This window comes from Populus nigra, chromosome 15 (genome assembly GCF_951802175.1).
Source record: "Populus nigra chromosome 15, ddPopNigr1.1, whole genome shotgun sequence".
Lineage (NCBI taxonomy): Eukaryota > Viridiplantae > Streptophyta > Magnoliopsida > Malpighiales > Salicaceae > Populus > Populus nigra.
In genome coordinates, this window is record NC_084866.1 from 1,575,591 (window position 1) to 1,688,634 (window position 113,044).

Genomic DNA, 113,044 nt, shown 5'->3' on the forward strand with positions numbered 1-113,044 from the left:
TTATTATGCAATAATTAAAATAAATATTGCTCAACTATAATAAAAGACTTGGAAACTTAGGTACGTTCAAAACGACGTCTCTAAAAAAAATTAAAAACTATTTTTACTTAGAATTAATTTTTAATTTATATTTTTTGGATTGTTTTATTATGCTTGTGTAAAAAATAATTTTTAAAAAATAAAAATAATATTATTTTAATATATTTTCAAACAAAAAATATTTTAATAAGTAATTATTATTTTTAAAATTCAAAATGACAACGAGAACTATACTAACATAACAACATCATTTTGTTATATTGATGTCGTAAATACTTTAATTATTTACATAATATAATAGAAAAGGATTGAATTATATCTTCGATATTAACTATTAACACGGTGTTAAAAGATATTCAAGTAAATATATCTAAATAACACCAAATTAGCTTGGTTAGGGAAGCCTGCATATCTATTCTGTAATGATTATAAAAATCATTAAGAATTTATTGTATCTTTATTAATATTGTTCATGAGTGTAAAATTTTATTATTAGTACACTGACAATGAAAATATTATATTATTATGTTTATTCTTGTATTTAATTTAATTTAATTTAATTGGGTGAAAAATTTATCACAAAATATTGATAAAAAATAATTGTGCATGTTAAAATGTTAAAAATATCATAGAAAACCGGTGTAATCTCAACATGATTTTCAAGTGTCAAATTTGGTTATCTATTGTTTAATTAGATGCACAACCATGTTTTTTTTCACTTGGTGCATTGCGTGTAGACATATAATAATTGGATTGTGGTTAGAGATCGATTGTTTATATTTTTTCTTTTTTTTTTCTAACAACTAAAATGTACAATTATCCTCTTTATTTGTTGTCTACTTGGGCCTGACATAGTTTATCAGGTCCAAGTACCTTGAGTTTGACATGGTTACTGAACCTTACCCTTTTACCCTTTAATGACTTAAATTTAAGCTTTCGATTTAGGGATATTTGAGTCTTTTCATTTGGCTAAGTGGTCATCAGAATATTATTTGGGAATGTATATGTTTTTTTTTCAATTTTTAACACAATTAAAATAATATTTTACCCCTAGGGTTAACAAACCAATGGTTTTCTTAGCTTTTCATAATATTCATAACAGTAAAAATATTTTTTTACTTCCAATATCAAAAAAGGATAGGCTACTAGACAAAGATATTTCAGTTTTTTTCAATTTTATATACAGTAAAATAATTTTTTTAACCTCAGAAAAGATAAAAAAATAATTTGCGTCTGGTGTGTTTACCAGACCCAAACGTCTTAGATATGACAATCATATCTAATCTAAACGATTTGGATTTGGCAATCATTAAATTTAATAATTTATTTTGCACCAGTTTTTATATGGTTTAATTTGAAACTCAAGTACGTAGGAAATCAAGTTAATAGGTTTCAAGATCAATTTGTGTAATTGAATTTAATGATATTACCAAAAAAAAATCTTCAAACTCTGACATTTTTTTTAGTTTTAAAAAAAAATTTGACCCGCGAGGGGAAAAAAAAAACAGTAACATCTACCTAATTGTCTTCTTACACCATGCTAGCACTGTCCTCACTTAGAAATTCTAATTCTTTGATGTCATATTCTGTGAATAATAGATATACTCTATCTTCCATTCAAATAAAATCATGACGTCATTTCATAGTCATTCGGTCTGCAATGAATTTCTGTCGTCGTAGGCTAACTTGACCAAACAAAATATTCCTTTCAACCACCAGCTGGAAGTTACCTCCTCAAACAAGTGATCGCACTGGAGTGATTTTCTTGCTTTCAACAATGAGGTTTCTTACAGCTCACCCGTGGTAAATAAAATTATTTACCAGGCAGCTCGGAAACCATTGACTGCCAATATCTGCATAGTAATAGTTACCTTTCAGCTGGTCACGCTTCAACTGAATTATCTGTCGGTACTGGTCGCCATCCAAGTACTGTATCCCCGAGAGACTCCGCCACCTTCGCCATAAGAAACAAATACATCAAAAAAACAATAATAATAAAAAAAATCAATGAAATTCAACTTGAAATTCAATTCAGACAAACGGGGCTCAAAATTACAGAATATACAGAATTTAAATAAAATTCAGTAAAAAGAATCGGAAAATCAAAATTCAATAAAGATATGGAATTTTAGAAGATATCTTGGGATTGGGATGTCCTGGTTGTTATTTTGTAAATTATTTCTTGTTTGAAAATATATTAAAATATTATATTTTATATTTTTTAAAATTATTTTTGTTATTAAAACATCAAAATAATTCTAAAATAAAATTTATTTTAATTTTAATAAAATAAAATTTAAATTCTAAAATACTATTCAACCACGTACTGAAATACGCATTTAATCTAAAAAAACAATTTAGAGAACACACACTTTAGAAAACACGCTTCTCCTCTCGTTTACTGTTTAATGATTCTTTTTAACAAAACTATCCTTGTACTTTTCAACTAATACCGGGCATGTCCTATATAAACTCCCCTTTCTCTGCCGTTTCATTCTACACAAGAGAAAGCAGTCGAGAAGCTGCTAGTAGTTCTTCATCAAAGGGAAGAGAAGAAATCAAAGGTGTGCCCAGCTTCTTATTATCTCTTACTTGCCAATGGTAAATCACTCACTTCATGCTTTGAATACTACCTGTAAAATAATCTTGTAAGTAAAACAATGAACATATAATATGGTAGAGAAAGATAAAATTATTGAAAATTAAAAACTATATATTCAATTAATAAATTTCTAAATAATTCTAAATTTATCTAACAGAATTTTAGAAATTATCGAGTAATTTTATTTTATAGTTTTCACTTTATATATAATATCCGAGAAACCAACAATTAAATACTAGCTATCCTAATATTCCTGGTTTTTTAGCTTCATATCATAATATCATAATAAATTGTATCATTTTAATGAATTTTGTTCTCGAAGTTAAAGAATAAAAGGAGAATATGAACTTTTTAATGTATGTTTTGGTGTAGATTTAACATTTTAAATGTTATTTCAAGTTATCCACTACAAATATAAAATTAATTTCAACTTATTGTTGCATTTTACATAATTTTATTCTAATAAAAGATAGAGTAGATTGTTTATTTATATAATATGGTAGAGAAAGACTGAAATTTCTAAACGAAAAGGATACTAGTATGGTTCTAAATAGAGATGAGCAAAAAAACTGAAAAATTAATTAAACTGAGAAAATAAAATAAAATTAAAAAAATCAAACTATAAAAAAAACCAATCAAACTAATGAAAATTTTGAAAAAACCGATCAGTTTGGTTTCAGCTTTATAAGCCTAAAATTGAAAAAACCGAATCGAACCGAACCCAAATCGAAAAAAACCTGGAAAAACCGAGTCAAACTGAAAAAATCAAGCAAAACTAGTTTGAACCGGTTTTGTCCTAAGAAACTAAACTGAAACTAATTGGTTTGAACCAGTTTTGATTCGATTATAATTTTTTTTAAAATTTTTAATTTAATTATTTTTTAGATAAAAATCAAATCAAATAAAAAACAATCTAGATCACGAAAGCATTCAAGTAGAAGTGTTCTACCCGAGTTTGGTTAAAAAAAAATCATTACAGATCAATTGTGGAATACTTATAACAACCATTAAGATTTTTTTGTATCTTAATTTAATTAATATTGTTCTTTGTGTAAAACTTTATTATTAATATATTCATAAAAATATTATATTATTATGTTTATTTCTGTATCTTAAAATATTTTCTCTCAAATTAATAATAAATAATAATAATAATAAATACTTTTGTACGTTAAAATGTTAAGAATATCATAATAATAAACAGGTTTAAATTTAGCACAATTTTTATTTTCTTATTTTTCTCGAAATGGAAAAGAGTATAACATTGACGTCTTTTTTAAATTTTCTAGGCTGAAAAAATGTTTTGAAATTTTTTAAAAATAACATATTTTCTGTTTTTTTATTGGAGAAGAAAATCTGGTGAGAGAAAAAAAGGAAAATTATTTTGTGTTACTGAAAAGACTGAGGAGTATTCCTGCAGTGAACTCGTAATTTTATTCAAAGCTTTAGAGAGTCTGCTAGTATGGAGCAGGGACCCTTCTAGAAAGAAGCCTCCGACCAACTCTCATTCCTGCTTTGATTTTGAAGGCCTCTTTCTAAGCATTTGAGCAGCGCGACTCCTCAAGTCAAGCAGCTAATCAATCTAAAAACTTCCGAATACCTAATGGTAAAAATCTCCCTCACGCACAAAATCTTGCAAAATTTCCGAGCCTCTAAGACTCTAACTCTTCTCTTCTCGCAGGAACAACAGCAGCAACAAACCCCGTCTTTGGACGATTGCTTGAAGCTATTGAAAGGTGAAAGAGATGAGCAACGCCTTGCCGGTCTACTCCTAGTTACCAAATTTTGTAATGGAGATGACCTCGTTTCTCTCCGAAAAGTTTACAACGCAGTCGGTGTTCACTTTCTTGACCGACTCTTAAGAACCGGTAACGCTTCTTCTTCGTCTTTTTTAATAATTTAATTACTGGTTTTTATCTTTATTATGCTGAAATTTAAAGTGTTAATCGAGGAGTTTTTAATTTGTATGTTTTTTTATTTTTTTATTTACTTGGTTAGGTATGGGTAAAGGAAGTGTTAGTGGAGGAGATAATAGGGATATGTATCTGCAGTTATCAGTTACAGTTCTGGCTGCATTCTGTCGCGTGCCGGATATTGCTGCATCGAAAGAAATGGTTTCGAAGATTCCTTTGATTTTGGAAATAATGCCGGAAGTGTAAGCTTCATTTCCTTAACTTAATTGGAAACAGTGCTGGAAAATCTGTCCCATTTCCTGATTTTGCTAATGATTTGTTCTACGTTCTCACAAACTACTCATCTTATAATGGCCTCTCATGAAATATTGCCCAGGATTTTGTTTTTTCGGTTGCCTTAATTATCACTAATTTTGCGATTTTGATTATTTTCGGTTGCTGACCGAGTGCTTGTTTTTCGAATCACAGATCAGGTTCACCTGTTCTTGAAGAGTGCTATGAATTTTTATATCTGGTAACAACTTCATATGAAGATGGAGCCACAGCGTTTTATGAATCTGGAGGCATGAAAGTGCTAGCATCTCAGATGAGTTCTTTGCCTGATGGTAATTAATTTTATTCTTTAATGTCTTTCACTGGCAAGCCTTTGAGATATCGTATTTGTTAATTTTGAATGAAAAAAATTTATGTGATTCCTTTAGCTGCAACCTGGTTATGTGGGTAAACTGTCGTTCCACGGTTTAAATTGTTATAGCATCTTTGCTTCTATTCTAATGAAAGTAGAGGTATTTTTTCATGTGAAATAGAGGATTTTCTTCCTAAATTTCTTATTCTGAATGAGTCATGCGAAATCCTGCAGGCTCTCATATGATGGAGCTGGCGATGAAAATTGTACAGTCTATACTAAGCAGGCTATCTCAGGATGTTGTTACCAATACCTATGTGTCAGAGCTATCAATGATGGTAAGCTAAAGGCTAATATTGGCATCTGGTATATCCTTTTCATAACTTTAAGTTCTTTATCTGCTAAATTTTCTTAGTCTTTCAAGACTGGACCGTAACCTCCAGCTATTTTGTTTTGGATTCAAATTTGTAAAGATTGTTTGCCTTTCTCTTGCAGGTGGCCACAGTAGCAAGACAATTTGCTTTGTTGCACAGTTCTCTTAAATTTGAAGCACTTCATCTACTATCCGAGATCTTCTCATCAAAGTATTCAGTAAGTTATTATGTTTCGTAATTGTTACTGTTTCAGGAAGGAGTCATTAAGCCAAACTGTATAATTGATACTAGAAAGTTACCAATGCAGCTAATTTTACATGCTTGGATGGGGAACAAATTAGTAGAGGAAACTAGAGCCTAGATTGAATGGCCAAACTCAACATGCAAACAACTCTCAATAATCTGTCTTGGCATTCAAATTTATGTGACTCTTAGAAATCCTTATCAAAATAGGATTAGCAAATATTTTTTAGAACTAAAGATTGAATGGCAGAATGTTGATGGCAGTGGTAATTGACAGTTCGGAGTTCATATCATAGATGGTGTCTTACTTCATTGTTTTGTCTGTTGGTCCCTTGTTTCTGCATTATTTGTTCTTTGAAGGTCCAAATTTCCTTTTGTCTTATAGAAACTTTGGAGAATTCTTGGTTTGATTAGTGCACTCTGGAATTGAAATAACTAATGTCTGCTGTTGATATTTGAAACTCAATCATATTCAATCACCAACACCCATTGAGATTTTCTGTTTTGGTGTTTGGCTGGTTTTGGAGAAAGTTGGGGGGAGGGGGGGTTGATAGTTCCTTATTCCAATTCTAAAGCTGTTTGTGTCATTTTCTTGCTGTTTCAGAAACCACTTTGTGATGCATTGTGTGCAATGGCTGGCAACAAATGGCCAGATCATATGCGTGCTGGGATTGTGGCTATTTTACAGAATCGTGTAGGTACAGTACTTGTTCTCCTTTTACATGATTTCTCTTTTAAATTACCAACTATCTTACGGTGACTTGGAAACTTATCTGTGCTTGGACAAATGTGAAGCGGCATAGCTTTCTCTTTGAGTGACCTTTTCCTTTAACCAGCTTGGCATGTTTTTTGGAATGGGATTTATTTCATCTGCTAACTTTTTGTGAGGGATCTCTAACATTGGCATTTTTGTTTCCCTTTGATTCTCCCTTTTCTCTTTGGACTAGAAATGGTATACCTGAATCCATGGTTGTATTTTAAATAATCACCTGATGCATGGGTGGGTTTGGCATCAGTGACAAATTGCTAGGGAACACCTTTAAACTTGTCGTGGAGTTTTTGGGAACATCTTGAGCATTTGAAATGGGATTGTAAATTAAAATAATCATTGCTAAGCTCAGAACCACTCTTCTTTCAATCTTTCATAAAGGAATTGTGCATAATACCCTCTTTACAGTGATACTCTATAGTTTGGATAGGATCTAGATATTGTATGAACTCTGCTCAAGTTAAATGGGCCTTCCCCCCCTTTTATCTCATGATCGTTGATTGATGAGTGAGCATAATGAAAAATTGAATTCAATTTTTTTTATTCAATATGCTTAGAACATGCAATTTTAATTTTAGATTATAAATTCACTTGTGCCATTTAATGTGCAGAACCTGCTGAAAAGCTTCATGCCCTTATTTTGGCTGAATCTGTGATATCTATAATGGGGGAAGGCTGGCTGCTTGGTCAGCCAAACTTACCTGATTTACCAGACTCCATACCAGCTGACCGGTATGTTATGTTTAAATTGCATTGCTTCTTTTACAAGTAATTTGTTATGGAATATGCCATAATACTTCAGCAATTTTGTTTTCAGGTGTTTTCTGCTTGTCTTGGAGTCTGCAAGGGTTGAAGTTGCTGTTTTGCTGAATGATCTGGCCTATTTGAAATATGAAGCTTCCAAGGATACATCAACAACTGTTGAAACTATTCTCTTAAAGCAAAGAAATGTGGCTATTGCCTTTTCTTTGGTTGAGAGGGTAATCAAATTGACGTCAACCATGGATGAAGTTGAAGGTAAACAAAAGTTAATATGCTTAGTGGGTTGGGAAATCATAACAAATACAAGTGAATTTTGCATCAGCTTCTCATTGATGGATGTTATTTTTGCTTTGAGTACATTATTTTTGAACAGCATGTATGCTTATTTGATGACACTCTCATATTCCCATTCCTAAACTCACATTAGCTTTTGTCGGTCATCTTATTCCAAGAGTCATATTTTCACCATGGGCTTTTTGTCCATGTTTAATCTTCTTGCTTTGACTTTGTCTAGGGAGTATTATTGGTGAAAGAACTTTAATAAAGGTGATCAATGGGCTTAACGAGACAATTAATGTAGTTCTAGAGTATCTAGAAGATGCCAAGGTAATGATTTTTTTGGTTCTTAAAACCTGTCATCTTCATCCTACCCTTGCTTTAACAATTGTTATTCTTCAGGAGCATGGGCAAAAGAAAGGAAATGATCTTCTTGCATCTGTACGGGTAGTTGGGAGGTATGTTGTATGCCACTAACTTTCTGGCATCAGAAACATGGACAATGTTAGTTTTGTTGCATTGGTGGTGTGAAGAATAAAATGCAACAGTAAGAAATGATTGCTACCATTATTAATGCTTTAATTAATGTCCTGCTACACTGATACCATGAACTGGTGAACTAATAATATCCATGTTAAAATAATCCTCAACCGTCCTAGTGGTGTCAACACACATTGTTTTCCATGAATATTGAATGTGAGATAGTTCCAGAGCTAGGTGGTACTGCCTTGTCTCCAATCACAACTCCAAGTTATCATTCAATTGTATGGATGCTAAATACTTGTGGACAGGTTTTCTTAATACATGATGTTCAGTTCCTATTTTCTGATGACAAATTCTGCTAGTGCATTTACTAAAGGAGCTGTTTTTATGCTATATGTGGACTAATGTTTTTGTTTGTTATAGCTATCTTGCAGAAACACCCAATGCATGCAAAGAGAAAGTTAGAGAGCTTTTGGACTATATGCTGACAATTGAAGGTGAAGATGAACCAAGGTTTGTGAATATATTTTTGCAGTAGGCTGTGAGGTTACTTTTCTCAATATTGTACTCTGATAATAACTTTGCCCGCATTATTTTGAATGACAGCCCTTTTCACTCTATATCTTTTCTACTTCCAATGATGTGTCAAATTACAATGGATATTGAAGGGTGTGAAGCTTTGATTTCTTCTGGAGGTTACAAAGCTGTAAGTTGGTCTAGTTTTCAGCTAAATGTATTTTCTTGGTCAACTTTTTGTCGGAACATATAATGACATTGATTAATGTAGCTGCTCTTTCTTCCATTAATAATTAGTTCTTAGTTCCTTATATAAAGACCATTTGGAGGGTATGATTTCATTGAACAATGTAATGTATTCACTAATACCCTACTCCATTCTAAACCATTTTAGTAACTTGTAATATTTTCTACCCCTTCTCCATTCAATTGGATGCACTATCCAGTCCAGTACAGCAGCATTCCTTGAGTTGATGATTTTTTTTTTTTTTTTTGTAAATAAGCCTCTTACAAAATTTTCTTCCTGTAGTCTTATCCCATTGTCTTTCCACTCTTGGATGTATGGTCAAGGGAACAAGCAATGGCACAACACGCAAAAGCCCTTTTGCATTAGCTTGGAGTTTTTTTCTCGTCCTACTTTCCACTTTAAAACAAAGCCAGTGCTGGGACAGAGGTGATAGAGGGCAGCAAGTGAGGGTGGCAGTTCCTTTAGTGGCTAGTCCTTGGCAAAACTGGTCCAATCTGTGCTGTACTAAAAAAAAATATGAAAGCTTGAGTTTGGCCTTTCACCCCTCTCTTAAGCAAATAACATTTTTTGCGGGTTGAATAGTCATTCATAACAGGCTTCAAGCTGCCGTCCATGATTCAACCATAACTTTTCACCAGAAGACAATTTCTTTTTCTTGTGGAAAAAGAGTTGCAAGTTCAAAAATAACATTATTGATTCATTTTTCAGGTTGCAGAATGCCTTGTAAAGTTGATTGGACCACGTGGCAACATGGTTGGAGATGATGGCTGCACCTTCTTGGCATGTGATACAGTATTGAATTTGCTGTTGAAGGTAGTGCTATCTTTATAGCAACCTGATTTTTTTATTGTTGTTATGCATTGTTGGCAACTTTTTTCTGACCTTATGTTTTTTTCATTAATAGAAAGAACAAATGCGATTTCGAATGGCTGAATCAACCTTCATTGATCTTTTGAAGGCCATAGGATATTGGGCAGGTAAATAATAAAGCTTTTATTAGAAATTGTCATCTTCTTATATTTAATGAAAGTCAGAATTTCATTCTTTCACGTGTTTGCATGCATGCCTGTGTGCATGTAGATGACTTGGGTGGGGGGTCATATTTGGTGTGCTCTCTTTCACAAGTATTATGATCTTTATGCATCATTATTCCTTGACCAGAGGTTCTGATCTTGATTGTTCAGGGAATGCAAATGACCTTTCTGTTATTATCATGGCTTCAAGCATTTGTGCTCTGATATTTGATTATACATCAGAGGAGACTCTTCTAAATCATCCCAACTTCGACAACAGCTCCCTCCATAATCTATATAAAATCATTGCAAGAAGTTTGGCTTCTTGTAAGCAGGTAGAATCGATGTTTAAAAGCGTTACAGTGTATTTTTAATGCTTCTTGAAGGGCTTAATTAGGCCCACATTTTCCTTCCTAGAGGAAACACCTTTCATTATATCAGTGTTCAGATGGCCTTGGCCCCACCTGCTCCCCTCCTAAAAGCAACACCTTTCTCTATATCACTGCTTGATGAGACTAACCTACAAGTTTGTCAATTGAATTCATTTCAGGATATGTCTGATATGGTTAGAGAAGAAACAGATCTTCTCGAGAGTGTTACTTCAGGTCTGTCTTTGAAACTTGAAAGCATCAGATAGTTTCAACCATTTGCTTGTTATGCCCTCCAACCTTTAACTCGTTGCAGATTTCATTTTTCCAAACTTGTTCATAGATTAATTTTCAGATTTCATGTGTTGAACCTTTTTTGCAGGATTTTCACGGTGGGCACATCGGTTCCCTCGTTTAAGAGAGGCGGTTGAGAGTACCTAACAGCCAGGTGTTGATTTTTTTATGTAATTATGTGAATGTGTTCCCGCTGGCTTATGTATGATCTTTTGTAGTCGGTTTTGTTTTGTAAAGAATTTCATTTTCTCCTTAAAAGTTTCCCATGTACTGGGAATCCTTTTCAATTTTGGAAAGTTTAGTTATTAAACCTGACTAGTCTAATGATTTGCTGTCATATAAATTAGCCAATTTGAACTGATTTACACATTAACTGGCTTGGCTGGTTAGTCTATAATCTGGTTTATCTTGTCAAACCCAGATTAACCTAGTTAAGGGATTTCTTTTTTAATTTTTGTCCAAAGTATTATTTCAAAAAAAATTTAAAAAATATATATATTTGAATAATGTCATTTGATTTTAAAAAAAGCACCAATGATTTGGGCTTTCAACCAAGTTAGTTTGTCCCATTTTTTGCATCTTATTGGCTGCTTGTTCTTCCCGTTCATGCTCCTTTGTTCTCTTTAATCATGAAATATCCTTGACAAATGAGTTTTTGAGCAGCATCCTTCATTCTTGAATGGTATCAGTCATTGATGGAGTCTCCTTGTAAATAAAATGGTTAGCTAATATCAGCTAAGCTCCAGCCCTTTTGAGAGGAAATATTAAACCACGTGGATACTGGGCGTGGATTTATTTGCATGGCTTCTGCCCATTGGAGGAATGATTTCTCTTGAAAACCTTTAGTCACCACCGAGGTTTTTTGATATGGCATTGTCTAGTCTTGTGGTTGCTTTCTGTCATCGCTTCTACTCGTTTAGATTATGGGCCTGCTCGGTTTGTTTCATGATGGGCCTTCTTTGGGCTGGTAGGCTAGGCTTTTAGCTTTTTTAGGCATGATCCAGAATATATTTTAGGGCTTCAAAGACGCGATCAAACTACTTGTATTGCTTTCTTTGACTAGGGCTTCGAGAAAGGTTGTGTTGCGTGTAGCTTTAATTTATTTATTTAAAAAAAAAAAAAACACAAAAAGCCATAAGTCAATTATTGTAGCCTAGGAGATAGATTACTTTGAATTACAATAGTAAAACGGTCATTTTTCCTTTCTCAGACAAAATCACAATCCTTGCTAAGAGGGGTGAAATCATTTTTTTCGTGTGCCTGATTGATCATTTCAACAAATGCTTTGACAATTATGTCTTATCATTTTATCTTTAAAATCTTTTTTTTTGGGTGTGACTGCTTGATCATTTCAACAAAGGCTTTGACAATGGCGTCCTGTCATTTTATCTTTTCTTTTTCACAGTTAAAAAGTAATTTAAATATTTTTAAAAACAAAATGAATTAAGCTTTATTATTTTATCAACCAGCACGATGATAATTATATGTTGTATTTTTATTATTATCATTACTATAATTATTATTAATACTTTTAATATTATTATTATTTTTTTCATTTTATTATAACTGTTATTTGTAACAGTAATAGCAATAGCAACAATAACATTATTAGCATCACAGCACTACAACAATTATTATTGTTATTTTCATCATTTTTTTATTACTACTAATATTATTGTTATTGTCACAGCTATCATTAATATTATTATTATTATTATCATTGTTAATTTAATTAATATTATTGTTATTGTCGTTAATATTATTATTCTCGTCACTGTTTTAATATTTGTTATTATTATTATTGTTGTCATCTTTGCCGTTATTACTATTATTATCTATATTTTTTTTATTAGCATTGTCATTATTATTAATATTACCATGATTATTGTGACAATTATTATTATTATTATTACTAGAATAATAATAATAATAATTAAGAATTAAATTAAGAATCAAAACAAAACTTCAATAAAAAAAATCACTAAAAAACATTAATTAAAATTTAAAGATCTGAGCTTAAAATAACAAGAAAAATAAAGACAATTGGGTATCTGTGGGGGCATGAGAGATAAACGAGGACCGCAATGATTTATAGATGAATTGTTTTTCTTTCGCTTGAAGTTTTTTTTTATATATATTTTCAAATCGTTTTAATATATTAATATTAAAAATAAAATTTAAAAAATATATTATTTTAATATATATATATATATATATTAAAAAAATAATGGCCGGTGAACTGGCAAACACTTCCAAACACAGGTTGATTTAATAGAGGCTGCTTCTTTAACTGGATTGATAGTGTGAGATGACAAGACAAGAAAAGGAAGAACATGGCCAAAGTACAAGTGGAATTCATGAAGAAATAAATGTATCTCTACCGCGTGGGCCCCTCTAGAGCGTGTGCTTTGTCCTGGAAAGAATTCTATCTTATCCTCGATATACCTGGAATCAAATCCCATGGGACTATTTCTTTGATGCAACCCCAATCATTATTATTTTTTTTTCCCACCATGCATCATTTATTATTGGTTTTCTCATGAACTGTAGATTTTAAAGAAAATATATTTGTGATAGAATAATTTATTTTCTTATTTCCAGATCAATTGTTTCAGTAGGGCAATTAAAAATATATTTAAAGTATAAATATTTTATAATTTTATCTAATTAATATAAAGAATTAAAATGAAAAAAAAAAGAAAGAACTATATTATTTTAATAAATAAAAACTTTTTTTTACATACTTGTTTTTTCTTCCATCATGCATCGTTTATATATTATTGGTTTTCACAAAAGTCTCAATATCGACTTGGTCAACATAACTGTAGGTTTTAAAGGAAATTTATTTGTGATATAAGAATTTATTTTTGGATTAATTATAGAAAGATTATCTTTGTAAATTTTATCAAGTCAACATATATAATTAATATAAAAAACCTATATTATTTTAACAAATAATTTTTTTTTTTAAGTTATATTTTTATATGTATAAATAAAAAATGATTATTTTTTTAAATATTGAAACCAGATCCATATCTCATGGACGACAAGACAGAGACCGATTAACAGCAATATCAATTGTGTTTTTCCCAAGTAAGCTCGTAGGTTCAATCACTTGTTTTGTGATCTACTGCGCAGACAAAGCGTACCCTTCGTTGCAGGCTGGCTAGAAGTCAACAAGAAGAAAAACAAGATGATGAAAATGATGTGCAACTACGTGGAATCAGACACCAATCAGAAAATATATACAATAGTATTCAAACAATGATAACAACTGATGAGAAGTTCATGGCTTGATGCCTGGCAAAACTATGGAAACCACTTTGTAAATTCCACGTTAATGTCAATCATATTCGTTGTGCAGGAAGAATATTTCTCAAGGATATATTCTTTCTTCACTGATCAAATGATATTATTCACCTGTATATATTCATCTTTCTGAAGTATTCATCACAACATTCTCTTTCACCCCTTTGCTTCCCTGATTGTTTGCCTACTTCTGTGCCTTTTCAAGTTCATACACTTAACAACCATGTATAAAGTTGCTAGTCCGTCCGAGTTTTTGGTGATAACCGGGGTTGGTATCTCAGATATTAAGCTGGCCAAAAAGGGATGGATCCTTCCCGGCCAGTCATGTACTGTCTTCGACGTTTCACCGGTCAACTACACCTTCGAAGTCCAAGCCATGAGTGCAGAGAAGCTCCCTTTTGTTCTTCCTGCTGTCTTCACTATTGGCCCTCGTGTGGATGACGAACAAAGCCTCTTTAAATATGCAAAGCTCATCTCTCGACATGACAAGCTCTCTAACCATGTTAAAGAGCTTGTTCAGGGTATCATTGAGGGTGAAACCAGAGTACTTGCTGCTTCCATGACCATGGAAGAGGTTTTCAAAGGAACTAAAGAGTTTAAACAGGAAGTTTTTGAGAAAGTCCAGCTTGAACTTAATCAGTTTGGATTGTTAATATATAATGCTAATGTTAAACAACTTGTCGATGTTCCTGGGCACGAGTACTTCTCTTACTTGGGTCAAAAGACTCAAATGGAGGCTGCAAATCAAGCCAGAGTTGATGTAGCAGAAGCGAAAATGAAGGGAGAGGTAGGATCAAAGCAAAGGGAGGGTCAAACTCTGCAAAATGCGGCGAGAATCGATGCTGAAACGAAGATTATTGCGACGCAAAGGCAAGGAGATGGGAAGAAGGAGGAGATAAAGGTGAAGACTGAGGTTAAGATTTATGAGAACCATAGAGAAGCAGAGGTGGCAGAGGCCAATGCTGATTTGGCAAAGAAGAAGGCTGGTTGGTCCAAAGAAGCACAGGTGGCAGAGGTGGAAGCAACAAAGGCCGTGTCCCTGAGGGAGGCTGAGTTGCAAAGGGAAGTGGAGAGAATGAATGCTTTGACCAGAACTGAGAAGCTCAAGGCTGAGTTTCTGAGCCAGGCTAGCGTGGAGTACGAAACCAAGGTGATTAATAAACTATTTGTTACCATATAATTTCTCAAAAGCTAACTTGTAACTAAATCAATTTAAACTAACATATATATATATATATATATATATATATATATTAAACTCAGCAACTGATCATTTTAAATTACCATCTTCGGTTCCTAATCCAATTTGTTTTATTTAACAGGTTCAAGAAGCAAACTGGGAACTGTATACGAAGCAGAAAGCAGCAGAAGCAATTCTCTATGAAAAGCAGAAAGATGCTGATGCACAAAAAGCAACAGCAGATGCAACATTTTATGCTCGCCAACAAGTTGCTGATGGGGAGCTATATGCAAAGCAAAAGGAAGCTGAAGGACTCGTTGCGCTTGCACAAGCACAAGGAGTCTATATACGCACCCTTTTAGACGCATTAGGCGGCAATTATGCAGCATTAAGAGATTACTTAATGATCAACAGCGGAATGTTTCAAGAGATTGCTAGGATTAACGCGGATGCTGTTCATGGGTTGCAGCCTAAAATCAGCATCTGGACTAATGGAAACAGTGGCGAGGCTAACGATGGAGCTGGGGGAGGCCATGCTGCAATGAAGGAGGTTGCTGGGGTTTATAAGATGTTACCACCTTTGTTTAAGACTGTTCAAGACCAGACTGGAATGCTACCACCGGCATGGATGGGCACATTGACAGACTCTAGCCACTCTAATGTGAACTGAGTCATGGTGAGCTTGTGATTTTGTTGCTCGAGTTTGCTGATAAGAATACTCCCTGTGGTCTCCCGTTGATTGTGCATGTGCGTGTTCTTTTTTCCTTTTTTTTTTTTGTATCGCAAATAATTTCGTAATAAAAAGATGAATGTAACACTCGTAATTCCTTTATTTTCTTCGAAGATCAAGCCTGATTGAAATGTAAACACAAGTTATAAATTGGTGGAAGGGGAGAAGATCTTGAATTATCACCCTCTTTTGGTGTGTAGGTTTACGCATTTCAAAAAAAAAAATTTTGTTTTAAATTGATTTTTTTATGTATTTTTTTCAAATTATTTTGATATACTAATTTTTAAAAAATAAAAATATTATATTAATATATTTTAAATTAAAAAATACTTTAAAAAACAACCACAATAACCTATAATGGCGGGTGCACTATCGTTTTGGAATGCGGTCCAATGAGTTTTCAAAAATTTTAAATTTGTTTTCTTAAAATTAATATTTTTTAGTATTTTTTGATTATTTTAATGCGCTAATATTAAAAATTATTTTTTAAAAAAATAAAAAAATATTATTTTAACATATTTTTCATTGAAAAACATTCTAAAAAGTAATTTTAACCACACTCCTAAATACATCCTTAAATGCTTTTTAAAACTAACTTTTGTCTAAAAATGCTTTTAAATGAGTTTTTTTTAATTTTTAATATTAACATAAAAAATGTTTTTAAAAAATTGATTTAATACTTTCTTTTAAATAAATATATTTTTTAAAAAAATATTAAAAAGTAAAAGTTAGGACACCCGAGATGATTTCGTAAATCCGCTTTTGCAAGTGGTTTGGATTCCCACCCTGTTTAATTCTCTCACTATCAGATGCTCAATGCCCAATTGATGAAAAAAACTGTGCTGTGATCCTTCCCGACATAAAGCAAAAATACCACACCCTTGCCCTTGCCTAAAAAAAAAACAAAGAGTAAACGTGAAATTAGGTAAAAAGCCAATAATTGACCTGTTTATTTTTATATTTTTTAAAAAATTAAATTTATTTTATATTTTTGTTTTAAATTAATATTTTTTGATATTTTTAAATCATTTTAATATATTTATCTCAAAAATAATTTTAAAAAAATAAAAAAATTATTTTAATATTTTTCCGAGTGAAAAGTATTTTGAAAAGTAATCATAATCATATTTTCAGACTGAGAACAAGCTGAAATTCATTTTAAAAAATTATATATCTTGATTAAATTTTAAGATAATTTTACCATGCAGTAAATAAAAATCCAACTCATATATAATTATTGGCTCGTAAAATATCAAGATTTATTAATCTTTTAACGTACCAATTCAAGCATGAGCCTTCCATATTGGACCGAGGTTTTATTAATTAATTAAAGTTATTACAACTTCAGGATTTATGGAATATTAGAATATACTAAAATATTTGCATTCACTCCCGATTTACTTTTAACTACGAACTTCCTCCTCTTTTCTTTATTCAATGATGAGCTTCTACTGATCCTAAAGGACCCAGACTACCATAAAGGTCAATTCACTATCCGGGACTAGGATAGTTCCTCCTCCTCAATTGTGGGGATAAACCTCACCGTACTTGGAATAGAACCATGCCTCCCATTATCCAAACACAAACTTTAGGTGGGGCCCATCCCTTTCCTACCGTCACTGTCTCACTAATAATCTCCCAACACGTGTCCTACTCATATTCATCCCTGTCGTTTTTTGCCCCACGCCAATTTTCGCGCTCGCGTGCCCTGACCATCTTGGAGCCTCGTGAGAGTTCTTCCAGGTGTTCCAGTTATTTAATTGAGAGATCCGTGAAGTACATCTTAATCCCTACAGTTTACTGCGTGTTTCACTTTGCTACTGAATTATAACACCTAACCAAACCCTTTTTGTTTAAAGTGGTGTTTGGTACCGTGGTTTAACCATGTTTTTGAAAAAAATTTAATTTTTTTAGCTTTAAATTATTTTATTTCTGTATTTTTATATTATTTTGATATGTTAATATAAAAAATAAAATTTTAAAAATAAAAAAAATTATTTTAATACATTTAAAACAAAAAACATTTTGAAAAACAATCTTTATAATCTATAAAAGTTGAATTTAATACAAATAAACACATAAAATAAATGATTTAAAAATTGAATATAATTTCAACGCTTGACATTTTTTTTTTATATAAAATTCGTTAAGTTTTATTTATACTTCTAAGTTTATCCCATGTACAATAAGATATAATTTAAAAATACATATTGTGAAATTTTCTAAATTAAATTAAATTATTACATCTTAAACATTTTTAACAATAATTATAAACAACTCAATCAATGGGTTAACTCCGATTTAACAAAAAGGAGTCAACATCACAACGATGTCAAAAATGTTATCTGATATTGAGAAATTCAATTCAATCGAAACTGAAACGAAAAACTTGAAAAACTACAAGGATTAAAATACACTTTACCATAGTTCCTTATCCCTTTACACCCTTAAAAACCAAAGGGTGAAAGAACACAGCTGTATCCACAATCAACGGTCCAAACTCACCCATCAGAAAATCCAACTCCAAATCCCAAAATCCAACAGCCCATATTTACTCAAACTGTCCAGTCAACCCTGCCTTGAAATAATAACTACACATCAGATGACATGGTCATCTCCCCGCCCCCCCGCCCCCCCGTCCCTCTGAACTAAAGCTTCACTCCCCCTTTCTCTTTTCAGCTCCTTCCCTTTTCTTTTTTTTAAAAAAAGAATAAGAAAAATCGTCTCTAGTCTAGGGTTTTCTCAGCTTGATTTTGATGTTATTCTATCTATAGAAACTTCCTGTGATGGAGGTTTGAGAGGACATTTTGGTAATTAGTAACCGCTGAGAGGCGTTGTTGATGGTTTTGAGGAAGGAGAGTTAGGGTTTTGAGAGATGGATGACTCTTCATGGAAGGTTAAATGTAGCTCTGCTACACTGCAGCAGCCTTTAATGGCTACTCCTTCTTCAACAACGCCTCAAGAAGCTCGAAATCAGGTGTGCTTTTTGTATTGCGTGAGGGCTTTGTAGTCTTTATGTAGTTTAGGGTTTCACGCATTGATTATTTCTTGCTTGTTACAGTTCTCTTTCACTGCTCTTCGTGCTTGTGTGTTAGTTCCTTCACTGCACTCTTGAAGTATTTTTCTTTTTATATCTTAATTTTTTGTATTTGATTTTGTGAATTATTTTCTGTCTCGAAGAAATTGTGATACAGACTGTAAATATATTTGACATTTGCTACTGCTTAGTGCTGAGAAAGAGAATTTTGAATTTGTTTGAAATGTTGGAGGTGATATGCTTAGGTTGGCAAATGGCCGCTGAGGTTTGGTGATGATAGGGTTTAGTGTTTTTCAGCAGAGGGCGAGTGTAAAAGGAGAATGAGGGAGAACGAGGAGAGGGTTTTTTGGGGTGAGAGATGTTGGAATGCTATGAACATTCAAATCGCAGAAGGAGAGTTAGACTACAGCAGTGAATTGTGTGACCTTGTTGTTTTTGTTAATATTATTAGTGGGTTTCTGTGTTTATGTTATTTTTTTCCCTGTTGGTTGCTAGGAATTTACTTGTGAATGATGCGATCTTTTTATTGTTTGAAATTTTGATTCAAGTTACTGTATGCTAGAAGGTGTGGTTTTGATTATTGTTGTTATTCTTATTTAACGTTTCTCTTCTGGTTAAATGCAGCTGGAGGTGAACTCGGGTCAATATTTTTATCCTCATGCTGGACATGATTTGAGATCACAAGGTCGTGGAAGGATGCCGGATTCCATGGTTTCCAATAATCCCAATTTAAGTTCCTATTCGGGCAATTGTGACCTTGGAAATTCATTTCTGGCTCTCCTATCTGGCCCAGCATCATTTTCCCCGTGTGATTTCCATGAATTACCAAATCCTAAACAATTTAGTGCCTCTAGTAGAGTTCCTTCTGAAGACACTGGTTCATTGTTTAATGCTTTTGGAAGTCGGGCTCCATTGATGTCAAGTAGGATACCATCAGAAAATTCAAGCAATCAAAACCAGAGAAATGGAGCAAATCCAGTTGTTTCATCCAAGTGTGCATCTACTTCCAATTCTGTTCTGCAACATTGTCTCCAGGGTGCAAACTTTGCTATGCATAGTTCAGACCTGGCTAAGGCAGTCATCCATTATAAGGTTTCTGATAATGAGAAGGTAAAAGATTTCTCTTCTCTGAGAGGGGAATGGCGGAGTACTAACCCTGCAAATGCTGTAAAGCTCCCAGATACAAACTGTCAAATGCCAGGAAAATTAGCATTAGAACCAGAGCTTTCTGTTTCTAAGAATTCATCTGCTCTTTCTAACCAGTACCCTCGTGTATTTTGTTTGGGTAAAAGTGAGTGCTTGATACATGTTGCTCCTTGTTTTTAGTTGATTAATATTATGTTGCAAGCTTTCACCTGGAATCTAATTTCTATCAACCTGAAAGGTGGAGAGCTACTTCTGAGCAGTACAGGACTCCTAGGCATTCTTTGCTCATGTCATTGCTTCCACATGTCTGTATCCAAGTTTTGTGAGGTAAGTTCTTTCAACCTTGTATCACGTTCATGTTTTGTACATTATGTTATGTATTGCTGTCTTGTCAACCACATTTGATAGCTTTTGGCATTTATTCCTGCTTTGATCTAACTGCTTTTATTACACAGCATTCAGGATTATGGAATGTTAACCCTGGAGTTGCTGTTCATATGGAGAATGGAGAGACCGTTGCTCAGTGGCGTAAGCTCTACTTCCAGAAATTTGGGGTATGATGTTTATGCTGCTTTTAATTATTGTTTCTTGTAAGGAATTGATTTTGTGCTTAAATTGTCTACACGCACTTGTGTCCCTGTATCTGTCCGGACATGTGCTGTGGTATAAATGCAGGGAAATGCTAAATTTGTATGAATAGAAAATTAGGCTTGTGATTGCATTATACCTACTATGTTAGTGCATTTGTTCTGGAACTTATCATCTTAAATCTGCCAGTCAATTAGACCAATACTACACTGCAAGTTTGCCACAAGTACCATGTATGAGAATTTTGATGGTTAGTGTAGATATGAAATCAATAACATTTTCTGAGGAGTGTCTAATTTCTTTGTCTACAAATTCTGTAGGAGGACTCCTCTTTATGTGCTCAGTGTTGCTACCGAGTTCATTCCTCTTCACAAAAGAAGATTTTTTATAATGCAACTGGTGGAAATATGAATTCTTAAAATATCAGTGATTTAAAAAAAAAAAAAATTTCATGTTTTTGCCTGACTGCCAACAACTTGGTTATGGAAAAGAAGCCTAGGTGAATGTCATAGACTGAATAGGCCTGGTATTGCTGGAGTGATTATTAAATATTTCAAGGACAATAACATTCTTGGGAAAAAAACTGTTGTACCATTAAAAGTGATCTATGGGGGGTTTGGACCCTTTTGATATCAATGTAGGTGATAAAACAGCATGTAAAGATGGGTTGGCCTTTCGTGATTCTAGTGTCATGATGCAGGTTGTTGTCATGAGATGCGTTTGCAATTGCCCTTGTATGTTGCCATAATTGCTTTAATTCATGTTGCCACATATATATATATATATATATATATATATATATATATATATTACAGACACAAGTGCAGGTTGGCTTCCCATTATATTGATGCCTTTCAACCATAATGTTTATTCTAACGTTGTAGTTTGTCATAGACTGGATGGTGATATTTCTTATTGGCATGTGTTTGAAGCAACGAGAACACTGGATGGTGATGTTTTTATGGTGCTTTAGATCAGGGTTCCAGAAGATCAGAGTGGGTGGGACTGGCCTGAAGGATTACCCTTGACTGCTAGTTTGGTGCAATCCAGTGTGCCTCTTCCTCTGTCCAAGCATTCTGACTGCAATCATCTGGTTGGGTCTTCTGAAGGTTTAGTGAGGTCTGGACAGCCTATCGACAGTGTTGTTTTTCCAAAGAATCCCCTTACAGACCATAACTTAAACCAGAATCCAGTTTTTGATGTTTTAGACAAACAGAAGAGAAATGGTCAAGGTGGTAACAATTTTCTTGGGTTGGCTGGCACCTTGCTCAGCAATTTACATGGTGTGGGGAATAACACACTACATGGTGTGACAGATAGCACTATCTCTAGGTGTACAATTATGCCTACTTTTGTTGGCAAAGGACCTGAGAATGGTAGCCAGTCCATATCTGCATATATTGACAATATTGTGAAGAGTGGTAGTTTTTCAACCACCAATTCTGCGCTGCAAAATGCAAGAACTCTTTTTAGATGTTCTGATGTCAGCAGAGCTAAAGATGAAAAGCATTGTGTAATTATAGACAAGGATGCTGCTTCTTCAAGCATAGAGTTGAGGCTTGGGCAACCAAATGAGCAGAATTGGTCTTCAGGAAATCCAGTTCTATCAGCAGTTGGGCCACCATCATGCAACTCTCTTGTGAATTCACATAAGCCAAGTACCAGAGAGCAGATGATTCATTATGGTGTGTTGTAACAATCTTTCTACTTAACTCGTTATCTATAGTGTATGTGTTAGTCCATTATTGTCATACATCATTTTTACCATTATGGATTAGTAATCAATTCACTATTATTCACTGAATTATACAGTGACCAGTTGTGGGGGAGATGGGGAATCCAGACAAGGTCTTCCTCATGTAGCTGGCCTGTTAAATTCTGCAAGGGAACAAGACCAGTTGAACTATGGACGCAGTGCAATCAAGAATACGATTAATGTTGGCAAAATAGAAAATTTTAAAGGCCAGTTGGCTAAGAGCACAGTGTTTTTACCATTTAAACACTTTAATAGTCCACTGGAGGGTAACTCATACTCCAGATCTACTAGTAATGTTGTCAATAGCACTGAGCATATTGTGCATGAAACATTACATAGCGAATCTCATGCTGTCAAGTACCCAGGCAATGTCCCCTTGAATGGTGGAAATGGTTTAGAAAGGCAAAGGACTGACCCTGAGTTTGGTTTCTCCAGACCTAGAGACAAGGGTAAAGGCGTGGGGTGTCTTACTGGTAACTCTTTTGATGAATCAAATTTGGTGTCTAAAATGCATAATTGGAAGAAAAATCCAAGCTCTTTTTCAGAAGTCATAAATGGAAACATTTGTGCTGCTTTTCCCATGATGCATGAAAAGAATCACTTTCCAAATCACTTGTCTAGCATACCACTGGAAGCATCTGATGCTGGGAGCTTGTCTAACTATCTTGATAAGGTTCCTTCTTTTGGTACTGTTGATCGTGTCTTCCCTGGATCCTTGGGTTCGTCTATGGGTTCTGGGCAAAGTTTTCCATCACAAGCAGTTCCATTGGGTTCAGGGCTGACTCCGGCCATGTTGAAACAAGATGGAATTAGTGCAAGCCCTTATTTACTTGATGATAATCTAAGATTGCTTGCATTTAGGCAGATATTGGAATTATCGAAGCAGCAACATGAGATGTCTCCCCATGGAAAGAATCCAGAACAAGATAGATGTGTCAAACTACAGCATTCTCTGTTTGAACCAGCAGCATCTGGATTAAATCGACACGAGACTACTTTTATTAGTAAACAGAATGTTTCAGAAGTTTCCATGAAATCAACCCAATCTACTCCTACTGTTAAGATGGGTGATGATGTTGCTAAATTTGCTCATGTGACAGGCAAGTGTGAAACTTTGGTGTGTATTCATGTAACATGTTTGTATTATCTTCCTCTAATTCTTCAATCTTGTTGTAACGCTGAAGTTTTTCTGCCATGATGGGGACTCTTGATGCTAAAAAGCTTTTCTGCTCATATAGGTTTGAGCAACTGGTGCAATTTCTCAACATTGACACAAGGAAGGCCATTTTATAGTCAAGAAAATGACAAGCATTGTCAACTTTCTCATGGTCATCTTCAAAATGAACAGCCCTCATTGAGGTTAGTTTATGTTTTTGTTGTAGGGATTAAAGTTGCAAGTAACCATTTTGTTCTTTGAGATTGCCATTCATTTGAATATCAAGATTTTGAACGTTCCTCGCAACTTTTAATGTCTTTTTGGGGTTTTAGCCTCATCCACAGATATTATTCTCCCACAGTTTGCTGGCAATATCAATAATTTTTTTGTTGTCAGTGTTTAGTGAACATTTCAACTGACAAGGTGGATCAAATATTTGATATCGTAGTAATAAGGATCATTACTAGGGTATGATTGTTGGGTCTGGTGATTGACCAAAAAACTTGCTCTAAATGCGTTACCCCCATTCTTTCACATCAGTTCTGCTGTCATCAATTTTGTCTTGCTGCTCCAACTTCACATATAGCTCAGTAGTTGTGACTTCACTCAGTTTTTTGTGTGAACTTGCTGGCTTTTCTATATCTGCCGTGCGGATTTTACTGGTATCTTTGATTTAATGCCAGGATACTAATAGTACTATTTATTCAAATGTCACAGACTTGGCAGGAATGAACACAACATCACTGATTCAAATGAGCCTGAAAGCTGCTGTCAGATAAAGCAATATTTTCAAACTTACTGCAGATGTGCAGCACATACGAAATGTTTAGGAGGGAAATGTGGAGGTGGTAATCATCCTAATTCCTTCAGAGAACCTATGCGAGGTGTTGGTGGAAAAATCCCTGCTTTGATGGCTTCACAAATTGCTAAAGATAACATCATTCCACGTGAAAATACTATTTCCTTAGATCACTGTGGAAAATTGAAGGGGCAAGCACCTAAGAATATCAGTTGCACCTCTCAGTGGAAAGATGTGCCAAGCAAGAAAAACAATGTCTGCCAGGGGGCTCGTGTAGACCAATCAGCTGGCAACTTGGACAGACGACAACATGAATCAGGTCATCTTGGAGACACAGCTGCTAAGTGTTCCAGTGGAGCAGTGCACGTGGTTGACTCCTTCAGAGAGCAAGAAATATCTAATATATCTTCTGGATGTTCTACCCCTGCTGTTACTCAGGCATCAAATGAGGTTAACAAAGTGGATTCTTCAATGGCTGTTACTGGAATTGCTAGCTGCATGAAACATCTTATAGTTGATGAAGGATCAGGCATTGATAAATGCTGGTCATCAGACGATGCTGTTGAAAGTGACAGAAGTGCTGGCTTCTGTGGCTCTACTTGTAAGACAAGACTGTGGAAAGATGGATCTTCAAAAGTCATTAACAATCAATCATCTCGAAGTCTTCTTGATGAGGTTAAGCTCATGGATTCCTTGACATGGAAGAGAGGCCGAAATCAAATCCAGGCTGAGGTTACTGTTCTTGAGAAAACCAATCATCCTCCTGAACCTGAAAGGGGCTTTAAAACTGCAAAGAGGAAGAGAGAAACAAAACCAGAGATGCTGGATGCATCACGAGGCACCGCTGGTCATGCAGTGCAGGATAAATATCCTGAGTGTGATGAAACTGCCAATCAGCGCTGTTTATCCAAAGATGCCCACATTGTTTCATCTGGCCTAGAAATGCCTTACACTTCTCGTGTATCCTCTATAAAACCTAATTCCAATGGAAAGTCTATAACGTCCCTGTCCAAACCACTTTCTCGTAAGAGAGATTTACAAGAACTTTATAATGGAAGGGACGGAGAGGATGAGGATGGGGAAGAATTAAATGATAATGCTTCTTCATGTAAAATCATTGAGGTTTCAGGCAGAAAGAAATTCAGAAAGAGCAGGACTTCTGATGGTTGCGCACAATCTCAGACACTAGAGCCAACTTGTGCTGTTGGTGAAAAAACTATGAGGTGTGCTCCAGTGAGTCATCTGAAGGTGTCTTTGAGTCAACAGTCGAGTGTTTGTTACAGGAAGCCAAGGCCAGTGGTGTGTGGGAAGTATGGTGAGATATCTAATGGAGAAATGGTTGGAGATCTACCAAAACCAGCCAAAATTGTTTCTCTTGATACGATACTTGGAACTGCGAAAAAATGCACACCTCCCAAAAACAAAAAACCTACAATAACTTCTGTGAGGGAGTTGAAGAAGACAGGCTTTGGTTCGACTAATGCATGCAGATCCTCCCATATGAAGAAAGAAAGTGAAGGCAATGATGCTTCAGGTTTTGACGAGATGATATTTTGCAATTCTGTCAAAGAGAGGGAGACTGCATCTGTTGGACAGGACAAGCATTTTGCTGATGAGTTGTTGGTGTTGAAAGAGGGAAACAGCAAAACTGAGGGAGGTTGTGGTATTTTAGGCAGTAGTGCTCACACTCAGTCAAAGCCAAAGTTCAAGGAAATTCGTAGACGCAGCCTTAACGAGCTTACTTTGAAAGGTAATTTTGATTTTTTTTTCTTTATCACGTTCAAGTAATATACGTTTCCATCTATTCAATGGAAGAATAAGTAGACTAGAAGTAAGACGGATTAGTGTACTCTGAAAATTAAGCCACGTACCAGAATTTCAATGGCTGTCTTGGAGTAGAAATCCAGCTCATGTGTCTTGTGAGCATGCATGTTTGTTGGTATTCAATCCAGAGTTGTATTTTAGTCCATGTTTGAGAGCTCCTTTCAGTGAACAAAATCTCCTGTTTTTTTTACTCCATTGATGTTGTTCCTTTTCAGGAATGAGTTCCTGTTCTGTGAAGATTTCACATAAGAACATTTTGAAATGTGGACAAAACATGAAAGATGGGAAAATTATAAAGAGTTCTGAAGATTCTAATTGTCGCACACATGAATCAGGCGAAGTCAATGCCAAAAGGTGAGCAAGTAAATTAATATTCAGAGTTAATAAATCTAACGTTTCTTCTATTTAATGCAGCTTCAGATTTTAGTAAATATTTAATTGGGGACATTGCTTAGAAACTATAACTCTTTAATTTTGTATGTTAATTGGTTGTGTTTCAGAAATATTCTAGAGCGAGAGCACTTGTCTGCTACGGATTCAGATTCATTTTGCTGTGTCTGTGGAAGCTCAAATAAAGATGAAGTTAATTGCTTACTAGAGTGTGGTCAATGTCTAATCAAAGTATGTAGCTGTTAAATTATTTCAGATCAATTTCTTCTGTGTTTCTCCTAACTATTCTGTCACACTGATGAGTTTCTTGATAAGTAGGTACACCAGGCTTGCTATGGCATTTCCAGAGTGCCTAAAGGTCACTGGTATTGCAGACCTTGCCGAACTGGTGCAAAAAATACTGTAAGAAATATGGTTCTTGGATAAACTCTCAATTAACTATCAGCTACGCTTTTATGTGCGTTGTTCTGTCCAAAGTTTTCCTTATCCTTGCCATTTTTCTGCACTCTATACTTCTTCCTCGTTTCATGGGTTGCTTCCCAATTTTTCACATGTTATGTTAATGATGAATGAGATTTTGCTCTTGCCCAATTTCCCCTTTCAACCATCTGTTGAGAGTATCTAAGAACAATGATTTAGTCCCTCTTTTGTTTGTTAGTGAATGACATTATAATAAATAAACTGTTAAATTATATTTGTCATGGAGTTTTGTACTCATGCACCCCATTTTCTGTAGCCAGTTTGATTACTTATTGTGCGTTTATCAGCATTTTTCTTCTATGTTGTATCTTGTGATTTTCTAATGCCTTCTAATTTGTTATAATCCAGGTTTGTGTTCTTTGTGGTTATGGAGGTGGGGCCTTGACCCAGGCACTTCGGAGTCATGCAATAGCGAAAAGCCTTTTGAAAGCTTGGAGCTTTGAAACAGAAAGCAGGCCTAAGAATTCAGATTCTTCTGCCGTAACATTACAGGATGAATTTAGCAAGTTGCACGCCTCGGGATTTGTGCATGGAAATAACTCTTATCCAGTTTTAAGACCTGAAAATATCGAGTCATCCACTCCATCTGTTTGGAGTATTGATATGCAGAAGCAATTGAATAATTTACGGAATTCCTTGTCTTGTGTTGGTAATCTGAAGGTACATAACAGCATTACAGCTGGAGTACTTGATTCCACTGTTAAGCAGTGGGTTCACATGGTTTGTGGCCTTTGGACTCCTGGGACACGATGCCCAAATGTTGATACCATGAGTGCTTTTGACGTGTCAGGTGCTTCACACCCTAGAGCAAACACGGTAAACATTGAAATTGAACTTGTAGGATGTATGTTTAATAGCCTGCAGTTCCAAAGTTGCAATTGTTAGGATAAATTGTACAGATAATCACACTTCTAACCATATTTTTCCTAACTGGGAAATTTAAGCTTGTAAAAATGTGAGATCATTACCTCCTGAGATAGAGCCCATGGCAATGCCATTATCAGTGGACTATAGTTAGAACTTCGCAGTTCGTTGATGAATCTATTTTATGCATTTCATCCCACTTTGCATATGAAATGACATTTATCTTTTAACAGCTTGCTGTATAGATTCCATAGCTAATGATCTCGTGGTGTGATTATCCAAATTCTGTTAATGAAAACAAGGAAAAACTGAATTAATAACATGGTTATCAAATGAGCCAATGGGCTTGTTAAGTTCCTTGGTATATGAAAACACTTTGCTTACCTGCATCTTTTTTTCATAATGATTCAAGTTTATATAGATTTGAGAAAACAAACTCTATATGTAGGATTCAAAAATTTCCACCAGATTCTATTCATTTAAATTATCAATTGATGTATTCATTTCCATGTTTATCATTTCTTTCCTAGGTTTGCTCCATGTGTAATAGACCTGGTGGCTCATGCATACAATGCAGGGTTGCGAACTGCTCTGTTCAATTTCATCCTTGGTGTGCTCATCAGAAGGTACTCTACTTTATTTGGTTTACGCATTAAAAATTATTGCCCATTATATATAATTGGCTAGGGTTGTGATCCCATGGGCGAGCTGAACCCCAAAAATCCATCCTCAGCTTGGATTGCGGGCTTGGTCCTGCCAGTGGTCGTTTTCTTTCTCACATTTAGTTGTATTCCCATTCAAATTTCCATGAATTTAGCAGTTTCCATTTAAAACTGCTTTGGCCTGTTTTTTTGTTGTTGGAGGTTCTATATGCACTTTAAAATTTCTTTATGGACTGCAGGGCCTGTTGCAAAGTGAGGTTGAAGGTGTAGACAATGAAAATGTTGGCTTTTATGGGAGATGTGCACTTCATGCCAGGTACGCAGCAGATGAATGTGCATGTGATGCTTCCAACAATAAAACAGGTTGTGTCGGAGAAAAGGAAGAGAGTTGTGCTAGGACTGAGGTATTTTTTCTTTTCTTTCTTTCTTTGTGGGTGTAGGTGGGTGTTCCACAGGACTCTTTTGACTCTCACTGACCTTTTTCCCTTCTGTCTGTCATTCAAGGGCTACAAGGGACGGAAACGAGATGGCTTTTGGCATAATCTTCATGGCCAATCAAGAGGGAAGGGTGGATGCCTTGTTCCCCAGGAGCAGCTTAATGCTTGGATGCACATTAATGGACAGAAGTCATGCACTGGGCTTTCTAAGTTGCCAATGTCAGATGTGGAGCATGATTGTCGGGTATGTTCCATCTGCTGACAACCAAATTTTTTTTTTCCAGTTATTTCACCTAAATTTTTTTACTGCATTAACATTCAGTTGGCATTTGAATCAAAACTGATTCATTCTGTTATCAAACCCATGTTGCTTCTTTCAATGATTAGCATGCAAGGCTCAGAAAATAGTATATATATGAAGTATGTGACGTTTCCAAGTTATTTGCACATTAGGGATGTACACAAGATGCTCATCCCTACAAAGGAGTTTTTGCAGTGAGCATGATCTTGCTGATTTTTCATTTTTCTCGAGTTAAAGTATACCATGTTATTCTGCTAAACATAAATAATTTTTGCATTACTGCAGTGCTAAAAATCTTACCCCTCACATTTGCATCACTGGGAATTATTTAATGGCCCATCCTCTAGTTTTCTCCCTTGCTTCCTCCTTTCTATATCTCTTCTATTCTTTCTTCTTTACTTGTTAATTGATCTTATATCATTTGGAGTTTTGCAACATTATTTGACAATTATGGTGCAACATATGTGATATTATATGTGTTATCCCCATGCTTGCAGAAAGAATATGCTCGTTATAAACAAGCTAAGGGTTGGAAATATTTGATTGTTTATAAGTCTGGCATTCATGCCCTTGGACTTTACACATCCAGATTCATCTATCGCGGTGCAATGGTTTGACTCTTTACCCTTAAGTAATGGAACCCCACTCTTTCAATTGCACAACATGATGCATTGTGATGATTCTTAGGTGGTGGAGTATGTGGGTGAGATTGTTGGGCAACGTGTGGCTGATAAAAGAGAGTACGAGTATGGAAGAAAGCTGCAATACAAGAGTGCTTGCTACTTCTTCAGGATTGACAAAGAGCATATTATTGATGCAACACGTAAAGGGGGCATTGCTCGTTTTGTCAACCATTCTTGTCTGGTAAATGTCTAGTTTTTGATATATATATAATTTTTTTTTTTTTCATTTCTATTGTTTGCTTTCTCTTAGATTTTCTTTTTTAATTTGCATGACCAGCCAAATTGTGTCGCCAAAGTGATTTCTGTGAGGAATGAAAAGAAGGTAAAGCAAAATGCTGTTCTAGTATCATTCTTCATGATCATTATTTACTTGTATTAGCTTGGACAAGATGAGATTCTGAATTACACAATGAACTTAGCCACTTACATCCAAATCATACATTGTAAATTCATTACATTGTGCTCAGAAAACTTGGTATAGTTAGGGCACGAGCTTCACTGTTTATTTCTGGGTTTGCAGGTGGTTTTTTTCGCTGAGAGAGATATATATCCAGGAGAAGAGATAACATATGACTACCATTTTAACAATGAAGATGAAGGTAAGAAGATCCCTTGTTTTTGCAATTCAAAAAACTGCAGACGATATTTGAATTGATAATCAATTCTTCTTGTAAATACTACATTTTTCTAACCCCCTCAATCAAGCCAGTTGTTAATATCTAGCCTCCGAACATGAAAGCATTACCTTTCCCTGGTGGTCACCATGATAATCTACATAAAAGTATGTTATGTATGCTATGATAAGCATGGAGAGAGCAAGACATTCCTACCTGAACAGAGCATGACTTGTGGCCACTGACAAGTCTAGCTGCTGCAAAATTGGATGATGTGGAATTTTATGGTTTTGAAAACGAAAGCAACATTGTTGGTTTTTTTTTTGGTTCATCAGGAGGTCCAGTGAGTCTGAGTTACACAATGAGAGGTAATCCTCCCTTGTTCCTAAATCCCACCCTATCCATTCCCATTTAGGATTTAAACTTCTATGCATGGTTTCCATTCAAAAGCTAACTCTTTTTATCTCCCTTATTTTTCATGTTTTGGTTCCGCCTTTTAAATCTGATTTGTCCCTCCTTGTATTTGAACTTAAACCAAGCTTTTTGGTTCTGTTTATTTTTACGTTTTAAAAGTGTTTTTAAAAAAATTTAAATTTTTATTTTATTTTTTTCTTTGCTTTAAATTAATATTTTTTTAGTGTTTTCAGATCATCGATTTGCTGATGGCAAAAATAATTTTAAAAAATAAAAAAATATTATTTTTATATGTTTCTAAGTGAAAAGTAACTGGAACCCACTCCCAATCAGGCATTTTCCCTACCAAACTTCTATGGTAACGCTCAAAGCTCAGCCATAATATACATGGTCCCTAGTTATCAATGGTGAGGAAAACGAGTGACCACAAGCCAGCCTTAACATTTATGGTGCTGGTGACCATGGATATCAAGAGCGGGTGCCTGCTTGGCCACTGTTCTGTAATGTAATTGAGACTTTTAACATTTATGGGAGTGTTAGAACAGCATTATTAACATTTATGGGCGAGTTCGAACAGCATTATTAACCAGTTGTCTTAGCAAATGTTTTGCTCCAAAATCCTGCGCATTGTTTCTGCTTTTGCCAACTGCATCAATTAAAAATATGAGCAATAGACGGAAGCAGGTGTTCCAGAGCCATTTTTAGAAGTACAATTTTACTGTTTTTTTCCCCCACGCGAGGAGACAATCCTCTGTTTAAAAGTAACAAAAAATTACGGAAAAAAGGATAACAATAGATAATACATAAAACTAATCAGGTCAGATGAAGGCTAGTGTTTAGGAATACAAGTAATACTGTAAGTGTACATCAGCCAATAGTGTCAGTCTGATCTGAATTGATTCGTTCAAGTTGCTATAACATCGAGCACATTGCTGTCTGCTAGCTCCCAACGATTACCAAGGGTTGCATGAGATTCAAATGCTCACAACTTTTTTCACATCACTCATACGGCACCTCAAAGTATACAAAGGCCCAAGTCGAATCAAGCAGCAAACCGAAGCTTCCTTGGTGGTTTCCAACCATATATCCTCTTTAGGATCCCCAATTTGGAATGTTTGCAGTAGCTTCATTCACCATTTTCACCAGAGTAACCTGCCACGTTATATTTGCTTAAATAACAAGAACTTGAACTGATGACAGGAGAGATTATGATTATCCGTTGCAAATATATATGTAAGGTAGCTTTTAGAGATACAATGTTTTGGGGGAGGAGTCAATTTCATAGTTTCCCCCAAAGTCTCCTTCCATAAAGACTGGCAATATGCCCAGATGGGTAAAAGAGAACCAAGAATGTCTAAACTTGGTTACTACACCTAAAGCTGACTATTGAAGTAGGCTTAATATCAATACATCCAACAATTTACAAAACATTTTTAACGTGCCCATTTGATCTTTCAACATGACAGTCTTTATGGAAGGAGTCTTTTTTTAGGGGGGGGGGGGGGGGGGGGGGGGGGGGGGCGGGCGGGGGACCTAGACCTAGGCAACGAAAAAGGAAGCTTGAGTACTCTTTAATCCAGCACTAAATCGAAGGGAGCTTGAGTTTATTCTGTATGGGTATGCTCCCAGGAAGTTGCTGTTCACACCTGGGATGTTGGGTTGCATAAATTTTCCATGCTCTACTTAATGGTAAAAGTAGCAAAATCTTGAATTTTAGGGCAGAATTAGTTCCCCGTGTAGAAATGAGAAAAAAATGAGCAAGAACGGAAAACTCCAAGGGCCGAAACGCTTGTTAAATTGTTTGTTAAAGCTTTTCATGCATAATAATCATGCAAGCAACAAGTGTTAGGACTATAAGGTGAAATGAAACATACCACACTCTCTGGAACACCCGGTGGAGGCAAGGGAAGGTTTCTTGGGGGTATAACGGTATCATAAGATCTCTTGTCAAACCTCCATTCTCCAATCTTTCCGTAGGTTAATTTACCCTGCAATCAAAGAAACAAAAACCAAAATCTTGTTGAACCAGCCTTAATAATAGCAAATGAATGTAATTGCAATAAATCAAGAAGTCAGAAGCTGTTCCTCTTTATCTTTTCTTCATCCTTGAACAGCATAGAACATAAAATTAAATCAGTCTATCAACAGTAGACTACCTTCATATCATAGTCACATCCGTAAGTGTAATGAATTATGAACTTCTTGCCAACTTCCGTATCCCAAGGAGGCTGTCAAACGATGCAAAATGGGTAACTACTAGAAAAAGGCAATCCCTAAAATTTGAAATATAGGAAAATGGCACATCGTTATGATTTCAGGAAAAGAGAGATTTCGCGATGAACTTGAGGGAATTTTCTGCATTTTTTCAGACTGGTGTATGACAGCAAGGAAGTGCTACTTTAATTAAACCTGAATCATGAAGTCCTTGTACAGGATGTTGCCAACGCCATGTAGAGCAGATGAAACAGCATAACCATACCTGTATTTAGCAAAGAGTAAGGGGAAACAGAAAAGGTCAGTTGCCTAAAATAAGGTCTTCGCAAAAATATAGTTAACCACAAAAGTCTCACATTTCAAGCACCCAGCCAAAAGCTTTATCTGTCTCGGGATCCTTTTTCATTGCCAGGGAGACATTCATCCAAGTGGGAGCAATCTTCTTAAGAGATTCCTGACAATGTTGCACAGACAATCAAGAAAAGGCCAATATTTGGAAGAATAATACGGTCAGAAAGAGCATATTAAAACACAAACCTTCCCAACAATGACAGGAGAATTTCCTATGGGGTCGATGGTTGTTATTGGTCCCTTATCCTCAGGGAAGTACTTTCGGAGGACAGACTCATACTTTTTTGGTTCAATGTAAAAGAAAGGAAACGCAGCTCCAAGGCCATCTTTAGATAGGTTTGGGATGGGCTTAACAATAATATGATCTGGCTCTGCCATCAATATGTATCTGAGTACAAAGTAAAACAACATGGATAAAGTCAAATCTACTGAAATAAAGATCAACTCGTCACAGAAGCTGGGGATTTTAACGTTTCGTACTCTTCTTTTATGTCTGCTTTTTGAAGCCATTGCACAAATGCCCAAGGTCTGTTGAGAACTATATAGCCCTGTGATTGTGTAAGATTTGAGATAAGCAAATAATGGAAATTTAACCAATAATAACGCCGAAAACAAGGAAAATCTTCAAGCACGACCAATTTCTCCTAATTTTCCCCATTGAAGCATATGAGGGGAACATCATTCGGATTATTTTTTTGGCTGGGTTGACTTTATCATTCCCAAAAAGAAGCCAGCAGGAAGCCATCTGCTTCAAGCCAGAGTCTCTATACAACCAGCAACTTCTACTATAACGCCATCAATCAATTTACATCACGACAAAATGCACTAGCCCCTCACACTATCAATCAATTTATATCCAAATTCAGGCCTGATTCGTGACAATGTTCAATAATCAAGATTTTAACAGTCATGATACTCTCAAATTCAGTTAACCAAGCTAAAGACTTTAACCAGCTCTCAAAGTGAGTGCAACTTCAACTAATTCTAAAAGTACACTACATAAATCAAGAATCTAAAACAGACCCAAATTTCAAAAGAAGAACACAAACCTGATCCATCCCAGCAGGCAAAGGCTGTGCTATAAAAGTTGGGATTTCCTCCATAAACTTATCAGGCTTTCCAGAATGCAAGATCCTAGTGAACCCTCCCATCTCACTATTGGGTCCATCTTTATGCTTCTTGTACCAATAATACATTACCCTACACTGCCAAGTATTATACACAGAATCAGAAGCTGTCACAGCTGTATGAAACAGTCTCTTTTTACCAAAACTTGATCTTCTTGATCTTTCTAATGGCATCTTGATTACTGGGTCAACCAAAAGTGTTGATCTTGATGATGGACCTGGTAAGTCTTGTTTAAGTGGTGCGTTTGCTGATATAAGGATGTTGTATGTTATAAGGGCTACTGAGAAGGTTATTAGTACTGTAAAGAAGAAATTCCCACAACCCATTTTTTGTTTTTCTCTCTAAAACACACTTTCTCCCTCTAAAGTCTAAAGATCTCTCTCTGTGTTATATAAACGTCTATGGCTGCTAGAAAGGGAGGGAAGGAGGCCGTGGCCGTTGCAGGGGATAAAAAAACAGTTTTCTTGGAAGTGGTTGGAAGAAGTCGCTGACAAACTGAGCTGTTACTGTTATTTTAGATTTTTTTTACGTAGGCGACATGTCAGTTGTGCGTCACCTCTTACCATGATTTTTTTTATCTGTTTATGTTGAGTATTTTGTTTATTTTTAAAGTGATTTTTGATCTATAGCAACTCTAAAGTCTAAACTGTAGAGATGCCAATACTTGTGTCTAGGAAGGTTTGGTACAGAGTATTTTACTCTTAAAACATGAAAAAAATAATTAAGGCTGTGTTTATTTTTACAATATAGTTTTTTGTTTGTATTTCTAGTTTATTTATTTATTATTTATTATGAAAATATTTCCCAATGGATTATTGTTTCTTACGGTGGAGATTTTGAGAGATAATTATTTTGATTTTATTTAATTTTCTAGAGGATCGAAGAAACAGAAAAAATCCGTTTTAAAAAAAAAAAAACAATTTCAATTAATAAACTCGTTTTCTCTGATTTTATACGAAAATACCTCGAACAATTCTTTTTGCACACGCATCAATAATTGCTGATGATGGATTTTAAAAATCGAGTTGAAAACCATGTGGTAAAGGCCCACACAGGATGCCTGGAGAGCCCAGTTACCCATCTCTCTCTCTCAAGAAAATGGCCTGCTCTAACCATAGGCTGCGAGGCGGGAAGGCAAGAAAACATTGAAAGCCATGAAAATGGCCGGAAATTGTGGACCTCAGAAAACAATTTCCGATTTCGAAGACAAAAAAGGGACGACAAAGGTCGTAATGTTTTGGGAAACTCGCCGCCTCCGGGACCCATCCAGTTGGTTTCCATTTTGCATTGGAACCCTTTTTCCATCATTGCACACCATAATCCATGAGCTCTCCACCTCCCTACTTTCCTACTCCATCTCTTACTGAATAATTAATCGTTTATTATTTTGAGTTTTATTAATATAAAAATACCATATTCCGTTTTAGTTTTAAATTTTTTAATATTTAATAATTTTTAATTAATAGGAAAAAGAAGGAAAGAAAGAAGAAAATTAAGATTGTTACATGTCCAATGGGAAAGGAGGAAAAGAACCAACAGATGTTCTCTGTCTTTATCTGAAAAGCTTGCATCAAACAACCCAGTAAAGAAAAACAGAGAGCCTCTTTCTTTCCCTCCCTCCCACTCTCTGTGACCGTGTGCCATCATGTTATGTCACGGGTTACTGTCATCTACTCTTCTTCTGCTCACCTTTGTCTTCTTTACTTCTTCAGCATCCGTTCCCCTCTCACATGGTGCTTCTGTTCCCTTCCCTTCCTTCCTTGCTCTACCCCCTGCTGGTACACTTCTTCTCTCTTAACTTTTCTGTTAAGTTCCGCTGTTTCATCAACTTCTGTTTGGTTTCTGAGAAAATGTAGCAAGAAAAAAGAGGACTGGAGTGTTATACTTTAGTGTTTCAACACTTTTATGTGACCCCACTAAAATGTGCATGTTGAAACTTTTTTCCTTGATTATTGCAAGTTTTCATGCTTCTTGGAAACCTAAACGAACACACTTAGCTTTGCAAAATTTTGTTTTTCTGAATTTTCTAAGCTACCAAGCAGAAAATCTTAACTTTACTCACCTTTGATGTTTGCATATAAAGTTGTATCATTTTGTGTTGATTTTGCAATGCAGTGGCAGGGAGAGCAGATGTAGCTAAGTATGAAACGGAGTTCTCATGGGGGACAAGGAGGCCTGTGGTGGAGGCACCCATCGGTGAACCTGTTGATAACTCACCGGTACTGGTGCTAGCTCCAAAGAGGACTTACAGAAAAGACCCTCTTAATGATTTCAAAAGATACACTGGAGGATGGAATATCAGTGATCGTCATTACTGGGCTGTAAGTTTATTCATCAACGGTCAAACCCCACTAGCACTCATCTTTCTTTGTCTTTTTAGGTTGTTCATTGATGATTATGTACTGTTGTTGTTGTTGTAGACGTGTAGGGTTTCAATCTTTCTTGATTACCAGTTGACAATTACTAGATTGGATCTTACATTTCTAACATGTTGTCAGCATGCCAATATGCTATGCAGGGAAAGAAGTAAATGTAATGTACTAGTGTATGGTCAGGGTGCTTTAGAGACTATGTATGAAATGAATGTCATAATTGTTTGTGATGGAGGAAAGATCCCAATTTGCATTCATTGATAGAACTGGAAAAAATATGCAGAGTTTAGCAACATTCAATCATTAATTGCTGATTTCTCTAATCTTTTAATCAAGAAAAATACCAATAATCTTAGAATCTTGTTGAAATCAGTATAAATACTTTTCATTACAGTTTGTTGAAGATAACAAATTGCTAGTTCTGATATCCAATATCGTTATGAGAATGATTGTGATGAGGCATGCTGTTGATATGGTTTGATATCAAGCAGTGTTTAATGCTACTTGCTTGAAATGTGCCTTGCATGTTATCTAAATTCTTGAACCAGAATAATAGTCTTGTCTAGGCAAATGATTCAAGTTGATCAAAATAAAATAACAGCATTAATCAATAATCTACCTTCTAGCAGGTGATGAAAAGTTATCGGTGGATGTTGTGCTCGAGGAAAACAATGTAGAGTTATTGAATGGACATTCTGTGTTGGATTTTACTTGTTTGATACTAACCACATTCTAATTGTGTGTTTAGGCTGGATTTTCAGATTTCTTCGAGAGTTCTCTGGTAACTGAAAATTTTGTTTGAATGCAGTCTGTAGGTTTCACTGCAGCTCCTCTGTTTGCTATTGCTGCAGTCTGGTTCCTGGTATTTGGGCTGTGCTTACTCTTTGGTTGCCTTTGTCATTTCTGTTGCAAAAGGCAGCGCTATGGCTACTCTCAAACAGCTTATGCTCTCTCCCTCGTTTTCCTCGTTCTCTTCAGCATTTGTGCTATGTAGATGCCTCTCTCTCTCTCTCACACACGCGCGTGCGCACGCGCGCATATGTGCATGCGCCTGTGTACACATGCATCAATCTATTATGAAGAAACTAATGCTGAATTTTTTGGCCACAGGATTGGATGTGTTGTTCTATATACTGCTCAGGAAAGATTTCACAAAAGCACAACAGAAACTTTGGAGTATGTTGTGAATCAGGCAGACACCACAGTCGATAAACTAAGGGCTGTGTCAGATTTTATTGCTTCAGCCAAGCTAGTTGGAGTTGATGAAGTTTTTCTACCTTCTAATGTCCAAACTGATATTGACCAGATTGGAACAAGAATTAATTCTTCTGCTACTGTCCTTGCTGACAAAACAGTGGATAATTCAGAAGACATAAAAGATCTCCTGGATTCTGTGTAAGTTGAAGGATACCAAAGCTTATTGTATCTGATTGAGTAGGTCATCTTGATTATATAATGAGCATGTTCATGCAGGAGAGTGGCACTGATTACTACTGCTGCTATTATGCTTCTCCTAACATTTCTTGGATTCTGTAAGCCCTTTTCTTTTTTTCTTGATAAGATAAAGTGTGAATAATTCCAATGTTTAAAAGTTGTTGCAAAGCGCATGTAATGACGTTTTGAGTTTTTGTGTTCTAGTGTTCTCAATTTTCGGCATGCAGTTCCTAGTGTACATGTAAGTGATTTTCTATATCTCAACATTCGTGCCCCGTTGTCTAGTAGTCTCAGTATTATTGCATTTAATTGTTACCTGCTCTCGATTGATGAACCTCATAAAATTGTTGCAGCCTGGTCATCGTTGGATGGATTCTTGTTGCTGGAACATTCATTTTGTGTGGCACATTCCTTCTTCTCCACAAGTAAGTTATATGCTGCTGACTATGCTTGTTGGTCCAGTTGTAGATGTCTCATGAAAGTCTATTTGGTACAGATACCAACTCTTATGTCCGCTGAACTAAATTTTTTTGCTGACATTTATCATCTAGCGGGTTGAAACTCACTAGAATATTTTGATTAGTCCTTGTGGTGAGAAATGTGAATATCATCTTCTTACAGCCTTCTGGTTGGTATTATTTGTAAAGAGAAGGCTGATCTGTAGTTACTGTCAACAATTTTCCAAACAGTGAATCTGTCCTGACATTTGAAACTTAAATATTCTTAGTCCGAAATAATTCTAGTGATCATGTTTGAAACAAGGATCAAACTGTTTGTACCACATTGGATATCACACCACACATAACATTCATCTCTTTGTTTCAACTATCTCCAAAATGATTCACCTATATCATGTTCTCATTCATCTTTCATAATCAATTCTGTAACTTCTTTCCCCTCTACTGTTTTGTTTCTACTTCTATGGTTGCTTTGTCTAATTGTTGAGCCTGTTCACCGTGCTCACTTCAACTGGAAGCATCCTTTTATAGGAGGCGATCACTCTATGAATCCCTTAATAGACTCGAGGTTAAAAGGATCTTAAAGGGTGGTGGATCTTATTCTTACTGAACTTCGTTTGGCATCTCATGTTAGCTCCAAATTTATCCAGTCCCTTAATGGATTAATAGAATGCTGTCACATCATGACACGGACATAGTCTTCAAAATGGACATCGTTAGAATGATGGGGTTGGGATAACAAACACACTGCAAGTGCACTACCTTTACCAGGTCTAGGAGTGCTATTGTTTCTTACCTGCAATCTAGTATGCTTAAAAGAAATTAAAAGTAGTCCTTTTAGATTTCTTATTTCCTTTATAATTCTTCATTTTTCTCTTAAATTTTTTTTTTTTTAATTTCTGATTCCCTCGCCAAACTTCTAATTATTCTTTCTTTTACATGCTAGCGTGGCTGGAGATACTTGTGTCGCTATGGATCATTGGGTGCACAACCCCACTGCTCATACTGCTTTAGACGATATTCTGCCCTGTGTGGACCAAGCAACTACCCAAGATACTTTGATAAAGAGCAAGGAAATCACTTCCCAGCTTGTAGAAGTGGTCAACCAGGTCATCACTAATGTTTCTAATCTCAACTTCTCCCCCAACTTCAAACCAATGTACATCAACCAATCTGGTCCGTTGGTGCCAATACTCTGCAACCCATTTTATGCCGACTTGACGATTCGGCCTTGCAGTGCTGGGGAGGTGGACTTGACCAATGCTACACAGGTAATCAATAGAAGCCAGAAACAATTGAAGTTTTAAGATGCATATGTACTGAAGGAACCATTACTAGGCTATAAAGTAAAGGCAGGATTCAACGAACTCTTGCCAGCCCTTTCATTCTGCCTAAGATTTCCCTTAATAACATTACATCAGCAAAGAAACTGGAGACTTTTACAAACTCCCTCATGCCAAAAATTAGAAGAATTATTCAACTTGTTTTCGCTCAACTTGTTCAGGTATGGAGTAGCTATGTGTGTCAGGTTTCACCAACCGGGATATGCGCTACGACAGGACGTTTGACCCCTGCATTCTACAGCCAAATGTCAGCTGCTATAAATGTGAGCTATGGATTGAATAATTATGCTCCTTTCCTGATTGAGCTAGGAGACTGCACTTTTGCAAGGGAAACATTCAGTGACATATACAAGGATCATTGTCCAAGTCTCAGGAGATACAGTAGATGGATCTACATAGGTTTGGTGATGGTCTCTACTGCAGTTATGCTTTCTCTAATCTTCTGGGTCATATATGGTAGAGAAAGGCGGCACCGTGTGTATTCCAAGCAGCTAGTGTCTGAATCAGCACAAGGTTCGGAAAGGGAAAAAAGTTCCTGAAAAATGAAAATTTAGATCACTTCATCATATTGTTGGCATTTGGTTGAAGAGGTTTTTTCTTCTTCGGTTTGATTTGCTGCTTTGTATACGTGCATTAACGTCTTTTGGTACTTTCTCCAAGTTATGTTGAAATTGTTGTCAAGTGTAACCTCCAACAACATATGCTTTAAGCCTGTTTGTGACATTGTTTCAAGCTTTCTAAAAGAAGAGCAAGGACAAAAATTTGAACAGAGAATGATGATTCGATTCTCTCTCATATTGGTCAAATTCTCAACGTGAACCGAGGAGACCATTTGCCTGGTCTTGAAAGTTGAAATGGATGACGAATGTAACAAGGCCATCTGGGTGTTTTAGGGGTGGTTAAGATTATCGCGGTTGTTTTCAGAAATTTATTTTTGTATAATATTTTCTTATTTTAAAAGAAATTATTTTTAACATTAACATATTAAAACAATTTAAAAATACTAAAAAAATTATTTTAATATAAAAAATAATAATTTTTTGAAAAAAAATTAAAATGCAAAAATAAACTGTTTTATTCTCTCTAATGTTTACCTATTTACAATAGTAATCAAACAAAAATGGGCTTGCCCCACTGCTAGGCTGAGAAATTACAAAAGAGGAGCTTCACCTTCTACAATTCTTTAATTGAGGGCCGCCTCCGGCCTGGTTTATTCTAAAATTGAGGCTTTGGACCTCAAATCAGAACTAAGTTTAAACAAAGCATTGCCATTTATGTGTTTGATAACGTGTCAACAAGCATATGCAAGATGCCACGTGGATTATATAATTCATAGTTATAGAACCCATCCTTTATCACCGCTCACATGTGTCATCTTGAGTTGATTTGTGTTCCTTTAAAATAATATTATATTTAAAAAAATAATATGATATCATATAAAAAAATATTTTTAAAAAAATTCAAAACGTTTAATCTGGATTTTAACCTAGTCAATGAGATCATAAGTTAACGACTCACCGGATTTACTAGATTATCTTCCTCTCGGATCAACATTAAGCAAACCTGGGTAAGAATTCGAGTCGGCGAATTATCAGATTCGCCGGTAAAGCAAGCAGGGTTGAGTTTATAATATTGTTCTAATTGTCTAATAGAAGTCAGGGAACACCTAGGTTGTGTTTCAAAAAAAATTAGAACACCTAGGTTGTGTTTCAAAAGCCGCAGCCCGACTTTCTACTAATTGCGTTGCTGCCATTTGTTGAGAAAATATATTATTCAATCCATTATATACTCTCGTTGCTTTCTGCAGAGCTCGATCGATGCAAGGTTTTCACACAAGTAGACAGGAAAAAATGAAATGGGATTCTGAATGCATTTGTCAGTGGAACAAGAGCAAAAGTGAGCAGCAGCAACGTTTATAATCCTCACATGCTCGGTATTTTGGATCGAGAAGAACCAAGATTTATCATATATGTTTTAATTTTCTGGATGTTGTTTTTATGTGTTCATTTAATTTATGAGATATGCAATTGTTGGGATATTTGTGTATGATGTTAAGTATTTTTATTTTTAGAGTATTTTTTTTAAATATGTTTGTATTTTTTTTTTATAAAAAGATATTTATTTGAGTATTGGAAAGTCTTCATCTCCACCAAATAAAACCTTTTGCAAATATCAGTTATAAATTATTTTGACCTATTAAGCACCCAGTACAAGTTATCAAACTCATTGACTAGAAAGAATGAATGAGATTATTGTGGCCAATTAATTAACTAATTTGTCAATTTTATATTTTTAATATTAGCACATTACGAGTTTTGTAAGTTTCCTTGTAATATCAAAACATTACAACGGGTTGATTAAAAAAAACCAGCTTATAAGAGATAAAAAAAAACACATTATAGTATATGATAATTTTTAAAATAAGAAATTATCCTTATATAGTTTTAATTATGATTTTTTGATGGATTATTTTTTGGTAAATTTTTAAAGAAAAATATGTATCTTGCAATGTGATATTTAATGACTAAATTGAATTGAATATACCATAATAAATGTCATCAAAACACGGTATACGTAGCATAGGGATAGCGGCCGCTTACAAATGCGACCTTTACAGGAACCTCGGGACGGGGTTCTGGGAAGCGGAGAACTATTCTCATTGACTTTTTTACATAAATTTAAGCAATGGAGGCAGATGGTATGGGTAACATTGTTGACTCAGCCGCGAAAAAAAAAAAAAATATATATATATATATATATATATATATATATATATATATATATATATATATATATTCCGCCAAAGAACACTAATTTCTTATTATATCGAATTCATTATTATCAAGGAAGGGCTAAAACAAAAATCATAATCAAGGAAAGGCTACAATAAATATCACTATGAAAATGTGAATTCAATAAGCACAGTAGAGATAATTAGTCTTGGTGCCCGCGTTTCGCCCAATACTTTTGTGTAAAAAAAAAAATTTAACCATGTTAATTATGATTGAGTTAATTCGGGATATCACGCTAAACTCGTGGGCCAGATTACATGATTAGAATAGCTTTATAAAAAAATAAAAAGAATTATAAAGTTATTTTTAAAAAAAATAAAAATTTTACTAACTTGTCAAACTTGTGATCTAAATTGTTAGACCCGAAGCACCTAATCTGGAAAAACCATGAAATCTAATTTTCAATCAATGAAATATTAAAGGATAAAATTGGAAAAATAATTTTAACTATACAAAAGATTTTAAAAAATAACAATTAAAAAAATAAAGATCAAAATTAAAATACAAAATAAATTATATATTTAATTTAAGGGTGAAATTGAAAAAAAAAATAATTTAGTAAAAGGATAACAAAATTTAAAAGAATGAGGATCCAAGTTGATATAAAAAAATAAAATCAATGTTGCAATTGAAGGATGAAATTAAAAATAATAATAATTTTTACAAAATGACCAAGAAGAAAATTATAAATCAAAATAATGAGGATTAAATTAAAAAATATAATACCATCAATTTAAAATTAAATGATAAAATTCAAAACCACTAAAAATTTCACGAAATTACCAAAAAAAACCAAAGAATAAGGTCTATATTGAAAAATATAATGTTTGATAGATTACGGTAAGGAGAGAAAGAGGAAGGGTATTTTTTGATGTTAGGAGTCGCCGCACATGCTGTCTAAAAGGCATTAGCGCCTTCTACTCGGCACGAAACACTTGCCCAACTTTTTATTTATTTATTTAGTTAAATATAAATTTTTTTCTGAGATGATTTTATAAATACAAAAAAAATCATTTTAAAAAACCTAAATCATTATTTAGTCATTGTAAAGTTTTTTTAAGTGGAAGGGTAAAAGAGTCATCATATTGTTTTAGTTAACAGTGTAAATATCTCCACAGTTACAGTTTTTTTCATATATTAATTAACTATTTTTAATAATAATAATAAGAAGAAGAAGAAGAAGAAGAAGAAGAAGAATTATTTTCTGTTTAAAGTTTTCGTTTTCAATTTAGAATGCTCATTTTTAATAATCTTTCTAGATGACCCCTTCAACAATCAACAGCTGGTGGGCTACGAGGCCGACTTTTGACAGCCCACAATTTCTTTGAAAAACAAGGGGGGTCCCATTCCTCGGTTACTTAACTTGCCAGGTTTGGGCCCACTGTAAATACTAGAGATTCAGCTTTTCTTATCGTTTAGACTACCCCTTTAGGAAATTAATTTATTCGCCTCTCCTTTTCAATTCAGCTACATCATTTCTCACGCGCTTTGCTTGCGGGGTCTCTCGGATTTTTTAGCATAAAAACATATTTAGGCATTACTAATAATTTTTTTAGTTAAAAAAACAGTATAAAAAATAATTTAACATGATTCACTTGAATAATTAAAAATATAATTTGATTCATGATAAATATATAATTTAAATTTTTTTTAATAAATATTAAGATAACAACATATTGAATTGATTTGGATCAACCCATCAATCTGCATACCAAGTCATAAGATCATAATAATCTCGTGAAAAATAAATCAAAAAAAATTATAAAATATATTTTTTAATAAATTAAATGTTCAATGATAAAATTTAAAAAAAAAATTAAAAAAAGACCTAGAAAATAACTCATATCAACTCATGCTAACCTGTTAAGTCTGCAACCCAGATTTTAAGACCCGGATATCCTAAATTAAAATAAATTATAAAGTGTAATTTTTAATTAACCGATATTGAAAGAAAAAATTAAAAAAATTTCATAAAAATTAACTTGAGTCAATCAAGATTAACACATCAAACCCGTGACTCATGATCCGAGTCATGAGATAAAAATAACCTCATGAAAAGTAGACTGAAATAAATTACAAAGTTTAATTCTCAGTTAACTCAATATTAAATGATAAAATTAAAAAAAAATTGAATCAATTTATTAAACTCGTAGTTCAAATTATGAGTTTGAGATACACCAATAAAAGTTAATTAAAAAAAAGATGAGCACAATCCCCTATAAATGTAATATTAAAAAATTAAATAAAAAAATATTATAATTAATAGTATAATGTGAGGAGATGTATAGTTTTTGTTTTTTTCTGTGTTAATTATTCATAACGCCTTTTTAAATATTTTTTTACTGGGGATATGTGGAATTTCTAAGACCTTCACGTCTTTGATATAGTAAAATAAAAAAAAAATATAAATTTATTTTTAAGATTTATAAAAAAATTATTTTATATTGTCTGATTTGAAATTTTAATGGTGACTAGTAAAAAGAAAGTGTAATTTATATATGTCACACAGGGGGGACCTTTTTTTATTATTTTCTATATACAATACAATTTTATATTTTCAAACACTACTTACCAATCACGAGAATTTGACATGATAATAAATAAATAAAATTTAGAAAAATCTTATTATATCAAATTGATAAATTTATTATATTCAGACAATTATAAGAGACAATTCAGTCCAACAACCTTCAGTTCTTGAAAAACACGAACCCTGCCGAAGTGGAAAATATAGCCACATGTCAAACACTCCATGCCTGGCAAGCTCGCTCCCGCTTTTCAAATTAACCATGGGAGATCGAGGAATTGAGCCCCGTGATGCTACAGTATAGAGCTAAGATCTTGAATTTAATATATATATATATATATATATATAAAAATAATCTCTATGGTAACCTCTTTTTTATGCAAAAAATAAAAAATAAAAAAATTTGTATGCAACCCTGCAATAAAAAAAGACCTAAATGGAAGGTTCATAGCTTGAAGATGAAGCACTAAGCATAGCCGTGATGCATATAAAAGTGGGCTGGCATCACATTGATGGACTTTCGAGAAAAGGTAAGCATCAATATACATTTTCTTTTTTCTCATAATAAACTGCATTCCAAACAATATTTCATAAAAAATTATTTATTTTTTAATTACTTATTTATGTTTTTTAATTATTTTAAAGTGTTGATTTTAAAAAAATAAAAAAATATTGCCATATGATGCATTATTGAGCTCCGAAAACTCCATGTCTCCCGCCACACAACCATGCAACTAATTTCAACCAACCTTTCTCCGTTTTCCCAACCGCAAACCACCATGTGAGGGGAGGGCGTCTCTCTTTTCCCAACTGTCACGCATTTTTTTTTCTTTAAATCAATGATCCTCTTTGTTCTAAAATGTAGACTCCGGCCACTCAGATCTCCTGTCGTGATTAGCGGAGAGTGCTCGCCACCATTCTACCACCTTCTTTTCACGGTCGAGTATTTTAGAGCCAATTTCTTACTATTTTATATTATACCAGTTCTTCATCTTGTCAATTCATAATGATTGGATCGAGAAGCACAATAATCATGGACCCTTTATTTTATTTGTCATTATATTTACTCGAAGAAATATTAAATTAATTTTTTTAAAATTTTAATATACTAGTGTTATAAATAGAAAATTTTAAAAAATTATTTTAATATAATTTTAATTAAAAAACTCGTTTAAAAACATATTACATCACAGTATTAAACATATGTTAAATCTAAAACAAAATAAATTATTTTCCAATTAATTAAACTTTTCCTGTTTTTTCTTAATCTCCTTTTGAATCTCAAATTGAAATGATATCAACGGTGAAAAAAATAAACCCACTGCCGGAGAGATAATCAGATAGTTTCACTTCCACCTAACTCATCATTAGAAACCACAACTGCAATTCTACGTTAACTGCTTGGATTTTTGGCTTCCTACTCAGTATTGTTTTTATATTTTATAAGAATTTTTGAAAAAAATTGAATTTTTTTAATTTTTCTTTACTTTAAATGAATATTTTTTGGTATTATTAGATTATTTTGACGTGTTAATATAAAAAAATAAAAAAATATTATTTTAATATATTTTTAAATAAAAAATACTTTAAAAAACAATTAGAATGCGTCTTACAATGCCTCTTAAAACTGCCTCGTAATAAAAGGACACCAATTTTATCTATTATTATTTTTTAATTTTTATCGAATGGCTACAAGCCCATCTGTCTGTAAAATGTTCATGGGACGTTGGATCCTCTACAAGATGTAGATACACTGACCACAGGCGGCTAGTAGCATGAAACATTAGTCGGCTATACAAGGCTTCCGAGGCAGAAACAATATGCCGACATATAATATTATTAACGTCGTTGATATCTAGTAAACAAGGTTTTATAAAGACAGCTAATGTGCTTAATCATGGTACAAAACTCAGCCGAACTTCATTAAATTTTAAATTATGCAGATCGGACAAAAGTTATGTCTGGTTGGATTATTTTTCTTACACTAATACCACAAGGTTTAATTTATGATCTTTATTTTTATATACCTTTAATACCTTGGCATGCTATCATGGTTATAAGACTTTTTCATGTCCAGCTGGTCAATTAAGTAATCTATTAATATAAAATCTAGTTTGGGTTGAGTTTTATTTTAAATTAATTTTAAGCTGGTATAATTAAACCTAATAAAACAAAAAAAAAACTCGACTGAATTAATTTTATATTTTTATATTTTTATTTAAAATGATATTATTTTAGAATAAACCTGATAAATTCATGTTTAGAGCTAGTTGTACTGAGTTCTACTGAGGGAGAATACTGATTGTGGCAGGAATTTAACCATTTCAGCTGGGTTTATGAAAATGTAGACTACCTTGATCTTATCTTTCAAGCTGACAACATAAACTTAAAAATTCATGATCTCCGACAATTTGGCAATTCTAAAATGAAGGTCAAGTTCAATCATTTTCAATTACAATCACTTTGTATACAAAATATCCCCAAATACTTGGCATTTAAAAATCTGTCTACTCAATATCATTGTCTCGGCTGTCACTCTGCCCCCTTACAGAAGGTTTAACAATTTTACAACATTATTTATTTTCACCTTGGAATTTTCAATAGCTTGAGATAACGTCCCTTGTAGACCATAATATTATATCAAGTTTCAAACCTTATCTGCAGGAGGCATTATCCACCCGAGAGACTGCTGAAACCACGAGAAGGCTGAGGCTAGGCCGTGCGGAATTAGGAAGAAATAAAATACCAGCAGTGCTAGCTGTCAACCTCCTCAGGCTAGCCAAGGAAACTTTCATCACAATCAACTTACTGTTGACAAACGTTAAAGAAAAGGGAGGAGGGCATTGATCTGGATCTGCTTGTTGAATCTTGATCCTCTGAAGGAGGCAAGGAGGCAAGGAGGCTACAGTTCAAACAATTTCATAATTGAAACTTGCTGTTTCTGGGGGAATATTGTCAGCAGAGATAAAACAACTCTAATTATGACAAGGTTAAGGACACGTACAGAGTGGATGCCTTTTTAAAATACCTGAGCCCTCAGTTTCTCCGATTTATTTTTCTCACAGCCAATGTAGCCTGGACAGGTGGTATTGACAGCTTATGGCTTAAACCAGACCGGTAATCCAACAATGCACCGGACAAGTTGGTGGCGAGGGCCCAAGGAGTGACTAGGGTTTTAAAGGTGGAGTTAAAAGTTAATTATGATAAACTTTTTTTTTTTAGGGTGTCCGGGTCAGTTTGCGCGCACCACGATTATTCCCTACGGCCCACTGGACATCCTGCAAGCCCAGGAGCAGGTAAGGCATCGCGGGGGTGACAGACGTGCACATAGAGGGTCGAACCCGGGACGGGGATGGAACAAGTCACACGATTGACCACAACGGCTATTATGATAAACTTAAGTACCGTCTATGTAGTATTTATTAAATTATTGTATGTTTTTGTGTTTTAAAAATATTTTTTTAAAATTTAATTTTTATTTTAATTTTTTACTTGAAATTAATATTTTTTGAGTATTTTCATATCATTTTAATATGTTAATGTTAAAAATAATTTTTAAAAAATAAAAAAATATTATTTTGATGCATTTTCAAGCATAAATCACTTTGAAAAACAACCGATACCACACTCTTGAATGCGATTCCAAGTATTATTCGCAACTGAAATCTGTATTTTCCATTTGTTTTTATGTTTTAAAATTTTTTAATTTAATTTTTTTTATTTTTTCATATTGTTTTGATATATTAATATTAAAAATAATTTTAAAAAAATAAAAAAATTTTAATAAATTTTTAAATAAAAAACATTTTAAAAAATAATTACATCTATATTTTTACCTGTGTAAGTGATTGTCTTTCGGAGTAATTACGTGGGCCGGAGAGGGAACAAGTCCTGCGGAATCTTGACTCTTTGACTGTCAGGTAATAAATGGTAACAAAACTCTGAGTACTTAAAGCCATGTTGTAAAACAGATTTCAAGGGCAGGGTACATTCCAGATTACGGGTCAGGGTCCACTAAAAAATTATTTAAAAAAATAAAAACAGTATCACTTTAATCAATTTTTTTTTAAAAAAAAATCAATTAATTTTTTATTGTATCAAGAATAGATCAACAAGTCAATCTGCTTATTTTCTTTTTTTAATTTTTTAATCCAAATCAATTCAAATCTTAAATCAAACTGAATCCGAGATAAATCACTGTGTTAATCCAAGTTTTACAGCCATGCTTGAAACTTGAAAAATAAATGATATCTAAACTATTAATGATTCAAAATATAGAAAACAAATCTTAAATAAGAGGTAATTTAATTGGTTAAATTTGAATTTATTATTTAATAATTATAAGTTCGGGTTTTTTTATAATTATTAGAAACTTATATTATTATTAACTTTAAAATTTATAGAAGTTAATAATAATAATTAAAAAAAAAAGTAGAAAACACAAAACTCGCAAACCAAATTCTTGAGTGGGCTGACCAAGTTTTATATCAGGCCCAAGAAATAATTCTTGTGAAATAATTAGATTATTGCGTAAATTTCTGACGAAGACTATTCCATAATAGAAGAGTTGACACAAGAAATTGCTAGTCTTGCCGTAAGCAATGCCCTAATCCATCACATAAAACGCCAGGACGAAAGCTCCAGCTTGATTCTTGAACCAGTCTAACAAATCAGCCAACGTCGTTGATGATATACTCAGCAGATCATACAGGTATTGAATCTATTGATTTTTACTCAATGTATTTTTCTCATATATTTAAATTCAAAATCTTTAAATAATATACTGGTATTTAGAAGTATTATAACTATTGTTTTTTAAAATATTTTTTTATTTAAAATATATTAAAATAATACTTTTTAAATTTAAAAAACTATTTTTGATATTTCTAGATCAATCTAAAAATATTAAAAAAATAAATTTTTATAAAATTCTATTTAGAATATAATTTCAAACCTCACCATAAACTCATACACAAATTTCATTTTTTTTACAGATCGCATTAATAAAATCTATTTTTTAAAAAAATTAAAAAAAAAAAACATCTAACATCGATTCAACACATTTCAAAAAATAAAGTTTCATGACAACGCCCCGTTTGGGAAAAATGGAAAGGAAAGGGACAGTTTTAAGAGTTTGAAACCCATAAAACTCCTCTAACAATGGCATCGGGTAATTTCGAAGAAACTAGCAAACCACCACTACATTCTCGTACTTACAAAACTGACCGTTTCCCAAAACTTTACACATGGCAGCTTTAGCAGTTGCCCAGAAACGCTGGTATCTAAACGGCTCCTTTACACGTTGCCTTTCTGTTCACATCGCAAAATCCTAACCGTCAGATCAGAAGCGACACCCCCTTACTCCACCCTCTAGTTAGACTCACCGCACCTTAACCATAGTTAACTCAACAGACACAAACTTAAATCCCTAAGAAGACCCTCAAACACCTATTATTTACACCCATACCCTCCTCCCTCCTACCTATAAATACAACCTTGGAGACTCGCAAGGTTTGCTGAACCAACTCCCCAAAAGCCCCCTTAGAAAAGAAAAGCAAAGCAAAGAAAATCTCCTTGTCCGTCTCCCTCTCCCTCTCCCTCTCCCTCTGTCTCCTCAACTAAGAAAAAAATACTGCAAGCCTTTATTCTTCAACAATGGCAGCCGCTTCTTCACAGTCGAGAAGATCAAGCGGTCCTGTCTTGCGATCTCTATCACCCCGTCGAGGATTACAAACGCACTATAATAACAGCTTGTCTTCTTCATCAGCTTCTGCTTTTGCTTCCTCCACAAGTTCGAGTTTTTATTCTCCACCATCCACATTTTTTCAGAATTCTCATCAACGATCAGCGTCCCCGACTCGTGTCAATCTTTACTCAACATCTCCTCTCTCGCCCTCTTTTCGTTTCTCTATTGACCGATCCATCTCTCCTAATCGGTCAATATCCGTTTCGAAAAAGAATCATAGCCATCCGATCTCGGCTCCGAAGAGAACCTGCATGTGCTCGCCTACAACTCATCGAGGCTCGTTTCGGTGTAGTCTGCATAAAAACACTCCGAGCTCGGCCAATCCGGCGCCGTTTACTCCAAACCGGTTGAATATGCGGCGGTCTGCGATGACGAATTCGCTGGTTAGAATCGGTGGCGTTGAAGGCGAGTGGGTGAAGAGAGCGTTGACAGCTTTGATCAGGCCTTCATCGCATCAGCAACGGAGGAGAGGCGCCTTCCAGCCGCGGCCTAGTCGGTTATCGATCATATCAAACGCCGATGATGAGATTTGTTGATTTTGACGGTTTCAGTTACAGGTTGGTGTACATGGTTTCTTTCATATTTTTTTGCGGCCATGGTGTGCATAGCCGAGTCAACTCGCTCTGGACGGTGTCGGATCTGCGGGAGGTGGACGCATGAGATCCACAACGAGTCGGTAACTGGCGGCCGAGCTAGAGACTGAGTGAGCTCGGAAGAGTTAGATTTTGTGTTGGACTTTAGATTGGAAGGGAATCCTTTTCATTGTACATATCAATTGCTATGGAAGGAGATTTTGGGACTTAAATTCCTAAATAGTAAATTAAAAATAAGATTAAAATTAAGGGATAGAATTTAATTTTTTAATCCCTATAATCATGGATTAAATCAATTTGATTCCAAAATTTTCCAAAGACTGATTTCAGATGCGTTCGTGGTGATTGCAGCGTTATGCTAGCCGTTTACCACCGTACCATTACTCGTCGTCCGTTACGTGTGCCGTTACCGTTCATCAGATCGTCGTGTTTGGTGCGAGGTACTTTCTTTCTGTTTCCTTTTTTTGGTTATTTATTTTTATATTTTATTAATTATGTTTCTGTTAATCGGTGCAGGAATGTATTTGCCGTAGCGTATTGGTTAGGATTTGGAATCCAAATTTTGTGAACCAATTGGAGATTTGAAGGTTAATTTTCCTTTTGCTTAGTGGGGAGACTATAGAACCGATCTTGGAGATTTCAACGATAATTAAGCAAGTAATGATGGGCTTAATATTAAATTACAATAATTATGGCAATTTTCGAGGAAAAAATATAATAAATAAAACAAAAATGGCCTTAAATTGCAAGGAATAATATGGGGAAAAATTATTTGGGAAAGAAGATTCGATAGCTTGAGACAGCTGGCGCAATGTGTCTGGAGAATATTCTGGAAAATTTCAACGAAATTTAAATTTAAAAAGAAACTAATTTGAAAATTTTGATGAAATAAGAAATATCTGTTGGTGCTTTGGAATTGAGAGATAATATGGAATAATATGGGGAAAAATTATTTGGGAAAGAAGATTCGATAGCTTGAGACAGCTGGCGCAATGTGTCTGGAGAATATTCTGGAAAATTTCAAATTGAGAGATGGTAATCTGTTGAGTGGAAAAATCATTTTGAACAGAAAAAAAATTCTGAAGAAATATTTGAAATTAATAAAAATTTTACTTTTATTTTTATTTTTTCCATATTGAAGAATATACCTTGGGCCAAAATCAGCAAATAAATTATGAATTTGAAACAGAAGCAGTGGCACGTGCGCCTCGTACATAAAAGTCAACATTGAGTTGGTCAATTAACCATTCGAGCTCGTTAATAAACAGTAAGTTTATATTTTTAGCCAATTTTAATAAATGAAATTTTGTTTAGTTTTTGGCTAACCTTTAGAAAGTGTTCGACAGTGTGGTAATGGTTACTTTTTAAATAATTTTTTATGCCGAAATACATGCCAATGATATTTTTTTATTTTTTAAAAATCATTTTTGATATCAGCACATCAAAACGATCCAAAACGTATAAACCATATTAAATTTTAATAAAAAAATTTTTGATTTATTTGAGAATGCGGTGCAAACCGCATTTCCAAACACATTCTTAAACTGGTTTGTAGCCCTAGTTACAAAGTAATAATAGGAGTGGACCAGCGCCATGCCGTTTAGTCACGCTATTTTTTTTTTAAAAAAAAATAGTAAAATTTAGAAACTGTAAACGTATTTTAAATACAAAAGAAAAATTTGTGATCTGTTTAAATTAAATAAGTTATTTTTATTTTAATTATATAATAAAAAAAATATACATCAATAACATATGGATTAAATTAAATATGTTTCTAGGAAATAACATACGATATAGTTTATTCTCAATTCATTAAATACGAAATGCTAAAACTGGGTAGAAAAATAAACTTGGATCAATTCAAGTTAAATGAAATGTCAAAATTGGGTAGAAAAATAGACCTGTATCAACTCAAGTTAACATAAAAACATGTAATTCTAATAATCAGAGCTGAGCCAACTTGGATTATTCCACCACACTTATACCCAAATCACAAGCTTAAGATAACCAGATAGAGAAAAAAATCACATGGTCCATTAAAAAAAATTGAATGATGAAAGCATAAAAAACAAAATCAGTCCATATTAACTTTTCAAACATGTGACCCGGGTTATTAAATTAGAAACATATTATCTAGAAAAATCATGATAAATGATGAAATTAAAAAAAATTCAATTATATAAAAAAGAACTCGAAATAAAAAATAGCAGTAAAAGAGGATCAAAATAAAAGTACAAAAAATAGCATATTGAAAAGAAAAATCATTTTATCAAAAGGAAAAAAAATTAAAAGAATAAGGATTGAAATTGAAATAAAAAATAAAAATAAAATTTTTGAAAGATGACATTAAAAAGAAATATCAATTTAACAAAAAGAACAACAAAAATCAAAAGAATAATTACCAAATTGAAAAAAATAACATATCATAAATTGAGATTTAATAATGAAATTGAAAGCAAATCAAAATTATGTAAAATGGTCAAAAATAAAAATTAAAAATAAAAAGAATAAGAATCAAGGCCAATATTTTTATATAAGTTAAAATAACTTGTTTTCATTCATAAAGACTTATTTTCTTTTTCTTTTTGTTTGCTTGCAAAAAATCATCTCATAATAATTTTATTAGAATAACTAGTTTAAAAAAAATTGCAGCTAAAAATATTTTTTCTAAACCTGTTTTTTTTTTAACTGTAACCGTAAAAGCTACCACGATGTTGGACAAACACCAAGTAGAGGTGTTCATGGATATAGCTGGGTCGGATTTGAGTTAATAATTGTACCAAACCCAACTTTTGATATTTTATTAATTATGAACTCATTTAATTTTTTTGAACCCAAGTGAGTTTGATATATTGGGTTGGGCTAAATTTTTTGTGGGTATTGCAGATATCCACGGCTAGACTTATATTGCTAATTTTTATGGGTATGCGATTTAGAGACAAACCTACAACATGGATTGTAAGTGTCATTAAAGGTGTTTACAAAAAAAGAACTGCTCATATGAAATATTTGCATTATCTAACCCAACCCGATTCATCAAAGTCAGATAATGAGAATATTACATATGATAACAAGTTAAAAAATTAATAAATTGATATTATAAGGTTGAGTGCGGGTTGAAATTTTTTAAACTCGATCAACTCGACCCAACCTATATAACTAAATGAAAACAACTTAGTCCCTAGTATAAATAATATTTTGCTCCTCTCTTTATTTTTTTTATTTCTCGCTAATGTTACTTCATTCCTTTCTTGTTTATCTGATCTTCAAAATTGGTTAAATCCATCAGAATTTATGTTGAAAATGGACTCTGTTACTGTCACAGTTCTACTATAATTCCAACTTTATTGCTATTTAAATTTTATTTCTGACTTGGTTTATTACAATATCTGACCATTCCGGTTGTATTCTTTCATTAATGCTGTGCTAGAGGCTTGATCTGTACTTTTTTTGGATCCTAAGGTCCACCGTTTCTATGTCAGACTCTCAACTGTAGTGGAATGTTCGACACTGTTAGTTTTCTCATCGAATCAAGAGATCAATTTAGTCCTTTAACCTGCATTCTGATTTTTACTTTCAAAACAATTTTATCCGATCTGACATTCTTTATAAAAGTTATAGTCCTAAATGTGTAAATAATTTTAGACTCTAGAATCCATGATCTTGATGTCTGAGACTCAAGATATGCCTATTTGAACTTATAATTTGAAAGTAGAGAATCCAGCTGCAATCAAAATATATATATATTTTGCATTCATCACTCGGCTTCGTACTCATAGCCATCTCTTATTCTCTTAATCTATTTCCCTTCAATTCTCTTCATCAAAATTCAAATGCTTAATTACTTATTGATTTTTTTATCTCGTATCCATATAACAAATGTTCTTGGCAAGTAATGAACTTTAAGTTTCTTCTAGAGTTTGATATACAATTCCAATTTTTATGTTTTGTCAAGAGACCATAAGGAAAAAAAAAGAAAATTTCAAGAATCCAAATTAAATATTTATTTTTTTAGAAAAATCATAAACCTAAAGCACTTTACAATCTCTTTCTGCTAGTTTGACGTTGTATCATATTGCACAATAATTGTTTGATAAAATGATTAATTATGATTTTTTTTTGTACAAAAATTGTGATAGTTTTTATGTTATATATATTTTAGGAGTCTTATCTAGCTCAACCGTTACAACTTAATATTGTTTTTTAGCATCGTCAAATAATAAGAGAATTAACATATCTAACTTGTGGATATCTGTAATATTCAAAAAAAATTATCTTGACCTTATATATGTTCATCAAAATTAAAAAAAATCAAGTTTATATTTTGTAAAATATCAATAATTAGAATGAATATAATTATAGGTCTAAACTCAACCTGCTATATCCATGAACACTCTAAATGCCTAACACCCCTAATATTAGGTATAATATTTATACCTTATATCACCATTAATTCTAGTGATGTCCCTCCACTCCTTGTAGTAAAAAAAATAAGTTATTTTTTTGTTATACTAAATAAATATAATAAAAAAATTACTAAAAGAACTTCATAGATGAAATTTTTTTAAATAAAATAAAAATAAATACTTGATTCATGAACCATATAATATAAAAACAAATAAAATGTAAAGTAAATAATATAATTTTAAAATCCGAGGCGCGGTAGTTAATCCCAAAGAAATTCACCTAGTTAAACCATGGCAACCCACCAGGGTCAAACCAGGACCGCAGTGGCCTTGTGAAACCCGGGCAAGGCCGACTGTTTTTTAAATCATAATCCCTAATTCCTTCCCCTCTTCAATCTTCCCTTCAATTCAAGTTTCTTCTTTCTAATCCACGTGTAGAAGATTTCTATATTTTAATTCAAAACCCAGCCCGAGGACATTCACATAAAAGAATGAAACGATAAACAGATGTACAAAAGAAAAAGATATCAGTGGCTGGTGGTGACCTGTGGATGGTGATCTGCTAGAGAAAGTGATAGATGCTCATGGATGTGGTGGGGTAGGGGGGCTGTTGCATTTTGGGTGGAGAGAAAGAGGAAGGGGAAGAAGGTTGTGATGTGTCGGATGGCTGGTGGCGGATGGATATTTGACGGGAGAAGGCAAATCCATCGGAAGGTAGACGCGTTGGTGGCCGTTTGGAGGTGCTGGAGAGAAGAGATGGCTTGTGGCAACAACATTAGTCAAAATCACGGCAAGTTGATCTGAGACCTCACAAACTTGCTCCTTAATCTGCTCGGGTGTTAAGAAAATCAACGTACAGATAATTTGGTTTAACTTGATTGATGACGTAAAAAACCCGATTGATTTTTTTAAAAAAAAAGATATTGTTTTAATTTTGAAGTTCATGAACGACTTGAATTGAAGTGAATGAGTACGTATGCCCAATTTTCAAAACTCGAGGGACCACATAAAATGTTTTTGTACTCTTTAATATACATTTAAGTTCCTGTAATCTATACATTATTCAATTTCATCCCTACATTTCAAAATTAAGTTGTAATTAGATCCCTCGTTTATAATCTTTCTTCTTTTTGAAAACTAAATCCTCTCCACACGCGTGGAATGCATAATATATACACATTTTTTTAAAAATACAATAAAACACACGTAAAAAAAAAACGAAAATAGTTCTTTCTTGTTCATGCATAAAATTTAAAGTGAGATTAATAGTTTGATAAAACCCTACAAAATTACAAGAAAAAAAAAAATCTGACTTGTTTCTTTTTTAATTTAAAAAAGAATCAAATTATAACACCATATGTACTTAACCATGTTATTATATTTTTTAAAATTTTATTTGAAGTTATTCGATTAAGCCTTTTAATAATATCCATCTTTCCAGTATTTTTTTAAAATCAATATTTTTTTAAAACCAAATCATGAATTAAGTTGATTAATTCAAATCAATAATTTTTTTAAATCAAAATATTTTTTAAAAAAATTAAACCGAGTTTTTGCCGAATATTAAAGTCGTGGTGATGCATTGAACGCGATTCCAAATTAATAACACCAACACGGGACAGCGTACGGGTCGGCCCGTTTCTATAATTGTCACCTAGCCAAGACAAAGTTGACACGTGCTGATGCTTTGTCTTCTCTCTCTGCCCCCCTAACTTTTGGCTCCGTGGACAGGTGGTAGGCTCAACTTCGAAGCAACGCAAAACAAGGAAAACTATCTTCTTCCGAAAGATTCTGCATTTGGTCAGAATAATGGGCTGGGGACCACTCATGGTTGGACTAGAACCTGCCTATATTTCTTGACCAGTAGTCTATATTGTCCTTTTTTACCTGCCTGCTCCGCCCTGTGAGTGGGACCATGCTCCACGATTGGATGTCTCTCCGGAGATCCTGTTCAGGAGAGAAGGTACGTGATTCTTTGTTCTTTATTTTAAAAGTTTTTTTTTAAAAAAAAATATTTTTTAATATTTTTATATCATTTTAACATATTAATATTAAAATTAATTTTTAAAAAATAAAAATATATATTAAAAACAATTAATACCACGGTAAAAAAAAACCTTTAGCTATTGGATTATAGCTGTGAAGTGCTTGCAGGCATTTGAGCTGGATAAGAATTGGAGAAGAGACAGATCACGAAATCTTCAATGCACGTGTACATATCGCTCCTATGTTTGTGGGACCTCGAAATGTCAATGAGTAATTAAAGTTTGAGTCTTTCTTTGTTGTTTGGTATTGAGTTTTAATTATTTTTAATAAAAAAAATATTTTAAAATAATTTTTTTATAGTGTTTTTAATGGTTTTTATATGCTGATGTAATAAATAAATTTTAAAAAATAAAATAAAAAAACCATCAAAAACACTATAAATAACATTTACCACACTCTTGTACACCACTGTAAAATAAAAAAATAAAACTTTTATGTTTATGTTAGTGAATTTAGTTTTAAAAAACATAAAAACAAAAATAAAAATGATACGGGCTGGATATGATTTTTATGTGAGGTGACAAAAAATGCTAGGGCAAAAGAAAATCACCCTCGGATCATTGTTAGATTGATAGTTTAAATAATATGAAACATCAAATAGATTGATAAAAAACGACAATAAAATTTTTTTAAAAAAAATCATACTTGAGTCTACCTAAATTATCAAAGAACCCACTATAGTAGGGTGAAACTATATATAAAAATAGCAATTTAAAAAAGCAAGAAAAAACCCTATTAAATCAGGTGAACTCGAAAAACTTGCGACCATGAACATAAGATCAGGATAATTTTATTGAAAGAAAAGCAAGTAAAAAAGTTTAAATGATCAAACTGAAAAAATCAATCTTAAAAAAGAAAAAAATGAACCTGCGTTAACCTTTGAAACCGGTGATCTTGGTCATGAACCCGGGGCTATTATAGAAGGTAAACCGTAAAAAATAAGAAAACATCAGCTTATAAAAAGGAAAAAAAAAGCAGGTAAAATAGTTTGAAGGATAAAACTGAAAAAAATCAATTTGAAAAAAGAAAAAAACATGAACTTGCATTGACCTTTGAAACTGATGATCTTGGTCATGAACCCGGGGCTAGCATAGAAGGGAAACCGTAAAAAATAAGAAAATATCAGCTTATAAAAAGGGAAAAACAAGTAAATTCACGCGAACCTTCTAAACCTAGTATAATTTCTAAAACTCGTAACCCATAAAATCTTATACCATAGTTCAATCAAAAAGTTTAATTTTTAATCAATTTATTCTTAAAGGATAAAATCATGGACAATAGTTTTAATAAAAAAAATCTTGTAAAAGAAAACAAAAAAAATAGCAACAAAAATAATGAGGATAAAATTTGATAAAAAAACTTAAATTTAATAAAAAAATGATTATAGTTAAAATAAATAGTAACTAAAAGGACGATGATTAAATTTGAAAGATTATAAAATACAGGAGGTGAGGTTAAAAAATATTTGTAATTTGATAAATTAATCATATCTTAAAAAATAATAAGGTGTGCAAATTAAAAAAAATAAAAGGCTAACCCAATAGAATAAAACCGTAAAAAATAAAAAACAAACTTTAAAAAACTAGATAAAAATATGAAAATATCAATTTAAAAAAATAAGAAAAAAACCATGCAAATGTGATCTAATATTTAAAACTCACAACCCGTTAAATCCTGAATTTTTATTCAATCAAGAAGTTTAATTCTTAACCAGTCTAATTTTAATATCGATTAAAAACTATTAATAAAAAAACTTGCACAAAAAAAGCAAGAACATGGATAAAACTATATAGATAAAAACCCAACAAGAATGAGATTTAGAAAAAAAATAATACAATTATTAAAAAGATCCCAAACAAAATAAATTGAAATTAAATTTAAAGATTAAAAAAATCACAAGGATAAAAATGAAAAACATTGGTGATTTGATATATTATTTATATATTAAAAAAATGATAGGTAGTGAAATTAAAAAACACTTGTAATTTGATGTATTATTTATAGATTAAAAAACAATAGGATAAAATTAAAAAATATTTGTAATGTTATAAATTATTTTTTAAAAAATAAAAGGTTAGTCAGAAATTTTGGAGAATCAATTTGCACATTAACTTCTCGAGGAGAATTATATTGTTTTCTTGATTTAATTAAATGAACCAATTTCTTGCGTATGAGCTTCTTCTTTGGAGTAGAGTTCACCTATAAAATGTGAAGATTCAGATGATACTATTCAATCCCCCTTTTGCAGCATTAAAGCTCGAACTGGCCCTTTGCCTGAATCAAAAGACGGCAACAAAGAGAAGAAGAAGAAGAAAACTCATTCTATTACACATTTACGAACGCAAACGAAATGAAACCCGAAGCTCACTGCAGTTCTTCTGCGGAGCCGCTGCTGTCTCGAATTCATTGCTAATTGGATATTTTTCAGAAATTTACTTTTCGAAGTGATGTCTGTAAACACGGTCCAATACAAATATATTTTTATTGTATTATATAATAGTGCCAATATTTCAAGTATGGGTGTGATTTATAATTTATTTTAGTTTGATTTATATAAGGTTATCTCAGTATTATAATCTAACTTATGATATTTATGGATTAAACCAGTTAACTTGGGTATTTTTTTGTTAATTTTTGTATTTTTTTGTTAATTTTATGATTTAACATTTGAATTGATTGAGAATTAAGCTATATAATTTGTTTTAATTTACTTTCTATAAGGTTATTACAACCTCATGACCCTAATTAAAAGTTTAACGAGTTAACTAAAGTTGACTTGAGTTATTTCTAGCCATTTTTTAATTGATTTTTTTTAAATTTATTCTTCAATATTGGATTAGTTGGGTAATGAGATTCATAATTTGTTTTAATTTATTTTCTCTTGAGTTATCATAATCCAGGTTTGATAGGCTAACTCGAGTGTTTTTTTAGTTTTTTTTAATTGATTTTTTCAATCTTATTTTCTAACATTATGTTAGTTTAAAATTGGAATTCAAAATATTTTTTTAAATTGCTTTTTATAAGGTTATCACGATCATATAAACTGGATCATAAATTTTATATGTTAACCTGAATTGGTTTGGATTAATTTAATATGCTATTATTTCAGTATTTTTTCTACAAAAGATGCCACTTGAAGTTTTTATAGCCATGGTATGTTGGGTTTTTTTCCCCTAGTTGTCTAGATTACACTTAAACTTGTCAACTCAACAAAGTTAAGTTCCGATACACAATTTAATTTGTTTATTTCTTAAAAATACGTTAGCAATGAAAACCACTTTCTATATATGAACTTATTTTTGAAATCCAAATAAATAAATAAATAAATTCTGTAAGTAATGGCTTAGGGTTTGAATTCAAGAGGTAAATAAAGATAATTACCTTCTCGATCACTAGAATTATATATGAACTTTTCCAAAATAGATCACAGGGAAGACTTTGTGTAAAATTAGCATCATTTTTATCCACTTTTAACCTGCAATAAAAACAAAAACTGGACAACAGCCCATTAACTATACAGCCCATATTGAACTAGGCCCACAAAAACTTAAAATCAACTGGACAACAGCCCATTAACTATACAGCCCATATTGAACTAGGCCCACAAAAACTTAAAATCAACTATCGGCCCACTCAAATATTAAAAAATAACAAAAAAATCCTATAAATAACACGAACGACATTAACGGTCTGAATTTTAAACGACAAACCACTCGATAACAGAAACGCGTCGCGCTGTCTCTGAACTCTTATCCTCTCCCTCTCCATCTCCATCGCTCTTCCTCCTCTGATCACTACTCTATTCACCATGCCTGCTGCCTTAACATCTCTCAAAAGATCACGACCGTCCATCAAACAACTCTACCTAATCCAACGGCTCCATTCCCGCCACCTATCCACCCCATCGCAACCCAACACTCCTCTCCCTCTGATAACTACCTCCACGTCCAGCACTGACAATCACACAAGCAAGACTCTTTCTAGATTGTTCTCTGGTCTCGCTGCAGGCTCCACTTTTGTCTTACTGTACTGGTCACTCAACGATTCCAAACCGACGCAGTTTTTCTCCTTCGCTGACTGGTCAACGGAGTCGAAGTTCAATGATCGGCGCTTGATTTCTTTCCTTCCCAAACTATCCTTACCTGATTATAGCTCTAATTACATTTTCGGAGGTAATTTTTTTTATCTTCCGTTAATGATTGATCACTTAATTAAGGAGTTGTTTTTTTTTATTTGATTTCTTTAAATTGATTGCTGTAGACGCGTTTAGGAGAAAAATTTTCTTTAATTACGAGAAGAGAATAAGATTAAGGAGTCCTCCCGAAAAGGTAATCTCCCTAATTTAAATAATGTGATTAATGTTTGATTAAGATTAATTATTTTTAGAATACGTGAAGAAACTGAAAATGATTGCTTTTTCTTGAAGGTTTTCGAGTACTTTGCGTCTTTAAGAAGTCCAGATGGCGAGGTGCTTATGACACCGGAAGATTTGATGCGGGCGGTTGTTCCTGTTTTCCCTCCATCTGAATCCCATCTTGTTAGAGATGGATACTTGAAAGGGGAAAGGAATCCCGGCGAGTTAAGATGCACGTCTTCGGAATTTTTCATGCTATTTGATGTGAATAATGATGGCCTCATATCTTTCAAAGAGTGAGTTGCTGATGTTGCATGCTCCTTGCGGTGTTTTTCGTTGTAGAAAGAATTTTCAGCATGAACTATGCGTGCTTAGTTAGTGCATTTTGTGTTTATTGTCGGTTGTTTGTGGAGTATGACTGATTTTTGTTTCTCTGCTACAGGTATATCTTTTTCGCTACGCTCCTCAGTATCCCGGAATCAAGTTTTTCTGTGGCTTTCAGAATGTTTGACTTTAATAATAATGGGTGTGTATTTTGAAAGCTTGGACAGTTAGAGATATAGCTTTTGTTATGGGCATATTGTTACTGGTTTGTTTGTTGTATTCTGCGTTTATCTGCTTTTTGAAATGTGCTTTGTGTAGTTTGATAATCTGGATGCTTTTATGAGTTATGTGCATGCTGATTATGGAAAAAGGATTGTTATGATGATTCTTTTCCTGATGTGTTTTGGGGTTATCGTATATAGGGAAATAGATAAGGGGGAGTTTAAGAAAGTGATGGCATTGATGCGAGCTCAGAACAGACAAGGGGCTGTCCACAGAGATGGGCTTCGACCAGGGTTGAAAGTTCATGGTTCCGTGGAAAATGGAGGTTTGGTGGAGCACTTCTTTGGAAAAGATGGAAAGGCAAGCCTCCGACATGATAAATTTGTTCAGTTCATGAGAGATTTGAACAATGAGGTAAACCTCTACACTCTTTTTTCCTCCATAAATGTAGTGGATTGAATTTGTTTTCTTGAGATATATGGATCATGGTTCTGCTTTTGTTATTTTTTGTAACAATGCAATGAACATTCTATGCAATTGTCTTGGCAGTATACTTCCATGCCCACGACAACAATTTTCATGTTCCTTTTATGTTGTGGCTTTCTTGAATTTTGTCAAACCTGTGGAACAGCATTAAGATCTCTTATGTAATGACTTTGTTGCAACTTTTTATGGGACTAGGTGCAGAGAGATCAAATGTGTTGGAAACCTCTAGTATGGCTGTAGTGATAGTCTATGGCTGTCACTATTGTATTTGAATCAGTTGTAATTACTCGGATGGTACTGCCTTTCAGTGTTTGAAATTTCAGTAAATTTGGCTATTAATGTGCTAGTAATGGTCATCTCAGGGAGAGGGAAAATTTTATTTTGAGGAAGTTAAATCAGATTAAAAAACGAAAAAGGACACAGGACTTCCTGCTTAGCATCTACGTTCATTTGAATCTTTCAAGCTCTTTATTTACCATAGCTGGAGTGAATAGAGATCTTCAGCGAATGTGTTCCACCTTTTAGGATGACTTAGGTGATAAATTCCAAATGATTGTTCAAGTGGGGAAAGGAATGAGACGGGATGGGTAGGTTGGCTGTTTGATTTATGTATGTTAAAGCAAAATATGTTTCGTGGATTTTTAGATGGTGTGGTAATTTTCTGGCATCACATTCGTGGTAATCTTGTTCACTTGTCAGGTTTGACATGGTCAGCATGCTAGTAGTCTCCTCTCCCTGACCCCTTCAGGCACACCCTCAGCTCCTGCAGGGGTGGGGGACAGGTTAATGAAAGTTTGATTTTGTGTGGTATGGCTGACAAGTTAATCATGTGAGTAAAATGTGTAAATTTTATGTTGCATCCACCCTTAAGACAGTTATTGTTTTCTGCAGATATTGAGATTGGAATTTGCACACTATGATTACAAATTAAGAGGAACCATATCTGCTAAAGATTTTGCCTTGTCCATGGTTGCTTCTGCTGACATGAGTCATTTAGGCAAGTTGCTTGATCGGGTTGATGAATTAAATGATCAGGCCAACCTTGGTGGCTTACGCATAACATTAGAGGAGTTTAAAAGTTTTGCAGAGTTGCGTAAAAAGTTGCTGCCATTTTCTTTGGCTCTTTTTAGTTACGGCAAAGTAAATGGCCTGTTAATGAGGGAGGACTTCCAAAGGGCTGCATCACATGTAAGACACTTAACCTTGCCTAAACATATTTGTTTGTTTTTCCTCCCTGTGACTCTGAATGAGCAGCTATTACTTTAGGGTACTGCTGTGTTAAAACTTTGCATGTATGGTCATGTGGAGCAGCAGACTTTTATTAGAATGGGTAGTGCAGTGCAGTATAACAGCCTTTCAAGTAGGTTTCATTTGACAGCGTGTAGAAGCTGGTTGATGAGTTGGAAAATAATTAGGTGGAGAGTCATTTATACAGTGGCAGAACTAGGAATTTTATGTTGGGAGGATGGATGAATATGCTAATATGAAAAAGTCATTCGCAAACACACAATACATGATTTGATGTTGCATATAAGGGGCTAACAAGTAACTTTTTGATTTTATCTGTGGCTATTATTGTATAAAACAACAAAATTATTTTGCAGAATTTATTAAACGTATAGAGGTTTTTTGAACTTCATTGGTGGCGTGCCCTACCAACATCCCTTGGCACTGCCTCCGCATTTGTATCACAAGATGACCTTTCTTTTTATCATAATCTTCTGTTTTGGTTTATTGCGAGAACCGGTGAGCCTTGAGCTCCATGCGCATTGAAAAGTAGCCCTCCTTTCTTGTTCTCAGTGTGGCCAGGTTCAATCCCATGTCAACTTGCTTGTTCTCTAATTCTTTTTCTTACCATGGTGTCACTGATGATGCTTTTCTGCCCTTCTGGGTGTTTTACATCCTTCAAATGTGTATCCCCCCTCGGATCATTTGAAGTCAATTTTCTTTGGTACATGATATCTATTCAAATATCAGGTTTGTGGAGTTTCACTCAGCGACAATGTGGTTGAAATCATTTTCCACTTGTTTGATTCAAATCATGATGGAAGTCTAAGTGCAGATGAGTTCGTCAGAGTTTTACACAGAAGGGAAAGGGACATTGCACAGCCAGTGGAATCAGGACTCGCGGGATTTTTTTCTTGCTGCTTTAACCGTGCAGCTAACAGCCCCATTGGACGGTTCATTTCCTAATCCGCATTTTGGTTTATGATCCCCAAGTAGGCAGCAGGATGATTTTGTATGTGTTGAATGGTTGGCTAGAACTTTTGGATTGATTTCACAGTTGAAGAACGTGTTTAGAATTCTAACAAGCTGGGGCTGTCGATATTCATGTTAACCTTGTGCAGATTAGAAAGGAGTTTTGCTTAAGATGTAGAGATTCGCTTCTTTATGTTTCCGCCATATTCTAACCTTTCTGCAATATTCTCTTGTAATGCCTCGTCATGTTGAGCAAGTAAAAAAAATTATAAAGTTAGATTTTTAAGTAATGTAATATTAAAGAATAAAAAAAATTAATTAAATAAAAGAAGTCAAGAAAAAAACATTCGATGACCTGAGTTTAGAAATTTTTTATTGAAAATAAATAATAAAATTATGGTGTTTTATTTCTAGCAGATTTAATATTAAAGGTTAAAATTAAAAAAAAATTAAATTTATGAAATCGATATAATTTTACAAAAAATAAATTGAAAAAAATATAAGGTTTAATTATCAAATAATCTAATTTTAAATGATGAAATAAAAAAAAATAATTAAAAATAAAAAAAGAAAGATTGAGTTGTTGGTGGTGAAAAAAAAATCAATTAAAAAATAAAAAATAAAAAATCAAGTAAATTCGAATTAACTTGTTAAACTCGTGATTCAGGTTATGAGACCAAAATAATCTTATAGAAAGTAAATAAGTTTTTTTTTTCTTCTATGAAGCCTGGTTAGAAAACATTCAATTAAAAGGAGATCCAAAAAATAAATCGAGTCAATTTAGACAACCTGTCAAAACTATGACCTTGATCAAGAGATTACGACAACCCCATGAGAAGAAAAAATAATAAAGTTTAATTTTCAACCAGTCTAATGTTGGAGGTTGAAATTAAAAAAAATAAATTAGAAAAAATTGATCCGGATCAATTCAAGTTAACCTATTAAATTGATGACATGAGTCATGAGATTGAATAAATTCAAAGAAAAAAAGAAAAAAAATACGAAGCTCCACTTCTAACATATATAATTTTGAAGATTGGAATAGAGAAAAAACTAATTGTATGAGATCAATATATAAAAAAAATAAATAAATTACATAGCAAGATTTCCAAAACAAGAATGATGAGATTAAAATAAAAAAAAAACTAAAAAAAAATTAAGTTGTTAAAGAGTAAAATTAAAAAAAAAACTAAACAAAAAAAGCATGAAAAAAACACTATTTTAATTAATAGTATTTTTTGAGTGTGGCTAATAAGATATTTGTATGAGTAGTGGTTCATAAACACTATATAATCTATTTAGGAGTATGATAAATATAGTTTTTAAAAATGATTTTTTTTTGAAAATATATTAAAATAATATTTTTATTTTATTATGATAAATATAGTTTTTAAAAGTGATTTTTTCTTGAAAATATATTAAAATAATATTTTTATTTTATTTTTAAAAATTAATTTTTAATAATAACATATCAAAACAATTCAAAACATTAAAAAAATAAATTTTTTAAAGCAATATTAAACCATAATACCAAATACAAACTAAAGCTGACCATTTGAAAACCAAAGAAAAATAGCATTAGGCACTCAAACAAGGTGGACGTAGCTTACTTTCGATCAACTCAACTCATTAAAATCTTTTTAAAAAAATATTCTTTTAAAATAATTTAATAACTTTTAGGTGAAAAACAGTAAACAGGGTTGGCCCATCATTGTCGTCACTGCAAGATAAACTACTTTTTTTTCTTTACTACAATCTTTTTGTTTCCAGATAAATTCTTGACCGGTCTGACCATGCTAAGAATTCATTGCAGAATATCCAAGCAGGACATGTTCTTCACAACGAGTGTGATTAGTATTGCGGTAGCTATTGTAGTTGTGGTTTGAAAAAAATTATTTTATAAAAAGTACTTTTAATTGAGGTTGATTTAAAAAAATAGATATTTAGTTAAAACTGTAGTTAAAATTAAGGTTGAATAAAAAGTAGTTTAATGTGTTTGGTTAAGAATGCTTTTGAAATTAAAGTTATAAAATAATTTTAAAATATATATATTAAAATTGATGGTTTTTAATTTAAATATTGTAGATTTAACTATTGCTATTACTTCGTGAAATAAATAATATTTTATATAAAATATTTTTTATTATGTCATTAAACCATCTACAATTCCATTACGTACAAAATTCATTCGACAAAAACTATAGTTTTTATAATTTTTTGAGCGTGCAATAAAATTAGATAAAATATTATCAGGAATAAAATTGATTTGATATTACAGTGCAAGTGAATTTAATTCACTCTAAACTAGTTTTTCGGGAAAAAAAATATTGTTTACATGACAATGCGAGTAAATTTAATTCACTCTAAACTAGTTTTTTTTTTTAAAAATATATACAAAAACTAAACACACTGGAAAAAAAAGAAGAAAGAGAAGTTCACTCGAACAATGTAAGTGAATTGCACCGTCCAAGCAAGCGTAGAATTTCAAAAAGCAGTCAGGAGCTGCTTCGCCAAATTCGCGTGCAAAACGTGAATTTGCATTGGCCCCATCAAAATTAAATTGTGTTTTTGACGCAACCAAACATTATGTTTGCTGTGGTTGCTTCAAACACAGAAGCAACCACGCAAACAAACGGCCTCAACATCGTGGCTCTAGACCCGTTAAAAAACAAAAATAAAGTTTTTATCTAACAATTAAGATATTGTTATATTTCTGTAATGATAAGAATACAAGTTTGATTTTTAAAAGCGTATTTATTAAGAGGAATAGTCATAATCTCGAATGAAACTAGTCTTATATTTTAAAAAGATACGAGGATAACGGAAAAAAAAATTTATGCATGAGAAAATAACAAATGATAATCTATTAGTGTTCATCTAGTCTATTTTAAAGAAAAAAAGAAAGATAGATATAATAATAATAAAAAAAATTTATTCTTATTATTTTTTTGTGAATGCTAGATTTTATTTTTTCCTTCTTTGTGTATTAAATAAAAAAATAAATATAAAAAAATAATTTTGAAAATATCATTAATTACTTTCCGAATACTGTAAAATCTTTCCCCTTTAAAAACCTGAATTTGCTAATAAATTAATTTGAAAATCCAACAAATCAATTTTCTTTTCACCCAGCACTCATAAAACCAACACAATCTATTTTTTAAGAGAAGTATTCAATACAATTTAATTGGATTTTACTTCACACCCAACTCCTAGAAATAAATTTATTTTTAGGAAGAAACGAATTTGAACTTTAAATGATGTAAACAGGCTTACAACAAGAATCAAGAAGACCTTGATATTAAAAAAAATATTAAAGAAATATAAATAGAAATGAAGATTCTCAAGTTATTTTTTTTCAAGATAGTTCTATAATTATTAGATTATTTTTGAGAATTCACTTAAAAAAAGTTTTGAGATAATTAGTTCTTAATTAAATCAATTTAAATCAATCATGTTTATTAAAATAATATTTTATTATATATTAACCTGATCATGTTTATTATTAGATTTTATCAAGACAATTAGGTTATTAAAACCTACCAACTTAATTGAATTTTATTAAACAAATATCTTAATTAAAAACTTGATTTAAATTAAAATTCAGAAATTAGATTTTATAGATCAAATCCAGTAAATTGTGGGTGTTTGGTATTATAGTTTAATCTATTTTTTAAAGTGTTTTTCAAATTGTATTTTCTCTGAGAAAATATTAAATTAATATTTTTTAAAAATATTTTAATAATTTTAATGTAAAAAATATAAATATAAAAATATAATATAAATATATTTTTAATTAAAAAATACTTTAAAAAATCACTACCATAAACACAAACCACTATTTTTCACTTTCTTTCTTAAGCACTGCACAAAAAATGGTAAAATCCACCGAATCTTTGCAGGCAGGGCAAAAATGAATTGGAAAGCAAATAGTGTCAGCCTCTAACAACACCACAACCCCGCGTTGCCTTACATTATTCAGGTGGCGCGTTACTCCACTCCCCAAAATTGGCAAGTATAGCGACTAACATAGCGTTTCTCTCGAGTAACATTGACTTTCTTCTTCTCGGAGAATGAACACGAAATCCCAGGATAGAAGGAAAAAAAGGGGTAAACTATATTTTAGCCCTTATAGGTTCAGAAATACTTTACTCTGGACCCTGTTTTCTAAACGTTTCCAAAATTATCACTTTATGTACAAAACAAGTTGCAATCTAATCCCTGGTTTAGTTGTTAATTAGCAAATCAAAACTAATAAAATAATTTCCATACAATTTTATACATGATAAACTATTACAAAAAAATAAAAAAAATAAAAAAGGGGCTTGATATTGTTTTTTTCTCCATTTAATGGACAATGAACACATTTGAACATTTTAAAAGATTAAAAAATAGATTTGTCTGATAAATACTCTCAATGAACTTGTTAAGAGGTAAGTTATTGTTAATTCATGGTGGTTAAATGTTATAATAATTAAATAATTTTGAATTTTCATCACATTTCACCAATCCAATGATTAAATGCATAGTTAGTTGAAACCTGATGGTGTTTACAACAGTTAAAATTTTTGGAATTCAAAATTCTCTATTTATTATTACATTTAATTACTACTAATTAACTTCTTAGCTTTTCTCTTAAGAAAATTGTAAACCATGGGTATCAAAGTGAAACATTTGTGAATATATTGGGTTGCAATATAGTTTACCTGAGAAAAAAACAAGAACAACCTTTTAAGAAAAATAAAATGTCCTCCTTTTTTGTCACAATTGTCTCTGGAACCAAAATCCTCTCCGTTAATACACAAACGCACATTGTCTGTCTAAAATTATAGCCACATAAGGGTAGAAAGGTTGTGTCTTTTTCTTCATTGCAGCTATTTTGAATTGATAAAGTTTGTTTAAATTCCATCCAGTTTTTGCTTGATTCTCTGGTTTGGCTTCTCTGTTTTTAGTTTGTGGGTTTTGGTTAAAATTTCTTGAAAAAATTAGAGCTAATACGAAAGCTTTGATTTTTAAAGGTTTTAATCAAATTCCCATTTCCTCTTTCTCTTGTTTCTCTGTTTTTCCTTCTGTTTTGGTTGCTTTTTTTTTTTAATGATTAGCAATGTGGGTTTTGATTACAAAACAAAATCAAAATCAAAGTTGATGCTACAGCTTTGATTTTGCGAAGGGTTTTATTAGATTTATATAAAGTTTATAAATTTATTGTTTAAATGGGAAAGCCAACTGGTAAAAAGAAGAATCCGGGAACGGAAACGCCTCCGGCATCACCGAGAACGACCATTGACATGAGGCAAACCAAATCCTCAAAGGCCTTTGATGAAGACACAGCAGTTTTCATCAACATGTCGCAAGAACTCAAAGAAGAAGGCAACAGGCTCTTTCAAAGGAGAGACCATGAAGGTGCCATGTTGAAGTACGAAAAAGCCCTCAAGTTACTGCCAAGAAACCATATTGATGTGGCTTATCTACGCACCAACATGGCTGCTTGCTATATGCAAATGGGTCTTGGTGAGTATCCTCGAGCAATCAGTGAATGTAATTTAGCTTTAGAGGCTGTGCCAAAATATAGTAAAGCTTTGTTGAAAAGAGCTAGGTGCTATGAGGCCTTGAATAGATTGGATTTGGCTTTCAGGGATGTTAGTAATGTTTTGAGTATGGAACCTAATAATATGATGGGTTTGGAGATTTTGGAGAGTGTTAAGAAGGCAATGAGTGAAAAGGGTATTACTTTTGATGAGAAATTAATTGTGATGGATAGTGTGGTGGAAACTGGGGTGGCACGTTTGCGTAAAGTTGTGAAAGAAAAGGTAAAGAAGAAGAAGAAGATTAGTGGTAAAGGAGAGGAGAACAATATTGCTGGTGTAGTAGAAGAGAAGAAGGTGGAGAATAAGGACAAGGTGGTTGTGCGGGAGAAGGTGAGTCCTGTTGCTAAGGATAAAGAGGTACATATGAAGACTATTGAGGAAGAAAAGGTGGTTACCGAAGATGTTAATGTGGAGAAAGTGATATCCAAGACCGTGAAGCTGGTTTTTGGCGAGGATATTAGATGGGCACAATTACCTGTGAATTGTAGTATTGGATTGCTGAGAGACATAGTTCGGGATAGGTTTCCTCGCTTGAAGGGTGTCTTAATGAAGTACAGGGACCCTGAGGGTGATTTGATTACAATTACCACTAACAATGAATTAAGGTTAGCTGAATCATCAAGTGATTTGCAAGGGTCTCTCAGGTTCTATCTTGTTGAAGTCAGTTTTGATCAAGAACCAGCTTATGAGGGGATGAAGAAGGAAGAGGAGGTGCATGAGGATGTTAAGAAAACGAGTGAAGGTGTAGAAGTTGAAAAAGGTCCAGGTGGTATTGATGATTGGATTGTTCAATTTGCACGATTGTTCAAGAACCATGTTGGGTTTGATTCTGATTCATGCCTGGATCTTCATGAACTAGGGATGAAGTTATACTCAGAGGCAATGGAGGATACTGTTACTAGTGAAGAAGCCCAGGAACTTTTCGATGTTGCTGCTGATAAGTTCCAAGAGATGGCAGCTTTGGCTTTGTTCAATTGGGGAAATGTTCACGCGTCAAGGGCGAGGAAACAAATCTTCTTTTCAGAAGATGGTTCAAGGGAGTCTGTACTTGCACAGGTCAAGAGAGCATATGACTGGGCCAAGAAAGAATATACGAGGGCTGGAATGAAATATCAAGAAGCTTTAAAAATCAAACCGGATTTCTATGAAGGCCTTCTTGCTCTTGGGCAACAGCAGTTTGAGCAAGCAAAACTTTGCTGGTACTTTGCGATCGGGAGCAAGATTGATTTGGAAAGTGGACCTGCCGAGGAGGTCCTGGATCTGTATAACAAGGCTGAGGACAGCATGGAAAGGGGTATGCAAATGTGGGAAGAGATGGAAGAGCAGCGTTTAAATGGACTATCCAAATTTGACAAATATAAAGACCAGTTGCAAAAGTTGGGTTTGGATGGCCTATTGAGAGATCCATCCCCTGAAGAAGCTGCAGAGCAAGCAGCAAACATGAGTTCACAGATATACCTCTTGTGGGGTACCATGCTGTATGAGCGTTCTGTTGTGGAATATAAGCTAGAGCTACCAACTTGGGAAGAATGTTTAGAGGTTTCAGTAGAGAAGTTTGAACTTGCTGGAGCTTCTCCAACAGATATAGCTGTTATGATAAAGAACCATTGTTCAAACTCAACAGCACTTGAAGGTAAGTGCAAATACCACACATCAATGCTTCTTTATGTTAGCAATTTATATTTGAACCATGGAGAGGTTCAAAATGTATATTAATGCTAACATTCTTCAATTGTTGCAGGTTTGGGGTTCAAAATTGATGAGATTGTACAGGCATGGAATGAAATGTATGATGCAAAGAGGTGGGAGATTGGTGTTCCTTCTTTCAGGCTAGAGCCATTGTTTCGTCGAAGGGTTCCTAAACTTCATGATATGTTGGAGCAAGTTTGATTTTTCTGCTGATACTAAAAAGATGTTTAGGGGCATGGAGCAAATGCTTCAATTTTCATTTCCTCATTTTGCAGAAGTTACCTAACTACAAGTCAAGATAGGTATGTCTATTTCTGTTACTCTACTTCTTAAACTGGAGAATTCCATCTTTACATGATCTTTTAATTGTTTGAGAAACTGGACTTCCTGTTTTAACATGATCTAGTCATAGGCTCAAACAATGGCATGCTAAACACAAACTTGTTACTTATTTAGAGAATGATGAGTTGACTATTCAGATTCAGTTTCTGTTTGAATCTATATGAAGAAGTGGCAAATGTTAACAGGGATGGGATTTTTAGCTAGCATACCTTAGGAAAGGGGATTCATAGCAATATATGTGCCTGCAAAATGAACTTCAATGTGTCACAGAGCTGAATTCATGGCATCATAGGAAGTAGAACTTCAAGTTCTGAGGAGGAATGTGATAATATGGAGGTAGCATCTCCTTAAAAAAAAAAGCAATTTAGAGTAAAGAGAAGTGTCTAGGGTATTATCAGCAAAGAAACTAGCAACCACCTATACCCGGTGTCATGTCATATGAAAGCAGAATTGACTTATTATTTGTAACACGAACTCCTGAATTTATTTCCTGTTTGCTTTTTTCAGACATGAGGTCATACTCTGGAATTGTAATTTATTTGTTGTGATTCTCATGCACTAGGTAGAAACTTGACGTTGGAGACTATTTGGTTAATCTGAGCCAGCTGAAAAATGAGAACGACCCCCTGTCCTTGGGGTTCAGGGCCATTTTATTGACCTTGGATTGCTGGATAAGATACCTTTCAAGATGTGAAATAGGATTTGCATTTAGTTCATGGAGAATTACTACTGCAGCTAGGTATTGAATTGGTGGAATTAATTAGGGCATTGATAGTGCAATGTCTACTAACAGGGTCATGTTATTTAATGCCATCCTTGACATGTTGGGGAATGTAAGATGGACAGGATATTCTAACTCTTTTCTTGATTTGCATTGAAGATTTCTTGGTGTCTCGAAAGGCTAGGGATTGAAACTTTTGTTAGTACAGTGGAGGATCAGAATGCATGCTTCTATTTATTTGTTGGATTTCTATCTGGAACTTTTAACTGGATTGAAACTTTTGTTAGTCCAGTGGAGGATCAGAATGCATGCTTCTATTTATTTGTTGGATTTCTATCTGGAACTTTTAACTTAATGTGCTCGCCTCTTCAGTATTCAACTATCTACCAAGTTACCGGTTCTGCTACACCTTAACGAACACGATACTGACAAGACTTGCTCTTTGGTTCTTTGTGATTGCAGGTATTTTTTAGTCCTATACTCTTACATCCAGCACGTTGTTTGCTCTGGGGGCAAATAATGGACGTCTGTGTGTATTCTTGGTTTGGAATGTGAGTCAAGTTTGGTGATTGGTTATGAAGCTGGTTGTGTAAGCCACTTTTGATTTTCTTTTCATACAGTGTAGTTGCTGCAATTCACAGCTGATTGATTTATTCTCAAACAATAAAAACCATGTTGTTCTTCATTTGTAGAGGCTCTGTGCCTGCTATAGATTTGATAGTCTGCACTCTTGTATAACAATTCATTCCTTTTGTATGAAATAAAACAAGTCTTGGTATAAGTGGTGTTCTTGCATTGCATCATTCAGTCTCTCTCTCAAGTCTCTATGCTAGCCTGCTTATTTGCTGACACAATGTGATGAAGACAGTTTGAGGCTTGACATGAACAGCCCTAGAGGCTCAGCTCTGTCCTTTGCCCTTGAAAATCCTTGAGAAACGCAAATAAGAGTTGAATTGAAGAATTTTTTAAAAATAATATTATTTTAATTTAAAGAAATTATTTTGATTGATCTAAATAAATTAATTAATCTGATTCATAACGTAATTGAGCCCGAATTCATATGTAATGTGTGGTAGGCTTTAGCTATTAGGTTATTTCCGAATATTACACTAAATAATATTTTCTTTTAACTTGATCACATCATGTATTTGGTTAAAACTTGGGGAGAAATTGGTAATTTCCCAAGGATCGATTGTTCATATGTTAATAAGAATAATTTTATGGTTTCCAAAATGTTTTCGGATGTAGTTTCTATTAAATTAATATATTTTAAATTGGGATTGGTGGGGCATTATGCATTTCACCAAAAAAATAATTTGGGAACCACATAAACCACCCACATAAATTTCTATGATTTGTTTTTGTATTTCAAGCTTTTTTAAATAATTTCTTGAAGTTTTATGAATGTTTGATTTTAATAAGATTATAAAAATTCATGAATTTAAAAAATAGTTTCCAACCTTGAAAATTTTTGAATTATTCTATAAAGTAGATTTAATTTTAATAGTGTTTGTGAAATTTTTCATGTTAAAAATGATTTTTTTTTCATGAGAGATAGCGATTTACCTCACAAGTAAAAAGTAAAGCATAATTATAAAACTTGAATGGTCTAAAAATTAATATTATTTTGATTTTTATTAAAATATTATTATTTTGATTTTTTTAAAAAAAATTCTAAAAATTAACATGAATTGAACCAAGTTTACTATCCTAGCCCAAGACTTCAGTCGATCCTCTCGGGCCTTACAATTATGAAGTATAGGGCCTCAACTTTTTTAATTAAAGGGCATTAAAAAAGAATCCGAACATTGTAAGTTAAAGCTCGTTTGTTTTTAAGTTGCAAAAAAATTTCTAAAAAAAAAATGAAAATTCTTTATTTTTTTTGTTGTTTTTAGGTCATTATCATGTATTAATATCAAAAATAATTTTTTAAAAACAAAAAATTATTTTGATGCATTTTCAAATAAAAAATATTTTTTAAAAATTTCCTAACGATTATTTAGAACTAATTCTCTAATGTAATTAAATTTAATTATAGTGTTTTATTTGAATTCAATTAATAAATAAGTTAAATTCACATATTAAAAAAAAAATTCAATTCATTTTATTTTTTATATTATCATTATTATTTTCATCTTATTTCTTCAAATATGTTTTAAAAAAGAGGACTAGATGAATAATTTTAAGAAAGTTAGTTTTAATATTAAATTTTTCTTTATTGTATTGTAAATAAGAGGTATTGACTCTAATTTACTTTTATAGTACTTTTAGAGATGGAATGCTATTTAAAATTTAATTCTTAACACTCTAGAAAGCTCTAAACATGAGATTTTATTAAAGTTTTTTAATTAAATTTAATTTAGATAATTTTAAATATGTCGTAATATAATATCAAACTAGCTCTTAGAGTCTATTTAATATTATAATAATAGTTATTTTTAAAGTGATTTTTATTTAAAAATACATCAAAATAATATTTTTTGTTAATTTATTTTTAATATTAGTATATTAAAACAATGTAAAAACATAAAAAATAAAAAAATAAAAAAAAATAATTTTTAATTTTTACAAAAACAGTTTTAAAACAAATAACGAAACTTCATTTTCATGCACCGAATTTCATGTTTCCATTTCTCGGTGGGCCAGTGTTTGAAAAGAGTGAGCCTCTCTTGGGAGGATGAAAGAAGAACCAGACGGTGGCACTTTCGCCCATACGTTTCCTTTCTCCTTGCATTTTCTTTGTTCCTCAAAGCATCCATTATTCTGGGCCTTGTTTGTGATTTTTGTTTGCTGCAACGTTTTTGTGTTGTGATATGGAGGAATCAAAGCAAATCAACGTTGAGATATCAAGGGCAACAACAGCAGAAGAAGCACAAGGAAAAGGGTTAGTGGATGGGATAATGGAGGTTCAAGATGTCACAGAATCCTCAGGACCCCTTCAACCGAAGAGTCTTAACGGACTAGCCTCTGCCTCCAATTCTGCCTTTCGCCAGCGATTTGGGTTTAAGGAGAAGGTATTCTCTTGTCTTGCCAAAAAATAAGTGGAAAATAGTTTAGAGATAAAGTTCTGTGTTTTCTTTCCCTTGTTAATTTCTAGTTGTAATATTCTATAATTATGCATATTTTAGACTTTTTTTTCTGGATTGTGCATTGCATGTTGTTTTTCCGATCATGATGTTTGTATTTGTTGTTTTGGTCTATTGCAGTCGAAGCTGGAACAGGTGGTAATCGAGGTAAACTTCGATAGTTCGAAGGCTGGCTACCTTGCCTTGAAACTTGTAGCTGAAATTGCAGGTAAGCATAGCAGTACAGAGAATTTGCATTGAGCCTAATCTCACAACTTTAATTTTTAGGTTGAATTGATTCTCTGACAAATGAGAAATAATTGGATAACTTGCTTAATAGCCAACTGGAGAAGCGCTTTTAGTCTCTATATTTGAGAATACACTGACTATTCAAAAACCAAAAAAAAAAAAAACCTTAACACATAGCCAATCCAATCTAATTCGGGTTCCATGCTTCCATGCTCTGTCGTTGTTAGTTGTAGTAATGGTAGTTATACAGGCAATATGTTGATGTTTTTTTTTGTGTACAATCAGGAAGTTCATTAAGTTATTTCTTCTTGTTGATGTGTTTATTTTGGGGAAATCAATAGGTGTGGAAAGTGTGGAGTTAGGAGGGCCAGATAGGAACCTATTGGAAGTGATAGGAGATGGAGTCGATGCCCATCATCTTGTAACCTTGCTACAAAAGAAGTTTGGAAATGCAAAGCTAATAAGCATGGGTCCTGTGAAGGAGCCGAAGAAAGATACCATGGAAGATGAGCCAGTCCTGATCAAAGAAGAGGAAAATGAGCCAATGTTGCAACGCCCTGTTTCATCATCCATTCCTCATTGTCTTGATCCTATCAGTGAGGTTGAATGCTACTACTGACTCTCATGTACCCTTGTTCCATTGTTTTGATTCAAGATGAAGTAAATAAAGTGTAGTTTAGGCGTTTCAATGGGCAATGTTCTTTACGATGATAACTTTGTTTGAGAATTGGCGGCCAAGCTAGTGACAATGGGTATTCAATCCTTACAAAAGAAGAAAAACAGGATTTAGCATCTGAAATGTGCTTACTTTAAATGCAAATTAAGTTTGTAGAATTAAATTGTTCACTTATCATTGATATTATTATGTTGTTTGCAATGGTACAGTCTGTAGTGGATATTGTTGAGACGGAGAAGCTGAATGGAGCAATGGAGATGGAGATGGAAACAAAGACAAAAACTCATAGTAATCTCGGTCTGGAAGAGAGTTCATGTACAAGTGTAAGAACTGCATTTTAGTTAATACTGAAAAATGGTGCTTCTATAGTGTTTGATGTTCTATATAATTTGTCGTGTAGAAAACAACCCAGTGGACTCTACTAATAACCAGCTTACTTCTAGAGGCTATATCTGCAATTTTTGATCAGCTGGGTTATGCATTAATTAGTATGGCGATGGCATTTGTAGCTTTGCTTCTTTCCGTTCTTGATCTCATTTACAAGGCTCGAGAGAATGGCATTACATGTGATGGGAGGAGCCTGCTACCCTGTTTTTATCGCCATTCAAGTCATGATTTCCAGAATCGCAAGCCTTTTGGTAGTCTTGTTGAGTACTTTGGATTTGCTGGTGCTGTCTGGCAATGCTCTTACACAACAGTAGGGTATCATTATGCTCGTCGGAACTTGGATAATCCAATCAAAATTTGTCTTCTACCTTTCATTTTTGCTTTGTGTGTGCTAATTTCTAAGTTAGTTAAGAGTGGCCAACATGAACCATTGGTTGAACTTAAACCCACATGAGAGGTAATTTGTTTTTAGCAGATTAGAATATCATTTAATTGCATTAGTGTATGTATGATCTAGATGAGGTTAATAATGTAAACGAAATTCAAATTGTTCACACTAAGCTGAAGAGAATAGAGTTCAAAAAAAGGGACAATATTTGGATCATATTGTAAGGAAATGTCAACAGTGCCAAAGGGAGTACCCCCTGCCCTCTCTTGATAGTTGAAGATCCTTGTGTTAAAGGGATCATTCTCATGCATATTTCCTTGCTCTGATGGTTTGCAAGAGTTCAATGGAACTGCATTAAAAGTTTACAGGGTTTTAGAGATGGTGTTGCTGGTATTCCATTTGTGCAATCCCCTGAACGTAATCTGATCTGAGCTGAATATGATGGAAACAACTCTCTGGGCCCTGTCTTGGTCTTTGCTCTTGTATATCCGTAAGAAACGAAGAAAGGCTTCCAAGATTTCCAAAAATTGTGTTCTTACGATCTCTCCAGGATGAAGATGTGAACCTTTTCAGTGCTGTGGACAGTTTGAATGATTTCTCAGATGAAAATAAAAAAAAATTCCACCAAAGTTATCATCCTGTAACCTTTCTATTTTTGATTATTCTGAATCTAAAGTAGCCAGAACTAAATTTTCTATTGATAGCCTTGGGTATGTTTCGACTACTCTCACAACTAGCCCTAAGCGGTTTTTCACACATTTTCAAGAGAAGTAACTGCTAAAATTCTAGGGCATCAAATAACAACAATTGTTTCACTTCGAAAATCAATCGATAAATCTAAATATCAAGGCATTACTTTGGAGTTTGGACTTTTTGGTGCTGTCTGGCAAATTTAAATTAAATTTTGACATTAATATATTAAAATGATCCAAAAATACATAAATAAATTAACTTCAAGTAAAAAAAATTCAATTTTTTAAAAAACATGATTTCCCAAAACAATATAGCTATAATAATCCAATTAAAGTGTGTCTTCTACCTTTTATTTTCACATTGTGTTGTTGTGTGTGGAATGTGCTAAGTTTGTTAATAGCAGATCACATGAACCATCAGTTGAGCCTCAAGGTTATGTAGGTGGAGATCCTTGTGGCATCAAGATATCATTTTCTGCATTTTTTTTATTTAGAGCTTGGGTTATTACATCAATTCAGATTTATTATATATTTTTTAAAAATAATATTATATATTTTTTATAATTTTTTATATTTCATTAGGTTAATTAGGTTACAAATTAATTTTTGAGTTATCTGGATTTAGATTTAATAGAGTCAATAAATAATAATAGTTAAAATTTAACATGATTTGAGCTGTTTGTTTTTATGTTTGAAAATTAATTTTGAAAAAATTTAAATTTTATTTTATTTTTTTCTTTGCTTTAAATTAATATTTTTTTTTTGTGTTTATAGATCATTTTGATATGCTGATATTAAAAATAATTTTTAAAAAATAAAAAGTATATTATTTTAATATATTTTTAAATAAAAAACACTTTGAAAAGTAATCGTAATTACACTCTGAAAGCAGGCTAGTATAAATTTAAAAAATACTTTAAAAAATATCTATAACCACGCTAAAAAAATCTTTTCAGGTAAAATGTAGGTTTGTTAAAAAAAATTAATTTATTTTAATTTTTATTAAAAAATATTTTAAAAATTAATTATTATAATACCAAACAGTAAATCACTACGCGGGCTTAATACGAGGCAATGATAAAATTAAAAAAAGAAAAAATTACATGAATCCAACGTGGAAGCATGTCAGGCATCAACTCCACACAATAACAATTCACCAAAATCCAGTGGATCCTCTCGCACTCCTCTACCGTCGACTTCACTGCCTGTACTTTAATCTCTTTCATTTCTCTCTCTCGAATAAAAATAAAATAAAATAAGGAACTCTCTCCCTTTCTTTTAGACTATATTTTTTTCTCATTAATTAAGAAGAAAAAAGAAATTAGGGTTTTCTTCAAAATTCTGAAAAATATGGATAAAATCAGAAGACCATCTCATGCCGGCTCTTGGTACACCGACAACCGTATGTCCTCACTCTCTCCCTTACAATTTTTATTATTTTTTTGAATCAATTATATTACTTTTATTTTTTATTTTGTTGTTAATTTCAGCTAAAAAGCTTGAAGAAGAGCTTGAGGGATGGCTAGGTGCTACTGGATTAACGAAATCTCCTGATGTTCGCGGTGTTATTGCTCCGTATATTACTATTAATCCCTTAATTTTGCTCAATTGATTGTTTTTTTTCTTTCTTTCTTTTATAATTAACTTGTTTTTCTTTTATTATTTTATTTTGGATGGCAAAATGGAGATTTTAGACATGCAGGTTACTCTTATTCGGGGCGTGCTGCTGCTTATGCTTTTGGAAATATTGACCCTACTAACATGTTAGTCAGAGAGTTTATTTTCTATTTTATTTATTTTTGGATTATTTATTTAATTTTTGTTTATACACACACATCTATATAAATAAGTTTTGTTATAATGTGGTGTGATTGTGTGGAAATGTGATACAGTGGTAGTGTTTATGTTTCTGGGTATCGCATTTTGAGGAGAGTGATTCTGATGGGGAAAGTAATGATTTTTTGTTGATGATAAGCGAGAATTTTGTTTTGTTTTGTTTTAGCACACGGGTATTCCTTCTTGGTCCGTCACACCATTACTATACACCAAAATGTGCTCTTTCAACGGCTACAGTTTACAAAACGCCCATAGGGGACTTACCTATTGATTTGGAAGGTACTGTTCCTGCACAGTTTGGTTTTTTATTACGTTGGAATGCAAGTTTTGAATCATCATTGAAATGGATTAGTTCGTTTTAGCTTTCACTGTTGGTTTGATGTTCTATTGGTCCATGTGATTGAACTAATTATGTTCATTTTGGATCCTTTTCAGTCATTGAGGAACTTAAAGCCACAGGAAAATTTGAGTTGATGGATCTTCAGGTTGACGAGGCTGAACATAGCATGGAAATGCACTTGCCGTATCTTGTTAAAATATTTGAAGGGTAATTTCTGCTGCATAGAGAATTTCGCTATGTTGGTTTTGTTTGTGGCTCAACTTTACTGATTTATTTTTCTGTGTTTTGTTTATTTATTTCTTCATGGATTGCAGGCATCCAGTGAAAGTTGTACCCATTTTGGTTGGAGCTCTTAATACTGATAATGAGGCCATGTATGGCCGCTTGTTGGCAAAATATGTTGATGATCCAACTAACTTCTTTTCTGTCTCTTCAGATTTTTGTCACTGGGGTTCTCGGTATGTTCCATTATAATGATGGTTTCATGGTACTTTTCTCCTTCTAAATGTCTTTGAATTTATAGAGGAGGTCTATGATGGGGATGACTCTTTAATTTGCTTCCATCCCACACATACACTTGTACTATGGACAATACTGAGTAACATTTGTTAGATTTCCTTTTCTTTTTCCTCATAATCAAAATTGGAGGGTTGATTTTCTTTTTTAAACTAATGTTAGCAATGCTTTCCTCAAAGCCTTGCAAGATCTATTGTTCAATTTGCTTCTATTGTATGTCTGAGAATTTCTTTGAAGAACTTGATTGAATGTCAGATGCCTTTGAGCCCACTGAATACATTATGCGAAGAGGTCTTCTAATCTTTAAGATGAATGGATCTATATTTTGTTCAGTTAATGAATTAGAGAAAAAAAATGTCATATGGTATTTGATTATCACTGTATGTTGTCCATTTTTGTATCTGTATCTCTGTAAAGCATGATATTCAACAATTTGTGCTGATTGTTTGTTTACTCACAAGTCACAACCATGCACAATATCGTGTTGTGGTTCTGTTGAAATGCATTTGGTTCACCTTATGTATTTAACCATCTCATCAAGCAATCTTGACCTGTGTTTCCTTTATTAGGTTCCATTACACACACTATGACAAGAAATGTGGGCCCATACACAAGTCTATTGAGGCATTGGACAAGATGGGCATGGACATAATTGAAACAGGGAATGCAGATGCATTTAAACAATACTTGTCGGAGTATGACAACACTATCTGTGGAAGGCATCCAATTAGTGTTTTCTTGCATGTAAGTGCCCAAATCTCTTGAAGTTACCGAAATGGCTTGATTTCAGCACCATAAGATGTTTGCAGTGTCTTTACAGCTTTTTCTTCCATTTTCTGTAAGGAATTTCTGCCAGCCATGTTCTACTTCTATTTGATTGAATAATTCATGACAATTGCTCACACCTATCACAATTTTGTTTTAAAACGCTGTTAAAAACTTCTGGATATATTATTTCGGGACTTTTAGTTTCTATTTTGCCATTTTGTTTGACATCTATGATACTTTCAGATGTCGAGTAATTGCTCGACAAAGATAAAGATCAAGTTCCTCCGGTATGAGCAGTCTAGTCAATGCAAAACAATGAGAGACAGCAGTGTCAGCTATGCATCTGCAGCGGCGAAGGTGGATGCTTGAAGTTGGGATATGTAGCATTTCCAATTTACTTGAATCTGGAATATTGAGCATTTCAAATTTACTCGTGTGGAGGCAATTGACTTGAATCTGGAATATTGAGCATTTCAAATTTACTCGTGTGGAAGCAATTAACAATTTAAACTTCTTTGAATTGAATGTGTGGTCTAAATTTGAACTCGCATCTGCAAGAATCCATCTTGCTATGCATTCCCTGTTTATAGAGTGAAGTTAACAGTGAAGCCTGATTCCCCTTTCCTTGTTTATTGTTCCAGACTCCATTTCAAAATTTTAATGTCAACAGGTGAGTGCTTATGGTAATTCAATTGCTTTGGGGTGGCAGCGGCAGGGATGTGCCACCATTGTCGTGTACTGGAAAAGGCTAACCAAGGTGGCATAGCTCTTGACCGAAATAGGCTAGGATAAGAATAAAAATCCGAGTAAGAAATGATAGTTGTGGTGGTCAGGGGAGTAGAAGAGCGCAGCTAGTAACTTCCGACTTCCGTGACACTCTTAATAAGAGCCAAGTGTACGCTGGTGGAAGGTGAGTCTACCTGAATCCCATAGAAACCGACCTGAACTAACTTGAATGCGTAGAAAGTAGAAAATTTTTAGAACTAATTAAGTTCAGTTAAAACTTGAAAGAAAGAAGTCTTGAGTTGGGTATGCATATTGCTTTACGATCTAAATCTGAAATAAATAACTAACTTTGAAATTTTTTAAAAATTATGTGTATTATAGCTTTCAATCAGGTTCGAGTATGAAAAATCCATATCCGATGGAGTTCGAGCTAGATTATGATAGTTATTTTAGATATGAGTTTAAATATAGATAATATAAAATCCGATCCAGGGTATCCATTACCATCCCTAGATGAGATGGTCGACATAAATGCCCATTTCCTCTTGTAACCGAATCAATAACAGTTCTTGGAAATTCAGACGCTGCGATGAATAGTTTGGAAGTGGGCTTGCCCAGGCAGTGAATCGCAATACAGATATGGACGCTGTAGGTTGTCGAGCAATCTCTCCATATCCATCAGGTTCTTTGGCGAGAAGATGGTTCAAGATCGGAGAATTGTTGGCTTTCAAAGTCTCGTTCATTTTGGACTATATTTGACTTCATAGACATAGCATGGCTTTAGATAAGTTTATCTTGACGAATACGGCTGGAAAAATAAAACAGAAGACGGGAAGAGTTGTTTCCCTTTGCGTACGATCATGCACAAGCACAACAATTAGAGGAGGAGAGGATTTAGCAGAGGACAGTTACGGTTGCAAGCAGTAGCTGATCACAGTTGTGCATGCCATCATGCAGGTGCATGATTTGTCAGAACCACCAGGCATTGTTTCTGTGGACGGCTAGGATCAGTGACTGCATGCAGCCACTACTCTCCGTGGCAAAAGCTCTAAACACTAATGGTAATGCATTTTATTTTTACAGACTACGGCATATCTTATTGGATGATACCATAAACGACTCTTTGGTATTCGTTACATAAAGATACAGAAATACACATACAGATGGCCGGCCAATGTTTCCATGTTCGCTAATTTAAAACACAGTTTTCATACGCTGAAACTGAATTATCAATAATTAGCCTCGGATTCGGCAGGTGATTTACTTGCTGATCCATTTTCATCGGCTGTCAACACACTCCATTTACCAGCAGAAATCGGAGGCTCAAAGACTATAACACCACCATCTGTCAGTCCCACTGCAAATTGGTTTGGTTCCTGAGGATGTGCGGCAATGGCAATCGGATACACTCCCACACTACAGCCACAAAAAAAAAAGCTCATGATGGTATCATTAACTAGTTACGGGATCAGATACTTGATAGAACTTGAAATAAACACAACTATAAATGTATGAGATTGGACAGCTTCTCTGTCTCTAATTTGTTTCATGAGAGTGCTTTACCTTGAAGTGGGGAAAAGGTAGGCAGTTGGATTAATCTGACAATATAACTGAAAATCTGAGGCATCAAATATAGAGACAAGTCCATCCAGAAAGCTGGCATACACCATCTGGCCATCGCATGAGAATGTTGCATGGGAAATTGGTGTTGCAAAATCTCCTGGAATCCACTGTAAACATAAAAATAAATTGTCAGGTGAGTTGAATTACTGAAATACACCTTCTTGAGAGAGAGAGGGGGGGAGAGAGAGAACCTGCTTCACACATTCTAATTTTCTGGCTTCATAAATTGCCAGGTGAGTCTCATGTACAGAAAGGAATTCTGTCTGATTCTGATGAAACTGGATGTGGGTATCTGTTGATAATGAAAAAGGTATTCTTCCATCGGGAATCTGCAAGAATGTGCTCCTCTGTTTGTACCACCCTTCAACATTCCAGACAAAAATCTGCAGAAGAATAAAGAACATGATTGTACAGGAGCACTTCAGACAAATGACAGAGGTCAAGGTATCATTTAAATAAACACATTTACTCTTGGAAATGACTTCGAAATCATCATCAAGGAAATTCAGCATTATACATATCTCGTATAATTCAACACTAACCTGAGCATCTGCTCCAGAAGAAACAAGTAAATTCAGGTCATTAGAGAAGGTTAGACCAGAGACTCTCTTAGAATGACCCTCAAGTATGGTAATGACCTGCGAGTATTAAGGAGATGATAAAACTTGGTTTTGCTCGAGTAAAGCACTGGATCACATCAGGAGAAATGCATACCTTAGCTGAACGGACATTATATATTAGAATTGTGGAATTGTCTCTCCCTATAGCGAGTATGTTGTTATCTTGAGGGTGGAAAGCAATGCAAGTTGCTGCAGGTGGTGGTTGCATGATGGACAGCATCGTCTATTAAGTTTAAGAATGTTCAATTAAACATGCTTGTAAACTACCAAAACACGTGAACAAATCAAAAGATTTGAAAACTTTGCATGTAAAAGATGGTATTTTATATTCATAAGATGATGTTCAATAAAAAGTGAGAAAACCACCTATGGAAAGTATTTCAATTTCATAAACAATAATTTAAACCACATAAACTTAGTACAGTTCGGAAATTATGACAAGTAATTGGAAGATTTGTAGTCGAATTGAATATGTAAAGATATCAAAGTATACATGACAAACAAGATCACACAGGGCTAATAAAATTGTGCACGGATCATTTAGAACTTCATAAATTTGTAGACTGCAAATGGAAGCTCATGATACCTTGAATTTCAGCAAATTATACAGAGAGATTCTCCCTCCGGATGATGACATAAGATATGAATCATTCCTGGACAGGGCAAAGCAGGGAACTGTCTCTTCAGGGTTGCTGCCTGTAAGGTCATTTGTCATCAGCCCTGAGTAGCTCCTGGGTTGCCATAGTTGAGGGGGAACTTTTGCAGCTGCCTGCCATTAAGGTTTCATTGCAATAGCATTATTAACAGCAGTTAACACTAAATTTAAAAGAATAATTTCAAATGCAAAATAGAAATGGTTTGAATCTCTAGTTTTGCTCACCGTGTCACTCAAGTCAAAGTCATTCTGTGGCCATTTCCAATATAAATGAGTGGCATTTGATGTTAATGCCAAAATGGAGTTACCTGCGTTGTTGTAAATGAGCCTTGATATCTGCATTTGTGAAAGATAAAAGTTACTGAGAAACTTCTCATCCTTACACGGTATATTGGAATTTTTCAGCATATACATATACATATATATATATAAACATTTGAGTCTCTCAGATCCTCAAGCAATTGAATCGGTATCTCCAAAAACAAAGATGTGTTGCTTTTGAATATAGAATATAACAATTTCAGATGGGTTTCGAAGCCTTCCAGTTTTCAAATTTGTACACGTGTTGAGAAATCTCATCCTTCACATCCACTGCACAGAGATCAATTTGCAAAGCAAGAACCAGCAAGAAACTTAAAACTACCTAGAAACCCAAAGGAGGAAAAAAAAACAATCTATGATCATAGTCAAAACATTTGAAAATGTGTCTACATCTGCAGGACTTCAAAGATGTGAGGCAGAAGGAGCTAACAAAAAATCAAAAGGAAAAAAAAAATGAAAAGAAGAATTTAGCAGCTACAACACAGTACAGTCCAACCTTGTTTGCTTTCATATGAGAAGGAAGTCGCAGAATCTGGCACTGAGAAGGGCTGTTTAATTCAATGAGCCTCCCACTCTTTGACATAGTGTCTTTTCCAGTAATTTTAGATTTCACTGCCTTCAGGTTTCCATTCTGTAGAAGATTAAAACATTGCTTAGTACCCCAAACTTCAAAGTAATTTCCAGAGTCATGACAAGTCCTACCAAAAGATACTACTGTATTAAGTAAAAAACAACTCATCATGTCATATAAGATATAGCATGAATCTCTGACAAAACCAAGAGTTACCCACTTTTGCAACAGCTTCATCTGCATCTTGAGTAGAGTCACCTTTTGAAATTGCTTCACTTACAAGCTGAACAAAAATTAAAAGCATCAGAAAGAGATCTATATTCTATCGCTAGTCATGACTGTATTAAATATGCCCACCTTCTTAAGAGTATCAGAGAAAACTCTAAACTCATCATCCAAGCAATTTTCTGTTGTCAGCAGTGACTGAAGACTGCCATCTTTTGCCAAGATTTTGATCTTGTTGTCATTTGCAGAAACAGCCAACAGCGTGCCTTCCTTGTTAAATCGAACACATGGGTTTGCCTTCACATCAGGGGTGAAAGGAATTATATGAGAAACTGAGACCACTATTCTTTGTAAGTGGAATATTTGATTTTAATTCAATCAAAATTACCAGTCATAAGGAACTTACTGGTAAGCCTCCCTCTGCATCAATGGTTGTGAAAAGCTCAATTTTGTTCATATCCCAAATTTTGATCACATGCTCGTCACCAGCAGCTAAAACCTGGTTCTTCATTATGTCAAACTGCACTACACTTGAAGAATTCTTTTGCAATCCTAGATAGGTTCTTTTTATGGCACCTTCAGAGTCATCCCATTCAACAAGAAATGACTCTCCACTTCTGCTGGTCCCGCATGAGAAAAGCCTACAAAGTTTTTGATTGCGACATGATTTACCCTTCATATATAACCAGTATGTGAAACATTGAAAAGGCAATTCAGACCGAGTAAATGAACCTTCTATCACCACTATAAGCCATTGATGTACACCCCAGGCCAGGAGCATCATAATCTACTCGGGCTCCTAAATTATCATACAGCCAAACTTTTATGTTCCCATTCACTGATGTCGCAAAGACAAACTGAAGCAGAAAAAGAAAAGAGTAAAGGTGGAATTATCATCAGTCTGAAACAATCAATGTCGCCACAAGTACAAAAGAACCAATAGCGATACTCACATGAACATTTCCCTTGCTATAGGGACAGAGAGAATAAACAGGAGCTTCATGGCCCTCAAAAGTATACATTTTGACACCGTCAGTCGCATCCCATGCCTTTAATGGTCATCAGAAAAATATCATCACTTTCTTTCCAAGACAGAGAAAACTCTGTCTAATTCTGATGTAAAATAAACCAACCTTAACGATCTTGTCATCACCACAGGTAATGACCAAAAGTTGTTTGTCAGGGGCAGAGAAGGTTAGGTCATTTACACCACCAACATGAGCATCAATCTAGATATAAGAAATAAGTTAAAGAATAAGCTTGATATGATAAATATCCAAAGAATGAACAGCAAAGCCGAAAATTTGGTGAAGAACATAATATGCTAGAAAGCTACCTCCAATTGCTGCCGCGCATCTTTGGCTTCATTATAAGAATATATTTGCACCAAGTGTTTTGAATAAGCAACCCCTGTTTAAAAAAAAATAAGGTTAAATTGATGAACAAACATATTCCAAATGACAGGATATTATTTCCCCTTGTCTTCCATTATCTTTAAAAACTTACCAAACAAACCGCCTTCTGGGCTCCAAGCAACACGATTAACAGAAACACTAGGATCCTTAAGCAAAGTTGCCTGGATATATGCAGATCATTCATAGTTCAGAACCATGATTGTTTAATGGAAGCATGGTATAGAAGGTGACGAACCTTGAACATCATCGAACATGCTGCAATATCCCAAACCTTAAAATTCCTTGAAAGCAAACTTTCCCCTGAACTAACTTCCCACAATCCAATGTCCCCCACAGTGGTTCCAACTGAAGTATCAAACCATCAGTTTCCATGAGTAAACAATCAGTTTAAATAGGGTGCTTATCCCAAAATATTGAAGAAAAAATATATATCCTTATGAATAAACCTAGAAGAACAGTCTGTTTTTCAGGATGAAAATCCATGCTTGTTGGAGATGACCCCTCATTTAATATCCTAAAAACATTCTTTGGCAAATCATCAGAAATGTTAACAGAGCTTTGATCAGGAAGAGAGGCATCTGATATTTCCTGCACGCATGAAATCAATGACTTAAGAAAAAAAATTATTATTGATATTTACCAATGTTTCAACAAAAAGAAATGAAAAATTAAGCTTGCCTCATTGGAAGGCCTTTTTAGGTTTACAATTCTGTTTTTAGGAATACCGCTGTCATTTACAGTAGTATTATCCTCCAAAACCTCTATCATAGCTGCAACAAACATGGAATAGATAGTTAGTGATAAAAGGAGTTTTTTTTCTATAACCACGATAAAACTGCTTTCACAGAAGGTCAAAGAAATATTAATGAGAGAATCACAAACCATTACCTATGTTGCTTGGAACTCCAAGAGACAACGCTTCACTTGAAATTGAAGAGTGGGCCTCAGAAGATGAAGTAGAATTTGAGGCTGAGGAAGTTGAAACTAGCATTGATGTTGTTTGAGAAGGCTAGACAATAACACTGAAGCTCATTAGAAGGATTATGTACGAATACTGTTAAAAGGATAATCAAGCTGGGTTGGTTAGGAACCATACTTGAATCCATTATTGGAAAGGGAAAAATAAAATAAGAACGATCATTGTTCTTCTTGTGTCATACCAGTGGATTGCTATCACTTGCTGCTGAAAATAAATTATCATCCGATGGTATTGGTACACAGATGTGATCCACAAAAAGGGTTCTTATATCAGGATTTGGCTGCGGATATGCACAATGCATATGCTGCCAATTCAGACTGTCAGATTAAATGCAAAAATCAGTTTTATCTGAATGACAAATAGACATGTCTAGAAATTCTGAAGAGAATCCAACATGCATATGTGCATATAAAAGTGCACGTACTTGCATGTGCTCTATGTGCGTAACCAGAGCCTGCATTCAGTTTGTGGCCAGGTGTATTCGAGTTGTGATGTGAAATTGAGAATTAAATGAAGGAAAAGAAAAAAGGAACCTTTGGTTTATGAGACGCCGTAGCCTATGATTTGCAATGTTCGGAAATTCCAATTTGTCACGCAAAAGGGGATTTGCTTCAATAACTTTCTTAAGCTCAACCATCATAACTTTTCTTGCCGACTCTGCATCACTATACATAGAGAGTGACTCATGGTCCCTGTTCAACAACGAGAGAAATTAATCTTCTTGTAATAAGCTTAACATGCTGCTCCTATGGAATGTGAATAATAATAATAATAATAACAAAAACATATATACCATAGATTTATACCTTATATTATTTAATGTCAAAAGCAAAGTCATTTCCTTTAATAGCTCCTCGTTGTCTGGGGCAAAAGCTTTCAAATCCTTCATAAGGATGTCTAAAGCCTTGGAACGTTCATTGCTGTAAAATCAATTAACAAATTATAAGTAGAATCGATGTGACATACATAATGCGTGCACAGTGATTGTGAAAGAAAGAAGCAGCCTTACTTGTCCAACACCTCAAGGAATTTCTGCTTCCTAATTTCAAAATAGATCTTTGTCGAGTATCTGTTGTCATCTAATTTTGTGAAACAAGAAAGATATCTCTCAGCCTCATCCCAGTTGCCACTGCGTATCATGTCCTCAAAAAACTTCATGCTGAAGTAATAACCACTTTCACGCTCAAGCCTGGGCCGATGATGAAAGAAAGACAAAAAAGGTTGCACACAGTCAAACGATTCGTTAAAAAATTGCATAATTCATCTGAAAGGGTCTGAGATTCCCAAGATTGTGTGTGTTAGAGAGAGAAGGAGAAAGTAACATACATGCGAGCAGTTTCTTTGAACCCTTCCTCGTCTAAGAACTGTGAGATTAACAGGACAAGATCTTTACAGAGAGCAGCCATTGTCACCTGAACCTCTAAATGAGTCCAAAACACTGAATTTGTTAAATTAAAATGATAAATAAGATAAGCAATAATGCTAGCTTATTTAAATCATCAAGAAGATACTAAATCAAACTTTGCAAGTTCTAGCTGAGAATTTAATATGAACCATCCATACACAAAAAGTGAACAAAAACAAAACCCCATAACTCTTAACTCAAAAAATATAATTTTCTAGGACACCAAACAAAAGATTTGAGTTTTGATCCAGTGGGCATGAGCCCAAGACAAACCAAAATGATAAAGATGATCATCTGCTCAGTTATAGACAACTCTCTCTCCTGTCTCCATCAAATTAAGAATAAATTAAGCAAAGAAATTTGATGATTTTCAAACAGAAAACAGTAAATCAATCAAGAAATTCTGGGTTCTTAACTAATCAAGACGGTACCTTTTTAACTAAAGATCACTAAAACTAAAGCTAAACACCACTTAACAAGATGAAAATTAGCAAACTTTTCAAGATATAAGAGATGGGCATCAAAGAAAACCAGAGAAATGAGCAAAGTTATGTGTAAGCTCACCAGATAAGTGAAGAAAAACAAGTAAATTAGATTGACAGAGAGAAAGATCAGTGAGTGACCATGACTTTTAGCTTCAAAAAACAAAAGCGTCTCTTTCTCAGTGTTTTCTTTACTTTAAAAGCTGAATTCACACCCTGCGTCGAAAATGTCGTGTGCTAAATAGCACAAGACTGGCGATGTGTACGAGATGATAAGTACATAATTTGATAACTGATAAGTCCTCCTAGATGATATGTGATAAGACAGTTGTTATAGAAAACGTAGTGGGGTCCATTGAAAGACAAGTATCGTTCATTCAGAGAGTGCCACGTCAGGTTTTTGACACGTTATGCAAATTCTTCATGTTGTGCCAGAAACTTCCTCCAAGAAAAAAAAAACCTCGGCATCCCATGCTTAATTGTAAAAACACCGACTGGCTCGTAGGGTAAACCCGGACCTAAAAAACCCAGGCCCGAACCGGTCCCAAGTGAAAAAACCCGGTCTTGAACCGGTTACCACCCGACCTTAACCAGATGATTTTTTTTAATTTAAAAAAACACAATATTATTTTTAGTCTTAAAAAAAAATGGGAAATCCTACATGAAGATAATTTTGTTTAACATATGCCACTCATAGCATATGTCATATATCAATAAAGTGTTTCAGATGTTGTTTGTAAAAAATTAAAAATTTTTTATTAAAATTAATTTTTTATATTTTTATATTTTTTTAATATATGAATATTAAAAATATTTTTAAAAAAATATATATTTTTTAAAAAATACCCATCACTATATTTACAAACAATGTAAAAATAAAAAGCTAAGAAATTATAATAGAGGAACAAAATAATATAAATAATTGTACAAGGACATTATAGTCCGAAAATAATTTCATGCTCCCACTTAAAAAAAAAGAACCAAACGAAGCCAAGTTTGAGTGTGTAATTATGAATATTTTTTAAAGTATGTTTTGTGTAAAAATATATTAAAATAATATTTTTTTATTTTTTAAAAATTATTTTTAAAATTCACGCATCATAAAGATTTAAAATATATATATAAAAAAATTTTAATAAAAAAATTAAATTTTTTAAAAGTACAGATTTACCCCAAGAATATTATTATGCTGAAACACACTCACACGTACATGTCTTTGCTTACCCTTCCTCTGTTTTACAGACCAAACTAACCTTAAGAGGCAAACGACATCTGTCAAGATCTTGGTTGTCGGTAAGCCTTGAATTTGTAAGCTGGAATCCACCACATCGCCAACACATTCGCAACATCTCTACTTCTCCAAGCATAAAACTCTCCATTATATAAAAGAATTTATGTTCTTGAAGCAAAATTTAACACTCAATCATCATTTTATATTTGATGTCACCCTACAGAAACTAAGGGAAGATCTCCAGACATAAAGATTTTTTCTTGTCAAGTTTTGATAATCAATATTTTTTTTAATGGATCACATATATTACCCCCAACATCTAAAATAGTGTGTTTATAAGAAAAAAATATTTTATTGTGATTTTTTATGAATTTAAATTTTAAATTATAGTACTGGAAGTATCTCCCCGTATTCTTGTTAAATTTTGATAATTAAATTAATTTGTGTTTTTCTTGTGAAAATTATTAAATTTAAATGAAAATAGATCTTAAAAATAACTTAGATTATTGAATGATCAAATCAACATAAATTAATTATTTTTATTAAAATAATATTGTTTTTTATAAAAAAAATTCTCAAAATTGATCCCATCAAGTGGGTTTTGCCGAGTTGTAAATTAAGTTTTAGCGTCTAAATATCTTTTTCTAACCAATTTAAAGCCGAAGTCAAATCAGACTCAAGGTCACGAGGTAGGTCCTACTTAACAACTATGTTGTTTTTTTCCATCCTCAAATCGAAGCTCATGCTCAGTGAGGTCATCACTTTCTTCTTTTCTTTTCTTTTTTTTAAAAAAAAATTAAGGATGTGTTTGGAACAGGGTAAAAACCATGTTCTCAAAATTTTAATTTTTTTTTTATTAAAATGAATTTTTTTATATATTTTCAGATCATTGATGTTAAAAATAATTTTTAAAAATAAAAAAAATTATTTTAATATATTTTTAAATAAAAAAAACTTTAAATCTCTATCACCACTACAATGCCCTAACAAATCCGAACCAGACAGGTGAGATTTGCTATATTTTTCATCTGGGCTGTAAAACAAAAGTGAGTCGAGGGGGAAAAACATGGACTTTAATGGATTACTTACAGCCAGGCTTAGGAAAGTAAATTTGAAAATTATACACAGAGCATAATTTTCAGTTTAAGATCTGTGCAAGCGTTCTAGGTCTGTCTAGAAAGGTCATTTTGGCCCAGCAACATGAGCCTGCTGGTTACTAAATTTAACCTGAGGCCTCGTCGTCTCTTAACTCGAGCCGAATACTCATTGAATCGTTTCGGCCCAAGTTATTACAGCTTTACAATTGGAAATTTTGACCGCATGCCAGCAAATAACTTGGAAGCTATGTGAAAAACTTGAGTTTAAGAATTTATAAGAATTATTATTTCTTATTTAATGGCTAGGATATATATAGTTTTCTCATATTAAAATTAATTGTGTTTTCAATTGAGCTTTAATTAAATCATTAGTATTGAATTTGTGTGTCTATATATATATATATATACACACACTTTGTCTGAACACACAAGATATTAATTATGTTTGTTTATTCAAAAAGTGCTTTTGAATTTTATTTTATTTTTTATTTTTTTATTATTTTAGATTTTTTTTAATATGATGATATTAAAAATAAATTTTAAAAAATAAAAAATATATTATTCTGATATATTTTTAAATAAAAAATATTTTAAAAAACAATCATTATCAGAATTTCAAACCCTACTTTATATTATTACATTGCATGTATAAATAATAAAAATATATGATATTAAATAACAGCTCTGTGTTTATATTAAAAAAAAGAAAAGAAAAAGATTTTTGTCCATACGGCAAAGAATCCTTCACAAAACAACAAAGAAAAGGAGCCAGAAAACTCAGTGAGGGCCGCCTCCCACTGAAGAGAGATCCCAGCCAAGAACCTTGAAACCATAACCGCACCTTGGAAATTTTATGTGGAAAATTGTCAAAGGGAACCATCAATTTTTAGAATGTATTTGAAAACGCGGTATAAACTATATTTTTAAAATTTTTTTGTTTTTTTATTAAAATTTAATACGATTTATATGTTTTGAATCGTTTTGATGTACTGATATTAAAAATAATTTTTAAAAAATAAAAAAAAAATCATTAACGTGAATTTCAACATAAAAAATTATTTTAAAAACAACCATTATTACACTGCCAAACACATCCTTGGTAGTAACCTATGCCCATGTTGGCAGGTGGAGATGAGCCATTGTTGTCATGGCCTATGCCCATCTTTATATTTTCCTCTAACCTCCATTAATGTCCATCTAGTTCAAAATTTATAAATATACTAGGCTAATAAAAAAGGATATTTAATTTATAATTGAAAAACATAAAAAATTATTAAAGAAAAATCTTATTGTGCATATATATTTAAATCTATAAACATGTAATACAAAACTCAAAACAAATATATTTTCAACACAAATATAATAAAAAAAAATTACTAACATGTATACTAAACACATATAAAATCAAAGCCCTACCATAAAAATAATATTCACTTCTTTTTTTTCTTGGATTTCCCTGTCAATACAGCACTATTTTAATGCATCAAAAAAATATTTTAAAAAATAAATAATGATATCATATTATTTGCATTGAAATAATGTTTTTCATCAAATTTTTAAAAACTTATTTTTAACATAAATATATTAAAAATTAAAATTTAAAAATTAAAAATATTTTAAAAATTTTCAAAAATATAATTATACCTTAGTAGTTTGATTTTCCAATGCAGAAGCAATAAACATGAAATAAATCCATGTATTGCTGTGCAGTTTACGAAGATTTCCCTATCAGCATCATTATTCATTCTTTGAAGGAGCAAAACCCAGAGATGAAAAAGATAATTGAGTTTTCCAGCTGTTGGCATCAGAAGTCGGGATTTGTCTCGATTTGAGATTTGACAGGCCAACATTTCTTCCACAACCACAGGCTTTCCCGTCAAGTTCCAGCTTCCACATGCATGGAGCTTTTCTGTGTCTCGAGCCCACGATTAGCTAGAAATCGATGGGCCAATGTCCAAGCACTGCTTTCAACCGTCAACATGAGTTCGGAATAAATTTATCATATTTTTCTTCATATAATACAAGACTTCAAATCTAAAGTATAAAAATCATTTACCAAAACCATCTAGGTGGTAGTCCGGTGGTAAAAATTTAGTATCAAGAGATTTGCTTCTTTTATAGTCTCAAATTCAAGCCATGTAGTTGCTCATATGATAGCCACTGGAGGTTTATATGGTCGTTAACTTCAGGGCCGGTGAGACTAGTCGAGGTACACGCAAGCTAACCCGGACATCCATGTTAAACTAAAAAAAAATCATTTACCAAAATTGACTTACACACAGATTTGGAGCTGAGATTGAAAATAAGGTTTAAAGTATAAAAGTTACATGAGCATGATTTAAAATTAATCAACCACGTAGTTTCATCTCAAATTTATATTAAATATCTTTAGAGTTCGTTTAATACTATAATCACTTCTATATTTTAAAGTGATTTGCTGTTACGATGACTTCTATATTATTTTAAAGTGATTTTAATTTTATTTTTTTTTATTTTAAAAAATTAAATTTATGTTTTTAGATTCTTTTGTATGGTTTTAATGTATTAATATCAAAAATATATATAAAAAATAATAATATTATATTTTTTTATTAAAAAATATTTTTTAAAAAATTATCATGTATCATGATACTAACACACAGTCAATTTTACATTAGAAATGAACAAATGAAGAGAAGAACCCCTGCCGCCCCTTTTAATGTATTAATATCAAAAAAATAAAAAATATATATAAAAAGAATAATATTGTATTTTTTATTTAAAAATATTTTTAAAAAAATATAATGTATCATTTTTAATGGGTCATGAGATTTATTTTTTATTTTGTTTTTGTTTGTTTTTTTCTTCAACATGAATTTAAAGAGTAATTAATAGGATATTACTAATTATTTTCCAAGCATTATAAAAAAAAAATAGACTTTGTAGTGAATTAAAAACCATTAAAATTTTTTATATAACATTCATCCTTCAAGAGGAAATTTTGAATTCATTAAAACATTATTGATTTACTCGGATCAATTCGAAAAAATTAATATATATATATATATATATATATATATTTATTTATTTGAAGTTTTAATATTTCATATAAAAAAATTAAAAAATAATTCATATGAATATAAATTATACATGTTGTGAATAATGAAGTTTAAAAATTTATTTTAAAAAGATATTTTATCCCACATTTAAAAGATACCATGTTATCTTTTTAAATTGTAGTATTTAAACCAAATTTTTTTTATCTCATGTTAAAAAAATAAATATCTTTTTAGTATTTATATAGTGAATTTTGAAAAGTATTAATAAATAACTACAAATTATATATAAAAAAGATCCTTGGCTAAAAGAATCTCTACTGAAAAAACAAATCTCTACTAATTTTTATTGGGTTATTCAGATCACGAGTCAATCTAACAGATGAATTGGGTTTAGCCATTTTTTTTATTTTGTCGATCTTTTATTTTACATGGATGAATCAAGTGACCAAATCAATCGAATATCAAATTAACCCGCTACACCTTTTCCGGATGATTTAAACAATAGAGGGATAAAGGAGGTCAGAGGATTATCTTTTGTTGAATCACAAAGGAAAAGGGAAATTATCTGGACGGCACCTACCACAACTTTAGCTTCTTTCCAATGGAGCCAGCCTACACATTTCGCCACTTAACATTTTTTCAAATAAATTCTAGAATACATTAGAGGTGATTAATTTTGGTGAGGTTCAAATTTTATCAAAAAAAAAACTAAACTGATTAAAAAAAATCAAAATCAGTTTAAACCGACTGGTTTCGGTTTGGGTTTTTGAACAAAAATTAGTTCGAACTAGTTTGACTCAGTTTGGTTCGGTTTTTTTAATTTGGCTCGGTTTTTTCCGGTTTGCCTCGGTTTTTTTTGGTTTGGGTTCGATTCGGGTTTTTCAGTTTCAGACTTATAAAACAGAAACCGAACCTATTAGTTTTTTTAAAATTCTAATTGATTTTTTCATAGTTCGGTTTTTTTGGTTATTTTTTTGTTTTCTTAGCTGAATCAAGTTTTGAGCTTTTTTACTTGTTTCTAAAATATATCATCGGTATTATATTCCCTTTGGGTGAAGAATTTGTTGAGTTAACTTGAATCATTAATAAAATAATGATATTGTAATTTTTTAAATAAAATCATTGAATAAAAATAAATTTTTTTATTAAAATTGATTTTTCATTCAAGTTTTGTGATATTTATTATAAAAAACAAAATTAATTTCAAATAATATCCGACCTAAATTATATTTAAAATCAACAAGTTGCATGAATGATTCATTAGATAATACTTAGATTTAATAACTATGAAATATACCATTATTATTTTTTTCAATTAAAAGGATGATTTTTAAAAATATGTCACGTTTACAAATTTGAAAAATTCATCTTATATTTTCTTTTTTTTTAAGAAAAAAAATAGATTTGCAAATAAGACAATTCTTTAAGACTTTCGTTTTGATGCGAACCACGTGCAATCTTGTCAAGCTGACAGGTAGTTAGAAACACAAGGAGGCAGGAAAGTTCTGAACCTCGAACTGTCAAGGAAGCAAGAAATATGCGTACGAGCAGAATTATGAGTCGTCACGTCAGCCACCAGAGGACACTTTGGACAGTATAATGGCTTTTAATTTGTCGTTACGTCAGATAGAGTCATACATGCACTGACCAAGGTGTTCCCTTTTGTATTCTCTCACTCTACGGCACCCTCGAGCGCGTCTGCACACGTGACACGTGCATTTTCTTGTTAGAGTAGCATCATCAACTCTTTTTTTTTCTATCTATCTTTAAAAATTTAATTTAATCGGGATATTTTACCATTCTATCGAACTTCCTTAAAAAAATTGAAAATAAAATATATATTAAAAATTTATTTTTAATATGCAATGGTTAAGAAAAAAGGAGATAATTTTATGTGGCATGAGAAAAAAGTGATCGAAGAAAAATAAAGGAGAGAAATAATGAATCATAAAAAAATACATTGTGACTTTGTTTTAGACATACTATGTCACTAGAAAAATCCCAAAAAAAATGATTTTAATTATATATTGAAATACTATCAAACAGGATCATAATTGATTGTTGATTTTATTTAGAGTTAATCAAACATTAAAATACTTCAACCCAAATTAACACCAAACAAAAAACCTGACTAATTACTACCTTATCTAGTTGTATTTTATAGTGTGGTTATAATTGTCTCATTAAAATATTTCTAACAGTACCATATGTGTCAAAAACAGAGTTCCAACATGTCTCTGGTAATCTATTATTTATTTCACTTCTTTTCTTTCACAATTCATTGAGACGTCAATTTGTTTCTTATCTTATTTCTTGATTATTAGATCTTAAATCTCATCTCTTGACTATTGAATTTTTATAAAATTTTAGGTTGATTTTTGTACATGTTAATTAATTTATATAAGATATGTATTTTTTTTTTTGACTAAACAATATTGTTTATAAAACTGATATTTAGAAATACGATTGTGTTCAAACTGTGTTATTTTTCTAATATTTTTTTTAACATATGTGATTTTCTCAAAATTTTTACCAAGCTATTTTTTTTTTTTACAAAAAAAATCATTTAATTGGCCGTTGAATTCAATCCTAATGTTATCGTAAAATATTGCAATTCTGGACCATGTCGTAGGAAAACAATTTTTAGTGAATATATCAATCTAATCTTAACTTTGACTAAAGATGACTTAATCTTCTGTGAATACAAATAATAGCAAAGATACCTTGTTGTTAAAATTAAAAAAAAATATAATCTAATTCTTCTTCATTTAAATTTTATATCAGGCTTAACTATTAACATAGAAAAAACATACTTGTTTGTAGGAATGATAATTTTATCCAAGCACGATAGAAACTAATCCAAATAAATGTGAGGTTTTTTTTTGCTCGTTAAGGTTTAGATCGGGTCCAAATAATACCTGAAATCAAAAAGTCAAGTTCAGATAATGTACGTATATTGTTCTACCCGAACCCGACCCAAACTATATAAATAATAACTTTAAAATTTGAGAAAATTATATTTACACCAAGTATATATAAATAGAAAATTCTGGGTTTTTTTCACACTCTCATCTCTAGCCTCTCGAGTCTCCTCTCCTCTCCAACTTCTATATTGCCCCCTCCCACTCTCTTCTCCCGCAATAACACAACCTCTCCAACGATAGCAACAACAAATCTAGCAACGAATCAAGTAGTGGCAAATCTTGCTCCTAGCAATCTTAATTTCTCTGACACCAAATTATTGTATGTGGCAGCTCTAATATAGCAAATCTTTTATGGTTTTAATTTTCATTTACAAAGTTTATTATTGTCTCTGGTTTGCTACTAAAGAAATTTTTTTTATTATTTCCTCTTTTTTTAAAGGGACAACCTTGTTTTCTCTACCTTTTTCATTTCCAAAAACTTAATTGGTGCTGGTGAATTCTAGGAAAAATAAAAAATTGGGTCCCTTCCAATCTCATGTGTTTTGTGCTATTATGATGCTTTTTTACTTGTGAGTCTATTTGAGTTCATGGAATCTTTTTAAGCGGAATCATCTTTTTTTTTTTAATGCGGTTATTTTTTAAAGTGTTTTTATTCAGAAATATATCAAAATAATATGTTTTTTTATTTTTAAAAAATTATTTTTGACATCAGCACATCAAAATGATTAAAAAACACAAAAAAATATTAATTTCAAGTAAAGAAAAAAATAAAAAAAAATTTAAATTTTTTCAAAAGCACTTCTGAAACGCAAAAACAAATAGAATCTTAACAAGTAACAACAAATGTAACAGTGACAAATCTATTCATCTTTATTTTTATGGTTATGTACTATAATATAGTTAGGTTATGGATACTTGAAACCTAATCGGGTTGGATTCGGGTTTTTAAAATCCACAACCAATCAGGTATGGATAATGTTTTTATTTTGGGTTGAGATATGAATAATCACAAACCCTGTCTATAAGTATTTATTGTTATTATTATTTATTTGATTTTAATTAACATGGTGTTTTTTAAATTAATTTTATTAAAAAATTCATATTCCAAACTCGTGGAGTTGTGTTTTTATTCCATTTAAATTTTATTTCAATATCAATCTGAGGTCAAATTTTATCTCACTCCATTCTTTTTTCATGAAAGAACATAGAGCTAAATGCACAACACCCAACATATGCACGCCAGTCATATAGATTTTATTTTCAAATAATTTCCATCTTATTTAGCAATTTATAGTAAATGTTAGACGACGGTGCCACTTCAATTGGTAAATCATTTATGGTATCACTATAATTGAAAAACAGTAAGAAATTATTTTTAACAGTAAATACTGTCTAAATTTGACAAATGATATATCAAACAAAATTAAGAAAACTCTAATAATTCACCGCACAGCAAAAAACTTACCATGCTTGTTAACTACTGCAAGCATATTATTAAAGAGCACCAATAAACAATCTTCCATTTTTATAAATAATTGAAAAAACCAATAAAATATTGTGGTGCATAATATTTTTTAATTAAAAATATATTAAAATATTTTTTGTTTTTTGACACCAGTAAAAAACATGAAAAAATATATATTAATTTAATATATTTTAAATAAAATAAATTTAAAAAACACTTAAAAAATAAATTATAACACAAAAACAAAAACTCAATACAATCAATCTCTAAAATTTGGCAAATGATTGAAAAACAACGATTTTTCCCCGCAAGAGAGTGTTATTCACTTGCTCAAAAATGCAGGCAAGGGCAGATACACGCACCACAACCGTCACTGTCTACTTTTGACAAAGTGAAGACATTTGTCGGCTGAGGTTTCTCTAGGGGTACCCACTTCTGTGCCTTATATAATCCATATAGCTTATCAATAACAAGTCGTGATAAGTACTACTGATTATACCTCGACGATACCGCCATTATTATATATATTTCACCTTGCTTTAGTCACCTCAAAACTCTAAGAAGCAGCATCTTATAGGAATTAGAGCTCAGAGATAGAGAGAGGGAGGGAGAGAGGGAGAGTTTGTTTTAGAGAGCTAGAGTGCTCTGTTTCTTTCAGTTCTTTCTGTTTTAAAGGTGAATTTATGCCGTGTTTTAACCTTTATTAGTATGATAAATAGTTCCCTTTTGTTTCTTTTTTTTTTCGGTCTGAACTCTTTAGTCTATTTTAGAGCATCTTTAATTTAATTTTATTGGGTCAAAGCTACTTTACTGTTTCTAATCAGTGAAAACCCTAATTTTCTCCAACTTTCACAGTTGTTTTTTGCTTAAAAAGCATGCAATTCCTTCTTGATCTTTGATGTTCTTGAGGTTTTTATGCTTGGTAACCTCAAATTCTTTTGAGTTTTCGCTTTGCTTCTCTGTTAAACTCTGATGTAAATTCTATTCTTTTTCTTAAGTAAATGCTGGGAACTTTTCTTGGGACTGAAAATGAGGCCATTTTCTTGCTTCTCTGTTTGCTTCCTATTCTTCTTTTTTTTTTTCATTTTATGTGTGTAGTTTAATTTGATTATGTAATCTATATTGTTTTTTGTTCATAATGGTTGATTTTTTGGTTGTTTTGTAGATCAGAACTGGCTGCTGTAATGACGTCTTCGCTCAGCCGAGACCTTATCTTTTTAATTTTGCAGTTTCTTGATGAAGAAAAGTTCAAAGAAACTGCTCACAAGTAAAAAATTTCTTGTCAATACCTGGTTTCTGGTTGAGTTATTTATTTGTTTACAAAGGATTTGTTTCTTTTTTCGATTAGGCTGGAGCAGGAATCAGGGTTGTTCTTTAATGCAAAGTACTTTGAGGAGCTTGTGTTGGGTGGCGACTGGGATGAGGTTGAGAAGTATCTTTCTGGGTTTACCAAAGTGGATGATAACCGATATTCGATGAAGATATTTTTTGAAATTCGCAAGCAAAAGTATCTGGAAGCATTGGATAAGTAAGCTTGTGAATCTTATACGTGTTTAGTTTTCATGATCTACTTCAGGCAGTTTGTTATCGAGTCAGTCTCGTGGTTTGCATTTTTATTGCATTTGCTGCTCTTAAATGCTTTTATTTGATAGGCTTGATCGGACCAAGGCTGTAGATATCCTCATGAAGGATCTCAAAGTTTTTGCCTCTTTTAATGAAGACTTGTTCAAAGAAATTACTCAGCTGCTTACATTGGATAATTTCAGGTATGTATAGTTGAACAAGATGGGTTAAGGTTTTTAATCTTAGCCGGTGACTGAGCTGTAATCGGACCTTTATGCAGGGAAAATGATCAACTCTCGAATTATAGAGATACAAAGTCAGCAAGAGCAATTATGTTGCTTGAGCTGAAAAAGCTTATGGAGTCAAATCCCCTTTTCCGTGACAAATTGCAGTATCCTAACATAAAAAATTCAAGATTACGAATGCTTATCAACCAAAGGTCAGTAGGATTTTAGTAGAATGACTGAGAGATTTTCTTCTGCCTTTATTGGTTGCTATGCCCTTATTATTTCCAATTGATATGTGGCTTTTAACATGCTATTTCCTTCGTTTTTATTCTTCCATTCAAATGAATATGATTGCTGCAATCTTATTCTTTGTAATTTCTAGCAAACCTTGTTTGCCTCAGAGGATAAACTGATCTTTGGTATGCATTATGACAGCTTGAATTGGCAGCATTCCCTTTGTGGTAATCCAGGGCAAAATCCTGATATAAGAACCCTCTTTGTTGATCACAGTTGTAGAAATGCTAATCATGCATATCCCCAACTAGCAGCGAGCAATCACCTCATAGCTTCTGCACCAAAGCCTGAAGGTTTTCTCTCAGTAGTTGCAAATGGGGTACATGACTAGGTTCCTTTTGTTTCAATCATGCCCCGCTGTTGCTGACCAGAATTTCCTTACATTGCTCGATTATTTTCTTTCTACCAGTCATTCCAGCCTGCACCATCACCAGCACCAGCAGCAGCACCAGCACCAGCACCAGCACCAGTTCCAATACCAGTTCAAACACCTTTAACAACATGGATTTCCAATCCTGCAACTGTAACCCACCCAATAGTTCTCGGAGGAGGATTAAATTTCATCGGTCCAAATCCAGGTTATAATGTGCACGGAACAGATTCTTTGTACTATTATGAGTGAAAATTGTATATTTGTGTACGTGCTTTTTTTTTTGGAATGGCTGTAAGATTGTTAGTTCTTAACATCATTTAAGTGTCAGGTGTAGCAATGCCAAAAGGTCATGGGGATTCTGATGTGTCAAGACCAAGAGTTTCTGGGGCTTTGGACAGGGTAAGTTGTTTGAACCCTAACTACACAAACACGGTTTTGATAGCTGGTTTCCTTTCAAAATGACATACTTTGTTCGGTATTTTTCCTGCAGGTAATGTTGGCAGGAAATAGTTCTGGTCAAAATCATTATGGCTTGGCTTTTAACATGACCGAAGAGTTGCCCAAGACTGTGGCACGGACATTAAATCAAGGCTCAGTTCCCACAAGCATGGACTTCCATCCTATCCAACAGACTCTACTTCTGGGTTAGTTCAGGTTTCTTGACTCTTTAATCTAGGGAAACTTTATTTATTTATTTTTCCAATAGCTGCATGCTACTTGATATTTGTATGGTGACTTTTCAGTTGGAACTGGTATCGGGGACATTACTTTGTGGGAAGTTAGTTCTAGGGAGAAGTTGGAGTCAAAAAGTTTTCAGGTATGGGATATTGGAGCAAGTTCAATGGTATTGAAGGTATGCTCCTTTCTAACTAATTTATTATTTGGTAAGGTTGTAGTTCAGTCACAGAGTGTCTTAATTCCATATTGATCTTGGTCAAATTCAGGCATCTATAATGAAGGACCCATCTGTTTCAGTTAAACGCGTATTATGGAGTCCTGATGGTTCTTTATTTGGTAAGATTCGAAAATGACAAACCAAACAGTTTCTTATGACTTGAGTTTTCAATGATTAAAGTCTGTTATTATTCAACCAAACAGGGGTTGCATATTCTAAGCATATAGTACAGATATACACTTATTATGATGGACATGGTATTCGGCATCATGTAGAGGTAAGTCATGTTTGTGTTTACCTTGTTCACAACTTTGTTATATTGTTTCCAAGGAAAATAATTTGTCTTTTTTACCAGATTGATGCTCATATTGGAAGTGTAAATGACCTAGCATTTTGCAATCCCAAGCAACCAGCGGTCATTACTTGTGGTGACGACAAGACCATCAGGGTCAGCTTGTTATCAGATTGTTAGTGGCATTGTTATTCAGCGTTCTCAGTGTACATACTAAGTTTTTCAAATTTTAGGTGTGGGAAGTGGCCACTGGTGCCGAATTGTATACGTTCAAAGGTCATGAAGCTCCTGTTCATTCTGTCTGCCCCCATTCTAGGGAAACTGTTCATGTAAGAACTCAAGTTGGATACTCGTTTTCTGCTGACATGTGCCGTAGTTTTGCTTCCTCTGGCTTTTCACACGGTTTGCTGATTGTCTCATGTTTTTATGCCCTAGTTTGTCTTTTCGACATCAGTGGATGGAAAAATAAAGGCGTGGTTGTATGACATGATGGGGTCTAGGGTTGATTATGATGCTCCTGGTCGATCATGCTCCACGATGGCATATAGCGCTGATGGGAAAAGGTAGGTTATTATAACTGCAATACCACTTTAATCTTATATTTTAAGGACAAACTGAAAATTCAGTCTCTTCACTGAACACATTTAGGCTATTTTCATGCGGGACCAATCAAGATGGGGAGTCACACATGGTGGAATGGAATGAAAATGAAGGTACTATAAAGAGAACCTACCAAGGCTTTCACAAGCGTTCTTTGGGTGTTGTTCAATTTGATACTACCAAGAATAGATTCTTGGCTGTCGGCGATGACTACTTGATCAAATTCTGGGATATGGATAGTCCTTCTCTTTTGACAACCATTGATGCAGAGGGAGGCCTACCAGTAAGTTTTCCTGTTCTTAAACCACAGTCAATCGCATGTTTTTGTGCAAACATACTATGGGTTTAACTTGGTTTTATATTCTTATTTCTTTGATCCAAAGACAAGTCCACGTATTCGATTCAATAAAGGAGGGAACCTGTTGGCTGTTTCTGCTAATGATAATAGAATCAAAATCTTGGCGACAGTTGATGGTCTCTGTTTGATGCGCACATTTGAAAGCCATTCACTGGTTGCCTCGAGAGTTGGAATTGCATCTGAGGCACCGATAAAGGTCAGTAATTTTGTCTTTCACTTCTATTTCTTGGCTGGATATGCAAACTAAATACAATGGATGCAATTGATAGAATGGTGACTCTAGAAGCTCAGAAGGTGTAAAAACAAGGGTGCCCGAAGAAGTACACCCACCAAAGATATGGAAGCTCACTGAGATTAATGATCCTTCCAAGCTTCAGTCATTGAGGCTCTCCACTCGCATTAAAACAGATAAGGTAAAAATGGGCCACTTAGCTTGTATATTGTTGGCCAAATTTTTATTTACGTATAGCTTGGCCTTGAGCACAGGAGAAATTTTAAGTCTTCAAATTAGATATGAGAAACCTTTAAATTTCAGCAGGCTGTATCAATCCAGAAGAGTGCACTTTAAGACATATCAGATACCGTCTTTGTTTACATGTCTCTACATCATCAAGCATTTTGTACCAGCAATCTATCTTTTGATATCTTCCCCATGTTGCAGTCTTTTAGCAATGGAGCAGTTATACATGTGTGCGTGTCTAGCAGGAAGTTGTGAACATAGTTTTAAGTTTTTTCTAAAATATCTATGAATAGTTCATTGTCATCAAATTTCCAGAGAATAAAGGTTCTTATTGGGTTTTCCTCTATCAAATTGCAGATTGCGAGGTTGGTCTACACAAATTCAGGCACTGCCATCTTGGCACTTGCATTAAATGCTATTCATCTATTTTGGAAGTGGCCTCGAAATGACCTTAATTCGAGTGGGAAGGTACAAGGTTCCCATATTTCTTCCTAATGTTTTTCTGTCTAAGATGAAAGTTGGTTCAAGTTACACCATAAACTTGTTCATCACTTAAAAATCTGAATTCATTACCTTAGCAACATTTTTGTTTCATGGTCCAGGCAACAACCAAGGCTTCCCCTCAATTGGTGCAACCAGGATCTGGCGTATTAATGACTAATGATCTAGTTGATGCTAGAACAGAAGAGGCTGTGCCGTGTTTCGCTTTGTCCAAGAATGATTCCTACATCATGTCAGCATCTGGAGGGAAAATTTCCTTGTTCAACACAATGACATTCAAGGTAATTTTTGAAACAAGATCATAATTCCTCTCTGTACTTTTTTCTTAAAATTATTTCTTACACATGGAAAAGTGGCTTTGAATTTTGTTTGGTACCGTTTCAAACCACTACCTCATTTGGGCTGCTATTTACAAGTTTTATTGGCAACTGCAGACTATGACAACATTCATGCCTGCACCACCTGCAGCGACGTATCTTGCGTTTCATCCTCAAGATAACAATATTGTTGCAGTGGGAATGGATGATTCCACAATACACATATATAACGTTCGTGTGGATGAGGTATAATAAGATGTTAGTTGATAGTCCCTGTGAGTTCCATTTGGAAAACAAAACTAGGATTTCATCATTTCCTTGCAGGTCAAGAGCAAACTTATGGGTCACTCTAAGAGAATCGCTGGTCTTGCCTTCTCTAATGTGCTGAATACCCTTGTTTCCTCAGGTGCAGATGCTCAGGTTGGTATTTTATCTCTTATACCATGTCTACACTACCAATTCTATGCACTCTCATCATTGCATCCTGGCATGCTAACCTCCTTCGTATCTGTATTATCTGTTGCTTCTGGGCATTTGCTCGTTGGAAAAGGATAGATTTCATCCTACCCCAGCCATAGGATAGGGTGACAACATCCTATTCAAGAAAATATAGTAGGGTCTCATCTGCTTTAATGTGCTATCTACAATATGTATCTTAACAAATACGTTGACCATTTCCCAGGTTATAGTGTGGAGCACTGATAGGTGGGAAAGGAAGAAGAATTGTGTGTTGCAGATTCCAGCTGGAAGGACACCTCCAGCAATGTCAGGCACCCAAGTCCAGTTTCACCAAGATCAAATCCATTTGCTTGTTGTACATGAGACTCTGCTCGCCATTTATGAAACAACAAAACTTGAATGCTTAAAACAGGTATTTTAATCTCAACTGTTAAAGCAATCCAAATGTGAATTCCTTTTGATTTTTCCCATTCATATTGTTTTAGCTAAAGCCCTGCAGCTTAAATACCAGTGTACTTGTTCTAAGAAAAAAAAAAGAACTGGTTCATATAGGGTACTATGGTATTCCACCATAAGTGAAACTGGTGGATTTTTAATAATCTCAATTTCTTTGGGGGACTGAAAGGACCTCCTTCTATAGTACACAGTGATTGATAGGCAAACATGATGGTGGTGGCAGATGGTGCTTAAAGGGAACAGTCATGGTTCAGCAGTTTCCTTCTCCCTTCTCCATTTTTCTTTTCAAAATTTTTGACCTTTCATGGTAAATTTACAGTGGAACATTGGAGAATTTTCAGCACCTATCTCCCATGCAACATTCTCTTGTGATAGCCAGTTGGTTTATGCCAGCTTCGTGGATGGAACTTTGCGCATATTTGGTGCATCAAATCTTCAAGTGAGATGCCAGATTAATCCAAATGCCTACCTTCAACCAGATGTCGGGTACTACTATTTTTGTTTCTTTATCAAAGTGTTTGTAGATAACAGTCTTTTCAACAACTTGCATCATCAATATGAATCACATTGCTGTTGATCTCCATTTACATTAAATTGCGCTCCCACTGCTGCTTGTTTAGCATGATAACTTAAGCAATTGATTGGGATTTTCCCACTTAACTTACAACCTCCTTGACTGCTGCTTGTGGCGTTTGGATATGAGCAGATTCGCTTCTTGCTTGTCTTAGTTGTATGATCTAATATAACTCTCTCACTCATTTTCTGCAGTTCTTCAGTATATCCACTAGCAGTTGCTGCACATCCCCAAGAACCTAATCAGTTTGCCATCGGCCTAACAGATGGAAGTATTCAAGTTTTCGAGCCTCTTGAATCTGAGGGCAAATGGGGCATGCCCCCATCTGCCGAAAATGGAGCATCAAGTAGCATGCCACCCGCGCCTCCAGCTGTCCCCTTAGATAAACCCCAGAACATGGACTGAACAAATTCCAATGTCTTTGTTTCATTTTAATCAGTTTAAGAAGCAACTTATATGTAATATGTAGGAAACCTGGTAAGCATTTTATAGCAAGCTTTCTTTCATGCATATGCTTCATATAGAATGAATAAGTGACAGCAATTTATTTCAAAACTAGGTAAGCTTTTGTGGTAAGCTATGGTCTATATTAACAGGTCTAGGTTAAACCAGACTACTTTCTGATCGGAGCTAGATGAGCAATGGAACCGGCATTGCCATAACAAGCACTTCATGTTTCCAACTATGGACAAAAGGAATTGTTGGATTTTTTTTTTGGAATTAACGTTTGACTTCAAAAATCAATAAATAATATAAAATATTAAACCATAAAGTTAAATTTAGTTATATTGTTTGAAATAACTCTAAAAATTGTGAATGGTGAGGAGCGTATAACAGCGAACAAAACAAGATAATATAATTGACAAGGTGAAAATCCATTACCGAGTTATCTTCATAGTCAAGGGGTTCGATCTGGTTGAGGTTTAGATAACTTTACAGTCCTTTACCTCTTGGTCATTTTATAAGAAAGCGGGGGTATTTTTGGAAAATAATCTTTAATGTCCATTAAAATCGAATTCCTTGAGCAAACTAGAGGGTCTCCTTTTGATTTGTTTTTGGTATTTTTTTTCTAATTTAAATTATATTTGTAATTCAAATCAACACTCTCAAAATGATTTAACCCGTGAATTAATTTAATTCTAAGAACTTCAAATAGCTTATTATATATTTGAGTGATTGAGTCAAAATGGTTTAGGTGGAGTTTTAAAAGTATATTTGGTTTGAAAAAAATATTAAATTAATGTTTTTTTTTATATAATTTTAATGTGATGATATTAAAAATAAAATTAAACAAAATTATTTTGATGCTTTTACTAAATAAAAATAATGTGAATGTGACAAAATATGGTAGCCTGGTAGATATATATAAATTAAAAATTGTGAAATCTATCCTGCCATGATTTGAAGATATTTCTTAATTTTAAAACCATTTACTAAATGTGACAATTTCTAATTGGCTTTTTTTTTAGAAACTCAATAATGATCAAACCACGTTAACCGTGAAAATCTACCCATGGTGATTTTAAAAACATTTCCTAATGAACAATTCCACATAAACTGTTCACAAATTTTGGTAAAAGCCTCTTAAGCATCCCCTGCAATCATAGTTTCAGACTCAATCCGGTCCTTCGGACTTAATCCAGTTTAAGGTTTGAGTTTTGAATTTTAATAGGATCACCGGGTTGTCCGGGTAAAAAAAATTTAAAATCAAAACAATATTATTTTAATAAAAAAAAAACAAAAATTAACAGGTTGCAACCGGGTTTTTAACCAGATTTTTTCGGGTCAATTGAGTCACATTGGGGTTTTTCTTTCTCTATTTTTTCTTCAACCCGACCTGGTTCTAGCTTCGGGTTGGCCCACCAAACCGGGCCAGGTTTCAAAATTATACCTACAATACCATTTTTTATTATTCAAAGTTCTTAATAAATTGTTTTTTTTTCTTAAAAAAAAACCAAGTCTTTCTAACGTGGTCACAAAATTTGATATGGGGTAAAAAATCTAGAGGAAAAACTAGTCCCGTGGCTGACACTACTCTACGAGTTGGGGAAAAAAAATTCAGTGTTAAGAAAATATCAAAAGCCTGCAAATGTGTTTCAAAAAATAAAATAAAAAAATATCATAATTCGGTTTATGAATGGAATAAACTTGTCTTTCTTAATAAGATGATAAAGCACAAGTAACGGTATCAAATGAATCAAAATAAGAAAAAAGAGAGTGATTATAAAAAAAAAAATTGTTTATTAAAAGGAAAAAACATCAAAGATATATTTCAATATAATCAAGCGTGGTAAAAAGAAGATTAAAAAATAATCATTAAAGTCAATTCAAGTATGTCTGCCAAACCGGCAACTCATTCATGAGGCTAAGATAATTTTTAAAGAAATAAAAAGGATAAAATGTAAAATATTAAAGAATAAAATTAAAAATAAAAATTTGTATAAAGGCCGATTTCAACCAGATTAATCTTTTTAATTTCATGGCTTAAATTATAAGGCAACATAAATCAACTAGTGAAAATCACGACCTTTAATTCCTAACTAATTTTAAAAAAATAAAAATAAAAAAACTCAATTTAAAAAAAATCCAAAAAAAAATAGTAATCTAAAAGATTTTTTATTACTTTTTTTAAAACATATTTATAGCCTCTTGAAATTCTTTTTTAACATTAAGATTTTTCTTCCTGATTCGTGGACAAGTTAATTATATTGAAGAATTCATGTACTAGCGGAGGATTTGTTTTAATTACAATCAGACATTAATAGATACTGTAAAAGGTCCTTTATTATTATTAACATGGATGTCTGGATCAGCTATTGTATATTTTGATTAATTTTACGGGTCTTAAAATTAATAACCATGTAAATTTCTAGTACCCTCGAGATTTATAAAACTCAAATTAATAACTTTTAAAAAACAAATTTAAAATTTAATTAATTAAAGTACCTCCCTTATCCTTTTTTTTTTAGCACTAATAATAGAGCTCCATGCTCACAATCTATGATCTGCCCGTTGCCACAGTACAAAAACCGACCATGCAAAAGAAATAGAAACCATATATTGGAGCCACAAACTACCACCCACCACCACCATCAAACCACCAACCAATGTCCCCATCAACCACCTCCACTACACTATCAATCCTAGTTATTAAAAGTGATTCAGGGTTGATCCGGTTAAGGGGTCGGGTTCTGAGTTTCATGAGTCAACTCAGAAAAATTAAAAAAAATTAAAGTTTTAATATTTTATATGAAAAAATCCATAGGTTATACATATTGTAAACAATGAAGTTTAAAAGAATATTTTAAAAAGTTTTTTATCCTACATTGAAAAAACATAACTTTTTTCTTGGAAGCATAAATTATATATACTAATAGGTTTCAAATCCCACATTGAAAAAACATAATTTCTTTCATGGAAATATAGAGTATATATATGAAAGAGCTTCAAATCTCACATTGAGAAAACACAACTTCTTTCATGGGAACATAGAATATATATATATATATATATATATATATATATATATATATATATATACAAAAGGGCTTCAAATTCCACATTGAGAAGATATTATGTTATCCTTTTAAGTTGAAACTTGAAATATTTAAACCAAAAAGTTTTTTATCCCACATTGAAAAAACATGAATTTTTTCTTGGAAATATAGAGTATATATACTAATGTGTTTCAAATCTCACATTGAAAAAACATAATTTTTTTCATGAAAACATAGAGTATATATACGAAAGGG

General features: G+C 33.1%; 12 protein-coding genes and 1 non-coding gene across 15 annotated transcripts; 10 read left to right on the top strand and 3 right to left on the bottom strand.

Annotated features, from left to right (window-relative positions):
* The first annotated feature begins 4,046 nt into the window (after nt 1-4,046).
* Nucleotides 4,047-10,811, top strand: LOC133673916 (uncharacterized). Of its 2 annotated transcripts, XM_062094847.1 has the most exons (18): nt 4,050-4,247; nt 4,323-4,509; nt 4,640-4,796; nt 5,023-5,159; nt 5,414-5,517; nt 5,675-5,770; nt 6,401-6,494; nt 7,177-7,297; nt 7,383-7,582; nt 7,842-7,933; nt 8,006-8,061; nt 8,510-8,599; nt 8,693-8,792; nt 9,558-9,662; nt 9,754-9,826; nt 10,034-10,197; nt 10,413-10,467; nt 10,613-10,811. In XM_062094847.1, exons 1-18 carry the CDS (start codon nt 4,245-4,247, stop codon nt 10,669-10,671), a joined length of 1,893 nt encoding a protein of 630 aa, XP_061950831.1. In that variant the 5' UTR covers nt 4,050-4,244; the 3' UTR covers nt 10,672-10,811. The 2 variants fall into 2 exon arrangements, with proteins under 2 accessions (XP_061950832.1, XP_061950831.1); XM_062094848.1 differs by lacking the exons at nt 9,558-9,662; nt 9,754-9,826; nt 10,034-10,197; nt 10,413-10,467; nt 10,613-10,811 and adding an exon at nt 9,132-9,512 and having other exon boundaries at nt 4,047-4,247.
* A 2,858-nt stretch (nt 10,812-13,669) lies between these two features.
* Nucleotides 13,670-15,922, top strand: LOC133674033 (flotillin-like protein 4). The gene is made up of 2 exons (XM_062094987.1): nt 13,670-14,983; nt 15,156-15,922. Exons 1-2 carry the CDS (start codon nt 14,057-14,059, stop codon nt 15,681-15,683), a joined length of 1,455 nt encoding a protein of 484 aa, XP_061950971.1. The 5' UTR covers nt 13,670-14,056; the 3' UTR covers nt 15,684-15,922.
* A 2,358-nt stretch (nt 15,923-18,280) lies between these two features.
* Nucleotides 18,281-30,588, top strand: LOC133674425 (uncharacterized). Its single transcript, XM_062095518.1, has 19 exons — nt 18,281-18,720; nt 19,405-20,071; nt 20,165-20,253; nt 20,382-20,480; nt 21,488-22,199; nt 22,327-23,370; nt 23,509-23,629; nt 24,144-25,975; nt 26,265-26,403; nt 26,550-26,670; nt 26,758-26,841; nt 27,268-27,735; nt 28,314-28,409; nt 28,685-28,849; nt 28,950-29,126; nt 29,681-29,794; nt 29,871-30,047; nt 30,144-30,188; nt 30,387-30,588. Exons 1-19 carry the CDS (start codon nt 18,619-18,621, stop codon nt 30,519-30,521), a joined length of 6,387 nt encoding a protein of 2,128 aa, XP_061951502.1. The 5' UTR covers nt 18,281-18,618; the 3' UTR covers nt 30,522-30,588.
* A 1,078-nt stretch (nt 30,589-31,666) lies between these two features.
* LOC133674427 (hydroxyproline O-arabinosyltransferase 1-like) lies at nt 31,667-35,081 on the bottom strand. Its single transcript, XM_062095519.1, has 8 exons — nt 34,509-35,081; nt 33,940-34,007; nt 33,646-33,847; nt 33,465-33,562; nt 33,304-33,373; nt 33,051-33,122; nt 32,769-32,882; nt 31,667-32,046 (listed from the first exon to the last, which is right to left on the bottom strand). Exons 1-8 carry the CDS (start codon nt 34,911-34,913, stop codon nt 31,987-31,989), a joined length of 1,089 nt encoding a protein of 362 aa, XP_061951503.1. The 5' UTR covers nt 34,914-35,081; the 3' UTR covers nt 31,667-31,986.
* A 592-nt stretch (nt 35,082-35,673) lies between these two features.
* LOC133673948 (uncharacterized) lies at nt 35,674-40,968 on the top strand. Its single transcript, XM_062094889.1, has 9 exons — nt 35,674-36,365; nt 36,703-36,908; nt 37,768-37,949; nt 38,070-38,354; nt 38,433-38,491; nt 38,598-38,634; nt 38,747-38,818; nt 39,798-40,122; nt 40,356-40,968. The coding sequence occupies exons 1-9, from the start codon at nt 36,233-36,235 to the stop codon at nt 40,731-40,733; spliced, it is 1,677 nt and encodes a 558-aa protein (XP_061950873.1). The 5' UTR covers nt 35,674-36,232; the 3' UTR covers nt 40,734-40,968.
* A 10,069-nt stretch (nt 40,969-51,037) lies between these two features.
* Nucleotides 51,038-52,064, top strand: LOC133673926 (uncharacterized). The gene has a single exon (XM_062094862.1). It carries the CDS (start codon nt 51,169-51,171, stop codon nt 51,793-51,795), a length of 627 nt encoding a protein of 208 aa, XP_061950846.1. The 5' UTR covers nt 51,038-51,168; the 3' UTR covers nt 51,796-52,064.
* A 9,605-nt stretch (nt 52,065-61,669) lies between these two features.
* Nucleotides 61,670-61,768, bottom strand: LOC133674973 (small nucleolar RNA Me28S-Am2589). The gene has a single exon (XR_009835301.1). It is a non-coding gene; the product is annotated as a small nucleolar RNA Me28S-Am2589 (small nucleolar RNA).
* A 237-nt stretch (nt 61,769-62,005) lies between these two features.
* LOC133674514 (calcium uptake protein, mitochondrial) lies at nt 62,006-66,125 on the top strand. The gene is made up of 7 exons (XM_062095663.1): nt 62,006-62,476; nt 62,565-62,632; nt 62,731-62,954; nt 63,101-63,184; nt 63,405-63,618; nt 64,582-64,878; nt 65,668-66,125. Exons 1-7 carry the CDS (start codon nt 62,113-62,115, stop codon nt 65,881-65,883), a joined length of 1,467 nt encoding a protein of 488 aa, XP_061951647.1. The 5' UTR covers nt 62,006-62,112; the 3' UTR covers nt 65,884-66,125.
* Nucleotides 66,126-70,643: 4,518 nt separating this feature from the next.
* LOC133674955 (protein PHOX1-like) lies at nt 70,644-75,010 on the top strand. Its single transcript, XM_062096263.1, has 3 exons — nt 70,644-73,110; nt 73,219-73,468; nt 74,692-75,010. Exons 1-2 carry the CDS (start codon nt 71,103-71,105, stop codon nt 73,365-73,367), a joined length of 2,157 nt encoding a protein of 718 aa, XP_061952247.1. The 5' UTR covers nt 70,644-71,102; the 3' UTR covers nt 73,368-73,468; nt 74,692-75,010.
* Nucleotides 75,011-76,853: 1,843 nt separating this feature from the next.
* LOC133674158 (uncharacterized) lies at nt 76,854-79,210 on the top strand. Its single transcript, XM_062095163.1, has 5 exons — nt 76,854-77,243; nt 77,436-77,523; nt 77,885-78,144; nt 78,429-78,542; nt 78,620-79,210. Exons 1-5 carry the CDS (start codon nt 77,043-77,045, stop codon nt 79,058-79,060), a joined length of 1,104 nt encoding a protein of 367 aa, XP_061951147.1. The 5' UTR covers nt 76,854-77,042; the 3' UTR covers nt 79,061-79,210.
* A 1,629-nt stretch (nt 79,211-80,839) lies between these two features.
* Nucleotides 80,840-83,754, top strand: LOC133673715 (uncharacterized). Its single transcript, XM_062094588.1, has 8 exons — nt 80,840-81,088; nt 81,177-81,261; nt 81,381-81,449; nt 81,689-81,801; nt 81,958-82,069; nt 82,177-82,320; nt 82,948-83,122; nt 83,390-83,754. Exons 1-8 carry the CDS (start codon nt 81,037-81,039, stop codon nt 83,513-83,515), a joined length of 876 nt encoding a protein of 291 aa, XP_061950572.1. The 5' UTR covers nt 80,840-81,036; the 3' UTR covers nt 83,516-83,754.
* A 1,167-nt stretch (nt 83,755-84,921) lies between these two features.
* LOC133674760 (protein TOPLESS-like) lies at nt 84,922-92,452 on the bottom strand. Of its 2 annotated transcripts, none has more exons than XM_062095982.1 (26): nt 92,251-92,452; nt 91,608-91,701; nt 91,291-91,470; nt 91,088-91,201; nt 90,815-90,973; nt 90,463-90,598; nt 90,191-90,311; nt 89,981-90,072; nt 89,749-89,890; nt 89,538-89,647; nt 89,394-89,463; nt 89,224-89,297; nt 89,021-89,116; nt 88,841-88,936; nt 88,620-88,744; nt 88,294-88,528; nt 88,020-88,184; nt 87,883-87,945; nt 87,588-87,722; nt 86,996-87,106; nt 86,702-86,884; nt 86,210-86,338; nt 86,038-86,133; nt 85,687-85,878; nt 85,436-85,602; nt 84,922-85,288 (listed from the first exon to the last, which is right to left on the bottom strand). In XM_062095982.1, exons 2-26 carry the CDS (start codon nt 91,685-91,687, stop codon nt 85,102-85,104), a joined length of 3,258 nt encoding a protein of 1,085 aa, XP_061951966.1. In that variant the 5' UTR covers nt 91,688-91,701; nt 92,251-92,452; the 3' UTR covers nt 84,922-85,101. The 2 variants fall into 2 exon arrangements, with proteins under 2 accessions (XP_061951966.1, XP_061951967.1); XM_062095983.1 differs by having other exon boundaries at nt 91,608-91,719.
* A 10,003-nt stretch (nt 92,453-102,455) lies between these two features.
* LOC133673666 (topless-related protein 1-like) lies at nt 102,456-109,802 on the top strand. Its single transcript, XM_062094509.1, has 25 exons — nt 102,456-102,598; nt 103,089-103,190; nt 103,272-103,451; nt 103,576-103,689; nt 103,767-103,925; nt 104,149-104,326; nt 104,417-104,585; nt 104,709-104,779; nt 104,871-105,024; nt 105,124-105,233; nt 105,325-105,394; nt 105,479-105,552; nt 105,631-105,723; nt 105,801-105,896; nt 106,003-106,130; nt 106,216-106,450; nt 106,551-106,721; nt 106,795-106,938; nt 107,343-107,453; nt 107,588-107,767; nt 107,921-108,049; nt 108,128-108,223; nt 108,486-108,674; nt 109,038-109,204; nt 109,487-109,802. The coding sequence occupies exons 2-25, from the start codon at nt 103,108-103,110 to the stop codon at nt 109,695-109,697; spliced, it is 3,312 nt and encodes a 1,103-aa protein (XP_061950493.1). The 5' UTR covers nt 102,456-102,598; nt 103,089-103,107; the 3' UTR covers nt 109,698-109,802.
* Nucleotides 109,803-113,044: the final 3,242 nt, after the last annotated feature.

Bases quoted from the DNA above. Each gene is read 5' to 3' on its own strand.
- LOC133674033 (XM_062094987.1), top strand. From the start codon at position 14,057: ATGTATAAAGTTGCTAGTCCGTCCGAGTTTTTGGTGATAACCGGGGTT. The intron at 14,984-15,155 runs GTGATTAATAAA...TTTATTTAACAG, and splicing joins GCGTGGAGTACGAAACCAAG to GTTCAAGAAGCAAACTGGGA.
- LOC133673948 (XM_062094889.1), top strand. From the start codon at position 36,233: ATGTTATGTCACGGGTTACTGTCATCTACTCTTCTTCTGCTCACCTTT. The intron at 36,366-36,702 runs GTACACTTCTTC...TTTGCAATGCAG, and splicing joins CCTTGCTCTACCCCCTGCTG to TGGCAGGGAGAGCAGATGTA. The intron at 38,355-38,432 runs GTAAGTTGAAGG...ATGTTCATGCAG, and splicing joins AAAGATCTCCTGGATTCTGT to GAGAGTGGCACTGATTACTA.
- LOC133673926 (XM_062094862.1), top strand. From the start codon at position 51,169: ATGGCAGCCGCTTCTTCACAGTCGAGAAGATCAAGCGGTCCTGTCTTG.
- LOC133674514 (XM_062095663.1), top strand. From the start codon at position 62,113: ATGCCTGCTGCCTTAACATCTCTCAAAAGATCACGACCGTCCATCAAA. The intron at 62,633-62,730 runs GTAATCTCCCTA...TTTTTCTTGAAG, and splicing joins TAAGGAGTCCTCCCGAAAAG to GTTTTCGAGTACTTTGCGTC. The intron at 62,955-63,100 runs GTGAGTTGCTGA...TCTCTGCTACAG, and splicing joins GGCCTCATATCTTTCAAAGA to GTATATCTTTTTCGCTACGC.
- LOC133674427 (XM_062095519.1), bottom strand. From the start codon at position 34,913: ATGGGTTGTGGGAATTTCTTCTTTACAGTACTAATAACCTTCTCAGTA. The intron at 33,563-33,645 runs GTTTGTGTTTTA...CAACATTGTCAG, and splicing joins CTCCTGTCATTGTTGGGAAG to GAATCTCTTAAGAAGATTGC. The intron at 33,123-33,303 runs GTTTAATTAAAG...ATCGTTTGACAG, and splicing joins ACAAGGACTTCATGATTCAG to CCTCCTTGGGATACGGAAGT.
- LOC133673666 (XM_062094509.1), top strand. From the start codon at position 103,108: ATGACGTCTTCGCTCAGCCGAGACCTTATCTTTTTAATTTTGCAGTTT. The intron at 103,690-103,766 runs GTATGTATAGTT...ACCTTTATGCAG, and splicing joins CTTACATTGGATAATTTCAG to GGAAAATGATCAACTCTCGA. The intron at 107,454-107,587 runs GTACAAGGTTCC...TTCATGGTCCAG, and splicing joins ACCTTAATTCGAGTGGGAAG to GCAACAACCAAGGCTTCCCC.
- LOC133674425 (XM_062095518.1), top strand. From the start codon at position 18,619: ATGGATGACTCTTCATGGAAGGTTAAATGTAGCTCTGCTACACTGCAG. The intron at 23,371-23,508 runs GCAAGTGTGAAA...CTGCTCATATAG, and splicing joins TAAATTTGCTCATGTGACAG to GTTTGAGCAACTGGTGCAAT. The intron at 29,795-29,870 runs GTTTGACTCTTT...GATGATTCTTAG, and splicing joins TCATCTATCGCGGTGCAATG to GTGGTGGAGTATGTGGGTGA.
- LOC133673715 (XM_062094588.1), top strand. From the start codon at position 81,037: ATGGATAAAATCAGAAGACCATCTCATGCCGGCTCTTGGTACACCGAC. The intron at 82,321-82,947 runs GTATGTTCCATT...TTCCTTTATTAG, and splicing joins TTTTGTCACTGGGGTTCTCG to GTTCCATTACACACACTATG. The intron at 83,123-83,389 runs GTAAGTGCCCAA...TGATACTTTCAG, and splicing joins CAATTAGTGTTTTCTTGCAT to ATGTCGAGTAATTGCTCGAC.
- LOC133674955 (XM_062096263.1), top strand. From the start codon at position 71,103: ATGGGAAAGCCAACTGGTAAAAAGAAGAATCCGGGAACGGAAACGCCT. The intron at 73,111-73,218 runs GTAAGTGCAAAT...CAATTGTTGCAG, and splicing joins AAACTCAACAGCACTTGAAG to GTTTGGGGTTCAAAATTGAT.
- LOC133673916 (XM_062094847.1), top strand. The intron at 4,510-4,639 runs GTAACGCTTCTT...TTACTTGGTTAG, and splicing joins TGACCGACTCTTAAGAACCG to GTATGGGTAAAGGAAGTGTT. The intron at 8,062-8,509 runs GTATGTTGTATG...TGTTTGTTATAG, and splicing joins TCTGTACGGGTAGTTGGGAG to CTATCTTGCAGAAACACCCA.
- LOC133674760 (XM_062095982.1), bottom strand. From the start codon at position 91,687: ATGGCTGCTCTCTGTAAAGATCTTGTCCTGTTAATCTCACAGTTCTTA. The intron at 88,529-88,619 runs GTTCATTTACTC...AAAACTTTGTAG, and splicing joins GCTTATAGTGGTGATAGAAG to GCTTTTCTCATGCGGGACCA. The intron at 85,879-86,037 runs GTTAGTGTTGAA...ATTCTTCTGCAG, and splicing joins CTTCTGGAGCAGATGCTCAG to ATTTTTGTCTGGAATGTTGA.
- LOC133674158 (XM_062095163.1), top strand. From the start codon at position 77,043: ATGGAGGAATCAAAGCAAATCAACGTTGAGATATCAAGGGCAACAACA. The intron at 77,524-77,884 runs GTAAGCATAGCA...GGAAATCAATAG, and splicing joins ACTTGTAGCTGAAATTGCAG to GTGTGGAAAGTGTGGAGTTA. The intron at 78,543-78,619 runs GTAAGAACTGCA...TTTGTCGTGTAG, and splicing joins AAGAGAGTTCATGTACAAGT to AAAACAACCCAGTGGACTCT.